The sequence below is a fragment of the Staurois parvus genome, unplaced genomic scaffold (assembly GCF_062004578.1).
Source record: "Staurois parvus isolate SC_StPar_1 unplaced genomic scaffold, SC_StPar_1.0 ptg001045l, whole genome shotgun sequence".
In the NCBI taxonomy this organism is placed as follows: Eukaryota; Metazoa; Chordata; class Amphibia; order Anura; family Ranidae; genus Staurois; species Staurois parvus.
This window is the reverse complement of record NW_028318841.1, coordinates 5,889,981-6,034,159: the sequence shown is the minus strand read 5'-3', so window position 1 is coordinate 6,034,159 and position 144,179 is coordinate 5,889,981. Positions and strand designations below refer to the sequence as shown.

At 41.4% G+C, this 144,179-nt stretch overlaps 2 protein-coding genes and 1 pseudogene across 2 annotated transcripts; all 3 read right to left on the bottom strand.

The window, feature by feature from the left end:
* Positions 1 to 2,802: 2,802 nt before the first annotated feature.
* LOC149440938 (U2 spliceosomal RNA) lies at positions 2,803 to 2,917 on the bottom strand (annotated as a pseudogene).
* Positions 2,918 to 6,763: 3,846 nt separating this feature from the next.
* LOC149440937 (sodium- and chloride-dependent neutral and basic amino acid transporter B(0+)-like) lies at positions 6,764 to 51,076 on the bottom strand. Its single transcript, XM_089657970.1, has 14 exons — positions 50,784 to 51,076; positions 48,871 to 49,018; positions 46,342 to 46,473; positions 38,563 to 38,724; positions 38,371 to 38,491; positions 36,569 to 36,701; positions 27,149 to 27,289; positions 26,186 to 26,414; positions 24,801 to 24,926; positions 14,075 to 14,193; positions 12,938 to 13,037; positions 10,537 to 10,646; positions 7,415 to 7,582; positions 6,764 to 7,195 (listed from the first exon to the last, which is right to left on the bottom strand). The coding sequence occupies exons 1-14, from the start codon at positions 50,844 to 50,846 to the stop codon at positions 7,031 to 7,033; spliced, it is 1,917 nt and encodes a 638-aa protein (XP_089514096.1). The 5' UTR covers positions 50,847 to 51,076; the 3' UTR covers positions 6,764 to 7,030.
* Positions 51,077 to 74,315: 23,239 nt separating this feature from the next.
* Positions 74,316 to 139,278, bottom strand: LOC149440936 (sodium- and chloride-dependent neutral and basic amino acid transporter B(0+)-like). The gene is made up of 14 exons (XM_089657988.1): positions 138,741 to 139,278; positions 125,318 to 125,462; positions 116,304 to 116,435; positions 111,594 to 111,755; positions 106,777 to 106,909; positions 103,027 to 103,159; positions 101,648 to 101,788; positions 98,611 to 98,839; positions 92,724 to 92,849; positions 87,331 to 87,449; positions 86,041 to 86,140; positions 76,543 to 76,652; positions 75,579 to 75,746; positions 74,316 to 74,609 (listed from the first exon to the last, which is right to left on the bottom strand). The coding sequence occupies exons 1-14, from the start codon at positions 138,792 to 138,794 to the stop codon at positions 74,457 to 74,459; spliced, it is 1,905 nt and encodes a 634-aa protein (XP_089514114.1). The 5' UTR covers positions 138,795 to 139,278; the 3' UTR covers positions 74,316 to 74,456.
* Between the last annotated feature and the right edge of the window lie 4,901 nt (positions 139,279 to 144,179).

The following is a 144,179-nucleotide window of genomic DNA, read 5'->3' as shown; positions in this document are numbered from 1 at the left end:
CATAAAACCCACGGATCGCTACAGAAGACTTCAAGCACAGTATGGTGATGAGACACTCAGCCGCAGAAAGACATTTGATTAGTGTAAACATTTCAAAGATGGCCGTACATCTGTCAGTGACGATACCGGCCGTGATGGATTCCAGCCCAGAGCAGTCATTCCTGTGAACATTCAGCACATGGAACGCCTGGTCCTGGATAATTGATACATAACCTGTTGTGAAAATGCACAAGAGACAAATATTTCTGTGGGAATGGTGAACACAATCATGACGAAGTGGAGCAGGCTGTCCTAGGATGGTTCAGGCATACTGACAAATCTTTCTATGCCGAAGCTTTCAAGGCATTGGTTAAACACTGGGATAAGTGTATAAATGTAGCAGGGGAGTATGTAAAAAAAAATAAATGCAGTTTCCATTCCTTGAAATTTGTTCTTTTATTATATAAACTCAAAAATACTGGTTTAATTTGAGCTCCCCTTGTATATCTGAAAATTGAACAATGCTGATGTACTGGCTAATTTCTTGAGGCCCTAAAATGACAGGACAGTACAACCCCTCCCCCCCAATGACCCTGAAATTGGACACCTTAAGGTATTTAGTAAGCGGCACGGTGAGTCACCAGTGCAGTACAGTGTCATCATATGACTGGTGTGGTGGTAATCAGGGATACTGACGAGTGAAAGTATGTATAAAAAAAAGAAAAATTTATTACATTTTTCTAAATTTTTTCTTTTTTTAAACATTTCTTTTCTTTTTGTTTACATACTTTCATCAGAGTAGACCAGTGTATAATAACACTGTACTACTTTAGGGGGGGGGGTGTTATTTATTATAATAGTGAAGAGGACTGTTATAAACAAGTTTTATCTGTCATGAATGTGTTTCCATTCATGATGGCTTGGTTATTGTTGACATGTTGTGATTTGCTAAAGCTAATCACATGGTACTGGTAGCCAGGTACTATGTGATAGCTGTGGGCCAATCCCAGCATCCCAACAGTAAATGAAAAATGTAAATAATGTTTTTTCACTTTTTTTTTTTTACATACTGTCACCAGAGCAGTACAGTGTCATCATTCGACTGGTGAGGCGGTGATTGGTCACTGTTGGAAGGCAACATGTTTTTATATCAGACATTTATGGATTCTTATTGCTTGGTTAACAAAGAGCCATTTGGTCTGCTGGAATGTCAGACCAAATGGGGTGTGTGTAACAAAAGATTGCATACCAAAATCCTGGTCCTGGGAGTTCACACATACACCCTAGCAGTGGGGCATGGAGATAAGAAAGCCTCAGCCCAGGTTCCCTGGTGACACAAAGATCATAATGACATATAACATGGCTTCTAGCCAGAAGGCAGAAACCGTATGTGGACTGAAATATTGACCTGGGTCAAAGCATTTTTGGCACTATAGCAGTGGTAGAGACTTAGACATACTTCCGGGAGAATAGCTGGAGTAATACTATACTTTCTAGTGATTTGGGAAGACAGCCTCTTATAAGATATGAATTGACGCTCATTGGATGGAGGACTACACCAGGAGGGTTGAGGGTGTTTGTGTGGGTGGTGTCTGTGAGTACTTTAAATGCAAGGGCTGGCCATGCTTGTGTCCCTTTTCTATCCAGAGACCAGCCAGATACTGAACTTAGAGAACAAATTTACATAACGTATCATCTTTTCTCTTTTATTTCTATATGCTCTATAATATTTGTTTAGATTTCTCTGTTAGTGTTTTACTTTCTTTGTAAATAAATAAGACCTTTGCTTTTTGAGCATTGTGTTTATTATTATAGCTAATATTGTAATGTAGTACTACCATCAATATTGTCAGAGCTTAGATATACTAGCTATTTTATAGAGACCAACAGGATAGTACATAATTTTAATATAAGTAGTGGAAAATCCAAAAACAACCCCCTATTTATTACAGTCTTTTTTTTTTTTTTTTTTTTTTTTTTAAGTCCGCAAACGTGCAAACTAGAACGAAAAACCCGTAAGTGATCACAAAAAAAGTGCAAGTGCGAACACCACACGAAAAAGTGCACTTAGGGGTGTGTTTGTCCTACCCCCGAAAGGGTTGGACCGTTCGCCTGATCCCCCGGGGCACGAAGCTCCTGACAGGGACAAGGTTCCCATTTGGTCCTCCTGGCCAAAAGGCCTGGTGGACCACCGTTCCTTATGCCCAGCCGAAGCCGGACATCCAGTACTAGGCGAGGGGGTTCTCCCGAAGAGAAAACCCCCTAGGGATCAGGGGAGGAAGGAACCGTATGGCCACACATCCTCCCCCTAGACTTCAGGTAAGGCCCGAGGACCCACACCCTCCATCCGTGAAAAACACACACATAAGAACAGAAAAAGTGACAAACGTGGGAGTGCATAATAAATTAAGTAAAGATAAAGTAAAAAAAATAATAAAAATGGTACCGTGCCGAAATGTGCACAGACCAGGCCCTGAGGCCCGTAGCAAAAATTGCCCTGGACTTAGCCAAAAGACCTGGTCCTTAGGGCGCTGTGCAAAAAAGAGTGTAAAAACAGTGGCCATGTGTCATCTTCACACCGTGGGGTCCCACACCCAAGTGTTACTAGTGACACCCCTGAGCGCGTCTCCTCAGGGGGCACTGAGTTTGCGGACTTTTTGCCTCCTCAGCCCCAGGCCAGACCAAGGTAGCATGCTCAAACCAGGAGGAACTGGGTCTTTCCGGTCTCCCCAGAGGAATTACTCCCAAGGCCCCAGAACGAATCATGGCGCTCCCTGGTTTCTGTCCCTCCGGTACTAGCCTTCCGGACCCCCATCATACCAGTGAGGGTACTGTACAACAACCATCCCCGTAAACTAGAATGGTCGGTAGCACCCCCACTGGACACTGATAAGAACAGATACTACACTTGATCTTAGCCAAAAGGCCGAGAAGCGATACAGTCACAACGATTAAATGGTACTAGGGCTGGCCCAAATAGAACGAGCTGTGTCCACTGGACACAGAAGGTGACAGATGGCTCCACTGCAGGCCCCTTATGGTGTGCACGAGACATCGTATTGTGGGTGCAATGATTTACAGGCTCCTAATTGTAACATCCTACTATAAGTGGTTGCAGGATGTTAAAACAAACACAAGATGCAAGTGTCCTGCAGAACAGTGGCATTCACACTCTGTAGAGCAGCTCCATGGCATTTATATGCTGAACCGCAGGACTTTGCTGAGGAACAGTGTAATAAAGAACTACATTTCCCTGAGGAGCTGGCATGTGGGTGGAGGCATATAAATATATAAAAGCCTTCGAGGTGAGACAGGAATCTGGAGGGAGGAGTGCACTGACTGAGGGGGGACCGGACCAGGCCGTGGACAGAGAGAAAGTGTGGGGGCGAGGAGAATCTGCTGACCTTGCTGCATCATGACGAAAGCTAAACGGATGGAACACTGCAGGTGGGAGAGTCTGTGGAGGCTTTTTCGAAGGAGAGAGAAAGGCCAGATGCCATCCCTCGGGTAAGAGAGTCCCTAGCATTATCAAAGACAGGGAATACTGACACTTTCTCCACCCTTGCTATTTTCCTGCACACAGTTGCGGACATTGCACATACTGGTAGTTATTAGAATTCGTGGCCTAGTTCCTTTAGCCACTATTGCCTGACTACACTTAGCACAGCTTTATCATCAGAACTGATAACAGGACAGTCAGTCTACAGGCCAAACCACTGCTGTGTCACCATCATCATCAATTCACTCTGCTAAGAAGGCCTTTTCCCTAGGGTGCCAAAAGAGAGTTGCCCTGTGCCAACAATCACTTTTACCAGCTTAGCAACTTGTTGCTTTAGATTCGCTAGTGACTAGTGTCTTAAAGGAACATTACATCCCTAAATTGCTGCTTGTAGGGGGAGTTTCATTCTTCCCTCTCTTGATTACACTGTTCCTCAGAGAGTTACAGTCCACACTTCTCTTCACTGTGCACCAACTGGGCCCCATCAAGCATGCAGAAGACTCTTCATTGCCTTTAAAGAACAATGGTTGTTTTGGGGTAAAGAGCTCTTTTCCTTATTTAAAGTTTTCCCCTTGCCATCAGGTCCTGAGGGTCCAAAGTGAGCTAGTCTACCTGTTTGATAGCTTTAGCTGCTGACTGGGAGCTGTAAGACCACCTCAGGTTGAAGGCAACTGAGATTCTGTGATAAGTGTTTTCTTTTCTTAAGTTCAAACTGACACAAGTGACAATTGATTTTACACATTCCAATTCTGTTTATGCTGTGTAACCAAGCCATATTGAAGTTTGCTATAAACCTCTTACTAGTTCACTTCAATCCATGTGTGAATTCACATTCTGGTGGTGATTTATTTCAATAAAGAGTGTACTTTGGTGTCAGCAGGGGTTAGGCTTTCAGAGTGGGGTCCAGATCCACAGGGAACCCAGAAACAAACCAGCAACTCCTAAGGAGGTAGTGCTACAAAAATAGTAATAAATGGACTTTTTACACTTGCAAACTGCCTTAGAGAAGAAGCTTTCAGAACTGGCTGCATAGTGTGGGGGAGCCTGAAGGGCTGAATGATTAGGTAAGTAAAAGGCTCTTTTCCTGATACCCCAGGCAAAAATGAGCATCTAATCCTTGCAATCTGGAGCATAACTCCGATCTCTGATGCATATGGATAGAGCACATGTTTAATATATTACCAAAAACTCAGCAAATTTCCACTAACTCCATCACTGCAGCAAAGAGGAGGGTCTATCCACTGCAAAAGTAATCAATCACTTTTACCCAGTAAGTTCCTGACTGCAGAAAAAAGTAAGGGTCAATGTAAGAGTATTCAAAAATAACAATGAAAAAGAATTACATGTAATTTGGAAATATGATTGTATGTTAACCTGTTTCCGCCCGGCCTATGGCCGAATGGCGGCTGGCAAAAACACTCACCTTTCCGGGTGGACACCATATGGCATCCTTTCGGGCATGCTCGGTTTGTGTGCCTGCAGAGCCGCGCAGCGGCGTGATCTGTCACCGGCCGTGTACCTCGGACACGGCCGATGACAGATCTGAGTACCGGCCCCGTTGCCGGTACCATGTGACCTGCTGTGACCAATCACAGCAGGTCACATGACAGTTGTATACAATGGATGACTTCATTCATGCCATCCATTGTATACTAGTGTGTCTAGCTGTGAATGGTCACAGCGAACGCATGCACAAGCTGGGCCAATCACAGCCCAGCTGTGTCATGTGATTAGCCGTGGCCAAATCACAGCTAAGCACAAAAAAAAAAAAAAACCCTGAATGAATCGATGTCATTCAGGTAAATGCTTGCTTATAGCAAAGTAATTCTTTGCTATAAAAAAAAAAAATACTGATCACTTCCCCAAAGTAGTACAATGTTACTATGGTAACATTGTACTACTTTGGTAATAGTGAAATATGAAAAAAAAATCTTAAAAAAAGAAAAAAATGTAATAAAAAATTAAAAATAATAAAAACATTTAAATTTTTTTAAAAAAAATTATAATTTTAGTTTTCATACTGTCACCAGTCAGTGTCCCTGATCACCACCATGCCAGTTATATGATGACGCTGTACTGCACTGGTGACTGTATGTAAAAACAAAATAGTTAATTTTTTCATTTTCCAAAAAATTATGACAAAAAAAATACAACTTCAAAAAACTCGCCATGCCTCTTATGAAGTACGTCTGACTGTCTACTCTGCAAAAAGGGGTCATTTGGAGGATATCTGTCCTGTTCTGACATTCTCTGACCTCAAGAAATTAGATTGGCTGTCAGTACTTCAGGATTGATCAATATTCAGATATATCCCATAGTTTGTGAACTCTATAACTTTCCTACAAACTAAAAAATACATCCTAATTTGGGTTATTTTCACCAAAGAAATGTAGTAGAATACATCTCGGCCTAAATTTATGAAGAACAATTATGTATTTGCAAACTTTTATAACAGATTTATAGGCATCTGATAAGTATCCCCAGTATTTACTTCCTCACTAGTTACAAGCTTGTGCTGAGGAAGGAGGAGGGTGGATGTGAGGCCTACAAGCCTGCCCAGGATAGGGCAGAGGGAAACACACTGTACATACGTGGCCAGTGCCAGCCTCAGTGCACTTCAGTCTCAAGCACCCCAGGCTACTGTGAGAACTCAGGAAGTATATCAAGGAAGTATGTTCAAGTACAACGTGTCCTGGGTCCTCTGGGAGATCTATCAAGGATTTAGAACATCTAGTGGGACTTTAAATGTCCTCAATAGCTATAGCTGAATGGTTATGTAGTGCCACCCCTGAAGGGGGTGCTTGCAGGACTCGGACATAAAGGCAAAACCATTTTTTAGTTTTGGATAGAGTGAAGGAGAATTATAACACCTGTCAGGTTGTTGTCTATATCCCCCTTTAGGGGAATATACCCTCTTCCCCTATGTTGTCCTATTTGCCATTATCACAGAGAGTGGAAGTGAAAGAAAATTCCACATTTTAAGTGGCCACCAGAAAAGGAATCAGGGGAAAATCTTCCAATTAGGACACTAGTTCTGTTGACTCTGGTGACTACCACAGATTTCTCTTACTTTGAAGGGATTTCCTCTCACTTCCTACTGTGGCTATAGGACAGGAAATTAAGAAAGGTCAACCCCAATGGGCCACAGATAGCAAAAAACTGACAGGCGTTATAACCCTCCCTTACATTATACAGCTACACTTAAGTTCAACTTTAAGCAAATTTAGCAAGGGTTTGCATTAACATTAAGTGAAAGTTGAAAAACGTTTAACACCAGTACAAAAACAGTGTTTTCTTTTTATTAATAGAAAGTATTGTATGTACAATTGCACTTCATTAGAATATTTAGAACTTTTACATTCACACATTATTCTATGCCCCATTTGCATATTTTGAGCCTTCCATACAAAAAAGTGACTTGTGCAAGCTTACAAAGCTCTAATTAAGCTCCTTGTCACTTTAGCAAACCTTTGGATGCCATTTAGTAATTAGACCAACGATCCATCAGTCTATCAGAGATAGGCAAGTATATAGATATGAGATGTCTCAATCTTAGTCTCTCTGAAATGAAACATTATCAAATCCTTTAATGTCTGTAATTTCCACTCCTTTGTCCTCCTGGACAGTGCCATCCTTCATATCTTTGTACCTCTCTCCACGATTTTTCACCAGGGCAGGTCCCCAATTTTCAGTTGGTCTAAAACAGCTTGCAATACGCTGCAATAACAAAAGAAATTTAGTTTAGTGTGAAAGTTCATTGACATGTTAAAGGAGATCATTCTGCATTATAAATAGCTTCTCAGCTGATGGAGTAATTCTATAGTTCATGCTTACTTGGTTCTGCATTGTATGAGATCAACTTTTTTGGGATTGTTTTTGGATAGCAATGTTTTTATATTCTAACTTAGATCTAGTATAGGAAATGCTTTTCCATACCTGAAAAATGTTCCCTTTGGCTTGAATGACCTTCACAATAGCAATGACAGGAATCCATATAAGGCAGAAGACGACCATTAAGAATCCTAATATAATTGCCCATTGTGGGTAAACTACACCACCATATGTTGTAGTTTCATACGTGACTAACGACCAGATTAAAATGGCCTGTAAAAAAAAGACAAAGTAAAATGGTTTATATTTCAAAAACCAAGACGCTAATACATATTCACAAATGTAATAATTGAAGCGCTCTTCAACTCCAGACCCTATTTTTCCAGAATTTCTTATACACAGAAATATATTCTAAGTTCTTGGACCTGTAATTCCAACAACTTTTGACACTAAGGGGGTTATTTACTAAAACTGGAGCGTGCAAAAGTTAGCTGCAGTTCTGTATAGAAACCAATCAGTTTCCAGGTTTTATTGCCAAACCTTCATTGAACAAGCTGAAGTTAGAAGCTGATTGGCTGCCGTGCACAGCTGCACCGGATTCTGAGTGCTCCAGTTTTAGTAAATCTCCCTCTATGTGATATTACCAAATACTGTACCTATTGGGGTACTTCCAAACTGGAATTCATAGGCACCAGTATAAGAATTACTCTTAATTTCATCCTCAATTAGCACTGATTGACTAAAAAAATGTTCAGCTCTATAAACAGAATTACATGGAAAATATTTAGTGTTGTAACATTTACGATTATTAACACACCTATGTTCCTATTGGTAAAATACACTGCCAGTAACTGTGCCCTTCTAACTGCCTATTGCTGATTGAAACTTTGTGAAAAGCTACTGTATACATAGATAGGAAGAAAATAAGACAAGTCACTTTTCAGAATCATTCAGCTGTTTTGTAATCTTAGCTTTAATTGCCAAAAGTCATGTACAACAGGCATCTGTCAGCAAAACAGTTACATTCACATTTGTTGCTCACTCCCCCCCCCCCCCCCAATACACACGCACAGCACCAACATGTAAAAATGTGCAGTAAAAGAAATAAAAAATTAAAAGAAAATTGTAGAAGGAAATAATATCTTACACCCTTACACTAGGGCTGTTAATGGGATTCTAGGGAAGCTGAGGGTTCCAAATTCCTGAGTCTTACCAATCACAGGCAGGAGGCCTGGCAGTGTGGCATACAGGCTCATAAATATGAGAGAGCCTAGCCAGCAAAGAATTATCTGGGAGTCAGGTGGAAGATGGATTGCTGAGTTGCTGGGAGGGGACCACGGGAAGAGGGGTTCTGCCTACAGGCTAAAGCTGAAGAGGAGGAAGGAGTGGAAGTTCAGACAGAGGGAACTGCACAAAAAGTGTTATCTAGAGGGTACCCTGTTCAGCATGGAGGATTAACACAACTGCAAGGCCTGAACAAGCTTTCTTATGCAAAACCACAGGATACAAGGGACTGAGTGAGTACCACTACACCCCCAGGGCCTACAAGGGAGAGGGCTTCCAGGTGCAATACCCAGTCTGAAGAGTTTCTTCCAAGGGGACAAAGTGCTCCTTAAGGAGACTTTGGAACTGATCTGTTAAGAAACTGATGCCACTCCGGAGGCCAGGAGCAACCCTTTGTTGTACAGAAAATAAGAAGTTTGCCCTCAGAGTTGCTGTTTTCAAGTCAAGTCAGACATCCCATATATCCCTGAACCCTATCCAAGTTGTTTACCCCAAATAAAACAACAAAAACAAGCTCATGCACTGGTTACTGACTCTAAATGGAAATTGGAAAATGCTTGTTGCCTGGCTGTGCAGCTATATGGGGACCTGAAAACTCAGGGGCTCCTTAGGGGTAGCACTACATGAGCAACACTTTATTATAATTTAAAATCGCACTCACATTATAATCTTTCCAACAGGCAACATCAAATATATAGAGCTGGGAAACTCCTACAGCTCACCGCATTGTAGTTGGCTGACAGCTCTATGTAAAGACAGGTTGGCCTGCAGCTGGGAGACACACCACCTCTGCTCTAACACCATGTCTGGAATTAGGCTCCACCCTATGTGTTACGTCAAGAACAAGTTCTACAGAAGTACTACAGTGCTGTGAGCTGCAGGAGGTCAAATTGGCTTTAAATTCTCAAAAAGTGGCAAGCTGCATCTGCTGGCAGCTGTGGTGGCAGGCTACAGTGGGAAGCTGCATATGGTGGGAAGCTGCATCTGGTGGCAGGCAAGTTGCTTCTGGTGGTAGACAATGGTGGCAAGTGACATGCTGCATCTGGTGGCAAGTGACACGCTGCATCTGGTGGCAGGATAGTGACAAGTTGCATCTGCTCGTAAACAATGGTGGCAAGTGACATGCTGCATCTGGTGGCCAGTGACACACTGCATCTGGTGGCAGGATAGTGACAAGTTGCATCTGCTGGTAGACAATGGTGGCAAGTGACACGCTGCATCTGGTGGCAAGCAATTGTGGCAAGTGACATGCTGCATCTGGTGGCAGGCTACGGTGGCAAGTGACATGCTGCATCTGGTGGCAGGCTATAGTGGCAAGTGACATGCTGCATCTGGTAGCAGGCAATGATGGCAAGTGACACACTGCATATGGTGACAAGTGACACGCTGCATCTGCTGGCAGGCAATGGTGGGAAGTGACATGCTGCATCTGGTGGCAGGCAATGGTGGGAAGTGACATGCTGCATCTGGTGGAAGGCTACGGTGATAGATTACAAGCTCAGGGCTTCCCCTGATTCTGCATTACAGATAGTTGAACTATTTCATTATATATTACAATGTAATAATAGAAATAATGTGCTCTAATCATCCTGCACCATACAACCATGATGTGGGGATGATTGAAGCGCTAACATCCGGCTCACCAAACCGCATCTTCCACGCTCCCCCCCTTCCCCCAGTCCTTGGCAAAATGTTCTTCCACAAAATCAGTCCCTGGGTGCCAAAAAGGTTGGGAACCGCTGTTTTAAATGTTTTTGCTGGACACATAAATTAAGAAAAACAAACACAAAATTGTAAACCTTTTCATTTAAAGTACACAAATAAATGTATGACAGAAATTACCCCTGCCCATCATGCAGTGATCATTTTATTTCAAGATGTTGCTCAATATATGACTGCACTCTATTGTTGTTATAATTAGATAGAGCCATAATAGAACTTACTGCTAATAATACTGGGGATACAAAATACCAGCATACTCTCCACCACAGCCAGAATATCCAGTGCTTCTTCCCAAGCATCATCTCTATATCCAGGATAACTCTATTGCCACCTATTAAAATTAACAGTAATAACATATGTCACCCTCGTCAAATGTATGATGTGCAAAGATTAATCTTACAATAAAATACAGGTAAAATGATAATGTAATGTATTTTGGATTAATATTTTTACTCTTACGTAAAAGTTAATTTTGATGTCACTTACAATTTTACACGCTTGCCATTTTGTATTGTTATTATCGTAATAAAACAGGCGGGTTTTCTATTTTTTAGCTAACTGCTCATAAAATATCCCGTTGGACAGCTATGGCTGAGAGTATAGTACACACAACAGACACTAACGTACACTTGACTTAACTCATCACTTCTTGCAGAGCAGGGTAGTTAAAGAGTGTTATGCACCTTTAGCTTTAACTGAGATTTTAGAATATGAACTGTAAAGTGAGATATCCAAAAAATGACAGCTACTAAAAGGGGTTGATTTACTAAAACTGGAGAGTGCAAACTTTGGTACAGTTCTGCATAGAAACCAATCAGATTCCATATGTTTTTTTGTTAAAACGTAATTGAACAAGCTGAAGTTAGAGGCTGATTTGCTACCATGCACAGCTGCACCAGATTTTGCACCCTGTAGTTTTAGTAAATTAACCCCACAGGATTAGCAGCTGTATTGATTGATCGTAGTATGTTGTAATGTACATACAGTGTGTAAAATAATTATTTGATCCCCTGCAGATTTTGTACGTTTGCCCACTTACAAAGAAATTAAGGGTCTATAATTTTTTTTATCATAGGTGCATTTTAAATGATAGAGACCGAAATCCAGAAAAAACACATAATACAAATGTTATAAATTTAGTTGCAATTCAGTGAGTAAAATAAGTATTTGATCCCCTACCAAACAACAATAATTCTGGCTCCCACAGACTTTGTTCTCATATGGTACATAGGTTAGTCCTGTCAATTAAAGAAGGTGCTCCTAACGACAGCTTGTTATGTGTATAAAAGACACCTGTCCACAGAGTCTCTTTCTTCCATTCAAACCCCCCCATCATGGGCAAATGCCCAAAGAGCTGTCACAGGATGTTGGAGACAAGATTGTAGACCTGCACAAGGCTGGACTGGGCTATAAGACCATCAGCAAGAAGCCTGGCCAGAAGGAGAAAACTGTTGGCGTAATTATTCGCAAATGGAAGAAATACAAAATAACCATCAATCGCCCTTGGTCTGGAGCTCCATACATGATTTCACCTCATGGGGTAAGGATGATCAGGAGAAAAGTGAGGGATCAGCCCAGAACTGCATGGGAGGAGCTTGTGAATGATCTCAAGGCACTTGGGAGCACAGTCACCAAACAAACCATTGTTAACACAATATACCACCATGGATTGAAATCATGCAGCACCCGCAAGGTCCCCCTCCTCAAGAAGGCACATGTACAGACCTGTCTGAACTTTGCCAAAGAACATCTAAATGATTCAGAGAATGATTGGGAGAAAGTGTTGTGGTCATATCAGACCAAAATTGAGCTCTTTGGCATTAACTCAACTCGCGGAGTTTGGAGGAAGAAAGATGCTGACTATGACCCTCAGAATGCCATCCCTACAGTTGAGTTGGAAATATTATGCTTTGGGGATGTTTCTCTGCTAAAGGTATAGGCCGACATTGCCACATTGAGGGGCCAATGGACGGGGCCATGTATTGTAAAATCTTGGACTAGCACCTTCTTCCCTCAGCCAGAACACTGGAGACGGGTCATGGATGGGTCTTCCAGCATGACAATGACCCTAAACATACCTCCAAGACAACAAAGGAGTGGCTCAGGAAGAAGCACATTAAGGTCATGGAGTGGCCTAGCCAGTCTCCAGAACTTAATCCTACAGAAAATTTATGGAAGGAGCTGAAACTTCGAGTTACCAAGCAACAGACAAGAAACCTTAAGGATTTAAAAAAGATCTGTAAAGAAGAGTGGACCAAAATCCCTCCTTAAATGTGTGTAAACCTAGTAACAGGACAACAAGAAACGCCTTACCTCTGTGCATGCCAACAAGGGTTTCTCCACCAAGTACTAAGTCATGTTTTGCTTGGGAATCAAATACTTATTTTACTCATTGAACTACAACTCAATTTATAACACTTGTATCATGTGTTATTTCTGGATTTTTGGTTGATATTCTGTCTCTATCATTTAAAATACACCTATAATAAGCATTATAGACCCTTATTTTATTTGTAATTGGGTAAACCTAGAAAATCTTCAGGGAATTAAATAATTATTTTCCCCAGTGTATGGCTAGTGCACTGCCTCACTACGGGTTTACGAACATTTTAAAGTACATACCATATATCCAGATCACAGCTACCAGCTCCAAAACAGCGGCAAACAGAAGAGCCCATCCACCACAAAATGAGTCAATGAGGTTTACCCAATATATTCCTGCCTGTAGAGATAATCTGTTAAATGTTTGTCTGCGATTTTTAGTACACCATGTTATAGAGCTTTTGATTTATTTAAAGCTTTCATTTTTTTGCTTCTATTTTCTACCAGGAATTTATAGATACATATAGTTACATAGTTAGTCTGGCTGAAAAAAGACAAAATTCCATCCAGTTCAACGATAAAAAAAAAAAAAGTTATACAAATTCCTTCTTTATCCCCTGAGAGGCAATTGGTTATTCCCTGGATCAACTTTACCTATACATGTTAGTAACCAGTTAATTCTGTGTATCCAAGAAAGAATCCAGGCCTTTTTTAAAGCAATCCACTGAGCTGGTGATATAGGAATTCAATAGGGAAATAAGTTAATATTCTCTCTCAACATTTTAAAGTCACCTGAAACATATAAGTGTCAGTTTTTGGTAGATGACGGACAATTAAACCATCTAATTGCTTTTTTATAGTTGTTGGGAAAGCCAAAGCTGGCAGACTCATGTTTGAAATCACAAGTTGGCAGACCTATGGAAGTCATTGCCTGGGGTTTTGCTCCTTGAATTAATTTTTTAATTTAATTTATACTATGTTCTTAAAAATAGAAGTGGAATCACCTAAAAAGGAAAACCCAACATTCCAAGGTAGGAGGTAAATTGGTAGGTAGGAGGAAATTGACCCATTGATTAACTAAAATAAGGATGCTGTTAAATCTTTCCAAATATAAGATAAAAGGACACCCCAGTCTATCCCAGCCATACCCATGTTTGTAAAGCCATTCCTATTAAGTAAGACAATCCTAGGGAAACATTGATTAAGGATTAATGATTAAGGATTAATGCATCAAGAAAAATGCTGTTTCAACATTTTCACTTACATTTAATCATTTAGATCTTTTTTATATGTGATGTTTTTGATAGGAAAAATCCACAATTTCAAGAAGAAAGGAATAATTTACAGTGTTTCCAGTTTTCCTGGTCTTACTAATCATGAAGAATATTTAAATGTATTTATTTTAAGGCATATAGCAACAATCAGGAAAAGGTTTACCTGTGTAACACACGGGAGCCCCAATAAAAATAACACAGCGCATATAGCAGTTGTCAATGGAATCCTCATTTTTTTCATTACTTTTGGGAAAACATCTTGTATTGTTGTTGTAAGAGTTTCTATAAGGAAATAAACAAAAGTAAGTAGAATAAACATACATGGCCATATCCAAACAATAAGCCAATGTTATGTATAGTCTATGTTTTTACATATTTTGCACTGGAGTCACGGCTATCCTGGGACTCCCTCTCCTCATTGACTGAGACACTAGCGGGAGCCATTGGCTCCCACTTCTATTAATCACAGCCAGTGAACCAATGAGAAGAGAGAGGGGGAGGGGCTGAGCCATGGCTCTGTGTGTGAATGGTCACAAGGAGCAGTGGGTGCCCCCATAGCAAGCTGCTTGCTGTGGGGGCAGCTGACAGGAGGGAGGGGCCAGGAGCGCCGGCGGGAGACCCAAGAAGAAGAGGATCTGGGCTGCTCTGTGCAAAACCACTACACAGCAGGTAAGTATAGACACGTTTGTTATTTTTAGAAAAAAAGTTAAGCCTTTAGTATCGCTTTAAATATATTTTAGGCACGTATTAGTTTTGTGTTTTCATCTGAAAGATTCATAGAAACATAGAAAGGTGACAGCACAAAAACATTCAGTGGTCCATTGAGTCTGCTGGGGTTTTTTTTCGGGGGGGTGTTTGTTTTTTTTTGTTAACTTAGGTTTTTGGTTTAACTGCAATTACCTAATCATTGACCCCTTCGCCCCACCCCACCCCCCTTTTTTTTTTTTCTCTCTTCCCCTCCCCTTTACGACGTTACTTTTCACATTTCTCTTCAATCGACGCTCCCTTCTCTTCTCTCTCTTCTCTTTAACTCACACCTGTCTCATATCTTAAATAATCATATTTTCCATAAGGAACAGAGCATCTATTCACATACAGGTGTGACTATTCTTTAGGAATAGTAACCTACATTTTCCAGATATGGACACATAGGGCATACATGCCTTCAGATGATATTTTTGCCTTGCGCTCCATTGTCCTGTTATCTGAGAACTTCCTACCCAGTGGATCATTGTTCATTATAGTTATCTAATTTTCCTATTATAATCATTATATCTACTGATTTGTATTATTCATTTGTTATATTATGATATTTTGCCTCGAGATGAATCGCACTTCAAACAAACATCTTATGACCCGCCTGCGTTACGGGAGAACATGCAAGATGTCTATGCGCGGACTGTGATCCGTATCTGTATATGACTTGATATGCCTTTCATATTTCAATAAAATACTTTTTTGGGAAAAAAAAAACAACTTAGTTTTATCTGTGTATGAATCTATGCTTGTCCCAAGCATGCTTGAAGCTTTTTACTGTTTACTGGCTCACTACCTCCCCTGGAAGTTTATTCCAAGCATTTATTTATTTCAGGTACTTACATAGTGCTGTCAATTTACGCAGTGCTTTACATATATATTATACACTCACATCAGTCCCTAACCCTCAAGGGGTGTACAATCTAAGGTCCCTAACTTACATTCATACATACACATACTAGGGCCAATTTAGACAGGATATAATTAACTTACCAGCATGTCTTTGGAGTTATCATGTACCTGGTGATGGAGGCCAATGGAGAGAGGGCTTCCCTTGTGGCTAAGTTCCGGACTCCCCTGGGAGTGGGACAGTGGGAGTAAGGCCCAAAGTTGCACAGGTCGCCTGTAGGAGTGCTGGTTGGTTGTCCACTCAGAAGCACAGCTGATAGGTCTGCAGATACCGGAGTTAGGTCTGCAGACAGGAGGCGCCTGTGCATGGTATGCAAGCCCTTCCGGGATTTGGATGTTTACTGGGTAGTCGGTTCAAGCCAAGGTCAGGTACCAGGTTGGAATCAGAGCGGATGTAATCAGGAGGGAAAGCCGAGGTCATTCACAGAGGAGCGAGAGAGAGAGTATCCGTAAGCCAAGCCGAGGTCAGATCTGGGGTAAATCAGAGTAGACAGGTCCAGGAGCAAGTGGGGTCGGTAACAGGATATCACAAGTCAGAATCGCAGGAAACAGAAATCAGGAATAGGGTGCTAGAGATCATCCAGCAATTGGAGGAAGTGATGAGCCTCCTTATAAAGGCCGTCTGGCACCAGACTGAGGCTGATGTGTACTTTTGCGGCCATGTAGAGTACTGGCAGAAATGCCAGATCTTCCAGAACTTCTGCCGAGGACAGGACCCTGACAGGAGTGTGGGAGGAAACCAGCATACCTGGAGGAAAACCATGCAGGCACAGGGAGAACAAGCAAACTTCAGGCAGGTGGTGCTGTGGTTGGGATTCAAACCAACGAACCTAGTACTGCTGGTGGAAGTGCTAACCATTTAGCCACTGTGCAGCCCACAACTACTCTTTCATTAACATACTATAGTACTTTCTGAGATTTGTTTTGAACTTTTCTCCAGTTAGTTTAAGGTCATGTCCTCGTGTTCTTGATGTTGGTTTTGTGTTTAAAATACTGCCCTCCTGAACCTTATTCATCCCCTTGATGTATTTAAAGGTTTCAATCATGTCTCCCCTTTCCTTTCTTTCCTCCAGCCTGTACATGTTAGGTTCCTGAAGCCACTCTTGAAATGTTTTATCCCCCAGACCTTTCACCATTTTTGTTACCCATCTCTGGACTCGTTCTATACTATCAATATCTTTTTGTAAGTGAGGTCTCCAGAACTGGACACAGTATTCTAAATGAGGTCTCACTAAAGATCTATATAGGTGAATCAGAACCTCCTTCCTCCTGCTGGTGACCCCTCTAGTGATGCATCCTAGAATTCTATTCACTTTCCCCACTGCCTGGTCACACTGTTTGCTCATTTTGCAATCATCTGAAATAGGTACCCCCAAGTCCTTTTCATTTGAAGTGCCAACACTGTACCCCCAAGGTTGTACTCTGTCAAGGGATTATTTTTCCCTAGGTGCATTATTTTACATTTAGAAACATTGAACTACAATTTTCACTTTTTTGACCAATCTTCCAGCAATGCCAAATCATGTTCCATGTTACAGACACCTCCAGGGATATCAACCCTATTACACACCTTTGTGTCATCAGCAAAAAGACATACCTTACCCAACAAACCTTTAGTTATATCACTTACATATGCATTACACAGAACAGGATCTAGTACAGTGCCTTGTGGTACACCACTAGTGACTGGTCTCTGTTCCTATTCACTCAATGAAGATGAATCCAAAACTTCACAAATGTCACCAGAGCAAGAGGAGAGGGGAAAGCTGTTCCAGGAACAACTGGAATCTACCCCCAGTTTGTTTCTTTCTTCCTTTTGTGTCTCTGGAAGAGGATATGAGGATAAATGTCCCCAAGACATACATAAAAAACCAACAGAGGTTCTAAAACCAGAAACAAAAGATTTGCCAAAGGTTTAATTGTATTCAATAATAAATGGTCTTAAAATGTGACATTAAATCCAAGGTTAGGCATAGTCATATGTCTGTGCACAGCTTTTACAACAATTTAAAACAGTACAAACTAATGAACATGTTAATCCTCTGATCTGTTTGAGAAGGTCAGCTGACATGAATATTTTCCTACAAATTAGAAAATCTCTGTAAAAAAAGGGTATTTTTCCTCCCAGGCTCTGTCTGGTGGGAATGTGAGTTTAGCTCTTACCTGTTGGATAGGTGCAGCATGGTGTGGCGGGCAGTAAACACACAGAGTCCCAATTTGCCAAACACTGTGTATTGCAGAAATAGTACATACAGTACAAACAAACCCAGTGGGGAGGCTCACCCAACCAGGGCACTTACAACAGTTCAGTGCAGAGACAGTGGTGTGTAGATTCCGAGCTGCCACAAGGAGCGGAGTCTAACCCGATGGGGAAGCTTCCTGAGATGTTCTACATAGTCCCTACTTATTCCTTACTCCTGGGAACCTTTCCCTATCACTAGTGCTGTCCCTGTCAGATGGGTGACCTGTCCTTACACTAGTCAATCACATAAAGTGCACAAAAACCCAGGGGCAGAGACTTAAATAGACTCTGCTTGACCCAAGATGGCCACCAGGGTCACATGGGCCCAACCGGATCACTGTCCTAAGTCATAGGGAAACCCAGTTTCTCTCAACTCCCTCTCCCAGCTGCATTGGAGCTAGAGTCGAGTGCCACCTGCAGTGGAGAATACAAACTGTACCTACCTACATACTTCCCAGGTTTGAGAGCTGAGGAGGATGTGATCACAAAGACAGGTCTTTCCTAGGGCAAGAGATTTGATCCAATAAATATAAGTTGGCCTGTGATAGGGCTGATAAATTAGAAGGTGGCTACCAGTAAGAAGCACCCTCAGAGGAGTTGGCTTTGTTAAAGAATGTCCAGGCGAGCTTAGGTGGAGCTGCTCTAAGGTGGACATTGCATAGAGAGCCCAGAACTCACTTCTGTAAGGTATTTGTGGCTGCTTGGTCTGAAGATTACTTCCTATTGGGAGGCTGCTACTGCAGTATCTTTAGCTAGCAATAGAGGTACTTAAAACATCGATTGTCACTGGGAGGCTGCTACTGAAGAATTTAGGGCCACCACTTAGTTGTTCTTAACTGATCTACTTTATTTGTAACTGGCAGGCTGCCACTAAAGCACTACAGGTGTCATGAACTTTGATATTACTGGGAGGCTGCTACTAGAAAAAACTAGGGCCACCAGCCATTTTTTTCTGGCCTTATATATATTTTAATGGTTAGGGCATCCTGTGCCCCTTAGGGTATCCTGTGTCCTTAACCCTCTCTCTCCCTAGACATTCAAGCCAACAGGACAAGTGTCAGGCTCCACCCAACGGGATCTCTAGTGGTCCACGGCACGGGGTTTCCCAGGGCGCGGAGTCTAAGTCCCAGTCTGCCTTTTCACCAGGGCCCCTGATGGTGGGGATGGACTTGGTGCAAGACTGAAACCAGGTCGCGTTCCTGGGCACCCCCGGCGGTGGCAGAGGGGTCCCGCTGGGGGTATGTGCCCGGGTTGAGCCTGCTGTGAAGGGGATGACAGATCCTGATCCGAGCGGGATGGATGGGATGACAGATCCCGATCCGAGCGGGATGGATGGGCAACTGTCAGGAGTGGACAAGGTCAGACTAGCCGGGTCGGAATTGTGCGGGCAGCGTGGTACAGGGGGAGTAAGCGGAGAATAGTCGGGGTCACAAGCCAGGTTCAACAGGTAGCGGGCAACGAGGTACCGAGGGTCAGGCAGAAGGATGGTCAGGGACGAGCCGGGGTCAGAGCAGGAGAAGGTAAGCATAAGTCAGAACAGGCAGAGTTTGGCAACTAGGAAGCGTACTTACAGGACTGGAACAAGACCTTGCGGCAACCTGGAGATGCACAGGGCAGCTTTAAATAGAGCGCCCTGTTCTCCCATTGGTGCGGCCGCGATCGCTACTGCGCATGCGCGGCCGCCGCCGCGATCGCCGAGGATTCGGCGCTCGCCGGCTGGGACGGATCGGCAGTCTGCGCATGCGCGCACCGCCGAGGACCCGGGATCCCTGACATTGCCCCCCCCCCTACGGGCAGCCTCCGGATGCCCAACCGACCCCTACGCAACGGCTGGTTCCGAAAAAATTCCCGCACAAGCCTTGGGGCGTGCACATTTTGGGCCGGCTCCCATGAATTTTCCTCCGCCCCATATCCTTTCCATTTAACCAGAAACTGAGTTTGGCCCCCCCTCTTCCTACACTCTAAGATAGCTTCAACTTCAAATTCCTCCTCCCCATCCACGTTTACCGCCTCCAGTGGTTTAGACCTTCGATCCGGGAAGGGATCTGGAGTTGCTGGTTTCAACAGGGACACATGGAAGACCGGATGAACCTTCATAGACTCGGGCAGTGCCAGTTCATATGCCACTTCGTTGATCCTACGTTTGACCCGAAAAGGCCCCAAAAATTTGGGAGCCAATTTCTTTGAAGGGCAGGACATTTTTAAATTCGCGGTGGACAGCCAAACCTGGTCCTCCGGCCGCAAACTCAATTCCCCCCTTCTTTTCCTATCAAATGCCCTCTTATTGTCATTCTGGGCCCTTGCCATTGCTTCCTGCAATACCTTGCTATTGGCCGACAGAAAGGTCAGCATATCCTGCGTGGCTGGGACTGCGACCTCCGGGATTAGATCAGGCAGGAAAACAGGGTGGAACCCGTAGTTCGCGAAAAACGGGGACTGTTTAGTCGCAGAGTGGCTTGCATTGTTATATGCGAACTCCGCAAGCGGCAGGAGAGTAAACCAGTCATCTTGGAGGAAGGTGGTATAGCACCTGAGGTACTGCTCTAGGGTCTGGTTTGTACGCTCCGTCTGGCCATTGGTCTGTGGGTGATAGGCTGAAGAGAACGATAACTTAATACCCAGGGTTTCGCATAGAGCTCTCCAGAACCTGGACGTAAACTGAACCCCTCTGTCAGATACAATATCCCTGGGAATTCCGTGGAGTCTTACCACTTCCTTAATAAATACCCGTGCTGTCTCAAGGGCCGTAGGTGTGTCCTTTAGAGGTACAAAATGGGCCATTTTGGACAGGCGGTCGACAATCACGAAGATTGCAGTGTGGTCCTGAGAGGGTGGAAGTTCCACGATAAAATCAATGGAAATCATGGTCCATGGCCTGTCGGGTATGGGTAATGGGCGCAAGAGACCCCAAGCTTTGTTCCTGGTGGGTTTGTTTCTCTGACAAACGGGACAAGTCTTTATGTAGGTTTTGCACTCTCTGGCCATATTAGGCCACCAGAAGGTACGCTGCAGCAGTTCCAAGGTCTTACGTACCCCAAAGTGCCCGGCCAGCGGGTGATCGTGGCAGTATCCTAATACCAAGGTACGGGCCTCCTCAGGGACCACAATCAGATCCTCCTTCCAGAAAAGTCCTTCCCTATTTAATAGGGGGACACCGGGTGGGCCTTGCATCCCTACGGACGCGGTCTGCAGTTGCGAATGGAGCTCCGATTGGAGGGCTAGGAAATTCCCTGGGGTCAGGATAGTGTCTGGCCTGGGATTCTCCTCGGGATCCCCAAACATGCGGGAGAGTGCGTCTGGTTTTGTGTTCTTAGACCCTGGCCTATAGGTTATGTGGAAAAAGAACCGTGAAAAGAACAGCGCCCACCTGGCTTGACGTGGCCTCAAACGTTTAGCTGTCCTCAGATATTCTAAGTTTTTATGATCCGTAAAAATCAATATTGGGTGTACCGCTCCCTCTAACAAGTATCTCCATTCCTCTAGTGCCACCTTGATTGCCAAGAGCTCCCGATCCCCGATATCATAATTCCTTTCCGCAGGAGTTAGTTTCCTGGAGAAGAAAGCCACCGGGTGCATGAGCTCTTTGATGCCCTTCCTCTGGGACAGGATCGCCCCGACCGCATTCTCGGATGCGTCCACCTCCAAGACATATGGCAAGGACGAATCAGGGTGGCTCAAAATAGGAGCTGCCGTAAACAACTCCTTTAAGGCTTCGAAAGCCCTCTGTGCCTCAGGTGTCCATTGGAAGCGAACCCCCTGCCTGGTCAGCTGGGTGATCGGGGACACTAGGCCTGAAAAGTTCTTAATGAACTTTCTGTAAAAGTTAGCAAAGCCGATGAAGCGTTGGACCGCTTTCTTGTCGGTGGGCGCTGGCCAATCTAAAATGGCCGAAACCTTTTGGGGATCCATGGCTATTCCCATGGGAGAGATGGTTAGACCCAGAAACGAAATACTACTTTGTTCAAAGCAGCATTTGTCTGCCTTGGCATATAAGCTGTGTTGGCGGAGCCGTTCCAACACGCGCCTCACGTGACCTCTATGGTCCTCCAAGGTTGGGGAAAAAACAAGGATATCGTCTAGGTATACGATGACGAAGATATCTAGGTAGTCCCTGAACACATCGTTTATGAAATGCTGGAAGGTGGCCGGGGCGTTGCATAGGCCGAAGGGCATAACCAAATATTCATAGTGCCCGAATCTGGTACGGAATGCTGTCTTCCACTCGTCCCCCTCTCTGATACGGACTAAATTATAGGCACCTCTCAAGTCTAGTTTAGTGAAGACAGATGCAGACTTCAGCCTCTGAAAAAGTTCGGGGACCAGTGGTAGCGGGTAACGGTTTTTTACTGTGACCTTATTCAAGTCCCGGTAATCTACGCAGGGCCGGAGGGACTTGTCCTTTTTCTCCACAAAGAAAATGCCCGCCCCGGCTGGTGACGTGGAGGGTCTAATAAACCCCTTATGGAGGTTTTCATCTATATATTCCTTTAGCACCCCTAACTCCCGTTTGGACAAGGGGAATATCCGCCCAAATGGGATTTCCGACCCTGGGAGGAGATCAATTGGGCAGTCATAAGCTCGGTGCGGGGGGAGAGAGTCCGCCCCCCGCTTGCTAAACACATCCAGAAAATTATGGTAGACTGAAGGAATGACTCGCGCCAGCTCCGCATCTGTCTCTAGACACAACACGGTCGGCGGTATCGGGGAGATCTTAGGGAGGCAGTGCTGCTGGCAGTATGTGGAGAGGAACTGGATAGAACCCGCTTTCCAGTCCACCTGGGGATTATGGGCACGTAACCACGGGAGCCCCAAAATAATGGGAAATAATGGGGATGCTATGGCGTCCAACCGAAGGAGTTCCTCGTGATGGGTCGATACGGTAGTACGGATAGGTGGGGTCTCGTGGTCCACCACCCCTGACTTAATGCGTGACCCATCTGCTAGAAAAATATTCAATCCCACCTCCTTGGTTTGTAGAGGAATTTGTTGCTGAACTGCAAAGTCTAAATCTATGAAGCAACTACACGCCCCAGAATCCACAATAGCCGTGGTCACTACTGTTCTCCCTGGTAGCTGAAGTGACACAGGTACCGCTAGGTAACTAGTGTTGCCCACACTGTTGGAAGATACCGTAGAGAAAATAGCGGAGCACTTACCCCTCTTGGCTGGACAGGTACATACCATATGGCCTGCTCCCCCACAGTAGAGGCAGAGATGGTAGGTAAGACGCCTCTGGCGTTCCTTGGGTGTTAGTGTCGGCCGGATTCTTCCCGATGGACCGGTCTCGGGTGTATCCATAGCATCCTGATTCTGGCTTGCCGGCTGGAACAGGGTTGAAGCCTGAGGAGGTGTTCCCGTTGGGCCTCGTCCTTGGTTGCACCTTTCCTGCCTGCGCTCCCGCAACCAGCGGTCAATTTGTATAGTCAAAGCTATTAAGGCCTCCAAAGTGCTAGGTATGTCTATTCGGGCCAATTCGTCCTTCAGGGATTCAGCTAACCCTACGCGGAACTGGTGGTGCAGAGCCGCCTCGTTCCATTGGCAGTCACTACGCCAACGCCTGAAGTCGGCGGCATACTCCTCCACTGTTCGGTGACCCTGCCTGAGCGTATATAGGGCCCTCTCGGCCGTTGCGGTGCGCAGGGGGTCGTCATACAAGAGGGCCATAGCCTCAAAAAATACCGTTACCGACTTTAACAGGGGGTCTCGATTCTCTCGGAGCCGGTGGGCCCAGTCCTGGGGTCCTCCCTGTAGTAGGGAAATAATGAACCCTACCCTCACCGATTCGGAGGAAAAGGTCCGGGGCTGGAGGTCAAAGTATAACTGACAGGAGTTACGAAAGGCCCTGAATCTCCCTTGGTCTCCAGAAAAACGTTCCGGTGTGGGGACACGGGGTTCTGGTGCGGGTAACAACCCCGGTGTCTCCCTAGTGGGTTCCCCAGGCCCCCTGGTAGAGGTAGCTAAAGTCTGCATGCGACTCTCCAATTCCGTATAACCCTCCTGTAGGCCCCTAATTCCCAGTGTAAAGGTCTCCATCTGTTGGCAGATGTCGTCCAGAGGGGAAGTTCCCCTTCCAGGCTCAGTCAAGGCCGCAAGGTACTGTCAGGCTCCACCCAACGGGATCTCTAGTGGTCCACGGCACGGGGTTTCCCAGGGCGCGGAGTCTAAGTCCCAGTCTGCCTTTTCACCAGGGCCCCTGATGGTGGGGATGGACTTGGTGCAAGACTGAAACCAGGTCGCGTTCCTGGGCACCCCCGGCGGCGGCAGAGGGGTCCCGCTGGGGGTATGTGCCCGGGTTGAGCCTGCTGTGAAGGGGATGACAGATCCTGATCCGAGCGGGATGGATGGGATGACAGATCCCGATCCGAGCGGGATGGATGGGCAACTGTCAGGAGTGGACGAGGTCAGACTAGCCGGGTCGGAATTGTGCGGGCAGCGTGGTACAGGGGGAGTAAGCGGAGAATAGTCGGGGTCACAAGCCAGGTTCAACAGGTAGCGGGCAACGAGGTACCGAGGGTCAGGCAGAAGGATGGTCAGGGACGAGCCGGGGTCAGAGCAGGAGAAGGTAAGCATAAGTCAGAACAGGCAGAGTTTGGCAACTAGGAAGCGTACTTACAGGACTGGAACAAGACCTTGCGGCAACCTGGAGATGCACAGGGCAGCTTTAAATAGAGCGCCCTGTTCTCCCATTGGTGCGGCCGCGATCGCTACTGCGCATGCGCGGCCGCCGCCGCGATCGCCGAGGATTCGGCGCTCGCCGGCTGGGACGGATCGGCAGTCTGCGCATGCGCGCACCGCCGAGGACCCGGGATCCCTGACAACAAGTCACTAGTAAGGAAGAACCCAATAAAATTCAACAGCTCCTTCAAAGATCATTGCTACACACATATTGTTCAGGCTTATTTACAAGAGAAATAAGGGAAAGTCACATTGGAGTGAACACTGTATTAGCATGAAAGGGGCATAGAATATCTAAGTAACTTACCAATTAGTGCAAACTGAGAGTCAAGTCCCAATGCCAGGAGCATACAGAAGAATAAAATAGACCAGAGGGGAGACACTGGAAGCCTGGCCAATGCATCAGGGTAAGCAATGAATGCCAGTCCAAATCCTGTAAGATGAGAGGTAATATTAGGATATGTTTTTTAATCAATAAAATGTATTATTGTGCATGTTAGGCGTTTTAATGTGAACCTGTTAAAGAATTGAAATATGGGAGCTACTGACTGATGACTGGGGCTTTCAGCTTGATTCTTGTTTTAATTATTCTGACTATGGCCCTAAAATAAACATGCAAAATAGTTCAGACCTTTGAAACTAACTGGTCACGTTTGTTCCAGGTCAGTGATTTACAAGAGTTTTTTTATAATTGTTCAAAAATATTCTCTCAGTATTCTTAAGAGCTCATTCATATTAAATATCTAAATCAATTTAATTTCCACATCAATACCAAGTATAGTTGTGTTGATTTAGATATTTTCCATCATCAAGCCATTTATAATATTGAGGGAAGAAGTTTGAACAGTTAGCCTGTAGTTTTATTTTTATCTATTTTATTCCACCCCCTTCCCCCCGCGAGTGGTCCCCCCTATCCAGATTTATTAATTTTATGGCCCTGCTTGGGACTACACAGCCTTTCCTCCAAAAATAGCATGTTCTTATAGCCACAGTCCTACACATTCCTATGTGCAAAACTGTACTCTGAGTGACTGACTAAAGCTGAAATAAGTACAGCTTCTCCATATAAATGAATGGGGTTGATGTGTACGTGTGCATTGAGAAGTAGCTATTTTTGGAACTTAGGCTGTGTTGTTTGAGTTGGACAATACAGTGAAGATTGCTTGTTTGGAGCTGAAGATAAGTATAAGACCTAGTGAGCAGCACTCAGGGAGGTGCAGGATCTAATAAAGAAATTTAGAAATAAAATTACCATTGTCCTTTAGGCAGGGCCATCAATAGGGGGGACCACTGGTCCTCCTGTAGGGGGCCCAGGCACAGAGGGGGGCCCAAACAGCAGGGGTAATCGGTGTGGTGGGTCGGGAGGAGCAGTTATAGAAGGATGCCTTATACAGCTCTCTGCAGCAGCTGGAAGCCACCGAGAGGGACCTTTCACCTGCTGCAGAGAAAGCTGGTTTCCGTCTGATTCAGGGAATCCATTCTGTAATTGCCTCTCCAACCCTCCGCACTGATTTCCCTGCAGGGAGAGACACAGACACAGGGCATCATTTTGTAATTGCATGCTCGGCACCGACCCCCCCGTTTTTCCTGCTTCTTCCTTTCTGTTTCTCAAACGGTGGCCTGTTGCATGAAAATTCATTTACTGCTGGTAAAAACTCTGGTGTTTAAAGAATCAATATAAATGTGAATTACCCTCATCCACAACATCAGGAACCTTCTTGCCTGACACTAGGGCCATGTGACCAAGGATGGAGAAGATAGCAAATCCTGCAAGGATGCTTGTCAGGCAGTTTATAATGGCAACCACTATGGAGTCCCAGTAGCAGTTGTTCTGGAATTTGTTGTAGGATGAAAGCGCAATCAGTCCTCCCCAGGCTGTGTTAAGAGAATAAAATATTTGGGTAGCAGCATCTCTCCACACCTAGAAAGGAAAAGCAAACTTTTAAAGCACTTAAATAGTAACAGTAATAATAAAGAACAGTATTGATTTCAAATAGAGAGTTATCTAAATCACTATTTAATGCAGGTGCGCTAACTTGCATTGACATGCATTGCGGTAGGGTGGCCTATTCAAACTTAATGGGCTGCCAATGCACCCTAACATGCTTAAGATGACTCTTTCTTGTAATGCAACACATGGCAACACACTACAAGGAGGTTCTTTGGGGTGTCATTAAAAACAAATGGCACTGCAATACAACAATACATGTTACATGCCTTGCAGCACACGTTACCACAACCTGAAAGCGTGCATTGTGTCACGGGACCTAGGACTTTTTTCAGCTGTAACATCCATTATCAGTAGAAATATAGTCTTATCAATTATTTTACACACAGTCACAATATTCTATTTGCATTTTTACCAATCATATATATGTTATTAGAGTTTATATACATTTAGTTAATCCAAATGTATTTGCCAAATGCACAGTGGCGCACTCCATAACTGTTGTATGGTTGCTCTGACTGTAGTTTTATCCTAGTTTACATGGATTTATTCTGGGTTCCTTGGTTTCCTCCCACAATCCAAAAAACATACTGGTAATTAAATTGGCTTTCTCTGAAAAATTGGCCCTAGGCTGTATATATATATATAGTAGGAACATTAGATTGTGATCTCCTTTGGTAAACTGGAAAGGCAATCAAAACACTTACATCTCCATTAGTAAGCTTTGAAATATCAGACTGTTGTCCAATAAAGTATTCAATGCCATCCCTCGCTCCCTCCAGTGTGACTCCTCTAATGAGCAGAATAATGAGGACTGCATATGGAAACAAGGCTGTGAAATACACCACCTGAAAAACAGTTATTACAGCTTCACTCATTTATTACTATGGTTTTATTCAGCATCAGATCACAAAGTACTGCAGGAAAAAAATGTAATATTGAAATGAAAATGATCACAAAACAAACTATCTTTAAAGTGTAAATAAATGTATCCTACCAGTGCATTGGAACCCCACATCAAATGCAAACTGTGCAGTTAATCTATATTTCTTCCCTTAGCAGCTGGATTCAATCTGTTCCCCTCACAGAAAGAAACATCAATAGTAAAAGTGATACATACAATACAATACAACCTCCAACTTCTTCCTGTTCCTTCACTTCTTATCCCTCCTGTGGACTCTCAATCTTTCTTTACAGTGATCTCCAAAAAAATAAATATAATATAGTGTAGTATGCTTAACCCACCATACTTGAAATCATATTTCATGTGTTTACTGTATCAATAAAAGTCAGTGCCAATGTGTAACCATATGTGTTTCCTCCTGTTATCCTTCTTTACATACCCTTACCCTCTGGATTCCTTGGTAAGTGTTCAATCAAGTGCAGTCAAAAGGTCCTCAGCTCTGTGCTTCCCATTGTGCATGTTACTTCAAATGAAGTCTTCCAGGAAACTCCAAACATTGTTCTCCCAAACAAATACTACCAATATAGTGCAATATTGTTTTTCTACATTTCCCTATTCCAGACAGAAAATCACTCACATTATAAAATACTAATTGTACATTTCCCATTAATACCTATAGAAAATCCGCCAGGTGCATGTCGCCCAGCAGACTTTTCTGGCTCCTTACCGCACTTCCAAAACTCTGTGCTTTAATGAATTATTTCTTTAAAAACATTTTCTTTCATTCCTCTCCAGTGTGGCTTGTGCAAATGGTCCCCAGAAAGACAAAAGACTAATATAGTGTAATATCGCTTATACATAATGCTTCATAAACAAACATCAAACCCCTCACATTTCCATCCCATCAAGACACATCCCATCAAAACAACTTCAATTCCACCACATGCAGGTGTTCAGTGGTATCACTCCATGCACCTTACAAGATTAATGCCTTTTAATTCATTTTCTCATAAAAATCAACATTAAAACAGTCCCCTCTATCCACTCCAATGTATCTCAAACATTCACAGGTAAAAAACACCTTGTAACCTTCTAGGATGGCCCCCATGGCAGTTCCAACATTCGTAACTACGTCACTTTCAGCATCTGAAGTCACTTCCAATGTGTTTCGTCATCAAGACTTTTTCCAAGGATGTAAACGTTTTGATGATGAAATGCGCTGGAAGTGATGTCAGACATTGGAAATGACATAATTAGGTACGCCAGAAGTGCCGGTGGAAGGATAACAGGAGGAAACACATTGGCACTGACTTTTATTGATAGAGTGAGCACATAAAATATGATTTCAAGTATGGTGAGTTGAGCATACTTCACTATATTATATATATTTTTTTTGGAGATCACTGTAAAGAAAGAATGAGAGTTTATAGGATTGATAAGAAGTGAAGGAACAGGAAGAAGTTGGAGGTTGTTTTGCATCTGATCCTCAGTTATACAGAGAAAAATGTATAGTTGGTCACTTTTACTGTCTTTAAAGTGTATTTGCACCCTTGCAGTCAAATCTGAGAAAACCTAACCATACATTTGCCATGGATTCCTATTTGCACAGCCTACAAAAAAAAACTGCTATCTATATATATATATACACACACACACACACTATATATATATATATATAAAAATATATATATATAATTATTATTATACAGGATTTATATAGCGCCAACAGTTTGCTCAGCGCTTTACAACATAACGGGAGACAATACAGCAACAATACAGTTCAATACAAGAGGGTTAGGAGGGCCCTGCTCCTTGGAGTTTACAATCTAAAAGGGAGGGGCTAGTGGTACAAAAAGGTAGTAACTGCAGGGGATGAACTGATAGGAGGAGTAGAAGATTCAATTATTAGCTGAGGGCAGGATAGGCTTCCCTGAAGAAATACGTTTTCAGAGATCGCCTAAAAGTGAGCAGAGTAGGCGATAGTTTGATAAATTGGGGTAGAGAGTTCCAGAGGATGGGGAAAGCTCTGGAGAAGTCCTGGAGACGAGCATGGGAGGAGAAGATGAAGGAGCTAGAGAGTAGGAGGTCGTGCGAGTGATACATGGCTTTATATGTTATTGTTAATGTTTTAAATTTTATCCGTTGGGCAATGGAAAGCCAGTTGAGGGATTGGCAGAGAGGAGTGGCAGATACAGAACGGTTAGTGAGGTGGATGAGTCTGGCAGCAGCATTCATGATAGACTGAAGAGGGGATAAACTGCGATTAGGTAGGCCAATGAGAAGGGAGTTGCAATAGTCAAGGCGAGAGATAACCAGGGAGTGAATAAGTTGCTTAGTAGTTTCCGAGGTTAAAAACAGGCGTATCTTGGAGATGTTGCGGAGGTGAAGTGTACAAGGTTTGGACATTGATTGGATTTGGGGCTGAAAGGACAGATGGGAGTCTAGGATTACACCTAGTACCCTGGCATGAGGGGAGGGACTGATGATTGTGTTATTGATCTTGATGGAGAAGTCAGGGGAGGGGGCACGGGCTGGAGGGAAAACTAAGAGCTCAGTTTTGGAAAGATTGAGTTTGAGGAAGTGGAGTGACATCCATGCCGATATGTCACTTAGTAGGTTAGTAATGCGAGGGAGACTGAAGGGGTGAGGTGAGGAGTAGAAAGATAGGTTTGTGTGTCATCAGCATAGAGATGGTACTTTTAGCCATGGGAATTTATCAAGTGACCAAGGGAGGAAGTGTTTCTAAGGAGAAGGTGTCTTTGGAGACTGCAAGAATTGTTCAATTAGTTCTCTGTAATCTGTCCCAATAGAAAAGCTGGTAGCACAGTACAGACAGCGTTAATTCTGGCAAACAGCTTTCCAGCCACCTCATAAACAATGAAAGCTAAGTATGATTTTTTTTTTTTTGAGAAATAAACAGCTAAAAAACTTAAGCTGCAATTTTTAAATATTTTTTGTAGTTATTTGTATTTGTAGTTATAGTATGTGACATGTAGCAAACATAAAGTATGTGTTATCCCAATTTGGCTGCAGAAGTGGAAATACACTTTAAGCAAAGCCTCAAATGAAAGCTGACAATCTAGTTAATGTATTCCCACATTAAAAAAGGATGAATTTGTTCTGTTTCTGAAGCACACTGCATACAACACAGTTTTTCTGTTTGGGTCTGATTAAAGTGGCTGTAAACCCTTACATATACCCAGTGAAGTGACTGGGCTCAGGTGATACACAGAGATAAAACAAATCCTCCTACATACGTTTGCTTGTGTATCTGCAGTCTTCTGTTCTCTACTTTCATTCAAAGTGCTGAATCAATAAAGCTTGTCTGAGAGTTCAGAAAAAAGAATAAAGCTCTCTGAGTGCTGATTGGAGTTTTGAGTCATAACTCCATCTTTACAGCTCACAGCGACATAGTTGAGGCTGTCAATCTGCTGGATGTGTCTCCCCGTCACCATTTTTCTTTTGGTGTCAGAAAAACTTGTCAAAAGTGAGTCATGCAGACAGCAGAGGAACAAAACAGCAGACAGCAATGTTACTTAATGATCCTAATTGAAGAGTACACATTATAGAGGGACATGCTTTGTTCATATTTCATGTCTGAGGTTTACAGCCACTTTAAAGTAGAACTCTTAGCAGGCCAGTAAATAAAGTGTTTGTAAGACTGAACAATAAACTTCTCTTATTTGGTCCCTTTTGGTCTGTTAAATATAGCATTTAAAGTGTATTTTGTTTATATCTGTTTATTAAAGTGGAACTAAAGTTGCAATGTAATAAACTGTTCCACGTGTTATGTCTCTTCTACAATAAAATTACACTTCCCTGCTTGTTCACAGTATCCCCTGGCATGTAAACTGAGCTGTGCATGCAAAACTCAGCTTTTGGTGTCTGGCCTGATCCCCATTGTGTTGGAATGTCGGCCTCCTGTGCATGCGCAGGAGTAACATCATGTTGACCCAAGCAGATGGCTAAAAGCCAGCACACAGGAGCACAGGAGAAGATGCCATTGCTGGCAACGAATGGGACCATTGGAGGAAAATCTCCCTTTAGTTCCACTTTAGGTTAAAAAAAATCTATTGAATTGTTTGCTGATAACTTCCTGTTGGGGGGGGGGGGTGGTAGGACAACTTTTCCTTGGTATGTTAGTTTTGAAGGCTTCTGCAGATTGATGTGTTTGTTTTTGGTGTAGATTGTTTTATCGCTGATAGCTGTTATCATGTTATATACTTAACAAGCCTGAAAAAGAACACTTACTGTTAGTCCTAGCATGAGTCCTAAACCTAAACTCCTAAACCTAATTTTAACACAAACCTAACCTATCCTTAGTCCAAAACCTCAAGCCAACCCAAAAAACTGACTCTTGGCCAGAGCCAAATACCTAAACTTAATTTACCCTTTTTATATCTGCATATTTGTTCCAAGGTAAGTGACTTAAAGCTCTGAAGGCAGAGAATCTGCATGACAACCAGGCAAGTAGCATTCTCAATAGCAAAGGTCAACAATGTCAATTCCCATGTTTCTTTAATGGCAAAATGTATACTATCATGACTAGAGATGAGCTTGGCATGTTCAGATGCACTTCAAAACCCTTGTGGTCAAGTTCACTGAGAAGCTGTCACCTGTAATGGCCAAATCATTTGCAGCCAAGACATTTCTCACCACACATTCACATGTATAAACACAGATTGTATATGTACAGCTGCGCGGCGGGGAATGCTTTGGTGCAAATGATTGGCCCATTACAGGTGACAGCTCCCTGGCAGGCTCAGCCATGTGGGTTCGCACATCCAGATATGCCCAAGCTCATTTCTAATCCTGACAATAAATGTTGTCTTATCATGGCAATAGATACTTTCAGATTGACAATAATAAGAAAATACTATGGTGCCAAAATTGATGTAATAAAAGCCTTGATGGCCATTTTCAGTTCTCAAAAGAAATGTACATAAAAAAACCTGTGTGCCAAAATGAACTTTGCATTTACCTGTGAAACCTTCACTGTTAGTGACAAAGTTGGATTTGCAGTGTTATAAAAAATTTATTACAGTGTTTATCCAAAATATTTTGAAGATAGAAGACAGTGATACTATTCAGAGCTGGATCATCCAAAAGGCAACATAGGCAGAAGTCTAGAGCTGGCTGGATGTTCAAGAGGATCATCTACAGCCTCCTTATTCCTGCATAAAACCATGAAAAAAAACAAGTGAACCCACCTACCAATACTCTAGGGAGGATATGCTCGTAGGCTGTTGGTCTCTGATAGGGTGGGCCATGTTGACACAAACAATACAATAGGATTGGGATGGGGGCTGGAAAAGCTTCAAGCTTGCTTGGTCCTATAATGCCTTAATCAATCTCTTATACTATCTCAGGTACAAAGGAAATGTTTGGTTTTAGTAGGTAGCTACCAGAGGTAAAAAAGCTTCACAACCTCAGTCAGTACATCATAAACACTTTCCTGATTTTGTTATGTTTACTGCACAAGTATAACCCACACATTTTTATCTTTATGCCGTGTTCTTGTCTGATGGTCTGGCACAGAAGGACTTTATGTACCAGATCTCTATGAATGTCTGTGTCCACTGGGTATTGCAAAAAACTTTTTCTTCCTTCTTATGGTCTGCCAGTTCCTTCTCTAATGTCTCTCAGATGTGCTATTATGCTTGCATTACACAGCAGTATTATTTATATAGCACATTTAAACCCAACTGAAATTTTAGTTTAAATAATAAAAACACATTCCAGGTAGATTAACCACTTGCCTACCGGGCACTTATACCCCCTTCCTGCCCAGGCCAGTTTTTAGCGCTGTCACATTTTGAATGACAATTGCACGGTCATGCAACACTGTGCTCATATGAAATTTTTATAATTTTTTTTAGACAGATAGAGCTTTTTTTTATTTTTTGCTAAACAAACCAAAAACAACTGAAAGTTAAAAAAAAAGTTTTTTCTTAGTTTTTGTTATAAAATTTTGTAAATAAGTGATTTTCCTCCTTCACTGATGTGTGCTAATGAGGCAGCACTGATGGGCACTGATAGGCTGCACTGATGGGCACTGATAGGTGGCACTGATGGGCACTGATGAGGAGGCACTGGTAGGTGGCACTGATGGGCATTGACAGGAATAACTGATGGGCACTGAAAGGCAGCACTCATATATGGCACTGATAGGCGGCACTGATAGGTGGCACTGACTGGCACTGATAGACGGCACTGACTGGCACTGTTAGGTGGCACTGACTGGCACTGACTGGCAGCACTGATAGGTGGCACTGACTGGCATTGATAGGTGGCACTGACTGGCACTGAAAGGCAACTCAGATGGGCACTGATATGTGACAGTGATGTGCACTGGTAGGCACAGATATGTGGCACTGATGGGCACTGGAAGGTGGCATTGATGAGCACTGACAGCTGGCATTGATGGACACTGTCAGGTGGCACTGCTGGGGCTACACTTATCACCAGGGTACACTGGTCATCAGTGCCCTGATGATCAGTGTACATGTCCCCTCCGAGGAAAGCTGATTACCAGCTCTCCTCTCGAGCTGTCAGCATGACAGCTTGTGAAGAGAGAAATGCCAATAACCGGCATTTCCTTATTTACATGCAATCAGCTGTGATTGGACACAGCTGATCACATGACCGAGCTGATGTCTTCGGCTCTTTCTGCTGATCGGTGATCTGTTTTGTCCCAGGGACATGGGACACAGCGCACCACCGCTCGCTGCATCCTCCCAGAACGAGAGAACAGTCTTGTGCCCTTCATTTCCTTATATGGCGGGCGGGAGGTGGTTAAAACAAATTGCGTTCAAACTCTTGCAGTTTTTATCTTAGGAAAGCAGCTACAACATGCAATGCCTGTGTTCTCTCTGTGTGGAAGAAGAAGTCTCTATGCAGAGGACCAACACACCACCTGCTGAATCAGCGTCAGAGCTTTCTAATCATCAGCAACAATTTGCTTAACCACACTTCCCAACCACCCTATAGCAGAAATACTGCTACAGGGCGGCAGGGCTGCGCAAAATCAATACAGGTGAAATTTAGAAATTTCATACAGGTGAAACTTGAAAAATTAGAATATCATGCAAAAGTTTATTTATTTCAGTAATGCAACTTAAAAGGTGAAACTAATATATGAGATAGACTCATTACATGCAAAGCAAGATAGTTCAAGCTGTGATTTGTCATAATTGTGATGATTATGGCTTACAGCTCATGAAAACCCCAAATCCACAATCTCAGAAAATTAGAATATTGTGAAAAGGTGCAATATTCTAGGCTCAAAGTGTCCCACTCTAATCAGCTAATTAAGCCATAACATCTGCAAAGGGTTCCCGAGCCTTTAAATGGTCTCTCAGTCTGGTTCAGTAGGAATCACAATCATGGAAAAGACTGCGGACTCAAAAGGTAATTGCAAAAGATGTTGGATGTTCCCAAAGTGCTGTATCAAAGCACATTAGTAGAAAGTTATGTGGAAGGGAAAAGTGTGGAAGAAAAAGGTTACAAGCAGCAGGGATGACAGCAGCCTGGAGAGGATTGTCAGGAAAAGGCCATTCAAAAGTGTTGGGGACTTTCACAAGGAGTGGACTGAGGCTGGAGTCAGTGCATCAAGAGCCACCACACACAGACGGATCCTGAACATGGGCTTCAAATGTCGTATTCCTCTTGTCAAGCCGCTCCTGAACAACAAACAACGTCAGAAGTGTCTTACCTTAGCTAAAGAAAAACAGACCTGGTCTGGTCTGTTGCTCAATGGTCCAAAGTCCTCTCTTCTGATGAGAGCAACTTTTGCATCTCATTTGGAAACCAAGGACCCAGAGTATGGAGGAAGAATGGATAGGCACACACTGCAAGATGCTTGAAGTCCAGTGTGAAGTTTCCACAGTCTGTGTTGATTTGGGGAGCCATGTCATCTGCTGGTGTTGGTCCACTGTGCTTCATTAAGTCCAGGGTCAACGCAGCCATCTACCAGGAGATTTTGGAGCACTTCTTGCTTCCTTCCACAGACAAGCTTTATGGGGATGCTGACTTCATTTTCCAGCAGGACTTGGCACCTGCCCACGCTGCCCAAAGCACCAAACCCTGGTTCAATGACCGTGGGATTACTGTGCTTGATTGGCCAGCAAACTCGCCTGACCTGAACCCCATAGAGAATCTATAGGGCATTGCCAAGAGAAAGATGAGAGAAATGAGACCGAGCAATGCAGAAGAGCTGAAGGCCACTATTGAAGCATCCTGGTCTTCCATAACACCTCAGCAGTGCTACAGGCTGATAGCTTCCATGCCACGCCGCATTGAGGCAGTAATTGCTGCAAAAGAGGCCAAAACCAAGTACTGAGTACATATGCATGGTTATACTTTTCAGAGGTCCGATATTGTTCTATGTACAATCCTTGTTTTATTGATTGCATGTAATATTCTAATTTTCTGAGATTGTGGATTTGGGGTTTTCATGAGCTGTAAGCCATAATCATCACAATTATGACAAATCACGGCTTGAACTATCTTGCTTTGCATGTAATGAATCTATCTCATATATTAGTTTCACCTTTTAAGTTGCATTACTGAAATAAATGAACTTTTGCACGATATTCTAATTTTTTCAGTTTCACCTGTATATATATAAATATATATGATTTTGCATTTCCAGTACTCACGTCTCTATTGGCGGCTACAGATGTCAATCACCAGCCAGAGATTCCTGGCGATTGCCGAGTATCACTGACAGGGGAGAGACTTGTGTGTAAACAACAAAGGTCTCTCTCCTGCCAGCAGTAACATGCTGCTGTGTATTTCTCTGCACAACAGAGAAATACAAAGCAGTATGTTTTCCCAGTAAAACACACACACAGCACACACAGTAAAACAGCACACAGTTAACCCTTTGATCCCCCAGATGTTAACCCCTTCCTGCCCAGTGTCATTAGTACAGTGTCAGTGCTTTTTTGTTTAGTGTCACTGGGGATGTCAGTAGCAGTTAGTCATTTCCCTCCCAGTGTCAGAATGCCCACCACAGTCCCGCAGTCCCGCTATAAGTTGCTGATCGACGCCATTACTGCCTTGATATTCCAGTGCTATGTCAATGATTTACCTACAATTATATCAATGATGCCAATGCTATTACCAAATCACTTGTGGATGCTAGTGTTTCCCAGTGTTTTCCTTGCAGTTAGTTCAGGAATGTCAGTACACGTGTCAGTAGCACAACATATATATTTACCTTTCCAGAGGATTTTATTCCTTTGACGAGTGCAGCAGCAGTTATAATCCATGCCAGTAGTAGACAGAGTGCCAAGTGCCAAACCACTGTGCCTGTTTCATCCATACCGCTTGACCGCTTCAGAGCTACTTTACTGAAAATTCAAAAACATTTGCTCAAATATGCAACAGTGCCGTATTTAGCTTGTATCCAAACATCTCCATAGTTTTTCGGTTTGTTTCTCCTTTTCCAGCCCCCCTGGACAACTGAACAGAACTTAAGGTGTAGAAATTAGTGGGAGAAGAGTGCTAGGGTGTTTGAGAGGAGTTACAAGAAACCTTGCAGTTCCACTGAAATGCAGCCATTCCTTCTTTCTTTTTTAGTAGTATAATGTGTGTAGTGAAATGGTAGCTGGGCATAAAAAGCAGTCGTCATATTGCCATTATTAGTGCATTCAGTTTTTTTTTTCGCACCGATACCAATGTGTATATTATTTATTGTTTGTACCAGTAGTATAGCCCAGAATCAATAATGCACATTTTGCTTTTTTTTTATCCTACCTAAAACTTACTGACACTAACTGATCTTGACCTTTGACCAAACCTTGACCAAAACACTAACCCTGGCACTGACCTAGATCAAACCTTGACCTAGCTATTTTTTAAATTTTTTTTTTAGACACGTTTGTTTGTTTACAGAGACTTTCTCCCTGCAAGGAGAGAGAGATACAAGATACAAAACTGTACCTGCTGACTTTTAATAACCAGCCACTCACCTCCACGATCCAGTGGTGTGGTCACCACAGCCAGTTTCACCAGTTGTCCTCTCTCCCTGGCGTCGGCTTCTTAAGTGTGGGCACCCAGCTGACAGCTTGTGGCTTCACAGCCGGATGCCCACTGCTCATGCATGAATGGTACCATAGTCTTCTGGGGCCTGTCACATGTTCCAGAAAACTGCGGGGGGCGGGGGGAGACAACGTTTGCTTCCGATTGCCTAGGTGATGGAAGCAGAACTCCGTCAGGTGGAGTGGGGGATCAGTACTTAAAGCGGAACTTCCCCTTTTGGGTGGAACCCTGCTTTAAAATTCCCCCAGGCATACTGATAAAATACATTGTAGGTAGCTAATTACCTGCCAAAGTATTTTTGGTCATTTCTGTCCAGTCCTGAGTACAGACCTGCCTGGCAGAGCAAGATATCTGATTTTTCTCTGTAGCAGCTCATTAACTGCTTCACGTCTTGTCTCAGCCCCAGCCTCAGCCTTTGATTGGATAGCAAGAGGTGAAGCAGCAGATGGTTGAGCTCATCTCTCTGTCACTCTGCTTTTGTCTCCTATCAGCACATTCCTTTCATTGCAGCACATCTGAATTCCACCTTCTTCTCCCGATCCCAAGTTTGATCTCTGTACAGGGACTGCATGAGGCTGATACCAAGCTCACTACTTGATTTAAAAATACATTTAGTGACGTATTACTGAGAATACATAGAGCTGGATTAATTTGTGTCTTTTTTTCTGCCTAGATTTCAACTACTTTCCAACCTAGTTTGTTTCCCAATCTGAAGGTGATAGCTCAGTTCTGCCCAGTATAATTGGCTGGGGGCCTACCCAACGTCTCAGATTATAGGCCAAATGTGTATTGATAAAGAATATCATGAAGATACCAAGGTAAACAACATATTAATTTAAGCAGAATGGAAGTATGGGGGTAGAGGTGATTTAGGGGACAGAGAATAGGGCAAGTTGTTAAGATTATAATAGTTGAATTTTACTATCTGTCACTTAACCCAACCTCTACACAAAGAAAAAAAATATCCATAAAACTTACTCCCAGTATTGCTTGCTTGGTAGCTCTGTTGTGTTGTCTGATATACAAGTCAGATTTTGTTCATGTACTGAAGACATGTTCATGGTTATTGTAGCATTGTCCAAAGTGACGTTGCAGAAGCCTGTAGAAGAAAACTTTCAGTACTCATCTGAAATATCATAAAGGCATCATATAATGAACAGGCCTACTTACCATTTATGGTGCCTTGACAGCTACTGTCTGCCCATTCATAGCAATCACCCCATGGCAGATAGCTTCGAAATGAAGCAAATAAATAAAATAAGCTGTAAGCAATGATGACATTGTAGTATATAGATACAAGGGTTGATATAATCACCATAGTGAACCCAACACCTTGAATAAAAAAAGACAATAATCATTAGTTACACATAATTTATATTACTTCTTATCAGCAGGAATATTTATGTAGTATAAAATTATATAAGGTACTTAAAATGTAAAAATTTATAATGTAAATATATATTTTGAAATTGATTGTCAACACACCTTATCAACATTGTTCCTGGAGATTATTTTCATTGATCAGGGTTAAAAACATTGAACAACACCTACTTTAGAATACTATGGATAATATTTTCTTGGATAAGAGATTTTGTATTTCTCATGCTATCGTTTCACTTGCCTACTTTCCTATTAGTGTTATTTTAAATAAAATCAAATTATATTATAACATAGCATTTAACCTACCAGGGTATAATATGATTTAGGTATAATGTCACCCCCAAAAGATTAAAACACATCTACTATACTTTTTTCTTGAGGTTTCATAATTTTACATGGGCACATAACTCATTTTTAAACATTTTTAGGAGGTGGTTTAAAAGCTCTTGTAAATTAGAAACTTGGCAATGCCATGATCAATAATGATTATGTTAGGTTAGTACACCAAAATAAGTTAGGTCCTCTTCAAGCATTCCACTTGCTAGTTCATCAGGTTGAATTACTCCTTATTTGTGGCTCCACCATTGGGTCCAATCAGCTGCCATTGTGCGATCTGCCAGGTTCTAGACATCAGATCTATGGCAAGGTTTTTTTTTTAGTTTGTTTTAATAACTAGATTGTGAAACAATTAAGTGACATTGGGTCACCTTCATTGGATACCAGTCTACCGCAAAAAAGCAAAAGGTTGGTAACACAAAGCTCAAAGGCCTCATAGATAATGGCAAATCACATTTTGTTATTCAGCCTGATCTGTCTTGAATATCACATCTTATGGATTGATATTCCTATCTTTGACCTTTTAAACTTGAGCTTCCTATTTAGAACCTGACATGATAGACATACAGTAAGCTGTCATTGCTGACTTGATTTAGAAAAGTGCATGCTCCAGAGCTGTCATTTTTTACTACATGGTTTTGGCTTAGAACAAGATATATGTATGCTTGTTCTGGCTTACTGACTCACTTAGTAGTAAAGCAAAGCCTTAATGTATCTTCTCTTTACCAATTAAGATATGGCAATTTCTATATTCATGTCTTGAAATGTTCCTTTTAAATGGTCAAATAAAGTTAAAAATAAAGTGTACAGCTAGGTACTTATGACATAATGTGGCAATCACTGACAGTAAGTGCAAGACAGACTTGAATTCTCAATAATTACAATCATTGGTAAATTGTTTTACCTAGTAACACAATGCTTATAAATGTCAAAATCTGATTCTGGCAGCTTAGAATGGCTTTTTCGTTAAACAGGTTCTACCAGCCTGCTTACTTTTTCCAGTAAAGGAATAGTGAAATGTAAAATAGTCTGAAATAACAAAATGGAATGAATATAAAGGCAATGAGGATAGAAATGTGTATAGCCAAAAAAGCAAGTGTACTGCAATGTATGAATTATGTGGCAAATGTGGGGCAGCTCAACCAAAAATTCAAACTGCAGATTGATGGTATTACAGGCTGGCCTATAAGCCAGGATCCTGAGAGTCCATCAGCAAAAAAATTATTTTGATTCCTCCTTAGATATTTGTGGTGTGCCATGCACCTCTTCATGCCAGGATGCCATATTTAGGCCTGAAGCAGCTCCATCTGAGTCATGCAAACGGTAAAGATCTATGCGCTGCTACATTACAATTATAGTAATACTATCAGGGAAGAAGATTGTTGCACTCACTACTCTGGTGTACTCACACTCAAAATTAAAGAAATGAAAAAGATGGTCAAGGTGAGCAGGGAGTAGGGTCACAAGTCAAGCACAGTGTTGAATATTGCTGGATGATAACACAACATATACTGGATTGGATGTTTATTATAGAAAAAAAAAATTATTGGACTGTCACTTTGTGTTTCTAAAGATTATGGTTCTATTTATGATGAGATAGAGCACCGCATTTTTTTCATTTATCTATCTGAGCCATGATTCCATTCCCTATTAGATTCGGTCACTTATTTTTCCACATGTACATGTACCATGTACCATGTACCTGCCACGTTACATCCAATGTAGAATGCTTATGTCCATTTAAACACAGGAAATAGTCACACCCAAAGCCTAGTCAATCCATTGTATGTATATGGCTGCACCTATAATGCACATAATAGTTGTTTTCGATGGTTTCACTTTACATTTAAAGTTTTTAAAGTTGCATTGTGACATCTCTCAGCCAGATACTAATCTCTTGGGTACATATTGCATGTAAGTAATGTTAATAATCTGTGAAATATGATGCATGATTTGAATGGACCAAATGTAATAAATAAGAAGACTATATTAAACAAATAATGTTTGCATTTGAACCAATTTTACAAAATCAAGGATTCTGATTTTCATAATTTTAAATGACTTTCAGGGATTTGCAAAGCAACAGATTTTACCATCAAAAGGTAGACACAACGCTACTATATACTGTCTCATAGGCAGCAATGCTCAGGTTGCCTTAAAGTAAACCTGCCTTCATCTGAACCCATATCCTGCTTTCCCTTCTTCAGTACAGCAACAGCAGGGGCTGGAAGAGTGGTGAGAGGACAGGCATAGGGAAAATTTCTTGCAAGGAGTTTGCCCTTACCACTCACAAGTACACCATTCACAGCAGCAGGATTGCCTTTGCAGAGTTGGTCTGCGACTAGTAGAGCCATTTTTCTATGCCCTGAATTATTGAGGCAGATGGATTGTCATGTTGGTGGTGGTGTACTACTGGAGAAGTGGTGATAACAAGCTGGTGGTCTGGTAAAAAGGTAAAGTGGTGAAGGGAAGCTGTGCTCAGACTAAAGAGGAAATAAAAAATCTATTTTACTTCCTTTATTTCTCTTTTACAATGATTACCAGAGAAATATTTTTTAATGTGCCAAGATATAATTTCCATATTAATTTCTTGGCCTGGCTTTCCTTTTTTATTTTAAATGCCTCTGCAAGGTTCATATGCAGGTATTGCTACAATCACATGTCTGTACCACCCTTGTACTATCCTGTTTGCCTAAATATTTAAAATTATATTCATAATGCATCTGGTAATTATTTCTGACTCATCATAACCTTGTAACTTCATCATTTAAACACTCTCCTGTTTCACACATTCTAGAATCTTACCTACTTGTGTGACATCTTTTCACAATTTTGAAAGTTTTGTTTTCTCTGAAACTATCTACATGGCTCTATGAAGCCTGGTAGCACGGCCAGTGCTATCACTAGGCAAACTTGGCAGCCGCCTAGGGCGCAGCCATGGCTGCTGGGAGGGCAGTTTGGTATGGCAGTCTATATTAGTGGAGTGTATAGGGGAGTGTGGTGGGGCAGTGTAGAGCAGTGCTGTGTGTCAGTCCAGTAGTTCAGAAGGCAGCAGTGGTAGGGAGAGAGGGTAGTGGAGGGTGATCGGTGGATGGAGGAGTGGGGCTGGTAGTGGGGTAGTGCCATGGATGGAGTTGTGGATCAGGGATGGCAGATCCCGGTGATCAGTGCTGTGCCCGACTCTCAGTGATTGACACTGAGCAGTGGTAGCAGATTGGAAGTGAATGGGGGGCGGGGCACCACATAAGTATAGTGCGGAGATGGCTGTGCCTGTGCCCCTGGATCCCTCCCTTGTGTCCCAGTCCCTCCTTCATGATGAAGACTCACCCCCCAGCCAAGCAGATGTGCTTCGGGAAGAGACCGGTCTCCACTGATGCCCAAATCATGAGTACCAGCTGCTTCCTCTCTGTCCGACTCCTCCCAGCTCTGATCAGTACAGAAGGCTCTGATCCAGGGTCACTGTTCACCCTGCCCCCACCCCATAGAACCCTGCACCCCTCACGATAAACCTCATCCCCACCTCATAGAAGCCTGCTCTTGTCACTGTTCACCCTGCCCCCACCCCATAGAACCCTGCACCCCTCACGATAAACCTCACCCCTACCTCATAGAATCCTGCACCCATCACTGTTCACCCTGCTCCCACCCCATAGAACCCTGCACCCCTCACTATACACCCCACCCCATAGAACTCTACCCCTCTCTGTTCACCCTGCCCCCACCCCATAGAACCCTGCACCCATCACTGTTCACCCTGCTACCACCCCATAGAACTCTGCACCCCTCACTATGCACCCCTCCCCATAGAACACTTTACCCCTCTCTTTTCAATCTGCCCCCACCCCATAGAACCCTGCACCCCTCACTATACACACCACACCATAGAATACTGTACCACTCTCTATTCACCCTGCCCCCAGCTAATAGAATCCTGCACCCCTTACTATACACCCTGCCCCCGCCTCATAAAACCCTGCACCCATCACTGTTCTCCCCACCTCATAGAGCCCTGAGCCCCTCACTACACACCCCTCCCCACAGAACACTGTACCCCTCTCTGTTCACCCTACCCCCACCCCATAGAACCCTTCACTGTTCACCCTGCCCCCACCCCACAGAACCCTGCACCCCTCACTATACACTTCACCCCCACCTCCTAGAACCCTGCACCTATCACTGTTCACCCTGCCCCAATCCCATAGAACCCTGCACCCCTCACTATTCACCTGGACCCACCTTGACCCACTTTATAGAGCACTGTACCACTCACTATTTACCCTGCCCCCACCCCATACTTCCCCAGATGGTATAACACTGCACCACAACTATTTACCCTTCTCCAACCCTATACTGATCCATTCTGTTTAACTCTGCACCCTGATTGTACAAGGGAGCACCCATCATCCCAATGTATATAATGCTGCACCCATTACTATGTATCCTTTCTCCCAACCTATGCAGTCACTTTTCGTACTGGGAAGGCCCAATTTATTTAACACTACACTTTGGTATGTACCCTACTCCCTTCTTTTACTGGGGGACCCCACTCTTTTAAATATTGCACCACTTTACTGTGAACACTGCCCCATCATAGTACCAGGGAGCCCCATGCTCCATAACCCTGCACTCCCTTACTCTGTACCCAGCTACATGCCCCCATTAGTACTGGGGAGCCCTAGTCAACTATAGCCCCTTACGTACCCTTCCCCATCTCATTCTGCTCACTCGTAGTACTAAGAAGTCACACTCTCTAGAACACTGCACCCCTTTCTACTTACCCTGCCCCCACCTAATACTACCTTTTCTTGGTACCGGGGAGACTGATCTCTATAACACTGTACCCTGCTGCAGTATACCCCATCCTTACCACAAGACTACTTTCACATCTGCTCCAGGTATGGTGGCCGCATTCTTAAAAATACTGCACTATTTAATATTTACATACCTCCCCTTCTCTAATACTTTGTTGGGGGTGGACATGAAATTGCATTGGTGGGGTCCCAAGAAAATGTTTGCCCATGGTCCAATCAACATTAAAGATGGCTCTGGACAGCAGTGACAACTGGAAGGATGTGATGAGCCGGCCATCTGGGCGCAGTGGCTGGAATGGATGATAGGGCTGTATTTGACAGGAACGGGAGGGGTGCTGGCTTTGAGAGCGGGAATACTACTGGCAGGGTGGAAAGGAATGCTGAAACAGCACTGCAGGAGTGGAGATGATGCATCAGCTATGCCGTCTGTAGGAGCAGGAGTGATGCTGGCATGGATCAGGAGGAAAACTGAGGTAGCGGTAGGACACTTGTGGAGAGGGAACTTTGCTGGCTGATGGATAGGAAGAGGATGGTAGGAAAGGGGGTGGGGGACATTGGAAAGTGAGATATTGACCAGGCTGGAGTATTTTTGAGTGTCAGCTATGCTAGTTGAGGCAGAATTAAGAAGTGAAATTGGTGCCACTGGGTTTAAACTTGACAGGTGGGTGTGGCTGAAGAAGTTGACAGATGTGGTGGCGGGCTAAGTTACTGTTTGGAGGATATGATGAGGAATATAGGGATATGTGAAAGGTGACTTGATGGGGGAGAGTTTTGGAGGGGGGGGGGCTCACGTAGTTGGTCTTGCCTAGGTTGCAAAATAGTCTAGCATGGGCCCTGCCTAGTAGTGTGGTTCTGTTAGAGATGTCTACTCATAGAGTTATCTTTTTAGCCTAATTTGATAGTATTCAGCAAACAATTACTGAGCAATATATAGATACAGCGGTCTAATTCTTCTGACATGTACCGGCAAAGTCTCTTCCACAGTGCTTCACATGTTGGACAGTAGAATCCCCTGATCTGACTGGGATCACAGCTATACGAATGACTGGAAGATTCACATGAGTTTTAACCAACCAAACAGTGGCACAGTTTCTGTCTGATGATAAAAATAATGTGGGTCTCCAACCATATCTATAGACAGAAGAACCTGTAGGTTTACTAATCTTGGATTAAGTGTTAGGTAAGCATTGGGGATTTTTAAAAGAAAAACAGGGTTAATGGTTTTAGGTCCGCTTACTAAAACACAAAGCCTTTTAGCTTTACTTGCCAACTGAGGTTTTCAAGGAATTACATTTCTCAAATGTTCTCCTATTTTATAGTAATCAAATGTTTACCTACTGGTACTATCATTTTTTAAAGCTTAACTTCAGGCAAACAGCTAAAACACAGTTAAACATATATACTGTATTTATTTGCAATCGAATAAAGTGCTAAAGGATTCTTAATTCTGCTCAGCCAGTGCTGTAAACCAAACACCCATGGAGCACTGCATAGCAAATTTCGTGGCCTCATGATTCTCTATTGCAGTTAAGCAATGTGGCTTGATCACCCTTTCACCCCCAGTCCACTTTTTAGAAAACTGAAGTCCACTTCCACTCCTACCACTCAGTGAAGTTCATCACCCTGCTATCTTCTCCTGACAGCAAGCTCCATGTGTAAGATTAAATGCAAAACTTTACAGCCTTTATTAGCTCACAGAGGTGTCCCCTCCCTTTCATAGGCCTGCTGTGCAAGAGACCACACAAAGCTAATATAACAATAGATTTACCTTACTTATTCTAGCTATATTTAAAAATACTTGTATTGATTGCATCCATGTCATAGAATAAACATTTACACCATTATTTATTATCTATTATATTTATAAATTATATTAACTTAAAGGACACCTGTCATATAAGAAATAATTATGTATAAATACTGTATAATAACAATAATGTATAAAAAATAATGCTAATTGCCTGTCTATCACCCTGGCTATAATCGTTTCTGAGTCAATTATCTGGAATAAAGATGCAGATCTGGAATTTTGCTTCACTTTGGCTTGTTGCACATTTTTTCCAGAACAGTATGGGGTTTATTTACTAAAGCTGGAGAGTCCAAAATCAGACTCCCTTCTGCATAGAAACCAATCAGCTTCTAACCTCAGCTTGTTCAATGAAGCTTTGGCAATGAAACCTGGAAGCTGATTGGTTTCTATGCAGAAGTGAGTCTGATTTTGGACTCTCCAGCTTTAGTAAATAAACCCCTATATGTCTTTCACGTCAGGTGGCCTTCAGTAATGTTGACTCTTAATGACAGTTAAAAGAGGAATAATTCAATTCAATTATTTTGGGCTGTCCAGGGGGGCAGTTTATTCCAGCTGTTGTGAATTTTAAGTATTCCTAGATTCTGATTTCTAGTATTAATAATTCAAGATTACCTTGGAAAAAGGGGGCAATTCTCCATATTTCAATGGGTCCGAGGCTGGCAAACTGGCCTAGTGAGCACTCTAAAAATAATAAAGGTAAACCTGCCAGAGCCAGCATTATTACATAAGGGATCAGGAAGGCACCTAAAACAAATAAGAACAGCACATTATTTGTTTAAACGCACATTATTGCAACCATTTAAATGTAAAGTTTCTGAATTTTAAGTTGCTTTGGTATCTGAGTCTGAACATCCGAATTGCTTAAAGAAATGAATAACCTGTATGTTAGACTTGCTGGGTGTGTAAGTAACATTTATAGCTACAGTATTAGGATGGACATATACATGCAAGACCTGATCATAGTGATACAACACATTCAGCTATTGATAGCAACATCTAGACCATACACACAGGACTGTTTTAAAGCCTAAAGTTGGCCATAAATAAAGCAATTTTCTTTCCTTCAACCATGGGTTAAAGGGAAAATAAAAGCTTGATTCCTCCATCAACACTAACTGTGTTGATGGGATAATCCCTCTCACTGTGCTGTAGTATCCTGACAGTGGGAGGTTTCCCTGCTGTCAGAATACAATGATTACTGCTGCTGGCTATACCCATTGGCAGTAATCATACAAAAAAAAAAAAGCTACAAGCTGGTTGTACTGAAGTTGATCTATAGATCAACTTCAGAACAACCAGCCTGCCCATAGACCAAAATGTTGAGCTATGTCTGTCTTAAGTCCAGTCAATTTTGCTTTTATTTTTTAGTCTTGGATAGAGTGTGAAATAGTTTTTTTTTTTTTTTCAAAAATTATTTTATTGGGAAAGTTAAGGCAGATCAATGTACATACAAATATAGATCACAGTCATAGACACAATATGCAGCATCCCGTTTCACAGACGGGCTATGGGTTTGAATTGTAGTACAAATTGCGGTGAGGTATATCTTTATATCAAAGGCGTATAGCAAACCAGCAGATACAAAAAGTGTAATAGATAACTCATTATAGGTATAATAATTACTGACCTATCTACTTGTAAGCCCTTATGTTGAGGGAATGTAAAGTGTTTGAAAAGAATAGCACATGATGATGTGTGCGTTATGATTTGTGTGATCCACTTGAAATTAGTCACACCTGTATGTGTGAAATAGTTAACAGGTTTTATTTCTTTCTGTGATCCTTATTGAGACAATTTTCCTTCACTTCCTGTCCCTGTGAAACCCATAAAAATAGGACTGTAGGTGTCAGAACAGATAAGCACAAACAGCCATAAATACTCTATCCCTTGCTCTCTGTACCGAAATATTCATTTATGTGCCCCTTTTGGAGAGAATTCCAATCATTTTTGTCCTGTCAGGAGGTGAAGGGGAATCTCTCCAATGGCAACAAAAAAATTACAGAAGCTTTAACACTTTTCTACTCTATATAATACCAAATAAAACATTTTGGTTAATGTTAGGCAGGCTTTAAGATATTGCACAATACACGGCTTCCTCTGTTTGGCCAAGGTGGAAATTGTGATATCATCTGCCCTCCTCTACACCTTGGCCAATCAAGCCTTGTTTTCATTGATAAAAATACAAGGCTTCCCCTGAATGTTGGAGAAGCACTCACTCTGACTCCTTTTTTCAGAAGCACATGGGCAGTCACTTGTACTACTTCCAAAACACAGCACCACTTACTGTATGCAGCAAATATTATTACAGTCCATTACAGCACATCGTTCTGTAATGGAAATAGTTAATTTGGGTCAGCTTGGCCCAAATGAACCATGTAAAGTGAAATGAAACCTGGAATTCTACTTTAATGATCTACATTCTGCTCTTGGATGGCCCATTTGTTTTTGAACCAGGTTTTATTTTTTGCACAACTATGAAATGTAGATATAGGAGACATGAAACAAAATCATCATTGATGACTATGTAATTTAGAAAGTTGTTCTGTAGCCTTTTAAAGGCAAACAAGAAGACAATAACAGTTTATTAAAATGACCCTAGTAGGGAACAAGGCAAAGCATTGATTCAGCTTGTTTACTCTGAAGTTTATGTATCAAGGCAAACATTAGACACAATGCTTTTTAAGTGGGGGAAATTTAATAGCTCCTTTTCATTCTTTGGGTGTGAAATGTGAAAAAAATTAAAGGGCCCCTCTGGATAAAAAAGCTAAACATTATTATTGAATATATTTTGATGAATATAAATATATTCAATAAAAAAGTATTGTGCCAAATACACTCCTGTTTTTATAGTGCTTTCTGACAATTGTTAATTTGCATTGTTTTTTTACTTAATTATCTGTTTGATTGCTATGAGCAGCAAGAACAGTTTTTACCTTTAGACACTTTGGACAATATGGAACAGTATCTTTATGTTTGCAACTGGATCACTAAAAAGGTGTGAGGGAACCCTAATTGATATATATATATATATATATATATATATATTTATTTATATATATACTTTTTCTCTATATATATATATACTTTTTTTTAACTGATCTCAGTCATGGTATTCAGCAGACAGTGTATTCTTCACAGTACCTCCACCATGTTTGTACGATAGATATGGAAATCTCCAGACATTTCCAAGTCCTACGGCATACCCCACCAAAGACAGCAAGTAATCTGTTTTGCTAGACCAAAACTCTCGTTCTGGATTTTCATTTGTGCTGTTCACACTTGTGTTATCCTGAAAAAGAAAAAATATGTTGAGCCGCATTAAATTTTTGACCTAATCCCCCCCCCCAAAAAAAAATACATTGAAAACAAAAGCTAAAATTGTGTTTAACTATCCAGTCATGTGCAGATGATTGAGTATCTAAAATGAACAGGAATTTAGTTTTTATTTGCTTGGCTAATTGAAGTGAATAATTACACAGATTTCTGAGTGCAGATTATCAACCTCTTTAGTAAGTCAGCCTTCCTATTTCTATGACTTGTTTTTCTTTTTATGAATGCTTTTCAACAATGCAGACTAGGGCCAATTAGTGTTAAGTACTGATTCACCTGTATTTGGTATGTTTGGATTGGGAAAACAGACATAGGTATGTTGAAATGATCTATGTTAAGAGTAGCAAACAAATGAAGATCTAGGTAAATCTGGGTAAGTGAATGTGACAGATACACCTATCATCATTGCATTTTTTGTCTAGAGATATGTATACTGAATTGGTAGCCTAACAAAAGGAGGGTACAAAGGGAGAGACCTTGCACAGAGCAGGCAAGTATACCATGCTTGCTATTTTAATTAAAACAATTAAGATTTAATGTTACTTTAACAATATAACTGTGGGTAATAAATTAATAGGAAGACATGCATGGTATTATATTTGCTGCTTTCAGTCATGTTTATTCCACATTAATTGATGATATTAGAACCTAGCATAGTTCTCAACTTTCAGATTTATTCAGTAAGTAGAGCAAAATCAAATTCAAATATGAATCATACTAAAACTAATACTAACTACTCAGATTGCACTTTAGTCAAGTAAAACCATTTCTGATTGGTTGGTATGACCTACAGCATTTCCATACTACCTATTTTTGCTCAATCAGACTTGACTGTTCCACCAAAGTAGTAGAGGTTAGTTATGTAGCAAAGTGAAAGTTCACTTAACCTAGCAAAAAAGGCAAAACTATGTTCACTACCCAATCAAGTACAAGGAAAATATTTTAAAAACTTGATTTTTTCTTGTATATGATTAGATGATTGAATTGAACACAACTTAAATGTACACACAAGCAAAGTGTGCACACCATTTGCAAAGTGACCATGCTTAATCCCCCTTAGAAAATAAACCCTAGTCTATAATTTGGCAAACTCAATTTAATAATTTATATCATGCGCATTGCTAACAGCTATGATCTTTATTGCAGTCAAAGACCTAGATCAGCTGTACAGATTTTCCCGCAGTAATCCATCACCCTATCATTATGATGACAGTTTAGAAAGAGATGATCTATACTCTGACCAAGTTTAAAAAAAAGTTATAGGCTTTTAATTGGAATCTGTCCAGGAACAAAAACATCAAATACTCATAGTCACAAAGGAAAAGAGCTGAATGTTATTAGCAGATTTTTATAATTATTATTAATAATAATAATATTAAATTCTACTGAAGACAAGTAAATTCTTTTCATTTAATAACTTATCTTTTTCTTTTCAAATTACTCCATTAGTACGTTTAGTGCATATAGCATAAATACAGTAATGTGTGTTAATTACTTGTTCCAATTAAATATAACAAATTATAGCACAAAAGTTTCCATCATGAATCAAGTTTAAAACTTTTTTCACTTCTAATCCTAGCAAAGGAGGGAAGGGAGGAAGGAAGGAAGGTCATATTTATAGATCACATAGTATAGAAAGATAACATTTTTACACTGGTTAGATAAAAAACTAATATATGTACTAAAAGAATGTATAGAAGATAAATTATTTGAAAATGACTTACATTAGTCTTGGTTGACTTTTTTCCACAGCATTTTAAAAATCCCGGTAGTGTTATATTTCCCATGTCCTCTTTTTAAATACTTAGCAGGTCTCTTGTTGTAACCTCTGTGTTGTACTGTGATGGAGTGATGTAAGGGTTGACAATACAATGTAGCATGTAATTAAGGAGTGCAACAATTGACTTATTGTGATTACTCGATGAAGCTACTACAGTACACCTTGTCCACAGGAAGAATGAACCACATTCATGGCTCTGCAAATATCTAAAGTGAATAACCAAAGCCACTTAGAAATGCTGCATCTCATACTGTGAAACAATTCTAAGTACTAAGTTCTCCTTCAAGAACAAGATTATATGTCTGACAAGTGCAGCCCCGCCTTAAGTGAGTGGCTCTTTCAACATTATGTGGTAATTATTCTTTATGAATATGAATTTGATCCAACTTTACAACTGGCCATACATGGTTCAGTTTTTTCCGGCTGGCTGAATGGAAAAACTCAACTGATTTCCCTATCCACACATTGAATGTGGATGGGGAAATTCTCCCCACTGTGTCAAACTTTGCTGAACCATACAAATCAGTCCATTTCATACAGCTGCTTGTTGTTTAGATATTTGCAGATTTGCCTATATCCACTGTGTGCAGAATGTTTGGTTTACTCCACATGGATAATGAAAGTGGTTTGATAATGACCAAACTTAGTTGCTGACATCCTACAAGCACATTTTACATCTCTGTATACTGATTTCATGTCATGGCTGATCATATATTAATAGATCTAAAATGTCAGTTCTGTACTGTATGAAGGGATATTATTGGCAGAATAAATTACAGACAATATATCTTGCAACACAATTAGTTAAATTGATATAAAAAACTTTTTTTTAAAAAAAAAAATAACAAATAAGTGGTTTTACACAGAGCTGCCCCAATTCTCCTCTTCTCAGGTCCCCTGCTGGCGCTCCTAGCCCCTCCCTCCTGCCAAGTGCCCCCAGAGCCAGCAACGTTCTTTGGGGGCACCCAAGCAGGCTTGTTCCTGCATTGCTGCTCCATGTGTCCATTCACACACAGAGCCATGGCTTGGCCCTGTCCCCTCTCTTTCCTCATAGGCTCAATGGTCATGATTAACCAATGGCTCCCGATGCTGTCACAGCCAATGAGGAGGGAGAGTACCCGGAGAGCCGAGACTGTTGTTCATATCTGGATCCAAAGGAGACTCCAGTAAGTATTAGGGGGGATGGGGGTGCTTCTGCACATAGAAAGGTTTTTTATCTTCAGGCATACAATGAATGAGGGTAAAAAACCCTTGAGCCTTTACAACCACTTTAAATTGTTCCAGCAAATCTGGTAATACATGGATCTAAACTGGCCATAGATAGATCAAAATTCATCTGGTTCAGCGGGGACTGGATGAATTTTGATTCATGTGTGGCCAGGCTTGTTTGACAAAAGTTGTCTTTACTTCCACTTTTGTTGGTATATTTTTTTCAATCAGCCAGCCTCAGCCAATTGAAGAAAGTCCCACTGTCAGAATACAATGTCCTAGCAATGAGGATTCCTCCATCCACCTTGCTTGTGTGGATGGGGGAAGCTGTTCAATTTTTTTGCTCAAACTGCCAGCTGAATGAAATAAAAAATCTATGCCCAGCTTACAGTGATTCTAAAGGCTTGATTTTTTTTCCTTTAAAATAATAAACACATCATACTTGCAGTATTGTGCAAATTAATTGGGAGAAGCTTACAAGAACTGTTTCAAGACTTTATCTGGGCCTATGAAAATTTAAACGTTTTGCAGATTGATTTCTGCATGTCTAAACGTGTTTGAGAAAGTGCTCTCCTGTTTTTCACTCTTTTACTTCAGTCTGAATTAATATTTCTCACAGAGAGGATTTGATTGAAGTTGGTTCACTATATGAATTATTATTTTGTTATTTTTAAAGATGGATATCAGTCCCTAAAAGCGATGGGAAATAATTGCTTTGAGAGAAAATACTGAATTAACAGTTAGATAGCAAATATAGATAGCAATGCATAGAATGCATGACAATAAACAAAAACCTTTATCCAAACAAAAACCTCCATCCAACTCTAACACCTTCACCAACCCCTTATTATGGTACTCAACACTAATCCTCACACTAGCCATTTAATGTAACATTAACCTTTATACTGCTCTTCCCTGTACCGCTATGACTCTATGCCTAACACTAACTTTCCTTTTACCCTCTTGATAACTCGAACAGATCTCTGTATCCCTAACATTAAAGTACAACTAAAGTAAAAAAAATGTTCACGTTTTAAATAGAATGGAGATAGATTAATAAACACCTCTATTTGTCCTGTTTACCATTATCATTGAAAGTGAAAGTAAAAGAAAATCCCACATTTTGGGTTGTCCCCAGAAAAGTAATAGAGGGGAAATATTCCAATTGGGACACTAGTTCTGTTGGCCTGAGGGTCCCCAAGGGTTTCTATTAATTTGTTGGGATTTTCTTTCACTTCCTGTTTTTGCTGTGGGGTAGGAAGTGAAATCTCCCTAACGGGACCCTCCATTACTCCATCTAAAATAAAGAAAAAAAAGTTTTGCTTATACTTCCATATAGTTGCCCTGAATATGGGTGTAACATGTAACATGTTACAAAAGGTGAACTTATCCTTTAAGGACAAAACATAAAGTAATCCATTAAACTCACATTAAACTCTAAAGCATTGCACCAGCAATCAGCAGATCGCTGGCACCATGCAGGTCCCATGCAGACCTGTCAGTATATCTGCTTGCCTGTATGCATTGTAGAAGCAAGCAGATATACTGACAGGAAGAATCAATGAACTACTACAGCATTCCACAGCACCGTGGTAGTTCACTGAGAACTACAAACCAACAGCCTCAAAGGCCGTCGGGAGTTGTAGTTCATTCATTCACAGAACACCATGAATGATGCGGTCGGGCGGGTAGAGCCCCTCATGGCCACTTTTTTTACAGTTGTGACAACTAGCAGAGAATAGAAGAGCTCCCGCTACCTGTCACAGAGGGGAACAGGTAGGAACGGGGACCATTCCATTCGTAACATGTTACATGCTACACCCTGAATATGAGTGTAACATGTAACATGTTACAAAAGGTGAACCTTTAAAGACAAAACATAAAGTAATCCATTAAACTACCATTTCCCTAAAGTACACAAACCTGTCACAAAGGGCTGGTTGTCTGTGCCCCTCTCATCCATCCATCCCTGCTGTTTGTTTTTTTCTATGTTCCTCCAGTGGAAGACCAAGATGACTGAGCCGGGGAAAGTCCACAGAAGAAGATGGGCTGCTCAGCTCAATCCTCTTGATCTACCATTGGAGGAACACAAAAAAACATACAGCAGGGATAGATGGATCAGAGGAACACAGACAACCAGCCCTTTGTGACATGCTTCTGTACATTGGAGAAATATGAGTTTAATGGATTACTTTATGTTTTGTCCTTAATAAAAAGAAGTTTTTACACTAGGGGAGTGCTTCCCTTGTTTTTTTCCCTTTTCTCTAAACCTCATACCAAACCTCATTTCTTCTAAGTTAATTATTTGCTTGCGTACGCCCCTTTCCTGCTGCTGGAATCATCTGCACCATAGACCAACCTCTGCAATGCAAAGGATACAGGTGCCAATGTCCCAACTCTAAAATGTGCAACTTTGTTACACAGCATAGTATAGCATAGTACACAATTAATGTTGTGTATGGTCAGCAAATAAATGGGTAATCTGCAACTGCCAGATACGAATAACTAATATGAAAGCTCCAACTGGGATAGCTGTTCTTTGTAGCGGTGTCCAGAGAGCATGTCAAAGGATGTTTAGACTGAATAATGACATGACAATCACAAAGCAATAGCTTAACCATTTGACGCCTGGCCAAAAGCCATATGGCGTCCGGAAAAATGCACTAGCTTTCCGGGAGGCCGTCATATGGCGTACTCCCGCACATGTGCAGTTCGCGCGCTTGCAGAGCCGCGCAGTGGTGCAATCTGTCACCGGCCGTGTACCTCGGACACAGCCGATGACAGATCTGAGTATCGGCCCCGTTGCCGGTACCATGTGACCTGCTGTGACCAATCACAGCAGGTCACATGACAGTTGTATACAATGGATGGCTTCATTCATGCCATCCATTGTATACTAGTGTCTAGCTGTAAATGGTCACAGCTAAACACATGCACATGTCATGTGATTAGCTGTGGCCAAATCACAGCTAAGCACAAAAAAAAAAAAAAAACCCTGAATGAATCGATGTCATTCAGGTAAATGCTTGCTTATAGCAAAGTAATTCTTTGCTATAAGCAAATTGTGTAAAAAAAAATAAATACTGAACACTTCCCCAATCTATGGTAACATTGTACTACTTTGGACATAGTGAAATATGAAAAAAAATCCTAAAAAAAAAAGAAAACAAATGTAATAAAAATTTTTAAATAATAAAAAAAAATATATATATATTTTTTTTCACACTGTCACCAGTCAGTGTCCCTGATCACCGCCATGCCAGTTATATGATGACGCTGTACTGCACTGGTGACAGTATGTAAAAAAAAAATAGTGAAAATAATTGTTTTAATTTTTTCACTTTCCAAAAATTATGACAAAAAAAATACAACTTCAAAAAAACTCGCCATTGCCTCTTATGAAGTACGTTGAACTGTCTACTCTGCAAAAAGGGGTCATTTGGAGGATATCTGTCCTGTTCTGACATTCTCGGACCTCAAGAAATTAGATTGGCTGTCAGTACTTCAGGATTGATCAATATTCAGATCTATGCCATAGTCTGTGAACTCTATAACTTTCCTACAAACTAAAAAATACATCCTAATTTGGGTTATTTTCACCAAAGACATGTAGTAGAATACATCTTGGCCTAAATTTATGAAGAACAATTATTTATTTGCAAACTTCTATAACAGAAACAAAGAAAAACGTGGGTTTTTTTTCAAAATTTTCGGTCTTTTTTTGTTAATTTAGCAAAAAATAAAAACCCCGGCGATGATTAAATACCACCAAAAGAAAGCTCTAGTTGTGTGAAGAAAATGATAAAATTTTAATTTGGGTACAATGTTGTATGACCGCGCAATTGTCATTCAAAGTGTGAGAGCGCTGAAACCTGAAAAATGGCCTGGGCAGGAAGGGGGTAAAATGCCCTGTATTGAATTGGTTAAAGTGCTGTGGGAATGGTATGGCAAGCTTTTAGTACCAGAGTAGAGGTTCCCAGTACAGGAAGAGGTAAATATAAAGAGAGGTTATTTAGGGTTAGGGATTAGGTTAGTAAATGTAGAGATTAGGGGCTCTTGATTTTAGTAAGCGGTGATTACTACTTGTTGAAAACATGATTAAACATTGAAGACATTTCACAAAGAGCCTTTATCAGAAGAAACACAGTAAAGCAGCACATAGATGGGTCGTTTATCGGCCGAATTGTCAGCCGATAAACGGAAAATCAGTCGTTGCCGCCATGGATGCTGCCACCAATGCTCACAAAAGAATGGGACAAAAAACCAGTTTGACAGAGACAGGGGAGCACACCATACAATGTGACAGCAATACAAATACATTATGTTTTTATTTGGATACAAATGGATACATTTGTTGCAACCACAAGACTTTTTCACATAAAATATAATAGCGGACGAGACTTCCAGTTCTTAGGAAGGATTCAGGTGTCTCCCATTCCTATGATCGATTCACTTTAGCAGAATAAAATCTTCTTCTTTTTCTTCTTCCTCTTCCTCTTCTTCCCTCATTACCTTTTCTAGGAAAATAATTTTTCTTCTTCCTCTTCCTCTTCCTCTTCTTCCCTCATTACCTTTTCTAGGAAAATAATTTTATTTTGGACTTTCAGAAAAAATAAATAAATATATATATATATATATATATATATATATATATATATATATAAACACATGTGTGTATGTGCATTTACAGTAAAAGAATGCTGGCAACCTTGCAGGTCACGGCTCATGCGCAGATTTTTTATCGGTAAAACGATCAGCCGATTTTCCCATCATTGCTGGGAAAATCAGCTGATCGTCTAAATCGGCCACGAATTTTCCAACATGACCGATAAAAAAACTGTGCAAAAAACCCCGAAAAATGGCCGACCAGTTAACCCACTAACAGTGCAAAAATTGGCCGATTTTTTTTTCGTCTGAAAAATCGGCTGATTTTTGACCCGTCTATGGCCGGCATAAGGTCTTCTGCACAGGCTTGTATGGGTAGCATGTCTTTTTATATGACACTCTTTATACAATGTTTATGGTTGTGGAACAAACTGTTGTCATTTTGTCTTCTTGTTACATTGTAATATGAAAACTTTCAATAAAACTTTTTTACTCAAAAACTACTCTTATGTAGGCTGGAGCTTTCTGCCAGGAGATGGCAGAAAAATCAAGCATAAAAAAAAGCTTTTTTTTTTGTTTGTAATTATGTACATTTAGGGCTCATTCAGACAGGGAAGCCAGTCCTCTATACAGAGCTGCTGGCAGATGAATGTGCATCCACCTTGGAGCTCTGTTCAGGCAGTCCGTGGGCATTAGGAGGCATATCTTTGATGACTGAGCCAAGTTGTGGGTGGGGCCACCCACCCTGCACATGGGGGTATCTTTCACCATGCAAACATTCGTCAATGCCCGGGGCCAGGTGGGGACCGCGTTCATGTGAAAGTCAAGCATTATGGTGGTACCAAAACTTAGAGATGAGCCATGAACTACGTGTATTGTGTGAAATGCAGAGTTCCTCTGTCATGTGTTACTACATATCTTGTTTGTGATATGTTGCATTTAGGAGGTATGTCCTCTCCACCCTTCCAGCGTACCTTTGTCACCCCCGTCACAGTGTCAGAATGGGGTCCCATCGAGCACATACAACAGACCTCATGCATGCTCTCACTTAACTCCTTAAGCTCTCCATGCAGCTAGGCTGTGGGTCTCCGTAATACGGGTTCAGTCCCAATTCCTCTGGGGAACCAACTGCTGGGGAGAAAGACAGATCACCAACCCCCTCTCTACCAAAGGACCTTCCACCATGCCAGGTACCATGCTTCATGACAGGCTGCTGTACACTTTACACCAGTTCTTGGTTACCCATGGCAACTACTCTTCCACTCCTCCTTCCAAGGTTACCTTTTATAATGGACTTACTTCATACCCCATATGTGCTTTCCTGAACTTTTATATGCTAGGAACCATCATGTATCCCTTTAAAGTAATTTCAGACTAGGCTTAGATCAGTTGATGCAACTGTTACTAATGATTTGCAGTATAGTCCAACATGAATAGTACAGTGTAGAATTCCCTATTTAACTCAATTAAGTGGCCAAAGCATACCTCAGCAAGGTTTTAGTCCATCTCTGGCATTTTCCATGACTTGGCAGTTCTCAGGTGCTCCTGTATCCCCTGGCAGACTGCAGAGCACAGCAGTCCCCCTACAAAGCTCCACAGATTCACAGCATCTTTAGCGGGGAGAGAGAGCCCCTTACCCAGCCTCCCTGGGTAGGTTGGGTTCAAAAAGCCCGGGAACAGAAACCAAACTATTAACCCCTTCCCTGGCCTGGGCCAGCCAACTGCCTACCAAACATAATGTATAAAACCTACCTACAAGCCCATAGTAGTGGATGCACATGCAGAGGCTGTAAGGACACAATTGCATGTGGGTAGATGTAGGTAAATGGATCCAAATGCCCAGCCTGTGCATTCACCGTGCACCCATTTCTGCCTGCATGTCAAACGTTAACATGCAATTGTGTCCATGCAGTCACTGCGTGTGCATAGATCCAAGCTCACAGCCTGTGCATTCGGATCAGTGCACCCACTCTTACTCACATGTCAAATTTTGACATAGTCTAAAGAGCACCTACCTAGAATAGCCTTTGGAAACTAATCAGAAATTTACAGCAGTCAGGCTCGTTAAGGCATGTTTTAGGCTATCCCAAATCATTGTTCTACAAACAGTATTACCAAATAAGCCATTTATATTTTTGTATGTAAATTTGATATTTGGGAAAACAGTAGGAGAGGAAACCCTGTTTAATATGTGACAATGTCCGGAGGAAATGACTCTTTACACAGATAATATGGGTTTTCCAAATTCAAAGACTCATTGTGACAATCTTAAGCAGTTGTGGATTAAGAACAATCGTATTACTTTCTCTCATTGATTGATTCTACAGTATTCACATTGTTGGACAAGGATTTGGGAGAGCTTGTTAACAGCAATAACAATAGAGCCCAGTGGTAATAAACCAATTGCAAATATTTACTGTGAGTAAAAAAAAGGGTGATTCATTAGGGAAATCAATCCTATCACACTCCACAAGATAAATATGGAACAAAGACAGCATTCTAATTTTGACTATGCAAGTAAGGATATAATTGTGCAATGTACGGACTGATTTTATAAAAGAAGCAAATGTTTTAAAAAATCAACTGAAATATAGGAAATGGCTGATCAATTGATGAGCAATCCATTCAGACATTATTCTCTTCTTCTTTCTCCTATCCATTTTATCTTTGTTTTCATTAAAAATTCTATAATGAAGAATCTAATATATAATAAATAATGATATAACTATTTTAATTGTATACAGTATCATTATTATTATCATCAGGTTTTGTACATTCAACCAAACTAATAAAGATGCACATTTCAAAGACCAAGTAACACAAAAACTGAGATGAGGTGGAAAAAAAGTAAAATCTACATTATGATGTAATCTATGCTAAAATCGACATTAAATGTTAGCTGCCTGTTATAATGATAGCATTGATAGCATTAAGAAAAGTGGTGAGCATTTGTGCTATGAAACTCACAATTACATTGGTGTGTCAAGGCCATACATGTAATAGATTTGAAAAAAAATCTTTTTACATGGGTCCTTGAACTGTAACATTGAATAACACTTTTTGTCTGTTTGTCTACAATCAATTAGGGTTTTTTTTTAATGTGTCATTATACGAGGGCCATTCAATTCAAACCGAGACTTTAAAATTTACAGATATAAAAAGGGATGCTAGCATGGCAGTACTACATGCAGTAGTAAGTGGCAAGTGTGTCCTATTACTGATAGGTTGGGACAGTTACCATTTTTTCTGTAGTTGGTTATTACTGATAGGCGCCGCATATGTCGCAGGCCAGTCCAGAGACCACTAATCAAGTTGGCAAACAACAGTGTTAGTGCATGCATGGAACAGCGTGTGGTGATGAAGTTTCTTGTGAACGAAGACATAAAACCTGTGAATATCTACAGAAGATTACAAGCACAGTACAGTGATGAGATGCGCAGCTGCAATAAGACATTTGAATGGTGTAAACGTTTCAAAGATAGCCATACGTCCATCAGTGATGATCTCAGCCATGGTGGTTTCCAGCCCACAGCAGTCATTCCTGTCAACATTCAGCACATGGAACGCCTGATCCTGAAAAATCTACGCATAACCTGGTCAGAATTTCAGCACTGATGACAAAGTGAAGCAGGCTGTCCTAGGATGGTTCAGGTTTAAGGACAAATCTTTCTATGTTGACGCTTTCCAGGTATTAGTTAAGTGCTAGAATAAGTGTATAAATGTAGCAGGGGAGTATGTCAAAAAACCAATGCAGTTTCCACTTCTTGAAATGTGTTCTTTTAATATATAAACTCAAAAGTCCCGGTTTGACTTGAGAGCCCCTTGTAATTACTATATTTTATATGAAACTCACCCTCTAAATATATATATATATATATATATATATATATATATATACTTTTTAATCATTTGAAAAATGATGATTGGCTCTAAAATTGATCAAAACAATCTAATATATACCGCTTGTAAACATTTCTAGCATTTCCAAACATTTATTTTCAGTCCAAATCAAAAAGACAAATGATAATGCAATTCAACTGATATATTAAAGGGGTTGGTTCCATCAAATTATCTAGTCAAGAGTTTGTCTTTATTAGGAATTAATAAAAAACCAACTTGCCAATCAAAATTACCATACCAATTACTTTACCCTCACCTAGGAGCTGCAAATGTAATCTGGAGGTTAGCTAAGCACTGTATATTTATTAGCTTTAGGAAAAGGGGGGAGGGGGGCTTTAGCAAATAAGCAGACTTTGCTTCTTTAGTAGTTAAAAGTAGAACATTACCCAATTTGATTAAAAAAAAATCATAATTATGCTACCAAAAAAGCCCAGAGCCCCTGAGCAGCATTACATTTTTAGGATGTCAGCAGATTGGCCTTTACAAATTAGGCACAGTACCTAAATATATAGAGCAACTGAGCATGTGCAGAGCAGAATGAGATGGTGTATTACTGGACTTTAGATAGTATAGGCACTTATTTTTAATGTTTTACATAGCTATACACCTATCTAAAAAGGGGCCAGACTAAAGTGATCTAGCAAGGCTTAGTTTTCTGACTAAAATTTCACTTTAATGGGGACCAAAATTGCTATTTGCTGTTCCAACATCCCATCATTATAAAGTTCAGACTTTGGATGGGATTTACTAAAACTGGTGCACTAAGAATCTGGTGCAGCTGTGCATGGTAGTCAATCAGCTTCTAACTTTAGCTTGTTCAGTTAAGCTTTTGACAATAAAATCTGGAAGCTGGTTGGTTTCTATGGAGAGCTGCACCAGATTTTGCACTATGCAGTTTTATTAAGTAACCTTTGCAACAATTTGTAACGCACAACTCTACAAAGAAGTCATAATTTTTGTACAACAATATATACCTTTTTTATAAAGAGATATTTTTTGTGCAAAAATAATGAGTTCTTTGTATCAGATTTGCGTTATTTGTGTTGCATATGTTGAGTACAAAGTCCCATGAACATGTTCTTGCTTTTTTAGAACAATATCCAGTTTAAGCTGGGTGCAAAAATCATCTCACAAACCACCATATCCTCTTAGGGACTGGATGTAGGGAAAAGGCCCTTGTCCCTCAAAATTGGCATAAGGTGCCTCACATGCCTGGATATATGCCTGCTTGAAATCTAAGAAATAAATTCTAAAATTCCAACCAGATGTATTACCAACTCATGAGTGCCAATTTTTCATAATGAATGTTTTCCCTTTATGTCACATCAGGAGTGTTTTAGAAAATCAGTGGATCTGTGTGCAAGATAATAGGTTGAGTCCCATTGCTTGATAAAAATATCCAGCGTGCATAGTATGCTGTGATAAAGAATGGACCTGGTTTTCATTGTATTAGGGGAGTTGCTAGGATTGTAAAAGACCTGGGGCAACTTTTGGCACCTCAAGCAGAGTGTTGAATGGTGGGAGTGCCCAAATTGCATATTAAAGGAATATGTTAAATAAAACAAAAGCCTTATTGTACCTATAAAAAATGCATAGATTGCTGTGACAAGTAAGACTCTCACAAACATGTTTACACCTCAGCACTTTATTTCTAAAAATGTAACACTACCCTTACATGTGATTTTACACACATTTAAAAATAGAAAGAGAGCTAACACTTCATCTGAGCCTACCTTAAAGAACTTCATTAGAATAGTAATGGACTGCTTAGCAAGGAGCAACTGTTGAGACAATGAGCACTTTGGTCAGACATATATAATGTACAGTATAGTGTATATGGTATAGATGTCTGTAATGTACATTATAGTGTATAGAATGCAGGATTCTCTACAAGGTATAATATGACTCAGTCTGTCCACTAGTAAAATCTCCTATTCCCCTCAGGTCAATCTGTCTCCTAGTACAATCATTACAACACTAGGCTCAGTCTGTCCCCCAGAGCAATCTTTACGTACCCCCAGCTAAGTCTGTCCCCAAAACAATCATTACACCCTTCCAGCTCAGTCTGCCGTTCGTTACAATTATTACACCCCCAACTCTGTCTGTCCCCAGTACAATGGCTGCATTGCACGGCTCAGTCTTTCCCCCAGCTCAGTCTGTCCCCCGTACAATGGCTGCATTGCACGGCTCAGTCTTTCCCCCAGCTCAGTCTGTCCCCTGTACAATGGCTGCATTGCACAGCTCAGTCTTTCCCCAGCTCAATCTGTCCCCAGTACAATGGCTGCATTGCACGGCTCAGTCTTTCCCCCAGCTCAGTCTGTCCCCCGTACAATGGCTGCATTGCACGGCTCAGTCTTTCCCCCAGCTCAGTCTGTCCCCTGTACAATGGCTGCATTGCACAGCTCAGTCTTTCCCCCAGCTCAGTCTGTCCCCCGTACAATGGCTGCATTGCACAGCTCAGTCTTTCCCCCAGCTCAGTCTGTCCCCCGTACAATGGCTGCATTGCACAGCTCAGTCTTTCCCCCAGTAAAATATTTACACCCCCCAGCTCACTCCCCCCCAGTACAATCAATACACCCCCCAGCTCAGTCTGTCCCCCCAATGCAATGATTATACCACACAGCTCAGTTTGTTCCCCAGTACAATCATTACACCCCCCAGCTCAGTCTGTCCCCAGTACAATCATTACACCCCCCAGCTCAGTAGTTCCCCCAGTACAATCTTTACACCCCCAGTTTAGTCTGTCTCCCAGTACAATAATTACACCCCCAGCTCAGTCTGTCCCCAGTACAATCATTACACCCTCCCCAGCTCAGCCTGTCCCCCAATACAATCATTAATGATTGTCACAGTTTGCACATTGTCCAGTCTCTAAATTTACAGACCTCGGCTCAGCTCAGAAAGATAGCAGCATCATGGGATATTTCCTTTCTCTTGTACTTCAGGTGGTCAGGATCACATCAGTGTCCCAGTGATGCTGAACATGGCCCCAGACAACTGCCTGCAGCTTCAGCAACAATATCTGTATGTGAATGTGTTAGTCACACAGGAATCTTGTGCCTGCAGCACCCCAGACTTATCTCCGCCATGAGTGCAGTGTGCGTCAGAGCACTTCCCTTGGGGCCTGTGTGCACCACACACATTTCACCCATGCAGGACCGCCCAGTTCGGGCCAACCACTGGTCCACAGGGGTGCCCAAACAGCAAGGGTAATCAGTGCAGTGGGTCAGTGGGGCAATTACAGAAGGATGCCCTGTATGGCTCTCTGCAGCAGCTCAAAGCTGGTTTCTCTCCCTCCCGCTGGCTTTCAGCTGCTGCAGGGAGAGACACAGACACAGGGCATCATTCTGTAATTGCTTCCCCGGCACTGATCCCACTCCCTGTTCTGCTTGCTTCTGATTCCCCCCGTGTTTCCCCCTGTCAATGTGCCTCCTCTCCCCCCACTTCCCGCAGCGCGGCCGGCTTTTCTCTTCCACCAGTACAGGGCATGTGTCAAATGGAGAGTGGAGGAAGGGGCTGGTAAATATGTCATTTTCCGGCCCTTTCCTTTTTTGTATGGACAAAGTGAGTGATTGGTACTGATAACTGTGTTTACTATGCTTCAGTTTATGAAGGAAAAGGAGGCGGGTGCCATTAGAGGCACAGGGTATGTGATTTCATGGGTGGGAACAAAGCTAAATAGTCTGGGTCAGTCTGGGGGAGTCAGATGTTGGGTGTACGGGGTGTTAGTGTCTCAGGGAGTGTGGGTTGGTCAGTCTGGGAGGGTGAGGATGTCAGTAGTTTGTGGTGTGGGGAGTCAGTCTGGGGTAGATGGGGGTGGGGGGGTCAGTCTCAAGTGGATGGGTGTTGGGGGGTCAGTCTGGGGCAGGGGCGGACTGACAACTCATGGGGCCCCCGGGCAATAGGGGATCATGGGGCCCCTGTGTCCTTGCCCAAACTCAAAAAAGCCTATGAAAAAGGTACCAGGGGCATCTCATGGGGCCCCCTACTGACCCCAGGCCCTCGGGCTAGGCCCGAGTTTCCAAATGGTTAGTCCGCCCCTGGTCTGGGGTAGATGAGGTTGAGGGGGACAGTCATGAGTGGATAGGGGTGGGGTAGATGGGGGTGGGGGGGGTTAGTCTCCAGTGGATGAGAGTAGGGGGGACAGTCTCGAATGGATGAGGATGGAGGGTCAGTCTGGGGTAGATGAGGGGGTCAGTCTTGAGTTTATGGGGATGGGGAGTCCATCTGGGGTAGATGGGGGGGTCGGTCTCGAGTGGATAGGGGTAAGGGGTCAGTCTGAGGTGAATAGAGTTGGGGGTTCAGTGTTAAGTGGATGGGGGTGGGGAGTAAGTCTCGAGTGGATAGGGGTCAATCTTAGGTAGATGGGGGTGAGGAGTCGGTCTTGAGTGGATCAGTCTGGGATAGATCAGAGTGGGGGGATCAGGCTCGAGTGGATGGAGGTGGGGGGTCGGTCTTGAGTAGATGGGGGTGGAGAATCAGTCTAGGGAAGATAGAAGGTGGGGGGTTTGGTCCTAAGTGTATGGGGGATACAATTGTGGTAGATGGGGGAGGTCTTGAGTACATGGGGGTGGGGGGGTCAGTCTGGGGTAGGTGGGTGTGGGGATGTCAGTTAGGAGTGGATGGGGGTGGGGGGGTCAGTCTGGGGTAGATGGGGATGGCAAATTGGTTTCAAGTGGACGGGGGGGTCAGTCTGCGGTAGATGGGGGTGGGGACAGTCTTCAGTGGATGAGGTGGGGTGGTCAATCTGAGGTAGATGATGGTGGTGGGGTCAGTCTTGAGTGAATAGTGGTGGGGGGGTCAGTCTCAAGTGGATAGGGGTGGGGGGGTCAGTCTCGAGTAGATAGGGGTGGGGGGGTCAGTCTCGAGTGGATAGGGGTGGGGACGGTCATTCTCAACAGTTTTCTTTCTGCTCTAGGAGGATGTGAAACTTCTAACCCTTTGTCTGGACAGTGCTGATTGGCCCTGTGCTGATCGCATGCACCCAAGAAAAAAAAACCTCTCTAACCAAACTGAGCATGGGCATGTGCCTATGGATTCAGTCTGTTTCAGGTGGTCATTTCAACAAGAGAAGGGGCAGAGAAGAAAGGATCAAACATCCTTTTTACACAATGCAGAGAATTATACAGACTGGTTTTACTGTTGTGTGTTTAGTAACACCTTAAGTGCGGGGTTTCTATATGGTTACTATACTATTTACTCTTATTAAGGCATCCTATTTGAGTGCATTCCCACATTTCAGATGTGTTGCTTTTGACCTTTTTACAAAAATGCTACATGGTCAGTTACTCATGTAGTGCTTTACTTCTCCGGCAGTTTTCCGTTCCCGGCTGCAATAGGGGGCAGTGTGGTGTACGATTCAGCTCATCAAACGGATCTCTTTTTATTGTTTTGTAGAAAGTTTATTTGAAGTGTACAAGACATACACTTCATTCATGGCACTGTACAGCAGACAATGTGTTGCACTGCTGTACAGTGCCATGCGATTCGGTTTGGTGAGCTGTATTAAAGTGCAGCATGTCTGCATATTGCCACATCATGCTGCAGCAGAGCCATAGGCTGCATTGCAATGTGAATGGGGGACATAGGAAACAATTGTTTTCTGTGTGTCCTTCCAATGGCTCCCGCTGTTTTGCCTGAGCCAATGAGGAAGGAGAGACTCAGGAAAGCAACTGTTTTTGTGTAAATCACAGGATCGAGATCAGGCTTAAGTTAATATATAGGGGGCTGAGGGGGAAGCTGCACACTGAAGGTTTGTTACCTTCATGCATAGAATGAAAAACCTTCATCCTTTAGAACCAACTTTAACAATTAACCTTATGTCCTGCTTACAATGTTTTCACCAGACAGGAAGTGCAGGAAAATCCGCAACAGGGACACAGGAGGCAATGCAAACCTGACAGGGATTCTACTGTTCACCTATTCTACTAAGAGATAATCATTTTTATTTATGTCTGTTTTAGTGTAGGACAGTTCCCCTCATTTCCTGATCGGTGAAAACGTTGCCAACAAGACAGAACACGAGGGTAAATCTCACAAATGCAGTCCCAGAGAGTGATAAAAACCTTTCGATAAAGATGACAGGACTCAGAAAATACACCTCGCAATTTTAATGAGGTCAAATTTCAGAAGCCGTATACAATAAGCAAAATCAATAACAAATACCACCGACATTTCAGGGCCATGAGGGACCCCTTTTTCTCAAGTTGACAGAGACATACAGCCTGGCTGAGGAATATTGGCTGATTGCTAGCGTCTTTATTGAATGGTTGTTGACACTGCCAATGTGGGCCTTGCACTTTCGAATAAAAAAAGAAACATGGGGTACAGTAGTTCTAACCCTTCCCCATGCTATCCAAAAATATGAGCAAAGTTTTGGCTGGACATACACTTTTACATTTCTTATATATCTTTTTATTTATTTTTCTGACCATTTAGGAGAAAAGTATATTGTTTTTTGGGGCTGGCAGATATGATCTTTTTTTAGGATAGTACTGCAAAGTCCAGCGTTAATGTTTTTTCAGATAAAATACTGGATTCATTTTTTCTAGTACAAACGTGCATTATTGGCTCACATGTTTTACCCCACGTTCACACCTAAGCGTTTTATGCAACGTTGCATTGTCCATTTAATATGATTTCCTATGGCACATGTTCACATCTGTGCGTTTTCAAACGGTGTATTTTTTGGAAAGGATCAGGGACTTTTTTTAATGCAAAAAGTAGCATTTTTGGTTCTATAGACTGCAATGGAAACGCTTCAGAAATGTAATGCATTTTTGCCGCGTTTTTGATGCATCTTAAATCTGCCTAGCAACAACAAAAATAAAAAAATGAAAAAAAACCGCATCAAAAATGGGAAAAACACATCAAAGACACAAGTGCAAAAGCGCAAAACGCAGCGCAATGTAGAAAAGGCTCAAATGCAACCTGCATAGGTGTGATTCTAGCCTTGTTTCTCAAATTATTGTGCAGCTGTAGTATGGCATAATAGCACCCTCTAGTGAAGAAAACAGTAAATGTTGGAAATGTTATCTCTTCAATTCTTTGTTTCTTTTCTGTTATGGTTATTTTCTAGAGTTGAAAAACAAAAATTTAAACTAGCAAGTATTGATATATATCCAGCTTTCCCATGTCAACTAAATTACTGCTACCATTTTCCAATGCGTGTTAAGTAATAGCCCTGCGTGCTCCCAGCACATATGTCCGTGACTCCCGGAAAGATCCTGATCTCCCCTTGCGATTGTACCCCCCCCTCTAGTATGTATGATGCATGCATATTCTTAGCCCCCCAAGTGCATAACCTTACATTTATCAACATTAAACCTCATTTGCCCCATAGTTGCCCAATTAAACAGTGCATTGAGATCGGCTTGTAAGTCGGAGACATCCTGTAAGGACGTTATTCCACTGCACAGCTTGGTGTCATCTACAAAGACTGAAATGGGATTTTTAATCCCAGACCCTATATTGTTTATAAATATATTAAAAAGTAAGGGTCCCAACACTGAACCTTGGGGTACACCACTGACAACCCTAGACCATTCAGAGTATGAATCATTAACCACTACTCTCTGAATACCATCTTTTAGCCAGTTTTCTATTCATTTACATATGGATTTTTCTATGCCTGTAGATTTTACCTTACACATTAGCCATGTGTGGGGAACTGTGTCAAATGCTTTTGCAAAATCCAAGTATACCACGTCCACCGCCACCCCTCTGTCCAAGGTTTTGTTCACCCTCTCATAAAAAGAAATCAGATTTGTTTGACAACTTCTGTCTTTCATGAATCCGTGCTGTCTGTTGCTTAAAATATTTTTTTTTCCAGCAAGAACTCATCTATGTGGTCTTTTATTAAACTCTCCAGTATCTTCCCAACTATAGAAGTTAAACTAACAGGTCTATAATTACTTGGTAAAGATTTTGACCCCTTTTTAAATATTGGCACTACATTGGCCTTACGCCAATCCAGTGGTACTATGCCAGTCATTAAAGAGTCCCTAACAATTAGAAGCAATGGCTTTGAAATGACAGAGCTCAATTCTTTAAGGACTCGTGAGTATATGCCATCCAGTCAAGGTACTTTATTCACCTTTATTCTGTCTAAATATTTTTGGATCATATCAATTGTCAGCCAATGTGGATCATCTGGATCATCTGGAGCTGTGTCAATACCATCCCATTATGGACAAGAGCTCCCCCATGCTCCTTTGTATACACAGAGCTGAAGAAGGAATTTAATGAATTTGCCTTCTTTGTCCCCAGTCACCCACTCTAGATTATTTTGTAAAGGGCCTACATGCTCAGAGCGGACCTTTTTACTATTAATATATTTGAAGAATTTTTGGGGATTGGTCCTCCTATCTTTTGTAACCTGTCGTTTGTTTACAATTTTTGCGTCCTTTATTTCCTTTTTGCATATTCTGTTATATTCTTTGTAATATTTAAACAATGATAGTGTTCCTTCATTTTTATATTTAATAAAAGCTCTTTTCTTATGATCTATAGCTTTTTTAACTTTGGCCGTAAGCCACATAGGTTTGATTTTTAGCCTTTTAAACTTGTTGCCCATGGGAATATATTTTTCAGTGTGTTCACATACAGTCTTTTTGAAGAACTCCCATTTCTGTGCTGTGTTCATTGATGCCAATATTCCATCCCAGTCTAAGTCTTGGAGAGCAGCTCTCAGCCTTGGAAAATTAGCTTTCTTAAAATTGAGCATTTTTATTTTTCCCGTATGTGCTTGCCGTTTACAGCTAACAATAAGTGAAATCATGTTATGGTTACTACTACCCAGACGTTCTTTTATATGGACATTCGTAATAAACTCTGCATGGTTTGAGATTACCAGGTCCAGCAGAGCATCATTCCTAGTTGGGGCCTCTATGAATTGTACCATAAAATTGTCCTGTAGTAGGTTTAAAAATGTTTACCCTTTAACTGTTCCTGCAGTACCATTACTTCAGTCAGTTTGTGGGTAGTTAAAATCCCCCATTATTATCACTGTCCCAGCCCTTGCAGCTCTTTTGATCTGTGCAAGGAGCTGAGTGTCCACCTCCTCATTAACATTGGGAGGCCTATAACAAACTCCAATGATTACCTTTGTAGTACGCACCTCCATGTGCAGTTCCAACTATAATGCTTCAGCTCGCTCTGAGATCACTTCTCACATACAGACAGACACCACCACCTTTCCTATTTACCCTGTTTCTCAGAAAGAGAACATAGCTAGGAATATTAATGGCCTAGTCATGTGAAGAATTCAAGATTCATCAATACCAATTAAATCATAGCTCTGTTCATGCACCAAAGCTTCCGACTCACCTATTTTGCTTGGCAGACTTTTGGCATTGGTGAACAAACACTTTAATTCATTGACACCTTGTGCACATGTATTTTGCATATTTTTTATTTTCATACAAATGATACCAATTCCACTGGTTATTTGGAACATGGGAACCTTTTTATCATCTGCCATAGCCCTCCCCATCTCTCCCCATTCCACCTCCCAATAAATACTGACCCCTGTCCAGGGGCGGACTGACCATTTGGAAACTCGGGCACTGCCCGAGGGCCCGGGGTCAGTAGGAGGCCCAATGAGATGCCCCTGGTACCTTTTTCATAGGCTTTTTTGAGTTTGGGCAAGGACACAGGGGCCCCACAATCCCCTATTGCCCGGGGGCCCCATGAGTTGTCAGTCCGCCCCTGTCCCTGCCTGATCTGACCACCCCATTATAATCTAACGCATGGTAGTCTCATATAGAAAATGAAGACGTTACTAAAGTTACAAAAATTCTTGCATGACAAAATACAACTTCAGAAGTGATATAATGTATTTTATTGTATTGTAATGTATTCCTTGGTTTCTGAGCATGCGTGGTGTTTGTCTTCCATTTTTTTTTTAGACAAATACTGTACTGATTGAACAGAAATATTGCATTCTGGTATCGAATGATAATGAATAATTTGAATAATGTTGAATGAACTGACGTGATTGGCTCTCGAAAGCTGTGTACTAATGATCAGATTACTGAACGATCGCTGCAAACATGGTATTTTCCATCCGATTCTCTCATCGCGTGTACGGGGCATACAGACAGGCTCTGACCATTCCTTTGTTTGAAGACAGAGGAACAGTACAAAAAACCTCAATTCACAATGAAGCAAATCATTCACATTTAGATTCATAATCTTTTGCCAGTGGTGTATGCTTGCTGGAGATGTAGATGTTTTCTGAGGCCTAGAACAATGGTGTCATTGTATCATATTTATACTACCAACATCTCTTATAATCACAGTGAACCTCCGTATCTGTGGGGACACTTTTGGGGTAATATGCACAATCTGATTAATTTCTTGATGCAGAACCTGCAGTACTGTAGTGGCCATAGATAGGGCAATATTTATTTCAATAACTGCAAATTAAAAGCAATAGTTTTTTCCTGGTGAATCAGTGTAGAAAAGTTGAAACTATAAACAATTGCCAACCATTTACTGATTAGGCCTTTTTTAAAATCTATCAAATTAAGTGATTGATGATTAGAATGTTTATTCAGATACCATGGTAGGATGTGCACACCAAAGCTCAAACACACATGCATTCATGCGCTGTACACTGTATATATACAATCTTCCATGCGGTACTGTGCCGTGCTGGCGCATTATCTCCCTCTCTGCAGATGCAGAATGAGAGAGAAATGCTTCGACAATTCTCTTAAAAGAGCAGAGCCACTCAGTGAGAGATCTTTCTCATCTCCCCACTGGTACACAGACTGATAATGCTAATGCGAGCGGGGTGATTAGGGTGTACCCAGGTACATCCGGCACACCCTGTGTGCGCGCTTATGGATACTACTAACCTTGCTGAATTTACACTGAATCATATGAAGAATCAAATCCTTATGGCCACATTTAGGTCTTGTATCAGTTTGAAACCCAGTACCTCTGTGTATTTATTATCTGGTCTTTAGCTTTTAGCCTATTGAAACAAGAACTCTGTAGGAGCTTCTCTCTATATATTTGTTATGTTTACTATGGATGTCTGGTCTCATCTAACCAGTATAGATATTATCTAAACTGTGCACTGACATCATCAGTGCATTGTGTATGTTAGCATTTTCTTTCCATCCAGTCCTTAACCCCTTTACGAGCGGCCGCACATTTGCGTTCATGTAACAAAAAACATATGTGCTGAGAGCGCGCACCCTGCGCGCTCCCAGCACACATGTCCGGTACTCATGGAAAGGTCCCGGTCTGCTCTTTCGATCGGGACCTTTCCCGACCATGTGACCGCCCTGACGACACGTCACGACGGTCACATGATCCCTAAACCACGCCCCACCCACCCCGCCTCCCGGCGTCTAAAACTCTTAAAGGGCCGGGAGGAGCCGGCGGGAAGGGGTTAATCAACCAATTTTAAAGTGGCTGTAACAAAATCAAACATTTACAACATTTAGGCCCTTTGCACATGGGCTACATAGTTTACTGAGGTTTACTCAGGAACATGTGATGCCCATGTGCAAGGGGCCAAAAACTGTGTGGAAAGACCTGAGTAATGTTGAGTATAGGTGAGTAAAGGTGTATAAGCGTATAGACCAGTATAGATGAGTAACATTTTTCATTGCCAGTATTGTAATATTTTCATTTATACTTATGACGCCCATGTGCAAGGGGCCAAAAAGAGTAAACATGCAAGTAAATGAATGCACTCAAATGAAACATTTTCTATTTTTGTTACTGCTCTGTACTTATTGCTTTATTACTGATCTTTACTCAGCTGCGTGCAATGTCCCATAGACAACAATGCATTTCATTTCAGATCAGTGAGAAACTCAGCAATGTTTACTCCCATTACTATCATTTTAAAAAGTGAGGTTATGTGGGGTTGCAGTGATGAGTGCTTTTGATCATGGAATCATAACCAATTTTATAAGGTACAAAATATACTGCACACAAACTGTTTTTCTCTATTAATGAATTCACTATATTTATGTAGACCCTTTACAAAATTTCAGTAAGTAAACCTAGGTTATTATTGACAGTCTGGATCAGCAATGTCACCAGGCTTAGAGCTAAAAGTGATACTCCATCTCACTGATAACAATATTGAGCCAAGAAAAAAGTATCACTTGAAAGTTTAGAAATTAGGGAAACATTGGCATACACTATTGCCTCTAAGATGACTACAATGTCATAGGGACTATGAAGCAAGGACCATAGTGAGCAATAGTCAAAACATAAGCTATTTCTCTTAGGGTCTTCATTGGTGAGATTGCCCTGCTTGAATTTAGTGTGCCTGTTCACTTGATGTGGCTATTATGATGTTTTCAATTCTACCTGTTGGAGTAATCTACAGTATTACTTAACCACTAGCCTACAGGGCACTTATACCCCTTCCTGCCCAGGCCAATTTCCAGCTTTCAGCGCTGTCACATTTTGAATGACAATTGTGCGGTCATGCAACACTGTACCCATATGAAATGTTTATCATTTTTTTGAGACAGATAAAGCTTTCTTTTGGTGGTAATTAATCACCTCTGGGATTTTTATTTTTTCTTAAACAAACGAAAAACCACTGAAAATTTTGAAAAAAAAACATTTTTTCTTAGTTTTTGTTATACAATTTTATAAATAAGTGATTTTTCTCCTTCACTGATGTGTGCTAATGAGGCTGCAGTTATGGGCACTGATAGGCTGCACTGATGGACACTGAAAGGTGGCACTGATGGGCACTGTTAGGCAGCACTGACTGGCACTGTTAGGCGGCACTGACTGGCACTGATAGGCGACACTGATAGGTGGCACTGATTGGCAACACTGATAGGTGGCACTGATTGGCATTGATAGGTGGCACTGACTGGCATTGATGGGTGGCATTGAAAGGCAGCTCAGATGGGCACTGATATGTGGCATTAATGTGCACTGGTATGCACTGATATGTGGCATTGATTTGGCACTGATGGGCACTGGCAGGTGGCACTGATGAGCACTGACTGCTGGCACTGATGGACACTGACAGGTGGCACTTCTGGGGCCACACTGATCGTCAGGACACACTGATCATCAGTGCCCTGATGATCAGTGTACATGTCCCCTCCGCGGAAAGCCGATTACCGGCTCTCCTCTCCTCTCGAGCTGTCAGCGTGACAGCTCGAGAGGAGAGAAATGCCAATAACCGGCATTTCCGTGTTTACATGTGATCAGCTGTGATTGGACACAGCTGATCACATGACTGAGCCGACATCTTTGGCTCTTTCCGTGATCTGCTGTGTCCGAGGGACACAGCGCACAGGCGATCGCTGCGCGCTCCCTGAGCCGCGCATGCGCGGTGAGAATGGAAGGACGTCAAATGACATCCTATCAGAACGAGAGAACCACCTTGCGCTCGTCATTGTACTATATGGCGGGCGGAAGGTGGTTAATATTATGTTCTTAATATTATGAAAATGGAACAGCAGATGCTGGAACATGCAATAACATCCAAAAATCCAGACAGACTAGAACAGACATGGAAATAAAACAGGCAGATTTTTACTGTTGGGGCATTCAGAACAAGCAAGGTCTGGTTCAGCTTATCAGGCCCCGAGTGTAGAATCACTTTTGGGATGAATGATATTTTTTTTTCCTGCTCCTGCTTAATTTAAAATTCATTTATTTTTTCTCTCAAAACAAATTTCCAAATATGAAATTGATAATGAATCTTCTGTTTTTTTTCCTTGTCCAGCACATTTATCCTAAAATATTTACTACAGAAACAAAATACAATTGTACTTCAGTAATTTATTATACATAGAATTAAATAGTTGGCTGATTCTTTAGAGTTGATGTGCATGAGAGTCACTTGTATAAAAACAGAGTATCAATTGTCAGTCATGCATTGCGAGTTCATACAACCTAGAGATCAAAGATAGGCATCATTGTCATATCCCATCATTGCAGTCACTGTTGGGATCTCTACAGTGTTCTTTTCTGTGGTGGTGCCAGGCATATGTTTGTATCGCTCTCCACGATGCTGTGTTAATGCTGGTCCCCAGTTGTCTGCGGCTCTGCAAGTCTCCAGAAGCAATTAAAATATAGAAGATAAGTTGTATTCAAGTTATTAGCTGATGAATTATTAACTTTTACCAACACTTCTGTAAACTGGATTGCTATTGCACAACCGCAAGCAGCTAACACAAAATGGCTCAAAGTGATGCTATAATTTAGATGTAAATGCACTGTAAAGGAGTAAAGTAGAGAAGCAAAATTATATTTGGCTCAATGGTATACGTTTTAGAGTATACTGTATTTGTCCATTGGTCTGGCAATACTAGAATCTCAGTTGTTTGAGAGTAAGGTTGCATAGCTATTACTGTTTATCACATCATAGCATCTATAACTTTCGAGGAACTACATCTTCAGTTCCTTAGACCTATTAACTCCTAAACGTTATAGTGAGGTTGACTACATTGAGTCACTACAGCAATATTGCAAGGCAAAGTGATGTGATTCTAATAGTGCAGCATGCTGGCAAGAGGAGAACACAAAATGAAAGCCTCATTGTGATGGAGCTCTTTCATGGTTCAGTCAGGATCCTGCCACCAGGTCAACAATTATCTGTATTACTTAACTGCAAGGAGGAAAATGTTGGCAATACCCTTAGTGTTTTGTCTGGTGCTGGTGTGTGAATCACTTGACTGGCTGAACAAATATTTTGGCAGGTAAAAAGACACAAAGGTATACTCAAACTCTGTATTTAATAGCTTGCCTGCAGTTTGGTTTTACACATCTAGCCAGAAAATGGAAAACCTGTTCATATGATCCAACAAGAGCTGACTAGTAGTTTTCAGTAAAGATTGAACATGAATTCAACTTGAACCCAGCCTATTCACAGTTTGGCTTAAGGGTAAACTAACCAGCTGACCCATTCGTCTGATATTTGTAAACAAATGGCATAATGAAACAAGGACAGTAAGCAATAGTGAACAGATGATACACTGCTATTATGTTATATATTAATTTATTGTTATACTCAATCACTTACTTGTAAGAGGTTTCCTCTTGCTTGGATAATTTTAACTAAAGCTATAATAGGAATCCATATTAGACAAAAACAGATCATACACCAGCCCACAGATGTTCCCCAAGCAGGATATTTGATGGAGCCATATGAGGGAGCTTCAAAAGTAATGAGTGACCACAAAAGTATGGCCTGCAAAAACAGACAGGAAAAAATACAATACAAATGATTTGGAATGTGAGAGATAGAGAGATATACAATGAATTGCAAGACTACCAATTTAACTACCTAGGCCTGGAGACAAATATGTGTCATTAAGTAAAAGAAAGCATAAACAAGCCATAAATGTAAAGAAAGTAAATAAATACTCACCTTTCCCTCTGGCCAAGCTGCCAAATGCCTTTTTGATTGGTAGAACTACTCCCTCAAAGTCCGCTGGGAAACTGACACTTCCAGGTGTGTCAATCTTCCTGCTGACCTCCACATCACTATTGTCTCCTGCAATGCAAAGAGGTCAACAGGAGGAACAAGTGAGGGTTACAGGGAACCCAGGAGATTGACTCTTCCAGATGTGTTGGATTCACAGTGGACCTTTTAGAGACCATTGATATCAATGAATGTGGCGTTCAGAGGCATTGGCTGTGGGAAAGGTAAGCATTTATGTTACAATGGTATGCTTTTTTTTACTAATTTGTTTGCTAACTGACAGGGTTGTTTAAAGTGTATGCATGTCCTAAATATTGGTATATAAGGGGCATGTCAGAGTTACCGATTTTGAATAGAGGTCAAAATGTACATATTCTCTGTGGAGAGGAATAACAGCTGCAGCTCCTCTGGATGTTAGAAGTGGTCTTGCAGCTTTCTGTACAGCTACAGCACGAAGGAAAGAGCTTGGAGGGGGATACTTACTGTTAAATATTAAGAAAATGTTTTGTATAAACTGTAATAAGATTTTTTTACACAAGCCCCAATTATTTATTTTACTTACCATTAATAATAATGGTGATACAAAGAACCAGCATATTCTCCACCACAACCAAAAACTCCAATGCTTCTTCCCAATCATCATTTCAGTGTCCTCAATGAATCGATTGCCACCTACGAGTATATATATTTTGAAGATTGGAAAGCTGGCACTGATCTTATTTTACCACATTTGATCAACTGTTTCTAATTTCCAGAAGATGTCTATTTTGTGCAATTTATCAACAACAGGCCAGGGGTGCTGTCACACTGGTCATCCCTATCCAAAACTATCCTTTATTCAGAGCTCTGTAAGACTAAGAAACATAATTGGCACCACTGGTTCTAGAAGCCCATGCTATTCACACTGAAGACAATCTGGAGATTTGCTGATATGTCATGGCAGGTAAACCTCTACTCTCACGACTCCTCCTATGAATCACAAATTTCTCTAACATTTTAAGTGTGTGTAATATTTATGTGTGTTGCAATAATGGCTAGGAATTAAAGGTGAGTGAATTGAATTGCCATCAGTGAGTCCAATAGTATCAAAGGACTACTTATCAGTTTGCTACCAACATTCGACCTACAGTCACCCAAAGTAATCCAAAGGAAATTTTGCTTCTAAGATCATAGTGTGTTATGTTAAGTCACTTCATAAAGAAGAATTATATATCAATATTAGATTATATTCTCAAAATATTTTAAGAAAGAATAATACTTCCTCATTAGGGTAGTGATAGCAGCCTGCAGTAACACTGTATCAAAGAGGAGAATACAAAATATGTGTTACTTACTTGCATTCCGAGTTTAATGTGTCAAACAGAAGTGGATCACATTATACAGATAATTACTTTCTTTTTAGTGGCAGAGCAGGCCACATGGAAAAGCGCATCAATTTGTATTAGAGAGTTACCATTACTAACATATAGGATACTAAACTAAGAAGATGAATGTCAGAACAAACACAAAACCAAAAAAAGATAGCATAAACCAAGTGTGACTAACCTGTTTTAAAGAAGAGAACACAAAACCTTTGTTGCTAACTTGCATTCTGAGTTTAATGTGAGCTCGTTGGCATTAGTCTCCAGAAGTCACACTAAAATTCATAAGAGCTCCCTCAATCTGCAGCCTGGAAATAGCATTACTGGGAATTTATTAATTTACTTTTTACATACAATTATATATGTATAATTGTATGTGAAGGATCAGAAGATTAGGAAAGCAAATATAGTGTACCTTATGTTTTAAATTTGGTGAAAAACAATTATTTAATGTTATCTCAGACTGTTTTAAAGAGTACTAGATAACATCTGTCTCAAATCAGAGCTGGAATAAAGTGTCCCATTTCTGCAAATAATATCACTGTATAGTATATACAGTTTTGAATTTAATATTTCAATGCTGAAAAATCCTAATCTACACCTTATTCAACATTTCACACAGACAGTTATAGGGTAATATAGACAGTCAGGTTTCACTTCCGCAGTCATTATTCACTGACAGCTATTGTGAATTTAATTAATCTATTTGTATGTTAAATATAATATTGAAAAATTAACAACTGTTTGCAGGAAACTGAAAAAAGTCCACTGTTGTTAAAAACAATAATTAACTAAAATAAATTAATGTTATTAAATTATTGAAATAATCTTTCTGTGTTAAACTGCAACTATTGCAATTTTCTAAAATTGTCAAATGTTGATTCTTTTTAACACAAAGCCATTTTGTATAGCATTGGTGTATGGGATGCCTCTAGCTATGTAAACTCCTGCTTATGTGATTGGATCATTGCTTTCCTCAAAAGTCTGTAGTATGATTAAATTAAAATTTTAGGAACCCCCTGCAATAGGAGTTTTTTGCTATTGTATGTGAGATGCTCCCTAAGGTGGTCTTACTTATAAAGGGATGCAGACACTGCAAATTTACTATTACTTTGAAAACTGAGATTTGCTCAGGTGGATATAATGAATGTTGGTAATAATTGCAACAAATTTTTCTAAAATCTTTGCAATCCAGAAAGTATTCACAACACTTAACTTTTGCCACATTTTGTTATGTTGCAGCCTTCTTCCAAAATTGATTAATTTAATTTTTTTCCTCAACATTCTACAAACAATACCCCATAATGACAATGTGAAAGAAGTTCATTTTGAAATCTTTGCAATTTATTAAAACTAACAAACAAACAAAACCACATGTACATAAGTATTCACAGCCTTTGCCATGACACTCAAAATTGGGCTCTGATGCATCCTGTTCTCACTGATCATCCTTGAGATGTTTCCACAACGTAATTGGAGTCCACCTGTGGGAAAGTCAGTTGATTGGACATGATTAGGAATGGCATAAACCTGCCTATAAAAGGTCCCACAGTTAACAGTGCATGTCAGAGCATAAACTAAGCCATGAAGTCCAAGGAATTGTCCATAGAAATCTGAGACAGGATTGTATAAAAGCACAGATCTGGGGAAGGGTACAGAAAAATTTCTGCAGCACTGAAGGTCCCAATGAGCACAGTGGCCTCCATCATCCACAAATGGAAGAAGTTTGGAACCACCAGGAATCTACCTAGAGCGGACAAAATGAGCAATCAAGGGAGAAGGGCCTTAGCCAGGGAGGTAACCAAGCACACGATGGTCACTCTGAAAGAGCTCCAGCGTTTCTCTGTGGAGAGAGGAGAAAATTCCAGAAGAATCTCTGCAGCACTCCACCATTCAGGCCTGTATGGTAGAGTAAAAACAAACAAACAGAGAAAAAAGAAACAGAGGGCGCACCGGCCTAGTGCATTACCTTAAAAATGTTTAATAAGAAATAAAAATAGGTATTATACTCACAAACGACAGTAAAATCAAAGGCACATCATGACAGAACAGCTTGGTTGAAATCTGCTCAGGAACTGGGAGACTAGTCAGGATCAAAGGAAAGATGAATACAACAATGTACATCCTTAATGAAAACCAGTTCCAGAGCGCTCTGGACCTTAGACTGGGGCAACGGCTTATCTTTCAACAGGACAACGACCCTAAGCACACAGCCTACATAACAAAGGATTTGCCAACTCTGTGAATGTCCTGGAGTGGCCCAGCCAGAGCCCAGACTTGAACCCGATTGAACATCTCTGGAGAGATCTGAAAATGGCTGTGCACCTACGCTCTCCATCCAACCTGATGGCTCTTGAGAGGTACTGCAAAGAAGAATGGGAGATAGGTGTGCCAAGCATGTAGTTTGTAGCATCATACTCCAAATGACTTGAGGATGTATTTGGTGCTAAAGGTGCTTCAACAAAGTATTGAACAAAGGCTGTGAATACTTCTGTACATGGGTTTTTTTTCATTTCTATTTTTAATAAATTGCAAAGATTTAAAAATGAACTTCTTTCACATTGTTATTATGGGGTATTGTTTGTAGAATTTTGAGGAAAAAAATGAATTTAATTCATTTTGGAACAAGGCTGTAACATAACAAAATGTGGCAAAAGTTAAGCGCTGTGAATACTTTTTGGATGCACTGTAGATCACCTAAAAGAGATTGTGTTTTATTTTTTTCTGAACAACACAGTAGTAAAGTTTTTCTAAAGCCATTTTTTCCATCATTAAATTGGAGGATTTCCTCTCTACTCATAATTTTTGATTTACCCTCACTTTTATTCCTGATAACTTTGGGGATCAGGGTACTTAGAGAGGCTGAATCTCCCCAATGAGAACACAGACAACATTAAAAACCAGGAAGGGGTTCTAACCCCCCACCACTCTATCCGTACCCAAAAAAAAAAGGTTTGCTTTTAGTTTAAATATTTAAAATATATACCAGATGCTATCAACAGGTTGCAATACTCTGGTATTGTGTTTTCATAAACCAATAGTGCCTTTCATAATCACACTCAAACATTTCCCTATTGTAAGAATTTTCTAATTTTCACACGTTACAATCTATATGTTTGGCAAGAAAGTTACTTTATTTATTTATTTATTTATTTATTCTTAAAACATTGCGGAGTGGATTTGATAAAGGCAAATAGACTGTGCTCTTTGCAAGTGCAGCTGTTCCACAGCTTAGTAAATGAGGGAAACTCTGCTGCTTTCCATCATCCAGTCATGAGCAAGTGTGAATGCACCTCATTTTTGTTCAAGTATCGTTGTATTGTGCTCCTTCAAAATAACCACAATGTCTTTTTTCCAGAGCAGACTGTGTATCAAACATGCACACAGATGGATGCGAACCTCCATTTTGGCAAAGGATCTTCCATCCTGTATCATTTCTACTCCCAAATCAGCTTTCCTCATCCCCCCTCCCTCTCTGTTGAGTGACATGTGGTCTGGATGATGACAGAGATCACAGGCAGCAAACTCATTGGGAGGGCGTCATGGCTATAAACCACACTAGCTGGTGCCCCTGTCTGCGAGACTCTTGCTGGAGAAGGGATCGTAAAGCCATAAACCAAGCCCTCACTGAGCTTCAAAGACATTCCAGGTAGTCGTAAAAACAGCCTTACATTTAAAAACTCACTTTTCCATATAATTTTATATCTTCAAATAGGACATAATTACATAAACATGGAGCACATATTCGGACGGCTCACTTTAATACAAGTCTCCTGGTATATTATACCCCCTAGCTGGCATATACAGGAGCAGAAAATTATATCTCCTTAACCATTGAAGCAGGTATGTCATATTTAATATCTAACCGTTCAGCAGATGTGTCTTCATATTAATCTACTAGTGGCAAGGCTGCTAAATGCACCGAGAATAAGTTATGAACCATGACATCAACTGGGAGAGTTTTTGGTTCTAGCTTGGGTCTCCTCCCCAACACGCCACCCCAAATGAGGCGATTGGCTCTCTGCTTTAAGGAGACACCCTGCTGAGTTCCTAGAAAAAGCTGAGCTGAGTTAAGGGAAGTTAAAGATTCTCCCTTTTAACATCGAAACTAACTTTGGGAGATAAGGCATCCTTTTGGCTCTGAAACCTGATCTGCTTAAAACCAAAGCTGACGGCAAGTACTTTATCCCTCTAAACTTCTTTCTGTTATCTCTTTGCTGTGCTATTGCTTTTTGTATATATTTATATATATATTGGCTACATCTTTTTCTGTAAATATTTTTATTGCACCCTTTTGACCTTTTAGTAATAAATCTTACTTTCTGAAAGTGTTGAACTGTTTCTAAAGCTCTTTAATGCAAACTAAGAACCCCTGCCTCTGAAGAGTGCTACTGTGTGTGTGTTTTAAACTTCGGTATATCTCTGCCTGCGGTGACAGTGGTATACCGACGATTATTCAAACATCATAGTGTTATTGCTGATATTGCTGAGTTGCCTCTTTCTCTGTACAAAAAGGAGGTGGTGGCAGCGTGAAGGGTTAATTGCATAATTAACCTGACCCAGTAACAATCGCTCCCAGGCTGCCGGCACACAGGTTGTGGTCCATTAGCTGGAAAATCTTTGTGCAGGGTGCAGCTGGGCGTGGTGTTGTTATGCACGTGTCTGTGCAGTTTTAGATTGGCTAGTCTTTCGGTCACAAGTTTGGTGAGAAGGGCTGGGGTCTGACGCCACAATCGTCACAGCCTGTATTTCTCCTGAAGTTAACTGTGGGTTTTTTCTTGTATCACAAACAATTCTTCTTGCAGTTGTGGCTGCAATCTTTCTTGCTCTACCTGTAGTTGGCTTGGTATACGAGATCCCTGAATTTTCCACTTCTTAATAAGTGATTTAACAGTACTGACTGGCATAATCAAGCCTTTGGACATCTTGTTATATCCTATTGTTACGCAGGTCTTTTGACAATTCTTTTCTGATCCCCATGGCTCAGTACCTAGCCTGCTCAGTGCATCTACACAAGAGCTAACAATCTCATTGACTGTTTATACACAGACACTAATTGCAATTTAAAAGGCCACAAACGTGGAAAATTAACCTTTAATTGTCATTTTAGCCTATGTGTCTCACCTTGTGTGTCTGTAACAAGACTAAACATTCCAGGATATGTAAACTTTTTGATCAGGGTCATTTGGGTGATTTCTGTTATATAGTTTTTTTGCTTCTTCTTAAGTCATATTGATGTTAATAAATGGTTTCATATGATTACTATCCTTAAAATAAAGTCTGGCATGATCAGTCTTTTTTTTTTAAATCAATGTCACAATTTCACAATTTCTTACAGGGTATGTTTCCCAATATATTTTGTGCAATCATTGCTTACATACATGTTCATGCCCTATGTGTGCAACTTGTGTTTGAGTGTGTATGCACAGGGTGACAGTTTTTTTTATTTTTTTTTACTTAGCTTTATTGCTTTCAAAAGGGGGCTAACAAACACTTTATGTGGTAGCATTGGGAAGGTGAGAAGTACTATTTATAGAGACAATAGGAGTCTTTTCTGCCCTAGGCGCCATCTGATTGAATATAGATTTGATCAGCTGGTTACCTAGCTTTTTATCTGGGATACTGACAGCTCTGAACCTGGAAGTGTTTACTCTCTGCAGAGAACATTTAGAAATGGATGATCTTGATGTCTACCTGCTTGCCATTGTGACAGGTTTTTCTGTGGTCCCAGTTCCCAGGATGTACAGGAAAGTCATGAGGTTGTTTTGACCCATTAAGGACCTTAGGTGTATTGCATTTGTCCAAGGTTTTTGAATGGTTATAGGGGAATTATGGGCAAAATAAAAAATTACAAATATGTTGCAGTCTGTCACTAGTGTTAACACAGCAGTTTTGTTTTTATGATTCCCCCTTGTTACTTTTTTTTATTGCACACTGATCGGACCAGTAAGTCTGTTATTATTTTAATGTCATGTGATGTCCTTCCTGGATTGTGCTTTGCACGTGCCCGCGGGGCCGCACTGTGGCGAGATCTGTCACCAGCTGTGTACCTCGGACACAGCGGATGACAGATCTGTGTACTGGCCCCCTTGCCAGTACCATGTGACCTGCTGTAACCAATCACAGCAGGTCACATAACAGTTGTATAAAATGGATGGCTTCCTTTCATGCCATCCACTGTATACAACTGTGTGTGTGAATGGTGACAGCAATCACATGCACAGGCTGGGCCAATCACAGCCCATTTGTGTCATGGGATTAGCCATGGCCAATCACAGCTAATCACAACAAAAAAAAGCCAGAATGAATCGATTTCATTCAGTTAAATGCATGCTTATAGCAAAGAAAAAATTTGCTATAAGCAATCAAATTGTGTAAAACAAATACTGGACACTTCCCCAAAGTAGTACAATGTTACTATGGTAACATTATACTACTTTGGTCATAGTGCAATATGAAAAAAAGTCTTAAAAAAAGAGAAAACAAATTAATAAAAAAAAATAAATTATCAATTTTTTTTTCGTGCTGTCACCAATCAGTGTTCCTGTTTACTGCCACACCAGCTATATGCTGATGCTGTACTGCACTGGTGATAGTATGTAAAAAAAAAATTGTGAAAATAATTTTTTTAATTTCTTCATTTTCTGAAAAATTATGACAAAAAAATTACAACTTCAAAAAACTCGCCATGCCTCTTATGAAATACGTCGGACTGTCTACTTTGCAAAAAGGGGTCATTTGGGGGATATCTGTACTGTTCTGACATTTCTGGGCCTCAAGAAATTAGATTGGCCGTCAGTACTTCAGGAGTGATCAATTTTCAGATATATCCCATATAACTTTCCTATAGACTAAATAATAAATACTGATTTGAGTTATTTTCACCAACGAAATGTAGCAGAATACATACTGGCCTATATTTATGAAGAACAATTATTTATTTGCAAACTTTTATAACAGAAACAAAGAAAAATGTGTTTTTTTTTCAAAAATTTCTGTCCTTTTTTGTTAATTTAGCAAAAAATAAAAACCCCACTGGTGATTAAATACCACCAAAAGAAAGCTCTAGTTGTGTGAACAAAATGATAAAATGTTAGTTTGGGTACAGTTTTGCATGACCGAGCAATTGTCATTCAAAGTGTAAGAGCGCTGAAAATTGGCCTAGGCAGGAAGGGGGTAAAAGTGCCCGGTATTGAAGTGGTTATAGACCATGCTGTCCAGCAAAAGTGGCAGTTAGTGGGTTTAGACAAACCATTTACCATTAACAGAAGTATGTAGACTGTACCTGTATTTCTAAAGGTAAGCTAAAACCTGTTTCTGTAACTGCCTACAATACATCTCTCATGTAAAGTCGTAAATCTATATCTACTAGTTTAACCTTTAACATTATTCTGTTCATGGGTTGACAATGCTCATGTCCAAGGGTGCCTCTCCTTTTCCCCTTCACTTATGTTTGTTTGGAATGATCAGTGCACATTAGTTGTGACAATGTGCACTGTTCTATGCACACAACAATTCCCATAGTCCATCTCCGGAGTGAGTGGCTACGTTCCTACATACAGTGGGAGCATGGAGAATGAACGTAACCACCCTCTAACAGGAAGTCAGATCACAGCAGCAAAAAAAAAGGAAAAGATTTTGGGGATTTGGAGGAGCAATAGAAGGAACTTTTTATACCAGAGTTTAGTTTCACTTTAATAACAATAAATAATACTTAAGGAGTAAGGAATGGTTAAATGTTCTGTCATTTTTTTTCTGCTTACCCCTGAGACACAATAGAACGTGGAAGGAACTCTCAACATAATAAAACAGTTATCAGCAGAATAGGTGCTTCAACTGGAAGATTTACCCCTCTCCTTTTTCAGTGACAACTGTAGAATTTTGGATTCATATCACTTTTTGTCCAAAAGATAATAGTCACATGGACAGATGGTGAGCAAGAATCTCCCCAGTGGGAAAGACCCACAGCAGTAAAAACCTGACGAGTCTAAAGCCTATCCAACCTCCCAAAAAATATTTTGGCTTTAAATAAACTTTAAACCAAACCTGTGTGTTTTCCCACATAGAGAAAAGACCCAAGATTCCTATGCAAGTTTCAACTTTTTGAAAGATGAAACCAGTTCAAAACTAAGCAAGCTCCTCTGTGCCTCTTGTGGCAGCACTTAGGCCTGGCAATTGGCTGCTCGGGAACCAAGGCAAGTGGGACCAGGTAAGCAAGGGAGTAGCATATAGTGCATGGTCTGTAAATAACTTGTTACTTTGCCTATTAGGAGAAACATCCAAATCTTTAAAATAAAGTTGAGGAAAAGAAAAATACCCTTGCAGTGCCCCTAAAGGGTTAAATGCTCTCTGCCCCCTCTTCTCCTTGGTGCTCTAGCCATCCTTAAATACAATTCAGGGGTATTGACTCTACATTGTACTTGATGAACTCAGCATGCAGCTGCTGGCTGGCAGCACCTTGGAGAGGAGGCTTTTTGCAGTCACATAGCATAGGGGAGCCTTCAAGAGTGAGGAATTAGGTAAGTAAAAGTACTTTTTCCTGATACCACAGGCAAAAACAATCATGTAACCCTTGCAGTGTGGAGGGAAGCTCTGCTGCAAGGGTATTTATTTTTCCCCTGGAGTTCAGCTTTAATTATCTGCAGGGGGATTTGGCAATCTTGGGTGCGTATGGGTAGAAAACACTTTTAATATATTACCATAAATCCAGCTAATTCCAACTAATTCCAGCACTGCAGCAAAGAGGAGGGCCCATCCACCGCAGAAGTAGTCAATCAAATTTACCCAGTAAATCCCTGACTGCAGAAAAAAGCAAGGGTTAATATAAAAGTATGGAAAAATAACAATTCAAAAGAATTACAGGTAATTTGCAAACATGATTGTATATTGATTCTGGGGTCAGGTAACTAACCTGTGAACTAAAAACTTTGTTTTTAGTTGCTAGCATTAGTAAATAGATAGGAAAGTATTTTGTATTTACTTGGTTTTTTTTTTACATTTCTTCAGTTAATTCCTGTTTTTCAGGCTTACGCAAATAATGTCATACATCCCAGGAGAGTTCAAGTAGGGAGGGAGGGATTTTCTCAGCTAAGCACACCCTCCTGCCTTAATGTCTGAACTAAGGGCAGATGGATTCCCGGAAGTAAATACTACATGAATCATCTGCCCCATACGCTAGATGACCAAGGCCAGAAATGCTACTGGGTGTTTATCAAAGTGATTTCTCAGCAAAATAAATCATGACGACATGGATGGATTGGGTGAGTTTGCTTTGAATATTAAAATTCATTAAACAGCATTTTTGGTTTGTGGTGTTCAGATGCAGTGTAGTTCTGCTTTAAGTCATGATAAGAAAGATATTTATAAAGAGCTGTGTAACAAAGTGTGAGTGAAGCATTTTCAGATATTTATTACCTCTCACAGAGATCACAGTACTCCCCATGACTATACCTTAATTTCCTTTCTCTCCCAAAGGCTAGATCCATCTCTGTTTAGGCATCACTAAATGTCAGCATTTACATACTAAAGCAACATACTGGGCCTGTAATCTAAATGATTTTTAGTTTGCTTGACTTTGTTTTACTGTAAACAGTTTTCCTAAAGTGGAACTTTAATTTAAAAAACTGTGAAGAAGCAGAAGGTGCATTAAAGCTTCATAGCTGCCTGTCCACACTGTACACTGAGATCTGCACACACAGCTCAGTGTATAATTTCGGGATCTGCCAAGATGAATAAACTCCCATGCATGTGCAGGAATGACGTCATCTTGGTTCGGCCAATCAACAGTCAAAGTTCTGAACCCAGAAGAAGAACATTTTTAAGTAGATATTTGCAGGCAGGATTTATTTTTTTGTTTGGATCTTTGTTGGACTATTTATTGTTCTTGTGGATCTTCTATGATCCAGATGAACTGTGACTTCCTTTGCAACAAATGACATGCGGAGAAATGGATGGTACAAGGGAGATCAGGGATACAATAGTAACTATACCTGAGTTACACAGACCAATCCAAGAAGAAACAGAACAGAACAGCAGCATGTTGTGATAATCGGCCGTCTTTCCTTCATTACTTTAGGAAAAGCATCTTGTATGGATGTTGTTATGGTTTCTGCAACAGAAAATAAACATTTTAAATACCTGGTAACAGCTGCCTAGAGATGTAGGGCAGGACAGCAAGTTCATTGAGTGATTATCACCCCTGTCTTGCACCACTGGGTTCTGGGCTCTCTCCTACCAGTCGAGACAATGAGGCTGGTTTACTAAAGGAGTTGAGAAACTTCGCAAAATAAATTGTGTGAATATTCCCATTAGTTTTCCACCATGTGAAAAGAAAACTCCCACTTACTTATTTCTTCTGCACATAAATGGATAACTGAAGTATTTTTATTCACAATTTATTGTGTGAAGATTCTCAACTATCAAATCAGCCAAACTGTTTTGAAGGAGTTTTTATATCCTCCCCATGTTTTCTCTGTATTTTATTTTTTATTTCGAAAAACAAGAAGGAGGATGGATGTGAGGCCTACAAGCCAGGCCTGTAAAGGGCATGTGGAAACTTGTAGTACATGCACAGCCTAAGCCAGCCTCAGTTGACATCAGTCTCCAGCACTCCAAGCTACTGTGAAAACTCAGGAGGGAGAGAGGGAAGCATCTATTGTGCCTTCTACCATTTCTGCTGCCAATGCCATAAGCCAATGCTGTCTGTGGCCCCATACTCCCTTGCCCATTACCACATATGGATGGGAGGGAGAAGAGGGGTGAAAAGACACCAGAACAAGCAACAGAAGAACAAATGATTGTGTTAACTGTGGGAACAGCTCGGATTGGCTTTCTGAACTGATCCCAGTTCAGGTCTTTTTTCATCTTTATTAAGGTAATTGGAGAGGGAAATCACCACTAAAAGTTGATGAGAGGAGCAATATGGAGATAGCACTGAAAGACTGTCAGTGCTCCTCTTATCCACTTTCAGCACACCCCCAAAGTGTTCCTTTCATATACCTTCAGTGCTTTCACATAGTGCTTCAATCCACTTTCAGTGTTCCCTCCATAGTGTTCCTCTCATCCACCTTGAGTTCACCCCCATAATGATCCTGTCATCCACTTTCCACTCTCCTTCCATAGTGCTCCTCTTATCTACCTTCAATTCTTCCCCCCATATTGCTCCTGCCATCCACTTTTCATGCTCCCCCAATAGTGCTCCTTTCATCCAACTTTACTACTTTCCTCATGGTGCTCCTCTCATCCACTTTCAGTTCAACACCCATAGTGCCCCCGTCAGTCATGTTTAGTCCCCTCCTCTCATCCACTTTCATTGTTCTCCCTGTAGTGCAGCTCTCCTTCATTTTAGTGCTTTCCCCAATAGTGCTCCTGCCATCTTCCTTTAGTGATCCCCCAATAGCACTAGTTTCATGAGCCGTCAGTGCTCCTCTAAGCAACTTTCTGTGCTCCAACCATATGGTTCCTGTAATCAGCCTTTAGTCTTCCCCCCTTACATTGTTCCTCTCATGGATCCTTCATTACTACTCCTATAGTACTGTGCTTATCCACCTTCAGTGCACCCCCCATAGTGCTAAGTGCTATGGAGAGGGTTGAGATTAAAGTATATCCAAAGCAAAAACTTTTTTTCACATTTTGGATTCAGAAGACAATGGTTAAAACCTTTGTGAGTTTTTTTTTTCTGTATCACCTTGGGGAGATTCCCCTTCATTCCCTGCCCTGTAGACACACCAGGAAGTAATGGAGATAAAACTCCATTTATTGAGTAAAACCCTTCTTAAAGAGTTGACACCAGAACAGATATCCAACTTTTCGCTCACATTCAATCCCAATGACAGTTGGAAAGTTTACTGGGAGGAATGGAAACAGTGAATCTCTCCAGTGGGAACAAAGACAACTTTAACTACTTCTCTACCAGGCCAATTTTAACATTTGTCTCCTACATGTAAAAATCAGTATTTTTTGTTACAAAAATGACTTTGAACCCCCAAACACTATAAATATATGCCACTTTGTTTGGAAAAAATACACTTTAATGAATTTTATTGCAAATAAACACTATATAATACCTATTGTTTTGTTAAAATATAAAAGATGATGTTACGCGGAGTAAATTGATACCTAACGTGCTTTAAAATTGAGTATGCTTGTGGAACGGAGCCAAACTACAGTACCTAAAAATCTTCATAGGCAATGCTTTCAAAGCCTTTACAGGTTACCACTTTAGAGTTACACAGGAGGTCTGGAACTAAAATTAATGTTCTCGCTCTGATATTCGCAACAATACCTCACAAGTGTGGAGGGATCACTGTTTATATATGCATGCGGGACTTACATATGCGTTCGCGTTTGCACATTTTATATTGTTTGAAACTTATTAACACTGTCTCCTTACTTATCTTATCCACTTAATTGCTTTCACAAGGGACGAACAATATCCATGAAAGCATGGGTTGTGACAGGTCCTCTTTGTGGAGTCTTAGACCCCCAAATCTCTCCTTTGTCTTCAAATGCACCTGCTCAGACACAGATCGGTCTGATTGGCTGCTTGCCTGGCAGCTAAGAACCAGGTAAAAAACAGCCAAAGCTGGAAGTGAAGAAATCCTCATCACTTCTGGTTTCCGAGGTGACAGGGAGGGATGAACAACGGCAGTTTCTCTCTCTGTGTAGTGCCGCAGTCACCACCGGTTGCAGTGGTACCAGGCTCAGAGTTTGGACACGTGAGGCCTGCAGGTGCAGGCATCATCCCATTATAACCACTTCAACCCAAGGACGTCATGTGATGTCCTACAGGCGGGATGTGGTTAAAACCCTGACAGGGGTTCGAACCATCCATTACTCTATAAAAAAACAAGGTTTTTGCTTTACATATCTTTTAGGTTAGGTTAAGTGTTAATAGTTAATAATTAAGCTGAACTCCCGGCAGATACAAACAAAACATTATAATGCAGTTCTGTATTCATTACTGCATTATTAAATTTATTTTTGTAATGAAAGCAGTGTAAGTATTTGAATTTGACTTTGTGTCAGCCTCTTGCAATCCCTGTACGGCAGAGCTCAGAGGAGAAGCAGCACAAACAATCAAATAGATATGCTGTAGTGTAAGGAATATACTGATAAGAGGAGCACCGTGGTAGTTCATTGAAGCTTCTTGTCAGAATATCTGCTTGACTGTACATCCCGTACGGCAAGCAGATATTCTGACAGGTCTGCAGGAGACCTGCATGGCATCAGCAATCTACTGATCATTGGTGAAATACTTTACAGACTGCTTTTGGACAAAAATAATAAATGCACATTTTACCTGCATCGGAATGCTACTTTACCTGTCCAGTCACATGGTGAGTCAGTTAGTATTCCCGGCAGGTGCCAGGAATGTAACTGTTTTTTTAAACTGTTAAAGCAGAACATTAATAATTATGCTACCAAAATTAGTGTGTGCTGTAAATTGTCTTTAGCATTGCTCCTGTTTGTTCTTGCTGGAGGGTGCCATTTTGCTGAAGCCCAGAGCTCCTGAGCAGATGTAAATCATAAAGCGGAACTAAACTTATCAATTTTTTGGGGCATCGATGAACACAGAACAGAGTGGGAATTCTTCAAAAAGAACATATGTGAATGCACTGCAAAATATATTCCCATGGGAAATAAGTTTAAAAGGCTAAAAATAAAACCTATGTGGCTCAATGCCAAAGTTAAAAAAGCTATAAATAATAAGAAAAGAGCTTGTAAAAAATCTAAAACTGAAGGAACATTATCATAATTTAATTGTTACAAGTAATATAACAGAATATGCAAAAGGAAATCAAGGCCGCAAAAATTCAAAACAAAAGTCAGATTTCAAAAGATAGTAGGACAACCCCCAAAAATTCTTCAAATATATTAATAGTAAAAAGGTCAGGTCAGAGCATGTAGGCCCTTTACAAAATAATCTATAGTGGGTGACTGGGGACAAAGAGAAGGCAAATTTATTAAATACCTTCTTCAGCTCTGTGTATACAAGGAGTATGGGGGAGCTCTTGTCCATAATGGAGATAGTACTGACACAGCCCCAAATGATCCACAATGTCTCAAAATGAATATGGTCCAGAAATATTTAGACAGAATAAAGGTGAATAAAGCACCAGGATTGGATGGCATACACCCACGGGTCCTTAAAGAATTGAACTCATTTCAAAGCCATTGATTCTATTTTTTAGGGACTCTTTAATGACTGGCATAGTACCACTGGATTGGCGTAAGGCCAATGTGGTGTCAATATTTAAAAAGGGATCAAAGTCTTTACCAAGTAACTATAGGGAATGTCAGATTGCACCTTTGGGGATCAGGAAATCATTTTTCCCCCTGATGAAGCAAATTGGATCATGCTTTGCTAGGGGGTTTTTTTTTTGCTTTCCTCTGGATCAACTGTAGGTATAGGATTGTATATTTTTATTTTCCTTTTTATTGGTTGAACTAGATGTACTTGTGTCTTTTTTCAACCAGACTAACTATATAACTATGATGTAACGGTTTTAAAAAAAGTTACATTCCCGGAATACTGAGATTGCTAACTGTCACATTTGCTTGTGTCCTCAACCAAACTATCAAACCATCAAATGGATGGTGTCATAACTGATCACATGTGCAGCAACAGCATCCTTGCAGATCAAACAGAAGCAGCTTCCTTGGCTGTAAGGCCCTGTTCACACCATTGTGCAGAGACATCAGTTTTACTGTAGGCATTCTACAAGGGCACGAAAAAAACAATTGTTCTCTATGTGCCTTGTACACACGTGAGATTTTTTTTCTGCGCAGGAATTTGCAACGTGTCAAAAACTCACTGACGCTCATGTGAAAACTCATGTAAACTGATATCTCTGCGCGGCAGTTTCAGTCTGTTTTTTTGCATGTATGGTGTGAATGAAGCCTAAAGGATAGGAAGGTTTAATTCCGCTTTAAGGCTTTCAGCAGATCAACCTCTACAAATTCGGCATTGCCTAAAAGTAGAAAGCAACTGAGCATGCGCAGAGCAGGGTGAGACAGTGTTTTACTGGGTTTTATACAGTAGAGGGCAATTATTATTAGTGTTTTACATACTGTAGCTATACCTGCAAAAGGGGCTATTCTGAAGTGATCTAGGAGGACCTAATTTTCTGACTAATATTCCACTTTAAATTAATGGGTTTAGTTCTGCTTTAACCCTTAGGGAAAACTTTTATTACAGATATTACAGCATAAAACAGTTGGGGGAGCTTCAGGACTTGTTTTACTCTCTTCTTAGAATTCCAAGCCAAAAAAGAACAGCATCGGCAATTACTGCGCTGCACAAATGGCTGTCTCCACTGCTCTCAACCAAAAAATATACTTCTGTTTTTTACTGTTTCATTCATTTCAAACATATTCTTACCAATCATTGCAAACTGTGAGTCCAGTCCCAAAGTAAGTAGCATGAAGAAGAACAGGAATGACCAAAGCGGAGAAATCGGCAGCTGGCTTAAAGCTTCAGGATAAGCAATAAATGCCAAACCAAAACCTAAATTAAAATATAAAGAGAAGTAAACTCAGTGCATATCATATTAGTGCAGTGGTCTTACTAAACTTGACTAGACAGAAGGGGCTTGATTTACTAAAACCAAAAAGTGAAAAATATGGTGCAGCTCTGCATAGAAACCAATCAGCTTCCAGGTTTTGTTGTTGGTCAAAGCTTTATTGAACAAAGTGAATTTAAAAGCAGAATTTTTCCAGAGCAGAAAGGCATGAACCTGAGAAAAAAATTATTGAACAGTTGAATTCAAGTTCAAGCCAAAATGTGTTATCAAACTCTCTGTAGGCTGCATTTTGGGTGCATTGACCTGTAGTTTGCTATTCAGGTCAATTCAAATGCAGTCTCTCAAAACATCCTTTAACAGAAGAAGCTGTCCAGCAAAACTGGCAGATACAGTTGGGAAAAACCAAATAACACCGCTGTGGTGCCTAAAACAGTTCATTTTTAATTATATGGTTTAAACACCTTTTCCTGTTGCTGCTAAAAAGGGGTTGACTAGGGATTTGGTTTAATTTGTTTGTCTCATACTTTTTTTTATTTTGCATGCAGCTGGGAATGATGAAAAATCCTGTTAGTTTATTTTTTGCTGTATGTTTCCCGTTGTGGAAATATCCCTCATCTTTCTGTCCCAAAGATGAAACAGGAAGCAGGAGGAAATCTCTACAAAGTAAGGGGATTTTCTCCTTTATATAGCTGCTGCTGGAACAGGTGTCCCCATTGAAAGATTAAGTCTGTCCTCTTGCTCTGAAACCCAAAAGGGTTGCAATTTACATCATTTTTTGTCTCTGAAAATGGTCATCAGGACAAACAGAGAGTGAATCTCCACAGCAGGTACACAGACAGCAATAAATACCTGTCAGTGTACTAACTGTAGCACCCTCCTAGATACTGTAGGTGTTAGGTTTACATAGATATTTTTAATATGTGTTTTGATAGGTAAATTTAGTTTCCACAATGTAGTCAGTGTGGCTGTGATTTTTTGTTAGGTAAACACATAGTTTGCTTGCTTTACTCAGTGAAGCTGCATTCTGCTAGTCAGGTTTGCTCATTGTGTTCAGCTGCTGCCAGTCTGATAGTTCCCTCTGCATCCAGAGAGTTTGAAAGGTTTCTGGATGATAAGTGTGGAGCTATGCAGATGGCAGCATGAATATTGATACAGCCCTGGCCTAATCCAGAGAGGCAGGCTCTGATGCATGCTGGGAGACTGAATATATTTGATGAGCACATTGTGCTTCGGTCTTTTCCTGGAAAAGATTGGTCCAGCCTGGAGGGGGCACACATCCCTTCTAGGCAATGCTGGTATGTCTTTTGCCATGAGGCCTCGGGTAGGTGACCTGAGGGCCTGGATGCTAAAACCCTGGAACTAAAGAGAGCTGACTGAGGGGGGCTGTCTGCTGAAGATCTGGTCTGGTATCACCATAGTTAGGTGTCACTTGGAAGTTGGAAGGAGGCAACCAGCTGGCCTTGTGTGAGTATATACACTTCTAAGAGATCATGGGGACCTTTGTACTTTTGACACCTCTCTGGTGCTAGAGAGTTAGCTGTGGGTCTAGTTAAAGGGGACACCGGTAGGTGTCCTGAAGAGCTTTGTGCATCTAATCTTCAACTTAAAGGGACTCTGCTTTTGTGGCTCTAAAAATAGATTTACAGTTAACTACTACCACTACTACTACTACTACCCTAAAGCTAAAGTCTACTGTTTGCTACAAGCAGACTTTAATATAGCTTTTTCTGAAGAATCCTCAAGTTGTACATAGTTTTTGTTTTTGGAGTATCCCACCCAATTCCCTCAACCCTATGCAAGTTCTCAAAAAATAAACACAACAAAAACAACACCCCTAAACTGGTCATTGAAGAAATGTGTGAATGAGCCTATGTGCCTGGCTGTGGGAAGAAGCTTGTGGGGAAGACCTGGACAGTATTCCTGCAGCTCCTATAGGAGTAGCGCTACATATACTATATTGCCAAAAGTATTGGGATGCCTGCCTTTACACGTACATGAACTTTAATGGCATCCCAGTCTTAGACTGTAGGGTTCAGTATTGAGTTGGCCTACCCTTTGCAGCTATAACAGCTTCAACTCTTCTGGGAAGGCTGTCCACAAGGTTTAGGAGGGTTTCTATGGGAATGTTTGACCATTCCTCCAGAAGTGCATTTATGAGATCATGCACTGATGTCAGACGAGAAGGCCTGGTCCACAGTCTCCGCTCTAATTCATCCCAAAGGTGTTCTGTTGGGTTGAGGTCAGGACTCAGTGCAGGCCAGTCATGTTCCTCCTCCCCAAACTTGCTCATCCATATCTTCTTGGACTTTGCTTTGTGCACTGGTGCTCAGTCATGTTGTAACAGGAAGGGGCCATCCCCAAACTGTTCCCACAAAGTTGGGAGCATGAAATTGTCCAAAATGTCTTGGTATGCTGACACCTTAAGAGTTCCCTTCACTGGAACTAAGGGACCAACCCCTGAAAAACAACCCCACACCATAATACCCCCTCCACCAAACTTTACACTTGGAACAATGCAGTCAGGTAAGTACCGTTCTCCTGGCAACCGCCAAACCTAAACATGTCCATTGGATTGCCAGACACAGAAGTGTGATTCATCACTCCAGAGAACACGTCTCCACTGCTCTAGAGTCTACTGGCAGCGTGCTTTACATCACTGCATCTGATGCTTTGCATTGCACTTTGGTGATGTAAGGCTTGGATGCAGCTGCTCGGCCATGGAAACTCATTCCAATAAGCTCTCAATGCACTGTTGTTGTGCTAATCTGAAGGCCACACGAAGTTTGGAGGTCTTTAGCTATTGACTCTGCAGACAGTTGGTGACTTCTGCGCAATGTGTGCTTCAGCATGCGCTGACCCCGCTCTGTCATTTTACGTGGCCTACCACTTCATTGCTGAGTTGCTGTAGTTCCCAGTTGTTTCCACTTTGTTATAATACCACTAACAGTTGACCGTGGAATATTTAGTAGCAAGGACATTTCATGGATGGACTTACTGCACAAGTGGCAACCCATCACGGTACCACGCGTGAATTCACTGAACTCCTGAGAGCAACCTATTCTTTCACAAATGTTTGTAGAAGCAGTCTGCATGCCTAGGTGCTTTATTTTATGCAACTGCGGCCATGGAGGTGATTGGAATACCTGAATCCAATGATTTGGAGGAGTGTCCCAATATGTTTGGCAATACAGTGCAACTATTCCCTGCTTTATTCTAAACTAAATGATACATTTTGACTATAAACTGTTTACACTTTAAAATCAATTTAAAGCTATACATCAATCTAACACTACCCTGTCCACAGGGTGACAATACTTCTGTGTGATTTCACTGCAGAACAAACAGTTTTGTCACCCAGGAAGTGGAAAAAATACTACTCCACTGGCAGAATCAATAGGTATTAAAGCTATATTGCAAGGGGATCAAAAAAAAAACTGTTGTGTCAATGTTAGTCTCAGAGTGTATCTTACATGTATTTTTTATTTTGTGTATCGTTCCAGTTTTAAGTAAACCTGCGCCCAGACTATGCATACTAAAGCATTTATATATTCTGAACAAACAGAAAAAGTTTGGCAAAATAAGCCTTTATTCATCTCTAAAACCATAGTGAAGAAATACTGTACATCCTACAACACAGGCAGCTTGCAAGCTGTGGGATTCTGACTAAGGTCCTTTCATCCTTTCACACCAAACTGCACATAAAAACTAACAGCAATGCATCAGGGGAACCTAGTACCCATAGGACTACTAGCCTTGAAGAAAGGGGAGCTGCTAAAAATGAAGCCTCACTTGCCCACTATTTACTCTCGATGTACTGTCTGTGTCCGGACTTAAAGTGGTTGTAAACCTTGCACGAGAAATATGAACAAAGCATATTCCTCTATAGTGTGTACTTGTCTCAATTAGAAACACTGAGGGGTTTATTTACTAAAGCTGGAGAGTCCAAAATCAGACTCCCTTCTGCATAGAAACCAATCAGCTTCCAGGTTTCATTGCCAAAGCTTCATTGAACAAGCTGAGGTTAGAAGCTGACTGGTTTCTATGCAGAAGGGAGTCTGATTTTGGACTCTCCAGCTTTAGTAAATAAACCCCTATGTGTAATTTCTGTCCGCTGCTTAGTTCCTCTGTTATCAGCATGAGTCACTTCTGACAAGTTTTCCTGACACTAAGAGAATAATGGTGACAGGGGAGGGAGCTCCAGCAGAGTGACAGCCTCAGATCTATTCCTATGATCTGTGTTGAGGTTTGTGTGTCCCTTTCTTCCAATCAGCTCTCAGAGCTCTCCTCACTGAGATCTGCAGAGTGTAGTCTTAGCTCTCCACCCCTCTTTCCTGAACTCTCAGACAAGCTTTATATATTCAGCAATTTGAACAGATGGACTGCAGAGCAGAGAACTGCAGATAAACAGGTACAATGTAAGTAAGAGGACTTGTTCCATTTCTGTGTATCACAGGACAGTCCCTTCACTAGGCATATGTTAGGGTTTTCAACCACTTTAAATTCTGTTTTGTAAGAATAACTAAACAGTTTAATGTCCATAAACTGTGCACAGGTACACTTTAAAATAACCACACTGGTTTGAGCAAGTCCAAAGGTTTAAAGCTGAACTCAAGGCAAAGCTTTTTAATTTGTTTCAGACAGAGCTGGGAACATTTGGTAGGTTTTTAGTACTGACTAGATCTGTATTGGGAAGATTTTCTCCCAAACTGCAATATACTGCATTCTTATTTTTGGGTTTAGATACACTTTAACAGGTCGAATTTAAATTACTGAAAGATGAAACTTGATTAGTTCCTATTGGTGGGTTACTGTTCACTACATATGAAATCTTTTAAATCCTTGGACTGATCATGGTGTTAGAATTTTCTTTGTAATGTTATTAGGGTTTGTGGTCTGTGGAGGCTCTGATGAAGAGGGGATCGCTCCTCAAAATGCAACAGCCATTTTCAAGCGTCCTTTTTACATGTGGGACTTGTGCACCATTTCAGACCATGGACCACTGTTGGTCATGATATCCCTGTGTACATTTGTTGTTTGTGAGTATACATCTGCTACTTTGTACAAATAAAGTTATTATTGAGGTAATAGGCAAGGCTTGTGTACCGCTTTTCCTTTCTTATTTGCTAGTGCCATATTGGGCTACCCCAGCCCTTAGGGGGCTGCACAGCACTGCTGGATTGGTTTGAATGCTAAGGTCTATGAAGATCCTTGCACATATGCTATATCCGGTCCTTTGAGCGCAGGAAGTGGTTTGTGGTTTGTGATAGATCCCTTAAAGAGTAAAATTATCACAACTGCAATATCTAACACGCCTTTCAAGTGAACAGAGAATCCAGTAAAAAAATGTGATTGACAAAGGCAAACATGTTTTCCTTTTTCTTGCTATAAATTATAATAAAATGAAAAAATATAATAGTAGCAATATACATGCCCTGATGCAAGTCACATATCTGTGTACATTCTTCAGCCCAAACAACTTTACTAGATTACCAAAGCTGATTGGAATTTAGATTTCTGGAATATCCTTTGATTTAGAAAACATTTTTTCTATCTATTCCCAAGTTCAAGGTTGCTACTCTCATGCAGGAAAGTAATTTTAAAAAAAGCAAAAAACAAATCTATAGATATTAGCAAGGGTAAGTTCATTAAGAAAAAGTAACTGATGTTATTCTTAACAGGACTAGAAAAATGCTTTGGGGTAATTATATTTACTATTACATATGCAATATTTGCACTTGTACATACCTGAATCTACTACTTCAGATACAGATTTTTCAGAAATGTGAGCCATATGTCCCAGAATAGAGAATATGGCGAATCCTGCAAACACACTAGTGCCACAGTTCACCACACAAACAATGATGGCATCCGAGTAGCAGTTGTTGTGGAATTTGTTGTATGAAGACAAAGCGATAAGTCCACCCCAGGCTGTGGAGAGAGAGAAGAAGATCTGGGTGGCAGCATCTTTCCATACCTGCAAATTGATAAAATAGTAAAGTGAATAAAATGCACTCATTGCCTACATTATTAGTTAAAACTGTAATCCAATCATGCGGTTGCAAATCTATACATGTAGCATACAGATTTAATCAAAATGGGCAGTTATTGTTCAACAAAAATTTAGCACCATTGACCATGGAATGGTGGTGTGATGGTGATTGCAACATCTCAAATACATTGAGGAACTGGAGAAAGTACAGAGCAGGGCAACCAAACTAAGAGGCATGGAGGAGCTCAGCTATGAGGAAAGATTAGAGGAACTGAATTGATTCTCTCTTGAGAAGAGGAGATTTGGGGGGATATGATCAACATGTATAAATACATCAGTGGTTCATATAGTGAACTCGGTTTAGAGCTATTCACTCTGAGGTCATCACAGAGGACAAGGGGGCACTCTTTACGTCTGGAGAAAAAGAAATGTAATCTCCAAACACGGAAAGCTGTGAAAATGTGGAATAGACTCCCTCAAGAGTTGGTTCTGGCCAGCTCAGTAGATTGCTTTAAAAAAGGCCTGGATTCTTTCTTGGATACACAGAATATAACTGGATACTAACATTTATAGGTAAAGTTGATCCAGGAAATATCTGATTGCCTCTCGGGGGATCATGAAGGAATTTTTTTACCCTGCAGGAGCTTTGCTGGGATTTTTTGCCTTCCCCTGGATCAACTGAGGGTATAGGATTTTAACATTTTTTTCTTTTTTAATGGTTGAACTGGATGGACATTTGTCTTTTTTCAGCCAGATTAACTATGTAACTATGTAACTATGTAAATGCTGCTATCAGCAGCTGATTGTTTTAACCCAATCATGTACAAAGAATGGTGTGGAAAACAAAAAATATCAAGCAAGTGGCAGTTCTGTCTTCCAAAAATTGAGAGAGAGGAATCTTAAAATAAAAAGAGTGGTAGGCACAGCATGTTGAACACTGGCTAAGATGGACTACAGCAGTGGAATATGACATAGGTTCCAATCCACTCAGCTAAAAACAGGAACACAAGACTACAGGGAGCACAGAATAACCAAAAGGGGACAACTATACTGTGAAGATGTTACCTGGGTTGGCAGATTTTAATTTGAAATGTAATGGTAGAGACAGAATTTGTTGCCCAAAGCTTGAATATATGGATCCATTCTTATTGGCATTAGCTGCTCAGGCTCCAGTCAGGGAAAGAGTAAGTCAACAAAAAAGCTGTTGAGACTTACTATTGATATTTATGAGTCACAACATGGACAATCTTGTAAAATAATCTATTAAGCAAGAGGAAGTATGCCTATTTGCTAAGATAAAGAGATATTTCTAAATTGCAGTAGTCCAATCAACAAATCACAAGCCACCTTTGATGGTCCTGATTACATTCATCAAATGGAAAGCGAAGAAGTATTGGTTGTTATTAGGGCTGGTGCTTCCGCTAGGCAAACTAGGCAGCCGCCTAGGGGGTAAAGCCGCCTAGGGGTGCCTGGGCTGTCACTCTCTCCGTGTGGCATATGGACCTCTTGTATGAATTCTTAATTTCTCTGCAGAGTCTCCCTCTCCTCATACTATCTTTACTCTACATAATTGTCCCACAGCATGTCCACACACGACCATTTAGTGTATATATATATATATATATATATATATATATATATATATATATATATGTATATATAAAACAGCATTCCATGTAGCAGACATGTCAACTCTCCCTAGGATGGGAAGTGATGGCATTAGCCCAGGACCCCAGGCGGTCAGCAGTCTCTGATTGGAGGATCGGTCTGTACATCTCCAGTACACACACTGGCACGCATGATCCTCCAACAGGGAGCAAGCGAGTGACTGAATGGGGCATGTCCAGTGCTGGCTCCACTTCTTCTACACAGTTGGAGCCAATCAATAGGCAGGGGTGTGCTCTGGTTGCAGGGTTAACCCTATGTGAGTAGGATGGTCACAAGAGGGAGTGTAGTTCTGGAAGGCTGCCTGTCCTGACTGAGAGCCACAGCCTGGACTCCGCACCCCGGCAGGAGCCATCAGAGGTGAGCCGAGCCTATAAGGATGGCAGGTCATGGAGGTGACAGGGGGAGGAGGGGAGCAGACCGTGGTTGGGGTGAGGGGAGCGGATGCTGATTGATCATGTGGGATGCCGCCATGTCATGAATGATGTTTCAGCTGAGGGGAGGGGTGGCAGGGGGGATGAAGAAAGGACAGAGGAAGATGTCTTGGGCCACTCCTTCCAGTGTTCCTCTAAGACTCAGTCTCTTATTGCAAGCCGCTTGGTGGCTGCTGATCACTGTGGAGTTTTTTTAGCTGTTTTCTTTTTTTTTTGTTTCCCTGTCTGATTGGTTAATACAGTGAATTTATATTTGGTCAATATATATGTTTCCTTTATTATTGGTGCTGGTGGCATCTTATGGCACTTATTTTTGCAAATTAAAAGAAATGTATCAGTTTCATGTTTTAGTGATTTAATATTTTCTACTGTTTTTAAATACTTTTATCTATTTTTTTTTTTTTTGGGGGGGGAGAGTGTGCAGGTAGCTGGTCTTGCCTAAGGTGCAAAATAATCTAGCACCAGCCCTGGTTGTTATAGGTTACTGTTCATCAATTATCTGCATACTACCTGTGTATGCTGATTATGAGTTTAAATTTTACACTTTTGCATAAAATCCTGTGAAGCTGAAGTACTGATAATACATGAAATTTTTTGCTCTTTGATGACAATCCTTATAAATTACTAAACATTTTAAGTATGGATACTTAAAATTAAGCAATCGATAGGAGACATACAGGCACAGTGGACCCACCTCTGCATCCATTATCTTTGTGATGTTTGATTGTGTTCCAATATAATAGTCAATTCCTTGAATTGCTCCTTCGAGAGTTGCCCCTCGAACCAACAATATGATAAGGACAACATAAGGGAACACTGCAGTAAAGTAAACCACCTGCAATTAAGGAGAGATAATTCTTTATTTGGCATCAAGATACTGTATATTTAAATCGTTAGGCATAGATTCCCTCTCATTTAAAAACAATACAGTATTAACTAGATAGATAGATAGAATTTCATTTTTAATGACACCGTTCACAAAACTTGTTATTGCATGAAGCTACAGTATGGGTATAGCATTGCTCCCATAATGTGAGGTAATGTGATGTGTAATGTAAGGTGCAGCTTGATATTTCATCTTCTAATAATATAAGCCACAATAAAATAGCATGCCCCTTCCCAATGATGAATCAGCTTGCCACAGGAGGGATACTGACTGGTATCCCTGCAATCAGGTGCCTTGTACATGCATTGAACTGCTATGTGAATACCAACCTTTTACTAACCTATATACCCATCAACATAAGACTGCTGTGTCATTATGAAGGGACAAAAAAACAGAATGGTCTTCTTTCCAAAAAATACTAGGCCATTTTAAAGACACACCAGGGGCGGACTGACCATTTGGAAACTCAGGCACTGCCCGATGGCCTGGGGTCAGTAGGGGGCCCCATGAGATGCCCCTGGTACCTTTTTCATAGGCTTTTTTGAGTTTGGGCAAGGACACAGGGGCCCCATGATCCCCTATTGTCCGGGGGCCCCATGAGTTGTCAGTCCGCCCCTGGGAAACACATGACTATTCCATACTTAATGGGCATGGAAAAGGTACAAGACCTTCTAAATGGAAACCTAAATTAAGGTAGAGAAGAGATATTTAAAACCCTAATCTTGTTACTCCGCTATGTCTGGGTAAAAAAAAAATCAATGTACCTTAAGCACAAGCTAATATTTTGATGGAAAGGACCTATACTAAAACTTTTTGCTCTTCTCTTTCTTCTTATACCATCTAAAGAGGGACGATCAGAGACATATAGAAAAGGCTACTTGACCAGTTTGTCAGTATGGCAGAGAGCTCTATGATCATCTGGACACTACTGTAAAATAACCAGTAAACTTGGTTCAAAGTTAAACTTGCATTACATACATAATTGGGTCCATTGTGTGTTTTTAAAATAAGAAAAAGTGTATTGCCACTTTTTCAGCCAAACTGGGATAACACCTACATTTTATGTTGTCATAGGGGGATTGGTTAGCTCAGTGGTAGATGCATTTTTAAGTGAGCCCATGCCAGTCAGAACTTAGGTTTTGGGGCTTGCCAGCCCACAGGCACAAAGATATTTTTTGTGTATGTACCTTCCCAGATGATTTAATTCCTTTAAAGAGTGCAGCTCCAACAATAATCCAAGCTAAAAGTAAACAAAGCGCCAAGTACCAAACCACTTCACCAGTTTCATCCAGCCCACTAGAGCGGCGAAGTGCCACCTTCCTGAAATACAAGGAAAAATAAAACTTTAAAGACATGTATGTACAGGTGCTTACATATGTGCGTTTGTTTGTGTGGTCTTTCAGATTCCTATGTAGAATCCAGCAGGGACATTTTACCACATTGTTTAAATAAAGTAAGGATAGGTATAGATGGGCATTGAGAGAGCAATGGAGCCCAATCGGTTTGTGTCTGAACTGAATACAGTCTGTGCAAAATTCAATATGTCCTTTCCACTGCAGTCTTTAGGGATTGTTAGACCATATGAGCAACACTTCTGAAATGTAAAGCAGCACATGATTGTTTTGTCAAATACAGTGGTAGCATATAAACACATGCCAAAGGATTCTCAAAACACAATGGGTTAGCTAATATAAGATCACAACATGCCTGACATGGACTAAGCCATCTGATACAGGATGAGTCACAACTGATTTACTTGTCTCTGTAAAGAACATACTTTTTTCTTTTTGAAATGGTGTAGTTATACAATGCTTTACATGAAAAGGAGGCTAGGGCTCAGCTGCTGAGGGAATAGAAGACTACATGTTATTTCATATTTACCTGACCAGAAATATACAGTATATATATATATATATATATATATATATATATTTATTTTAGCTCTTACATCAATAAAAATAAAACTATATAAAATACATAACAATATGGAAATGTGCCAAAATTATATAAACAAATACTTATACAGTCCACCCCATAGAGCAACTCTATATCAATATTCCAAAAAATTTTTTAAAAAGTCCAAAAAAAGTCCAAGCAAATTAATATAAATCCAAAAAATTCCAAAAAAAATAAAATAAAACTGAGAAATTCTTCCAATCCTTCCTTTCTCACGATAAACCTCAAACAAAAAGAAAAATATCACATAGTGTATTATCTTTATAATATAATGAAATATTTGTGACAACACTCTGGTGATTATCCAAATAAAAATATAATTTATTTTTTAGGTAATTAGTGTAAAAAGTGAACCAAGTGAATCAACATAATTAATTAAAAAAATATAATAAATTAGTGCAAAACACTGTGTACTGTGAAAGTTTTGTTGTATATTGGTTTTTCTAATTTGTCACTTATTATATTTGAGGAAGTGGTAGTTATAGATATATATAAAATACATACAGAATATTTCCTCCTTCATAATATTATTTGGAAAGTGGAACTGTTTAAGATCCAACTACAGCTCTGAAATTAACAGAACAATTTAGACAAAATAAGAGATCTATAAATTTATAGATTTTTGTAGATCTGAATAACTATCTATTATTATTATATAGTGTTTATATAGTGCCAATAGGTTTGCTCAGCACTGTACAATAAAGTGGGGGGACAGTACATAAGACAATACAGTAACAATACAATACATGAGGGGTTCGAGGGCCCTGCTCTTTCGTGCTTACAATCTAGGAGGGAGGGGGTAGAGGTACAGGAGGAAGTGGCTGTGGGGGATGGAGTGGTAGGAGGAGTGGAGGAGAACGGCTGTTAGGTGAGGGTGGGGTATGCTTCCCTGAAGAGGTGGTTTTTCAGGGAGTGCCTGAAGGTGAGGAGGGTAGGTGACAGTCTGATGGATTGGGGTAGGGAGTTCCAGAGGATGGGAGAAGTCCTGGAGAAGTCCTGGAGTCGGGTGTGGGAGGTGGAGACCAGGGAGCTAGAAAGTAGGAGGTCTTGTGAGGAGCGAAGGGTGTGGGTAGGGTGGTATTTGGGTATCAGGTCAGTGAGATAGTTTGGGGCAGCGTTATGAATGGCTTTGTATGTCAGTTAGTAATTTGAATTTAATGCGTTGGGCAATCGGGAGCCAGTGAAGGGATAGGCAGAGGGGGGTGGCAGAAGTGGAGCGGTTGATGAGGTGAATGAGTCTAGCCACTGAGTTCAGGATAGACTGAAGTGGGGATAGCCTGCGTTGGGGTAGGCCGGTGAGAAGGGAGTTGCAGTAGTCTAGGCGTGAGATAATGAGGGAGTGTACGAGTTGTGTGGTGGTGTCTGGGGTTAGGAAAGTACGTATCTTGGAGATGTTGCGGAGGTGGAGCCTGCATGAATTTGCTAGTGATTGGACATGAGGTTGGAAGGAAAGGTTTGAGTCCAGGGTGACACCTAGGACTTTGGCTTGCGGGGTGGGATTGATGGTGGCGTTGTTGGTTGTGATGGAGAGGATGGGGGGGGGCGCCGGCTGGGGGGAAACTAGGAGCTCGGTTTTGGAAAGGTTTAACTTGAGGAAATGGAGCGACATCCAGTCTGATATGTTGTTTAGGAGGTGGGTGATGCGGGCGGAGACTGAGGGGGTGAGGTGAGGGGTGGAGAGGTAAATTTGTGTGTCATTGGCGTAGAGGTGATAGTTGAAGCCGTGGGAGTGTATAAGTTTGCCAATGGAGGAAGTGTAGATGGAGAAGAGAAGGGGTCCGAGGACAGAGCCTTGGGGGACCCCAACAGAGAGGGGGAGCGAGGGGGAGGTGGCAGCATTATAGGTAATACTGAAGGAGTGTTGGGATAGGTAAGAGGAGAACCAGGAGAGAGCAGAGTCCCTGATGCCAAGGGAGTGTAGTTTATTAAGGAGGAGGGGGTGGTCGACTGTGTCGAAGGCCACGGAGAGGTCAAGGAGTAGGAGGACTGAGTAGTGGCTGTTAGCTTTGGCGGTTAGCAGGTCGTTAGTGATTTTGAGGAGGGCGGTTTTGGTGGAGTGTAGGGGACGGAAGCCGGACTGTAGTGGATCAAGGAGGTTGTTGTCAGTAAGGTGGGCGCTTAGGCGATTGTAGACTAAGCACTCAAGGAGCTTGGAAGTGAGTGGCAGCAGGGAGCAATGCTTCATCTAACCACTAGTCTACAATTGCAGAGTCTGGTTTTGATGGTACCCAGTCCTCAGGTCTTGGCTATCCTATTGATGTCAGAGGGCTTAAGGCTGAAAATCCCTGATTAGCACTCCCTCTCTAAATAGTTAAAGAATAATTCCAGGCAGGGTATATTTTTACATTGCTTGATTGGTCCAGCTTGTACTAATGTAACTATGTGTAAACCATACCTGGTCAAAGCTCCTGGAAGATGGAAATCACTGAAGTAGATACCACTACTCCAGTGATCTCCACTTGCTTCTAGGTCCTGTGCTGAGTGTCTGGCCTGATGCATTGTGAGCACAGGGGATCTGCTGCTTGGTGCAGATGCCATTTACACAATGTGTTGCATTTTCCGAATCAATGCAGAGCATTCTCTGAATGAATGAAGTGGAGAGATGGGGTGATGATGTCACACGGTCCACCTCTTCCAATCAGAGACTGCTTTGCATACCTTCAGTAAATACAAAACATTCTGTGAATGGTGCTAGTGTTGAGCGGCCCACCTCCTGTATTCACAATGCATCAGGACAGCCACTCAGCATGGGACCCAGAAGCAAGTGGATATAATTAAATTAGCACTGCTTACTTCAGTGATTTCCAGCTTTGGCCAGGTATGGTGTATTTGTAATTACAATGGTCGAAGCTGGAGCTAAGTAACATGTAAAAATATACCATGCCTGGAATTCATTTTTAAGTGGAAGATGTCTAACTCTGCTCTGAAGAACTTTAACCAACAATAGATAATGATAATGGGCATAAGAAGCATACACTTACTCCCAGTACTGTTTACTAGGCAGATCCACGTCTTCCAGGACTGTACTGTTGGCCAAGCAGGTCATATTATTTTCTTTCACCCATGTTAGGTTTATGGTCATTATATTATCATCCATTGAAACATTGCATGATCCTAGATTAAGACAACATTTTTACCATCTGTGTATATTACATGTCGATTTATACTATGCAGAATTCATTTCAAAGGCAAGCAAGTATATTATAAAATAATATTTTAAAATTTAGTCACAATAAGGCTGCTTTCACACTGGTCCACCGCAAAAACACGACAAAAACGCATGTGCATTTTTTGCCACAGTTTTACCACTCTTTTGCCTCACTTTCGGAGTGTTTTAAAGAATTTGTGACTTAAAAACTGCACCAAAAACGCTTCTCGGAGTCGTTTTTTTAAGAGTTTTCCATTGATTTCAATGGGAAGAGGTATTTTTGAAGCATTTTTTCTAACTGAACAAACATGCTCCAAAGATGCTGCAAGCAGGAGTTTTTGCACCACAATGGAACCACAACGCCCCAGTGTGAGAACATACATAGACATACATACATAGGGAAGCATTTTTCTTGAGCTTTTCAGGCGCTTTTTTTAACGCAAAAGCACTTCAAAAACTTCTCTTTGTGAAAGTAGCTTAAAATTTTGTATTTTTAAAAATAATAAGATTCTGTTAAAGCCCAAATATAAAGTAATTAAAGCTGTGGGCAACTTCCAATCTAGAAAATATTTAGAAAAATATAAATAAAACAATGGATGAAGCATCCTTTTTAATAGTGAAACCTCACACCTCCTTCTACCAATCTGAAATGCCCGGGGAATGTACTGAGGCAAATTAGCTTGTCACTCATGTTTGAAAGCAGTGGGCACTTTCAATACACAGGGTTTACTGGAAAAGCCTTATATGATGTAAAAGCCATAGGGCAGTCCATTAATGTCACTTCCATTGCACTACTCCTCCTTGGTGTCCCTCACCTATTGTATTAAAGGATAAGTTCACCTTTGGAACATGTTACATGTTACACCCATCCCATTTTTAGGGTGGAACATGCAACATGTTCCCATAGCTGCAGCCGCTCCCTCCCTCTGACAGATTGTACGGGGAGAGGTTTCCCCATACTATCTGTCAGATTTGAAAACCACGTGGCCGTGCGGGGCTCCACCCAGAGTTCTGTGAATGAGTGCCTACAAGTCCCAAGAGCAGCTGTCGGCTTGTAGTGTTCAATGAATTTCCACAGCGCTATGGAACACCATAGTAGTTCATTGAAGCTTCCTGTCAGTATATCTGCTTGACCATACATCCCATGCGGCAAGCAGATATTCTGACAGGTCTGTAGGAGACATGGAGAGCATCAGTGATCTGCTGGTCACTGGTGCAATGCTTTCCAGGCTCCTTTGGACAAAAATAATAAATGCACTTTTTTTACTTGCAAAAAAAAAGTGCATTTATTATTTTTTCCAAAAGGTGAACTTATCCTCTAAGGATACATTAATTAATACACATGAAATGTCCAGAAGAATTTAAGGAATGTTGCAGATTTGTGGTGATGAAAAGCCATACCTTTTTTTTGGTATGTCTAATTGACACTGATCCCTTTTCTCCAAGTTGTTGTCAAGTAAAAATATCTGCTGGACATGACCTGTTATGGTGGAAAATGTATTCACTGTCATTCCTACTCAGGAAGTTAAAAAAAATGTTACATTGATGTGCCAATTTGTCAACTTTTAGCTGGCATTAAATCTTAATAAAATGTAAAACTGAAAGGTGATATAAATTAGATGAATTCGGTTAATTGTCCTTTTTGAAGCCAGTGTTAAAAAGAAGAAAGAAATAGTTGCTTAAAGGCTGATTTTCATCTTAAGGGGTAAGTTCACCTTTTTTTTTGCAGGTAAAAAATGTGCATTTATTATATTTGTACACTGGAGCTTGTAAAGCATTGCACCTGTGATCAGCAGATCACAGAGCAACTGGTGCTGGCAGTTACTGAATTGGAGGAAGGATCAATAAACTATGAAAGCACTCACCAGCGCTCTTGCAGTTCATTGAGAACTACAAGCTGTCGGCTGCAATGGCCAATGGAACTTGTAGTTCATTCATACACAGAACTCTGTGAGTGAATGAAGGACGCGGCTGTGTGGGTGGAGCCCCGCATTGCCGCAATGTTTTTAAATTGGGACAGCAGGTTCAGGGAGAAGATCCCCCTCCCACTGTCACAGGGAGGTGGGAATTGGGGGGAGAGAAGGAAGAAGCTGGAACATGTTACATGTTCCACCCTAAATATGTACGGTATACGGTAACATGTTCCAAAGGTGAACTTATTATTTAACAACCCTGTGATCCTGGCTATCTGTAGACTTATTAGATAAGCACACTGTAGAAAAAAGAAACAGCTGGTTGAGGAATTCTCAGAAACTGGAACTTCAACGAGTGTCAGATTCCTGGTTCCCTTGTCCTTTCTGTGGTACGATCCACTGGCTCTTATGTTACTACTGGGTCTTGTAGGGATATAGAGGTTGGTAGGAGGAACCACAGAATGCAACAGGGGGCCAGGGAATCGATACACCCGAGCTTCTTAAGATTCTTCAATTGTCAATTTCTCTTCACTGCAGCAGATTGGTGGCACAGGCTGTGGATATCTAAGTTCTTCTTTGCAATTGCGGTTTTATTTGAAGTTTTCACTTTTAGGTTTATCTGCATTACTTTTCTTAACATTCACGTTGACTTGTAAAAGAAACAAAAGAGTTTCAACTCAGATGAATAGGATGCAGTCCATTTGCTCTATGGCAAAGCAAAGCAAATTTAAGGGCTCGTTCACACTTGGCTGTTTTACCAACGCTTTGCCAAACGCCCCTATAGCGTTTGGCAAGCGTTGGTCCGGCGGTTGCTGAGCGTTTTTTAACGCTCGGCAAACGCTCGGCAAACGCTGCATGAGCGGTTTAGCGGCGGTTGCTAGGCATTTGCCAAGCGTTAATAACGCCCCACAAACGCCTATAATGCAGTTTGAGTGGTGTTACCGCTCCGCAAACGCCCCGCAACCGCGTCGCAACCGCACCGCAAACGCCGGCCGGGCGTTTGCGGAGCGGCACCATAGACGAGAATAGGAGGCTTCAAAGCCTCCTGACTCGACCAGAGGCGTCCGTTTTGCCGCGACGCAACGCGACGCAAAAGCTCCCGTTAGAACAGCACCATGTGCTGTAATGTGCAGAATTGGCAGAGGTGTTTGGGAAGCGGTAAAAACGCTTCCCAAACGCCTCTCTGCCGCCTGCACACAAGGCTAGTGTGAACGTAGCCTAACAGTGATCACACATAATTACTTCTCAGTTAGATCCAGATAAAAAAAACAAATACTTTCCAAACAACTTAATGCAAGCTGAACTCAAAAGCAAACATCCACCTGCCTTAGACCCTACAATGTTTTATATAAAGTCCAACTTGTAAATACAATATTTTCTATTATTATTAGTATTATTATACAGGATTTATATAGCGCCAACAGTTTGCACAGCGCTTTACAATGTGAGGGCAAACAGTACAGTTACAATTCAATAAAAAAGAATCAGAGGACCCTGTTCATTAGAGCTCACAATATAAAAGAGGAGGGTCAAGTGATACAAAAGGTAATAACTGTGGGGGATGAGCCGATAAAGAAAATATATGTACAGTTCTTAGGTGGAGGCAGGATAGGCTTCTCTTAAGAGAAAAGTTTTCAGGGATCACCTAAAAGTGGGCAGAGTAGGAGAGTCAGACAGATTGGGGTAGGGAATTCCATAGGATGGGAAAGGCTCGGGGGAAGTCCTACAGGCGAGCATGGGAGGAGGTGACAAGGGAATTAGAGAGTAGCAGGTCTTAGGAGGAACGAAGAATGCGATTTGGTTGGTATTTTGAGACTAAGTTAGTGATGTATCTGGGCACCAAGTTGAGGATGGCTTTGTAAGTTGTTGTTAGTATTTTGAATTTAATTTGTTGGGTGAGTGGCAGCCAATGGAGGGACTGGAAGAGAGGGGTAGCAGACACTGAATGGTTGGTAAGGTGGAGGAGTCTGACAGCAGCATTCATGATGGACTGGAGGGGGGATAGCCTATGTAAAGGTAAGCCAATGAGGAGGGCGTTGCAGTAGTCGAGGACAGAGATAACTTGGGAGTGAATTAGGAGCTTTGTGGTGTCATTGGTAACGAAGGGGCATACTTTGGAGATGTTGCGGAGGTTGAGATGGCAAGCTTTGGAAAGTGATTGGATGTGGGGCTGAAAGGAGAGTTCAGAGTCCAGGATTACACCTAGCACCCTGGCATGCGGGGATGGGTTGATGGTTGTGCCATTGATCTTGACAGGGAAGTCAGGGGAAGGAGCATGTGGGGGAGGAAAAATTAGGAGCTCTGATTTACATAGATTGAGTTTGAGGAAGTGGTGTGACATCCAGGCTGATATGTCAGTCAGTAAGTTAGTGATGCGTGCAGAGACTGTTGTGAACTGAGGGGCAGAAAGATAGATTTGGGTGTCATCAGCATAGAAATTATATTGAAAGCCATGGAAGGCTATCAACTGACCCAGGGAAGAGGTGTAGATTGAGAATAGAAGAGGTCCAAGAACAGAACCTTGGGGGACCCCAAAGGAAAAAGGAAGAGGAGAGAAGGAAGTAAAATTGTAAGTGACACTGATGGTGTGGTGGGACTATGATTTAATAGATGTTTGGATAATAAAAAATAAGTAAGGCAACAGTTTAAACTGCACAGCCTGCACCCTAAAACAACCACAATTTCAGGTTTGTAAATGCAATATTTTCTATTTATAAGCAGTAGTTCAAATCCATACCTCGTGTGGTCTTACTGCACTTTGCATCTGCCCAGCTGAAACAATCAGACCAAGGCAACACACGTTGAAAGGAGGCAAACAAATAATACAAGCTATAGGCAATGATAACATTGTAGTAAATGCAAACTAATGTTGTGATGAGGACCATAGTGACACCAACACCTAGAACAAAGGAAAAAAAAATTAGAAAGCAGCCCGATATTGCACAATTTACATAACTGTAACACTCTAAATCAAAAATCAATAATAATTTCCTAAATTAATAGAATTGTTTAAAGAACACCAGGGGAACAGCAAAATAAATGAATGACATGTTTACTATTATTCTGCCAAAGAATTGTAATTCTGGCCAATCATTCTTCTGCCAGTCAATAAGATCACTCTACAACTTCATAGCTTAGCATTACTGCTTTCTAGGTCAGCTCTCCACACATTATACAGAGGCAATGATGCAAATTTAATGTCCTATAATGAGGCCAGAGATGGAGAGATGACCTAGGGATGTTACCTGTCTGGCTGTACATCAAAAAATGTGTGCAGATCACAAGACTGTTTATAGAGAATCACAAACCTTTTGCCAGGTAAAACAGTTAAATCTTCAAACTGGGTATTTTGCTGTCACCATAGAGTTTCACTGTAAGGTGTCAAAGAGGTAAATGCAAGAATATAATTTTTGGTTCTTTTAGTGTTCCTAAAGCATATGGCTGCTTTTGCCTAAAAGCTAATGCAACCACATTTTGAACCAAAAATGCATTTACCTATATTGTTAATACCCTGCCTACTAATGTATGATGCCTAGACACTGTACCTATAGCCTCCAAGTGACTGAAAAATAAATCTAGGGCCTATGCATATATTAGAAAGACAGATGTCCATGGCTCCAGCTTTCTTATTTTTGCTTTAGGTTTAGTAAACATTGAGTATACATTGTATAAAGCATTGTATACATAACATTCTTTTAGCAGAAAATAGTGGATGAATGGGTTCGCACATCTGTTTGTATATTTTGCATGCAGTGTATGTCATAGCAAAAAATAAATCATGATAATAATAATAATAATTATTAAAAAAAAAAAAAAAAAAAAATATATATATATATATATATATATATATATATATATATATAATGCAGTACATCTTTGCAATACATGCGCATCTCCCCATTTGTTTGCCTTAAAAGACCTTGCAGGTACAGAAAAATACCTGTTGAGGATCCAAAAATGTAATTAGCTCCAAATTTCTCATTGTGAGCTAACGACACGCACAGTATTACTCTGGACTTAATTGTATCAGCAGTGCCCAGTTCCCTTTTGCTAAACCACTATTCCTATCATCATAGCCACAACACAAAGGACTCCTCAAGATAATCCACAAGGTTTGCACAGGACAGAGGACAGTTCTGGATTCTTGACCCGTTATAACAGGTATTTTTTTTACTTATCAGTCAGATATAATAAAACACCTTTGATGGTATATTTATTAGACCAGTGTTTCTCAAACTTTTTTCAGTCAAGGCATACTTTAAAATTATGGACAGTCTGGAGGCACTCCATTCTAAAATGGGGTGCCTCCAGACTGTCCATAATTTTAAAAGGGCACCGCATTCTAAAATGAGAAAAACTATGTGACCCCAGCACTGATGGAGAAGGGCAGGGGAGGGTCAAACTAGGATGCTGTGCAGGCAACTGACATCCTCCTTATCAAATGATGATGTCATTAGTTGTCAGGACGCCAACACTATAAGGTCGTAATGGTGCACAATGAAAACCTGTGGCTTTGTGTAAATAAAAGGTAGGCTTGTTCCATCGCTGGCTTGTATACAAATTTTGGGCAATTTTTAGACATTTTGCGAAGGCATCCCTGAAGAAAACTCAAGGCACCCTAGTTGAGAAAGGCTGTATTAGACCAAAAGGTGACCCAATAAAACCCACCCCTTCTATGGAGCTCTTCTGTGCAGGCAAGCCAGGACATAGAGGACTTGTGGCATGGGATGTAAATAATCCTTGGTAACCACAGCCATTGGATCGAGGTAAATATACATCTCTGGTCGATTAGGTCACCTTAAGGGGGCAAACAGATAATTGCCCTTTCCCTGAAAGTGCACCTATCCTGTAAAGTAAATGTTTACAGAGGGAAATGTGGGGTCTGCCATTAGCGACCTCCCACTACAAATACTGATCAAATGGTTCAATACTTTCTGAATTACAGATCCTGAACAAGAATCAGGAAATTCAGAATCCAAATGTGATAGTCAATAGTAGTATTTGTGTGCTTGTTTCAGGTCAGCTCCTTATACTATTAAAGCTAGAAGTTCAGCATAACAGCCAGGCCACTAGCATTTAAAGATAGAAAAGTCAGTAATGGCTGCCTTCAATAAACAAATAAAATTTTGTCAATCGTAGTTCATTCATATTTTAGATTATAACTGTATTGATCATCATAGGTAATTATTATCTTTTATTAGGGATTGGGTCAGTTTATTTAGAATTTAATTGATCCATAAGTTAGATTTAATGATAATTTTATCTGATAATTTGCTATATGTGAATATACTGTATTATATACTGTATATACACTATACTGCCAAAAGTATTGGAACACCCCTCCAAATCATTGGGTTCAGGTGCTCCCATCACCTCCATGGCCACAGGTCCTAGGCACGCAGACTGCTTCTAGAAACATTTGTGAAAGAATGGGTCGCTCTCAGGAGTTCAGTGAATTCAAGCGTAGTACCATGACAGGTTGCCACGTGTGCAATAAGTCCATCTGTGAAATTTCCTTGCTACTAAATACTGCACGGTCAACTGTTAGTGGTATTATAAGTGTAAGCAACTGGGGACAACAGCAATTGAGCCACAAAGTGGTAGACCATGTAAAATGACAGAGCGAGCTCAGTGCATGCTGAAACGCACAGTGCGCAGAAGTCGCAAACTGTCTTCAGAGTCAATAGCTAAAACCTTTAAACTTTGTGTGGCCTTCAGATTATTAGCATAACAACGCATAGCATAGAGAACTTCATGGAATGGGTTTCCATGGCCGAGTAGCTGAATCCAAGCCTTATATCACCAAGTGCAATGCAAAGCATCAGATGCAGTGGTGTAAAGAACACTGCTACTGGACTCTAGAGCAATAGATACGTGTTCTCTGGAGTGATGAATCACACTTCTCTGGCAATCTGGTGGACGTGCATGGGTTCAGCGATTGCCAGAAGAATGGTACTTCCCTGACTGCATTGTGCCAAGTGTAAAGTTTGGTGGAGGGGGAATTATGGTGTGGGGTTATTTTTCAGGCGTTGAGCTTGGCCCCTTAGTTCCAGCGAAGGGAACTCTTAAGGAATTAGCATACCAAGACATTTTGGACAATTTCATGCTCCCAACTTTGTGGGAACAGTTCGGGGATGGCCCCTTGCTGTTCCAACATGACTGCACACGAGTGCACAAAGCAAGGTCCATAAAGACATGGATAAGAGAGTTTGGGGTGGAGGAACTTGACTGGCCTGCACAGAGTCCTGACCTCAACCCAATAGAACACCTTTTTGATTAATTAGAGCGGAGACTGCGAGCCAGGCTTTCTCAGCCTGACCTTGCGCTGCTGGAAGAATGGTCAAACACTCCCATAGACACACTCCTAAACTTTGTGAACAGCCTTCCCAGAAGAATTGAAGCTGTTATAGCTGCAAAGGGTGGGCCAACTCAATACTGAACCCTACAGACTAAGACTGGGATGCCATTAAAATTAATGTGCGTGTAAAGGCAGGTGTCCCAATACTTTTGGCAATATAGTGTATATTGTAGATGGATCCAATAGTACTAACTGTTATATGTAAAATAACCTAAACATCATTTTCTTCACATTTATTTGTCCATCAGCTTTAACTAAAGAACGTGAGCAGGGTATTGATAAACAATGTATCAAGTGTAAGTATAACAAGTAAATATGTCCTTTAAAAATAATTGGAAACACTGACACTGCTTAATTTGGTCTGCAGATCTAGGCTTAAAAGGGTTAAAAAAAATAGCATTTTCTGGGCTATGGAAAGGTGTGGTAGACTGGATTACTGTGTTGGCAATTCCTGTATTAAACCTAAGAAGCTAAGGGCAGGGACATGATCTCCTTGCCAACTTCCTCATGCCTTAATTAAAAACAAGACCCAAGGAAGGAGCACACAGCTTACACAGCAAACACAAAATGTCAATAACTTCTATTGTCTTTAGAGTGCCAGAAACAGTATCAGGGAAAATTGCAACAGCATTGTAAAATTTTGGATTTTCCCTCCCTTACAGTCCTGGTGACAAAGTTCACTAGGGCAAAAGAAGATAATTCTCCCAAGAAGATACACAAACAGCAACAGAAAACTGACAAGGTGTCTACTTTTTCTTACAATATACAACTTTATTGCTTTGACAATATTGATAATATTGAAATATTGATAAGTAATATTGATAGGAAAACTGCAGTAACCATAGCAATTGGCTAATTTATATACTAATCAAATCAGATGAGTGATGGGCTGAAACACATACTGACTACTAAGCTTTGTAGGCTGCTTTTTACCTTTATAAATAGCTCACAAATAACACATAATAAATACTGGCATCAAGACTAATTTTATTAAAACGGATTCCCTTCTACGGTAAATGCAATGATTTACAGAAAATAATTCAATTATCATTTATTAAAAAAAAAAACTCAATACAAATGTTTGTGTACCTTGTAGAAGCGGTACAACACTCCACACTGATATAGGTCCCCGACTGGAAAATTGTCCCATCGAACACTCCAAGAAGAAAAGAGGAAGTCCAGCAAGTGCAAGCATAATTGTGTAAGGTATCAGGAAGGCTCCTGCAGATTTTAAATAAATAATTCTTTATTAGTTATCAAAAAATTTAACTTGCATCTAGCTCAAAATTTAATTGATTAGTTTGTGTTTGGTCAGCATATGACCCTGCTTCTCTTTTGCTCTGCTCAGTGTGAAAGTGATGGGAAAGCAGACGTGGCATGCTGACCAATGCCAACACCATTGTGAGATGGGGTAGAGAAGTGCATATTGCCAAGGAAATAATGGTGGTGTGTTTTCAAGGGTAAAATGTCCTGCATTGCTAGAGCATTGATTTCTTTCTAAAGCTTAAACAAAGTCAGTCAGGTCTGTTAAGAAAATAATAGAAGATACAGTAAAATAATATTGCCAAACAAAATATGTTTTGCCAGGGAATGCCATTTTAGGAATGTCTTGTATGAATACCAGACAGTATGATATTGCCAGTAGACAGGGAAGTGTCACACTGCCAAAGGGATGCTATGCTGTATAATATTTCAGAAGCAATCCCATTCTTTTATAGAGGTGCTGTGCTGCCAATGTCCAGAGCCTGGTCATGTTGCCAAAAAGGAAGCAATTTTCCAGCTCCTTGGATCACCCATCTACCCTTCTGTATGCTATTGTAGACCAATCCTTTTCTGACACTTTTTATTTACATGTAAAAATCTGTATTTTTTGCTAGAAAATTACATAGAAAACCAAAACATTACATATTTTTAAAGCAGAGGCCCTAGAGAATAAACTGGTGGGTGTTGCAATTTTTTATGTCACACAGTATGTGTGCAGAGGTTTTTTAAATGCATTTGTTCTTTTTTAAAAAATACACTTTAATGAATTTTAATGCACAAAAACACAATATCACACTCAACCGTTTAGCAAAATATATAAAATGATGTTCTTCTCCCTTCCTCTCCCTTTTTTTGTAATGAATGCTAATATATTTTTTTCTTATACATAGAATGGGCCTAATCCAACAATCTGGCAGGCCCATATCTCTTCTTTTTTGCGACTCTTGATTGAAAGGTCTTCTGAGATCTATGTGATCATGGCTCCTTGGCTGCCTCATGGAAAATTAGATGCCATTGCTTGGTAAAATTGAAATACTATGGTAATGTATGTTTGTTGTTCTTACCTATAGTTTTCAGTTTGCTTATTATTGTCTTGTTTATAATTTTAGAACTGTGTGTAAAATCTCCCTGAGGAAGCAGGCTTTTTTCCTGTGAAACGCTTAGGAGAGAAAAAAAAATCTTAAGACATTGCACACAAGCTGTACACCTACTCATTGTATCTTATATTGGAATCCTTTGGAATATTTTTGTATATCAAGCCTGATGATTTGTATAGTCACAATATGTAATGGCTACATATTTTCATGCATAGAGCACTATCTATGCTCAAATTGTTTATCTCAACTCTGTTTTTAATGTTGTGGAATAAAGATATATATTTTTATAACTTGTATATGGAGTTTTGTCGGTATGGTGCCTGTTAAAGCCCCATTAGTTTCCTTTTTGCTACAGTCCCACTTTTCAATGGTGTTTACATGCCTCACCTCCATATAGTGGGGGGGGGGGGGGCAGGGTATTGCTTATAAGAAACCCTGATTTTTATAATTTTTGGTCTGGGTCCTGGAACCTGGTGTCTTTGTAGAGTTTTGGTGGGTTAGAGTCTCCAGTCATAGGTCCATATGTCATTTTACTTGTTAGCTTGAACTCACTAATTAGTCTCAGATGTCCACAGGCCTGTTTATGTAAGGGCTCTCTATGCTCAGGGCTCTGTCTCACTCTGCTGATGTGGGAGTTTGCTGCAGGGTGAAAAGGCTGAGTGCTGACAAGCCTGAACTGTACTAGAGCTGCCTGTTTGTTTTTGGGAACCTATTAAAGGGCACCCTGTTAGTAAAGAATGGTCCTGAGTTTTTACAGTGACTTGCACAAGCAGATGTTTTGTTTTGTGCTATGCACTAGCTGTACAAAGCCCCCCAATCCCCTGCACTGATGCTATGTTTGTTTACTACATTGTTGAATAACAGTGTAGGACTTCCCAGAGTGTTACTGGATGTCCCTGTCTTGTGTATTTATCAGTGCCCTTACCAGTTGAGTCTGCCCCCTTTACAGTACATACAGTATATGTATGTTTATGGGATTATTTCTTTATTCCTCTGACACTCCCTTAGGCAACCTCCACCCCCCACCCCCACCCTCTTTGTCTGCAATTATTGATACTGAAGTTAAAGTAGATGCAAACCCCACACTGACATTTACAGTAGTTTGCTAAAGCACTGTGTATCAAAAATAACTGGCACATTTTTTAAATATATAATACTTGTTTTCACGTTTTTCATCCTTTTTTGCATTTCATTGCTGATGATCTCCTGCATCCTCTTCTAGTCTACACACATGCATTCAAGTGATGGCAGCATGGCATTTCTTAGTCCAGGTTTCTTAATGGTGACAACAGTGGACACATGCCTATGTGATGTGTGTTGAGATAACCACTTTACAAGCCCATGTTGCAGGAAGACAATACAGGGGCACATTTGAGAAACAGGGACAAAAAGCTGTCACCTTCTAACATGAAGTTCTTAAACAAGGAACTTTTGCAGCAGGGTCACCAGGTATTGTTTTAATAAAAAATGACAGTTTTAAAATGACTTTTCAAACAGGCATTTATATATTCTTATATAGCGCCATCAATTTACGCAGTGCTTTTACATATATATTGTACAGTTACATCAGTCCCTAACCCTCAAGGGGTGTACAATCTAAGGTCCCTAACTTACATTCATACTAGGGCCAATTTAGACAGGATCCAATTAACCTACCAACATGTCTTTGAGTATGAGAGGAAACCGAAGTACCCAGAGGAAACCCACACAGGCACAGGGAGAACATGCAAAGTCCAGGCAGGTGGTGCCATGGTTGGGATTCAAACCCACGAGAGATTTTAGAGATTGGGGCTACACGTCAATTAATTGTTTTTGCCATTTTCCTCTATAAAGTGAAAACGCATGGAAAATTAATGTTAGAAACACTAAGCATACACATAAAAAGCTGCATTTTATTTATAAATGAGTAGAGAATATTCACTTTTTGAAGTGAATAAGGGGAAAATATGTTCACTTTAATCACCTAATCATATATATATATATATATATATATATATATATATATATATATATATATATATATATATATATATATATATATATATATCAGGGGTTAAAAGTTCGAGTCCAGACCTACTAGCTGGTCACAAAACTTACTCGCCACCAGTTGCCCCACCCAACCTTGCCCAGGTCCGCCCCCAACCCCACCCGTCCGCCCCCAACCACGCCCCCTTAAAGCTTATGAAATTACATTTTTCTTTAGAATAAATAGTCTGAAATATAAAACTGTACACAGTAATGTATATCCCAGCTCCCCTGTACTCCATTATAGTGATATGACATGTATACAGTAATGTATATCCCAGCTCCCCTGTACTCCATTATAGTGATATGATATGTATACAGTAATGTATATCCCAGCTCCCCTGTACTCCATTATAGTGATATGACATGTATACAGTAATGTATATCCCAGCTCCCCTGTACTCCATTATAGTGATATGACATGTATACAGTAATGTATATCCCAGCTCCCCTGTACTCCATTATAGTGATATGATATGTATACAGTAATGTATATCCCAGCTCCCCTGTACTCCATTATAGTGATATGACATGTATACAGTAATGTATATCCCAGCTCCCCTGTACTCCATTATAGTGATATGACATGTATACATGATGTATATCCCCCCTCCCCTGTACTCCATTATAGTGATTTGACATGTATACAGTAATGTATATCCCAGCTCCCCTGTACTCCATTATAGTGATATGACATGTATACAGTAATGTATATCCCAGCTCCCCTGTACTCCATTATAGTGATATGACATGTATACAGTAAAGTATATCCCAGCTCCCCTGTACTCCATTATAGTGATATGACATGTATACAGTAATGTATATCCCAGCTCCCCTGTACTCCATTATAGTGATATGACATGTATACAGTAATGTATATCCCAGCTCCCCTGTACTCCATTATAGTGATATGACATGTATACAGTAATGTATATCCCAGCTCCCCTGTACTCCATTATAGTGATATGACATGTATACAGTAATGTATATCACAGCTCTCCTGTACTCCATTATAGTGATATGACATGTATACAGTAATGTATATCCCAGCTCCCCTGTACTCCATTATAGTGATATGACATGTATACAGTAATGTATATCACAGCTCTCCTGTACTCCATTATAGTGATATGACATGTATACAGTAATCATAGTAATGTATATCCCAGCTCCCCTGTACTCCATTATAGTGATATGACATGTATACAGTAATGTATATCCCAGCTCTCCTGTACTCCATTATAGTGATAGGACATGTTGTATACAGTACTTACTGTCCCCCTGAGTCCCCCGCGGCGGTGGAGAGGGTGTCTCCTCTCAGCGGAGGAGAGCGGACCTCTCATGCACTTGTCCCCTCGGCGGAGCTGCCGCAGAAGCCGGAAACCGGAAGTTGTAAACCAGAACTCGGCTTCACAATGAGGCTTGCAGCACAGGTGCAGTCGCTCCAAGCTTCATATGTGCTCACCGCTCGCACACAGAGGAATTTCTCCTCGCATTTGGCGAGTGGGTGAGCGGCTTTTTCAAGCCCTAATATATATATGCAATGGACCGAACTGGATATTCCAAGTAGACATAGCTTAAAGTGGTTGAAAAGGCTCAAGGTTATATTTTTTCCCTAATGCATTCTTTGCTTTAAGGTAAAATAAAACCCCCTTCTATTGTCAGCTGCCCACCCCCCAAATACATACCTGATCCAGATCTCAATCCAGCCCTGTGTCCGAGAGCAGTGGAACTGCACTTTTTCTCACTCACCCCTTGACTCAATGAGAGCAGCTGGAGCCATTGGCTCCTGCTTTTGTCAATCAAATCCAGTAACAAGGAAGCAGGGGGGAGGGCCAAGCTGCACTGTGTGTGTCTATAGACAGACAAAACCTGGATCAAGCCCACACGTGTGCCACCATAGGAAGCAGCTTCCTATGGTGACACACAGGGAAGAGGAGGAGCCTAAAGTGCTGGCAGGGGCCACAAGAAGAGGTGGATTAGGGCTACTCTGAGCAGAACCATTGTACAGAGCAGGTAAGTATGACATGTTTGTTATTTTCAAAAAAATCACTATAAAATTAACTATACAATCACTTTAAGTATATTTTATTGAAAGTAAACCTTCTCTTTTCTTTTCGTAAATTATCCCTAAGTGTGAATTCAGATTTAATGTTGATCGGTTGCTTTGGGCTATTACACTTTTTTTTTACTTCATTAGGACGCAATTATACCAATTGTTCATGAGTTTGGCTTTGCACTTTCCTTTCCACAGTGTCACATGGGATTACTTGCCGAGAAAAGACTCTTGACCGTGCAATTGACATGCTTTAAAAAAATGTTAGTTTATTACTCCATCACTTATTAATGTTTCAGTGTGGTTTGTGTGCTAATAAAGGTCAGAGATCTCTACTTTATGGTAAGTGTAGAACATTTTCACATCTCACTTCCTCATACATCAAGATACCAAGTGTGTGCTGGATATATGGGAACTCACAGAGAACAGAATGTGCCATCATTACAAATTTCACCCTTATTGCTGGTATTGATTTATGAAATCCCTGTCCTAGAGAAGAATGTTAGGCCTGAGTGAAGCCTAAGCTTTGCTAGAAGTGGATCCCAGGCAAGGATATTAAAACAGGATTAATGACGATATTATAGCTTTTACAGGCAGTTGCATCAATTGTTCTTGGATTGATTGGTGTGCACATATTGTCTCAGAGTTTAGAATGAACATAATGCTAGGTATATGTTCTGTGTAATACACCATTGTGAAAGATTAAATAAACTGTCTTGTCACTGATTAACTGGTCATTGAATAAATGCACAATCTGCTGCTTATTGATAAGACTTTGAGCACGTCAATTAGGACTGATTTAAATTCCTTGATTAATGCAAATAAACATCATGGGGGGTAACATTGCCCATTCATCGTCAGGTTTATAAGTTATAGCTATCAAATACCTGTTGCCAAAACATATAACTATACAGCTGGACATGCAAATCACAAGTTCAGCAGTCTGCTATCACTGCTGAAATTGTAGCAAGGCAAAAACGTTTTTCTTTCTGTAATTGTGACTCTTGCTTAGAAAATAGAAAAGGATCCCGCTTGCAAATTGAAGTAGTGAGTTGATGTGACAACTGACATGTTAATCCCTTTATGTAAGACCAAGGATGTAGATACATTTTTTTTTGAGGGGGAGGGGTTCAGCTCACAGCTGAGCTGTATTTTTACCACTCCCCCACCCCCTCAACTTCTCCCCCTTGAAGGAAGGAAGGAAGGGGGTGGGTGGAAGGAAGGAGGGAAGGGTTGGTTGGATGGAAGGAAGGAAGGTAGGAGTGGGTGGAAGGAAGGGGTGGGTGGAAGGAAGAAAGCAAGGAAGGAAGGAAGAGGTGGATGGAAGGAAGGAAGGAAGGAAGGGAGGGGTGGATGGGAGGAAGGAAGGGAAGGGTGGGTGGGTGGAAGGAAGGAAGGAAGGCAGGGGGGGGTGGAAGGAAGGGGTGGGTGGAAAGAAGGAAGGAAGGGGTGGATGGAAGGAAGGGGTGGATGAAAGGAAGGGGTGGGTGGAAGGAAGGGGTGGGTGGTAGGAAGGAAGGAAGGGGTGGGTGGGTGTAAGGAAGAAAGGGTGGGTGAAAGGAAGGGATGGGTGGGTGGAAGGAAGGAAAGGAGGGTTGGGAGGAAGGGAGGGGTGAGTGTAAGGGAGGAGGGGGGTGTGGAAAGAAAGGGGTGGGTGGAAGAAAGGGAGGGAGGGGTGGGAGGAAGGAAGGATGGGAGGGGTGGGTGGAAGGAAGGAAGGAAGGAAGGGGTGGGTAGAAGGAAGGGAGGAAGGGAGGGGTGGGTGGGTGGAAGGGAGGAAGGGAGGGGTGGGTGGAAGGGAGGAAGGGGCAGGTTGAAGGAAGGAAGGGAGGGGCAGGTGGAAGAAAGGAAGAGAGAGGTGGAGGGAAGGAAGGAAGGAAGGAAAGGTGGGTGGAAGGAAGGGGTGGGTGGAAGAAAGGGAGGGAGAGGTTGGTGGAAATAAGGGGTGGGTGGAAGGAAGGGAGGAGAGGTGGAAGGAAGGGAGGGTAGGTGGAAGGAAGGGAGGGGTGGGTGGAAGAAGGGAGGGAGGGAGGGATGGAAGAAAGGAAGAGATGGGTGGGAGGGAGGGTGGGGAGGTGGAAGGAAGGGAGGGTGGGTGGAAGGAAGGAAGGGAGGGAGGGATGAAAGGAAGGAAGGAATAGAGGGGTGGGTGGAAGGAAGGGAGGGTAGGTGGGTAGGTGGAAAGAAGGGAGGGAGGGTGAAAGGAAGGGAGGGAGGGAGGTAGGGTGGAAGGAAGAGAGGGAGGGAAGAAGGGATGGAAGGAAGGAAGGGAGGGAGGGAGGGAAGGAAGGAAGGAAGGAAGGAAGGAAGGAAGGAAGGAAGGAAGGAAGGAAGGAAGGAAGGAAGGAAGGAAGGAAGGAAGGAAGGAAGAAAGAGAGGGTGGGTGTATGGAAGGGAGGTAGGGAGGGGTGGGTGGAAGGAAGGGGTGGGTGGAAGAAAGGGAGGGAGAGGTTGGTGGAAGGAAAGGGTGGGTGGAAGGAAGGGAGGGGAGGTGGAAGGAAGGAAGAGAGGGGTGGGTGGAAGGAAGGGAGAAAGGGAGGGGTGGGTGGAAGGAAGGGAGGGAGGGAGGGAAGTAAGGAAGGAAGGAAGGAAGGAAGGAAGGAAGGAAAGAAAGAAAGAAAGAAAGAAAGAAAGAAAGAAAAGAAAAAAGAAAGAAAGAAAGAGAGGGGTGGGTGTAAGGAAGGGAGGAAGGGAGGGGAGGTGGAAGGAAGGAAGGAAGGAAGAGAGGGGTGGGTGGAAGGGAGGGGTGGGTGGAAGGAAGGGAGGGTAGGTGGGTGGGTGGAAGGGAGGGAGGGAGGGTGAAAGGAAGGGATGGAAGGGTGGAAGGGAGGGTAGGTGGGTGGGTGGAAGGGAGGGAGGGTGAGAGGAAGGGATGGAAGGGTGGAAGGGAGGGGTGGGTGGAAGGAAGAAAGAGAGGGGTGGGTGCAAGGAAGAGAGGAGTGGGTGGAGGGAAGGAAGGGAGGGTGGAAAGAAGGTAGGGAGAGTGGGTGGAAGGAAGAGAGGAGTGGGTGGAGGGAAGGAAGGGAGGGGTGGAAGGAAGGAAGGGAGGGGTGAGTGGAAGGTAGATCTGACTCGTCATGACTCATTCAGAAGCATCAGAGCTGTAGGCTGCTGTGTTCAGTTCCTGCCCACACATCCTCTGAAGCTGCACAGACTGGAGTGTGGGTGGGTACAGGGAGAGGCAAAGCAGATCCAGCCTCTCTTTCCCTCTTCTCCTGTTGGTGCGGAGGATGGAGGGAGGGGCTGGACAGTGAGAAGAACACAGCTGCGGTGGAAGGGAAGGGGGGGAACCAGAAAGAAAATGAAACCATCAGGAATGTTCTGTGTAGCGGTGAGGGAGGTGACAAGCAGCGATCTCCTATATGGTTTTCAATAAAGCAGCTGGAAGCTGCTTATCCTCCTCTCTCTTCCATAGCTTCCAGCTGCTTTATTAAAAGCCATATAGGAGATCGCTGCTTTTCACTGCCCCCACCGCCACCCCTCCCATACACCCCCAGTCCCGGCACTGATCACCGCCCCCAGTGTATTTCCACTCGCAGGTGAATGGAAATTTCGAGGGCTGCAAGGATGGTTGGCAACTCTCCTCTGGGGGGGGTTCAGACCTCCTTTACTCCACCCTTATCTACGCACCTGTGTAAGACCAAGGAAGGCCATGTTCTTACCTCCGCCATTCTTGTATGCAAGGTAGGGAAACCTCCACACATTCCCCAAACCCACAGCATATCCAATCATGGACAGTAAATAGTCTGATTTTCTGGACCAATTTCCCCTTTCCTTGTTTTCATCATTAGAATCCACATGGGTGTCCTAGAGAAAATAAAAGAAAGTCAGTCACACAGAAGAGCTCAGTATAATACACCTGTTTTAGGCTGCATGATTCTATGATCAACTCTTCACACATAGCATTGTTGAATTAAAAATAAAAAAACTGCATAAAGGATAATACATATATTATTAACAGTAATTGATTTTGCCTTGTCTAATCAAATAAAAAAGTGCAGAGTGTAGAACACACGGGGGGGGGGGGGATTTCCTAAAAGTGGAGAGTGAAGCTCCACACAGAAACCAATCCATTTCAATGTTTTATTATCAGCGCTTAATTAAACAAGCTGGAGATAGAAGCTGATTGGCTACTATGCACAACTGCACTAGATTTTAAAATCTCCAAAAGTAATTTAATAAATCTACCCCACAGTAACCAATTCAGGAATTAAAAAAACATATGCTTGTGCTCGGAATATAGCGGTCCCCACGGGCAGGTATTTGTTCCTGCAGGGCACCCTCTGGGATCAGGAGGTTACTTTTGTTTCGTACTACACGCCTAATTGCTTTCAGCATAAATTCTTTTCTCATCTTTGCACCATCATTTCCCGACACTCCAAAGGTCTTCTTCTTCTTTTGGGAGATTCAAATGTTACCTTGGATTCCACATTGGATAGGCGCTATGCCCGGGGGGCACATTGGATAGGCGCTATGCCCCTTCTCACGACTTAGTGCTAGAGGAACGTATGCACTCTCTCTTGCAGACGGTGGGGCTGGCGGACGTCTGGAGGGAACTTCACTCAACTGAGCACAACTTTACATTCTATTCCAATCCTCATGACAGTTTTTCTAGAATTGACCATATATTCATGCATGTCCAGCAGCTTCCCTTGGTCAGGCGGAGAGCTATTCCCTCCTCGCCGTGGTTGGACCATGATCCCCTGGTACTCCTCCTTTCCCTCTCTGGGTCGGTATGACACCCCTTTCACTGGCACATTAATGATTCTCTATTGACCATTTAGGTTACCTGCCAACAAATAGAATCTTTCTTACACACATACTTTACGGAAAACTAGGGATCTGTCTCTTTTGGCAGTGCCCCTGTGGGAGGCGCATAAAGCCACGGTGTGGGGTCATGTTATACAGCTGGCAGTGGCTTGGAAGTGGGATCGGGAGAGTCGACATTTGGAGCTTCATTCTCTACTGGCCTCTGCAGATGCTCGTTGGCAGTCATTTCCAAACGCGGCCCATAAAAGCGTACGGGACGCTCTGGCTGCAGAGTTGGACCTACTTGCTTTTTCGGAGGCAGAATGGGCCCTGCATTGGACCAAACACAAATTTCCTGTGCTAATAAACCGGGTCCAATGCTGGCCAGGAAACTAAATTCTGTGGGGAAACCCCATAAAGTGATCCGATTGTGACTTCCCACGGTTGACTGTACTTCTAATCCCCAGCAGATTGTTTCCCGTTTCAAAGACTTCCTTTCGTGCCTTTATGCTAAATGAGATCCCTTCCCTGTGGCTCAGGCAGATGCATTCTTCCAAGATCTCCAACTTTCTGGATTATCCGAGGCAGCGCAGATGGCCCTCAACGCCGGTGTCACTGTATCGGAAGTGCTCCAAGCTATCAAATCTCTACGGTCCACCACAGCCCCAAGTCCCGACGGCTTCTCCGGTCTCTATTATAAGAAATTTGCAACCCTGTTGGTGCCCTTCTTGGCTGACTATTTCAGTGAGTTACGATAGGGCTCTTTGCCCTCTCTGGACGCGATTAAAGCTCATATCTCCATGATTCCTAAAGCTACCGATGATGTGCAGGAACTGCAAGCCTGCCGGCCCTTTTCTCTTCTTAATGAAGACCTGAAGATATTGGGCAAGATCCTTAGTCTTTGTATCAATAAATATTTGCATAGTCTGGTCCACAGGGACCAAGTAGGTTTTGTCGCTGGGAGGCAGGCGGGTGATAACGTTCGTAAGGTGGTTCATCTTATACACTTTCTACAACAGCGGAAAATCCCGGGATTCTTACCATCCTTAGACATATATAAAGCCTTTGATTCTCTATCCTGGGAATATCTGTGGTTTGTGCTGCCTTGTTGGGGTTTTGGGGATACTATTCTTTCTTGGATTCAAGCCTTGTATTCTTCCCCTTCGGCTTCTGTTAAATACGCTGGGTATTTCTCAAATCCCTTTTCTATTTGGTGGGGGACGAGACAGGGCTGCCCCCTGTCCCCGGCGCTCTTTGTCCTGGCGCTTGAGCCACTGGCTTTAGCGCTCTGGGCCGATTGTAATATATTGGGTGTTCCATACACAGAACAGGAGTTCAAGTTGAACCTTTTTGCGGAAAATGCCCTCTTGAATCTCACTAATCTCCTAACGATGCTTCCAAATTTGCAACAGGTTCTTGTGTGCTTCTCCTTGATTTCGGGTCTCCGTATTCATTTGGATAAGACTGTCACTCTCAATATTACTTTGGCCTCAGATTTGGTTTCGCACCTACAGTCTCACTTCCTTATAAATGGGCTTCCTCTTCTCTTGAATACCTAGGCATTCACTTGACCCCTACCTATGGCTTGTTGTTTGCTGCAAATTATTATCCATTGCTTCGCTCTGTGTCCTCTTTTATGCGCTCCTGGCAATTTCTGCACCTGTCTTGGATAGAACGGGTTAATTCAGTGAAAATGACCATCTTGCTGAAATTGTTATACTATTTTTGCACCCTCCCAGTGCGGGTTCCTACTCTTCGGTTGATTTTCTTTGGTTGATTCAGGCGAAGATTATGCATTTTATCTGGGCCAATAAGCGCCCCAGAGTCTCCAGAAATACGCTTTTTGTTCATAGACTCCAGGGTGGTCTTGGGGTGCCTAATGTAAGGTATGTAATGTAATGTATCAGGAGAGCCAGATTGCCCTGCTGTCTATGTTGCATGCTTCCTCGGATGTTCCTCTCTAGGTCCTGCTGGAACTACCTAGTTGTGCCCCTATTGCGACATTGACGCTTCTATGGCTTCCCCCTGCTCTACGCCCTATGGCTTATAAGTATGGGATTCAGTACCTTACTCCAGTGGCCTGATGTCACCTTTCCTACTTTTGTTCCCAGTTATTAACAACCCTCTCTTCCCACCGGGTTTAGATCAACCAAAGGCGTTTTCTTGGTGGGTGGCCAATGGTTTTTTGCAGGTGCGACACTTTTTGACTTCTCGGTCCTTCCCCACTTGGAATTCTGTTTGGGAGTCATGGAATTTTTTTGTTACCTTCAATTGCGGCATTGGCTGACCTCACTGCGGGGCACTTTCATTTTCCCGTACCAGAAATCTGCCTTTGAACTGCTTTGCCAACAGCGTCCGGGCCCCCCTGGGCTTTATTTCCCTTCTTTATTCAGCTTTGAACAGACGCTCAACGCATACTTCTCTTTCTTGTGTCACTCAGTGGGAGCGCAATCTGGGGGCAGTCGTGGATCTGGAGGACTGGAATACGGCCAGGTCGCTTATTGCTAAATGTTCATTTAATATGACCATGCTGGAGGCGGCATACAAAGTATTGTTTCGTTGGTATTGGGTTCCGGCTCGTTTGGCCCAGGCAAACCCTGCCTGCAGTGATCGATGCTTTCGGGGTTGTGGCCATCGTGGTGAAGTATTGCATATTTGGTGGTCATGCCCGAGACTGTTTAGTTTTTGGTCTTGTTTGTTTGGCCTCCTTTTCACCTTGTTCCATCTCTCTATACGCCAGGATGCTTGGTATGCTTTGCTTCATTATACCATAACGGGCCTCTTGGCTCACCAGCAGAAGTTGGCTTCCTATTTGTTTTTTCGGCCACTAGAACAATTGCTCAGGCCTGGAAGAGCCTGTTCGTCCCTCTTCAGAGTGTGCGGGACCGTATGACCACTATGATGCTCAATGAACAGATGTTGAGTATCTGTAACGACTCTCAATGGAAATTCTTGAAAATATGGGAGCCGTGGTTGAAATATGCCTTTCCCACACTCCTCCCGACTAGTCTGGGGTTGTGATGGTGCTCGGTATTGGCGTTCTCGGACCCCTGCTCTTGGTCTTGTTATCTTTTTCCTTTTGTACTTCTCTTTCCTTTTCTTTTTCTGTTTGTTTTTGGTGTGGCAGTGGATAGCTGCCTTTAGTTTGAGTTGCTGTCGGTGTTATACCTATGTTTTTGTCAATTATGTGCCATTGATAGCCCCTGCATGGGCGCACCTTTTGCTCTGTAGGTTTTAGAGCACTGTGTTTTTAATTTTTTTTTATGTGCAATTGATAGCCCCTGCGTCGGCATGTTTTGTTGCTCCTGTCTTAAACTGTTTATAAATTAATAAAAACATTGACATACAAAAAAATATATTCTCAGACTTTGTAGTTACACAAGTGCCTTGTGGGACTTTGTACTGGAGGTGGATCAGGTAAATGCTGAGACCGTCTCTCGCTGTCACATAGACACTGTCCACAAAGGGTAGGCGAGAATCAAAAACTCCTTTCATGATACCCTGGTGCTTCTGGTGAAATATCAAAGTGATGTTCAATGAGGTTCAATACTTATCTATCACGTTCAGCACCAAAAATGCCAAAAATAAAATACCTATTAGATGGGGCTCCCCAGAAAGAATCAGTGATGAAAAGGGATCTGGATACAATCCAATTAATTCTCCAAAATAAAATTCCTCCACTGTGATCCACCACCAAAGAAAGGAATCCAAATTTGCTTACCAAATATTATTGACTCTCAGAACCAACAAGAGTCAAAAACACATTATGGATAAAATCTCACACATCACTGGTAAAAACACTCTCCCTCTTACAGACAGCTGCTCCACAGTATCCACCATAAGGGGTCCATGCATGTAGGTAAGTACCCGGAAAAAGATCAGATGCTCCACATAGTGTGAAAGCTGTTTCTATTTAAGAAAAAGGTTAAAAATTGCTCTCACAGAGGTAAAATATCATGTAAATATTGATGTAAAAACCATCAAAACCTCAGAAACCGCATTACCAGCGTGCTTCCAGTTTACTTCTGGTCAGCATGATGATATCACAGCAGGCTCCACCCAACATGTTTCGTCATAGATGATGTCTTACAAAATTTAATTGTAGCGCAGCACTTTTTGTACATATAGCATAATACTCTGATGCATTAAAAATGGCATACATTCCAGAGATAAATTTATAATCCTATCCCTTTACAAAACACTGGTTCAGCCTCACCTTACATGTGCAATTCAGATTTGGTCACTCCAGGCAAAACTCTTCGGCACATCTATGCATGCACCATAATGGTGGCTGTGGAGCAGGGGGCAGGATCACTTAAGACAGGACCACTTAAGAGGGGACTGAAATTCCTCTTTTAAGTGTTACTAAACCCAGGACCCTGCATTCACTATTTCCAGTTTCCTACAGTACACAGAACATGGAAATGCAATTACTTTAGTAAATTTAAACTGCTAAATACCTTTTCCCATCAGCAGTTAGCGCAGTCTTGTGACTTCTATCAGTGTCCAGCAGAGCACTGGTTAAAGCTTATATTCTCCTCTGATTATCCAATGAGGCTGCATAACTCCTGCCCCCTGTCTGGACAGCGCTGATTGGCCCTTTGCTGATCACATGCACTCCCTCAAGAAAAAAAAACTCTCTAGCAATACACACCAAACTGAGCATGTGCAGCTTGCTCCAAGGCTCTGCCCGATCACCAGATGGACTGGGGACAGTAGAAGTAGAGGAGAATCAGAGAAGAAAGGATCAAACAGCCTTTTTACACAATGCAGAGGATTAACCCCTTAGGTTTCACAGTGAGTACAACAAGCAAACTTTAATGTATACAATATACAGACTGATTTTATTGTTGTGGGTTTAGTAACACTTTAATGTATATGGTACTTGATTAGACTGACATACAGTTGTACTGGAATATAAATGTGAAGAATGGCTGCAAGTGGTATAAAAGTACATACTGGTGGTTATATGAAAAGAGGCTATTGCTGAAGATGGAATGTGAAAGAGAGAAATGTTACATCTATGTAAAGGACATTAGACTGACGGTTGTGTGATCTTCTGTACCTGACTTGTATTTAATCACACCTGAGAAATTATTTTGTGTTCCTGTGTAAACAAATTGTTCACATTCCTAAAACTGTCTTGTTGCAGAACAAAGTATTGAAGAGTTCCTTACATAAGCGGTTTGTGTTACGGCGCTGAGTTACTTTAACTGACAATTGTGCGGTCATGCAACGCTGCATCAAATTGAAATTTATATAATTTTTTCCCCCACAAATTGAGCTTTCGTTTGGTGGTATTTAATTGCATGTGCATTTTTTATTTTTCGCACTATAAAAAAAAAAAGACAACAATTTTGAGAAAAAAAAACATATTTTGGACTTTTTGCTATAAAACATATCCAGTAAAAAATTTAAAAATCTAATTTTGTCAGAAATTTCAGCCAAAATGTATTCTGCGACATGTCTTTGCTAAAAAAAATCCCAAATTAATTGGTTTACGTGAAAGTTATAGCGTTTACAAATGACGGTATAGATACTGGATTTTCAATTTTTTTTATACTAATAATGGCAGTGATCAGCGACTTATGGCGGGACTGCAGGGGACATTCAGACACTGGGGGGGAACTGATTTAGGGTCACTGACATCCCCAGTGACACCAATACAGTGATCAGTGCAAAAAAAAACCCACTGACATTGTACTAATGGCACTGGGGAGAAAGGGGTTAACTTTTTTAGGCAATCAAAGGGTTTACTGTGTGAGGGGAGTGTTTTACTAGTGGGTGGGTGTGTACTTCACAGGAACACACTGATCCAGAGAGCTAAACTCCGCTCTCAGGAACAGTGTGTTGGGAACTGACAGAGAGCAGAACTGCATTGAAAACAATGCAGCTGTGCTCTGTGTCACTGTTTGCTGGCAATCGCTGGGAACCGGTGGGTAATGACCGGCCGGGACCCAGTGATTGACACACGCGACCGCGATCGGCATCGTGGGTAGGGCGGTCGCACGCCTTGCGCGCGCCCCCTACCTGTTTTGCAAAATTATGTTTTAAAACATGATTTTGCGCAGTGGTGTCACCCTGTCGCCATTTTTATACAGTGGCTGGTCGGCAACCAGTTAAACTAGTTAACTGCATATTTGATTTCTGTAAAAACACTTTAACACAAATTGGATTATTACGTGTCAGCCAAATAACTCTCTATAGACTTCTGTGTTAAAGAGAACATATAATAGTTTTGTATTGTCTTTATTTGATCTAATCCAAACTTGGTATTCTAAGGGTTTGGTCACATCATATCCATTGAGCTGCATTGATCTGCAAATGTCAATGCAAACTCAATGCTAGAGCACATAGAAAACTACTGTATTCAATGTGACCTGTTTACACTGTAATGCTGTGTTGAAGGGTGATGCATAAAAATACAGCATGTCTGCATTTTTGTGCAGTGCAACTAATGGCACTGCACTGCAGCATATCACAACACTCTTCAGTGCATTGACTTGAACGAAGTGCCACACTTCAATAAAGTAAAAAAAAGGTAAAGAAAAGAAAAAAAATGCTATGTACTGTAACAACGCAACATACTGACCCCAACAGCCCCTACACAACATACACCGATGCATAAGCATTCTAGCGTGCAGCCTGGTGTGAACGAGCCCCAAAGTAAACACAGGCTGGAGTTACAATTTGTTCCTTTAGTAAATCATCCTCTACTGTCAAAACCTATTGCCTTCTCTAGGTTCTTAGAAAAGTAAGTGTAAGAGTAGCGGGTAAACAGTTCTAGGATAAAACAATACACAAAGCAACACAAGATGTCCTTTGGTTAGTTAAAAAGGGAAACTCAAAACAAATAACAATTAATTGCCAGGGGTATGTTATTAAATTCTATACAGTAAGGCTATTCATGAATTTTTCAATGTGAACATTACATAGCTCTCAATAGTTAAATATTAATGCAAAACTAGACACGGAACAGAAAGAATAACTCTTCTTAATGGATTGTATGCTTTGAAAGACATTCCACCAAGTGAAATAATTTAATAATACATACATGAAGTGAGAGGATAACTACTGATGTTGGTTTAACAGCATATGTACCGTAAGCAGTTAGACTGTTATTGAGAGATACTGGGGTTGATTTACCAAAAGAGTAGAGCATGTTTACTTTGCGACCTGAAGTTTCATCAAGCTTAGTGAATGGGGTGAAGCTAAAGGAGCATTCACTTTGCATAAAATACCCAATCATATGCAAGGGAACATGATTTTTGCTAGAACATCATTGGATGATTAAAGTCAGTACTGCCTCACCTCACTCACTAAGGACCCTTTCACACAGGATTTCCAATCAGGTCCACCAGTCAGTTTTTCAGGTTGCTCAGATAGTAATTCCATTATTTATCAATTGCACACAGGAAAGTCAAACCATCTTCAAATAAAGGCAGGTCATTTGAAATGATCAAGAAAGAATACAATGTCCATCAAGCAGCGGTAACCAGACTGCCGTTACCAGTAAGAAACAGGCACAAGGTGGTATAAACACAGTATCGTTTGTAATCAGGAGCATGATCAGAACATTTAAAGGGTATAGTGATGATGGTTACCACTATAGTGAAAACATTAAGGCAAACGCTAAACGTTCTTTAGAGCTCCTGTCATGAATAGTCTGCAAAGGAAGCATTGCCAACTACGGGACCATGGTTATAAATCTAGGTGAAGGCAGACAGGGTATAGAACAGCAGGTTTTAACTAGTGATGATGGACAAGAGATGGAGGACGAGAACAGCAGGGGTGAAGAGAGCAGAGAATGGGAAGGGGAAGGTAGGAAAGAGAAAAAGGGGGTGGACCAAAGATAGGAGAAGCAGAAAACCGAGAAAGGACAAGGGAGAGAGGAGTGAAGGGACAACAGTAGGGAAAGGACCCAAGAACCATAAGACGGGGCAGGTACCCTCTCCCTGGAAGTGAAATCCAGAATGATGTGGAGAGAATTCATTCAGGTACGCGTCCATGAAGACAAAGTTGGCCTAGATTGGAAGCTCCATGTAGGTCTATGGGCAGACAGATGTAAACTGACTTGTATCTGCCTACCTCAGAGTCTCACTAGGTTCAGAAAAAAACAGAAAAGGGACCATGTTCTTTTCTGTTTTTCAAGACCTAAATGTGATGGTTCAGAGGTAACCTGATGTAAACAGATACACGTTTATTTACATCTGGCTGCTCTTAGAGCCAACACAGGTCCGCCTCAGTCCACTTTCAAAATGCAAGCAAAAACTAAACTGGTACAAGTGCCACAAAACTGACTTCCTTCCCATTCTGCTCCAATTCAGCAATGGATTTATAGTACTCACAAAGTCCCCTGCACGTGAAAGTACCCAAAGTAAAAAATGGCCACTGTGAGAAGAATGGGGAGGAAAATAAATAAGGTATGCACAGAATACAAAGTTTGCAATTAGTAATTTGTAGATTGCCATTACTAAACATTTATAAAAGTGTCTTTGTTGCGATGTTTAAGTTAAGGTGAAAACACTTCTTAAACATTCGCTGACCTTAATATTTATAGGGTATGTAAACCATAACAATGAACTTATTTTATTTAGTTTCTTTTTGTCTATTACATATATCTTTGAAAGCATTTATAATGCCCTGAATGTAATTGAAAGGGCTCTTTCAAAGTTGTCATATCCCTAATTGTTAATCACTGTAAATAGAAATTGTAAGAGGCAGGACTTATGAAGCACCACAATGACTCTACTCCAATCTTCATAAAAACAGAATGTCTTTATTTGTCCAAATTTTACCAATTTACACAAAATATTTCTAGAAACAAGAGCAAAATGGTAATAGAGACCTGTATACTTTTATCACCCACTTCACTGGAACACATCTACATACATAAACAAAGGGGAAAGCAACCCATTGAGAACAAACTTCTATATTGGTGGTGACAGGCAGGGCTTTTTTTCAGTGGGAATGCAGGGGAACACAGTTCCAACACCTCCAGCACTGAGAGTATGTAATGGCAAGGGGTGCTGAGGTGTGCTGCAGGATCTATAGTTGCTGGGGGGCAGTTGTTGCTGGGAGAGCTCCACTGTTGCGGGAGAGGTCTATTGATGCTGGCTTCTGGGAGATCTATTGTTGCTGGTGAGGTCCACTGTTGGTGGGATGGATCTATTGTTGCTGGTTGGTCTCGTATTGATGAGGGGTTGATTGATGATGGTGGGAATTATTGTTAAATAAAAGGAGTGTATTGTTGCTAGCTACAGGTGATATATTTTGCCAGCCTATAATTAACAAATTACATACAAATTACTTAGCGCTACAAATTGATACTTCTTTCTGTAATCTCTAAAAGGGGCGATACTCGGTGGTGGGTAAGGGGATCAGCCAAGAGATGGTGCTCGGAAGTGGATAGGGGGTGGAGATAAGGGGTGACTTGAAAAGGGGATTTCCTGCACCTATTCTCTAACCACCTAAAAAAAAGCCCTGGTGACAGGTATCAACAGCTCAGCGCATTTCCTGGATTTGAGTCAGTCCACTTCATTAGGAGCTAAAATGTCAGATCTCTCTAAAGTAATCAATAATAACAAATTAAACAAACACAAAATTTCATACAATACATTACAAAGCAAAGCGTTTGCTTTGTGTCACCCAAATCAATCCCTCGCCTTAAAATGGTGAAACCAGGGATATCAATTCCCCAGAGCGGTGTAGGGGGGATCTCAGATATGTGATTAATAAATGCATAGACTTAAACCCAAAATTCATAATTACAGTGCAAAATCAAGTCCCAAAGTAATTTCCCCAAAAATTATGCAAAAATTAAAATAATCTAAAAATATACATACATCAATCAAATAAAATAAATAAAGTCCCAAAACACAAAGTGTCCAAATAATGAGTCCAAACTAAGATCAAATCTTGATAGGAAGACGCTTCCTACTCCACTGAAGAAGATGCAAATCAATCACAGGTGCTCTTCAAATCCCTCAAAAAAAACAAAATCTAGACATAGTATATTACCTTTTAAAGCTAGTCTGTTGTTTGATGCCACAAACAACAGACTAGCTCCACAATTAAACCCACCCCAGGTGCTCTTTCCGGACCAGAGGAGGGAATCTTATGACCAGACCCTATTGCAGCTAACCCTTTAAAGGGGTCCTCTGACTGTCGCCTTAACACCCAGATCCACAGTGGTGGTGATCCCACACCAGGCTGTACCTAAGAGGAGACCGCTGGCTGATTTACATGATAAATGCGCATTAAGATTGTGCTTCTGGAACAAGAGGATACCAATCTAAGGACACTTTGTATACATGTGGTTGATTACAAGCTGAAATTTTCTGACTGAGGGTAATTATGCACTTGGTATAAGGTGTGCAGTGACATTGACTTAGTAATATACTTTTCACATGAGTGCTGTGACACTGGAGTGTTCTTTTTGCATGATACACGTGTGGCACTTTGGGGTATATTATTTAAAAGGTAATATACTATGTCTAGATTTTGTTTTTTTTGAGGGATTTGAAGAGCACCTGTGACTGATTTGCATCTTCTTCAGTGGAGTAGGAAGCGTCTTCCTATCAAGATTTGATCTTAGTTTGGACTCATTATTTGGACACTTTGTGTTTTGGGACTTTATTTATTTTATTTTATTTGATTGATGTATTTATATTTTTAGATTATTTTAATTTTTGCATAATTTTTTGGGAAATTACTTTGGGACTTGATTTTGCACTGTAATTATGAATTTTGGGTTTAAGTCTATGAATGTATTAATTATTGGTACTTCAGGGGAAGGATATTGATATGACTTTAAGAGATTTTTGAGGATTTGTTTTATTTATGTGTGCTGATTTAAATTCATATCTCAGATATGTGGACTTTGTTATTTCTTCCTTTGAAAAAACAAAGATTTAGAACATATAATGGTAATAGGTGCAGCACTCAACATCCAACAGTAAAGTGCATATTTAAAAGTTCGTAATAAAAAACTCATAATAACATTCAAGATGAAATGTGCCAAAAATAAGGTGCTAATGAAATAAAGTGCTGATAAAGAGGAAATGATCAATCTTATTGTAAACAAGTGACAATAAAAATGTCCATAAAATATGGTGAAGATCCTTATATGAGTGATCATAAGTGATATTCCTCGTGCCAGATATAATAACTCGGTAATGTGCCAGGGATATAGTAAAATTATGCACTCACCAGATGAGCATTTACAATACACATGTATATGTATATAATATGGTCAGCCAGAGGTCCCCTTAAGGATGAAAACAGCCTGGACAGGAATCTCCCTCCTCTGGGTCACATGCAGTACTGCAACCGTCCTCTGCAATGGGCTCTGTGGATTTTTTAAGCTAATAATAGAGCCAAAGAAAAGGATGCCCATAATGTAGTAATTTAAAAAGAATTTATTAAATATTGCCATGCACATGGGTATAAGGTAGATAAAACCAAGTAATCAGTAGCAAAACACACTGACCATCCAAGAACAAAGATGGCCACTGGATCTGCTCGAGGCTCCAGCGGCGTGACGTCACAGCGTACGGCTCCTCCTTGACGCATTTTGTGCCACGCAGTTAATCATAAGGGGTGTGCCTAGGGGCGGACTGACAACTCATGGGGCCCCCGGGCAATAGGGGATCATGGGGCCCCTGTGTCCTTGCCCAAATTTAAAAAAGCCTATGAAAAAGGTACCAGGGGCATCTCATGGGGCCCACTACTGACCCCGGGCCCTCGGGCAGTGCCCGAGTTTCCAAATGGTCAGTCCGCCCCTGGGTGTGCCTGATCCACACAATACTATAGCTTGTCAATGACCAGTGCTGGTATAAGACATTCCATCACTTAAAGTGCAGATCCCCCAACATACACCAAAAGTGACTAACAGAATTAGGTTGGGTATACAAAATAAAAATTAAATTCACACTAAAGGATCCAATACATTCCAACTACTTCTTGCAATTAAGATGACCTTTATTTGAATATATTGCCATTATGCTCACATCTTAAAAATAATGACACTGTTTTGCAAAATTGGAGGAATTCATTAGTTCATAAAACACTGAACAGACCCATGACAATGATCTGATTTCACCTTTCACAAACAAGACAAACAATACTAAAAATACGGATTACTTTTTTGATAGATTTCTGGATTTGGTTCAGCTGCTTTTTACTATATTAAAAAAGATTTCAGAGCATGGTTTACTTTTAGTTAGATCCTCATTATTTAAATAGACCTAAATTCCTTTCTACAAGTTAACCATTGACCACATCAATGGCATCTACAGACATTTTAGTTACCTAATTATTTTTGTTACTACTCACCTTTTTTACAATGGAAGAATTATTGTTGAACGTTAGAACTTCTTTCATGCCCATTATCTTGCATAAGAATCACTTCTTTCAAAGAGATCTCTCCTGTTTTGTAGAATCAAGTGTTCCTTCTCAGGTGTACAGGACCACACTGCTCAGGTACACTGAAATCTTTTATTTTACTGTCACTCTCAGGTAATGTTTTCTTTCTGCTGATAGGTGTGTGATTAGTAACTAGCACCTCCTATGGTTGTGGCTTACTGGAACCAAGTCAATGAAAAACAGGACAGATCTCACACAAAGGCTTTGACTATCATATGACATTTGGTTAGATTTTAAAGGAAGATGATCGTGAAAAATATTTAGGCTGCCATCTCTGAACTGTACTTTTAACCACTTGCCTACTGGGCACTTTTACTCCCTTCCTGCCCAGGCCAATTTTCAGCTTTCAACGCTGTCGCACACTGACAGTTGCACAGTCATGCAACACTGTGCCCATATGAAATGTTTATCATTTGTTTTCCCACAATTAGAGCTTTATTTTGGTGGTATTTAATCAACACTTGATGTTTTATTGTTTGCTAAACAAACGAAAAAAGACCAAAAATTTTGAAAAAAAAAGTTTTTCTTTGCTTCTATTATAAAATTTTGCAAACAGTTAATTTTTCTTCTTCACTGATATGCGTTGATTAGGCTGCACTAATAGGCACCACTGATGGGCACGAATAGGCAGCACTGATGGCCACTAATGAGGCGGCATTGATAGGCAGCACTGATGGGCATTGATGAGGATGCACTGATATGTGGCACTGATCTTATGGGCATTGAAAGGCAGCACTGATGGGCACTAATAAGCAGCACGTATGGGTACTGATATGGGGTGTTGAAGGGTACTATTAGGCGGCATTGACTGGAAGTACTGACTGACAGCACTGATAGGTGGCACTGACTGGTGGCATTGATGGACACAAATTGGCAGCACTGACGGGCACAGATTGGTAGCACTCCTGGGCACAGATTGGTAGCACTGCTGGGCACTGATGGACAGAACTGTTGGGCACTAGTGGGCACTTTTGGAGCTGCATTAATAACCAGGGCACTGATAATCAGTGCCCTGATTATCAGTGTAGATGTCTCCTTTCACAGTTGCTGGTTATCGGCAGTACTTTTCTCACGCTGTGACAGCGTAAGGAAAGTACTGCCGATAACCGGTAAGTGTATTTACATGGTAATCAGCTGTGATTGGACACAGCTGATCACATAGTAAAAGGTCTCTGTGATTGGCCCTTTACCATGTCATGTGATCAGCTGTATCTAAAGGACAAAGCGATCATAAAAAGCACCGGGTGTGCCCCACTGAAGGCATGTGCGGGGGTGCGTTCTGGGAGGATGACATATGACGCCCTCCCAGAACTGGATGGTGTGCTGTAGCCATCATTCAGCTATACCGTGGTCAAGGAGTGGTTAAAAATGCTAGTTTCTTGGCTGATGAGTCCATGACATAGAACATGTGTAGAGATAAGGAATGCTGACATCTTCTGACTTTCAATGGGATCTGTGACTTAGGAACACTGTAGATAGAGATAGCCAGGCAACTAATAGTTTCAAAGGACGCTGACAATGGTGGTCCCTGCATTTTTCTCATTACAGTGGTTGTAAAGCTCTGATATGTAATATGAACAAATCACATCCTTCTATTGTGTTTACTCCAAAGCACTGGGTGTGATTTCTCTCTTCTGTCTAGTTCCTCTGTTAGATACTTGAGTCATTTTTGACAGGTTTTCTCGACTCCTAAAGATAAAAAAGGGAGAGACCTACAGCACACACCCCGTGACTGATATTCTCAACTCTGCATGGTTCCTGTGTGCTGTGTGGAGGGGGTATGTCCCTTCCCTCCAATCAGCTCTCAGAGTTCTCCTCACTGAGCTGTACAGTGGGGAATTTCAGCTGCCCACCCACTGCTTTGTGCTTCTGTGAAAAATCCATTTTATCTCTGTGTTTTACAAGTATGTACAGGACAAATGGCTGCAGATAAACAGGTATAATTTATATAGGAGTGAGGGATCCCCTTGACAACGTCTACTGAGATGAAACATATCCACGCCTGTCTGGAACCGGCACCTGTGGCATTTATGATTTACATGCTCATTTGTCTTTGAATTTTGTAAGTGGTTTTTAATTAATTATAATAAATCATGTGTCCATTATCACACTATGTGGAGTATTATCCTTTTTGACTGAGCACACAATGGATCATAATAAGGGAGGAAGAGAGGAGGAGAGATACTGAAGTCTGTGACACCTCTTTTCCATCTCGGATGTTACAAGCAAGCAGGGGTGGACTGACATCTTATGGGGCCCCAGGGCAATAGGGGATCATGGGGCCCCTGTGTCCTTGCCCAAACTGAAAAAAGCCTATGAAAAAGGTACCAGGGGCATCTCATGGGACCCCCTACTGACCCCGGGCCCTCGGGCAGCGCCCGAGTTTCCAAATGGTCAGTCCGCCCCTGCAAGCAACATATGTTCAGCATCACGCTCTGTTAGACTACCTATAATCTGGGGTCTAACTATTCAGTAAGGAGCAGTGTGTTTTTTGTGATGGTGAGCACCAGAGTCTTTTATTTCACTATACACATGGACAGGGGTGGACTGACCATTTGGAAACTCGGGCACTGCCCGAGGGCCCGGGGTCAGTAGGGGGCCCCATGACATGCCCCTAGTACCTTTTTCATAGGCTTTTTTGAGTTTGGGCAAGGACACAGCGGTCCCATGATCCCCTATTGCCCAGGGGCCCCATGAGTTGTCAGTCCGCCCCTGCACATGGAGGATCATTGTGGAAACAGCTGTTCATCATAATCAGGATTTTGTCATCAAAAGATTTTTTCATTGTTTGGTGTTTCATGCATTTTGACTTAATATTATTATTGGTAGGAGCACATTTAAAGTATAACTGGCACACTATTAGTATTTTTTTTATCAATAGTGCAACAATAACTGGATATCAAGTGTTTACAACCACTTAAAGTGATTTTTTTCACTTTAATGAGAAAAAAAACACCTTGTAGAAGAAATAGTCAAATCAGTTCCACTGCCAATTACTTCTATTTTTGTTCTTTTGCAAAGCATAACCAGCCAGAAAATATTTAGAATCAAAACTTTTGAGTGTGTTAGATGCATATGTCCTCAGCTGCATGCACTGGTTTTATCCATTGGCCGGTATGGCACTACAACTCTGCAGGGATAAGTGACATGGTGACCAGCAGAAGCAGGATTTGTGATCTTTATAGATATGATAGCCTTATAAAAATGCAATGAAAATGGTATATCACTCTTTGCTTTCAAAGATCTGTATGATCCTTTCAAACCTACCTGATGCAGTTGCTATTGGTCCTAAGACAGGAGGGGGCCCCTTTTACAAAAGTATAAAGTGTGAAGCTTCCAGTAAAGCCCAAGTCTGGGAAATCTGAAAATTGTCCTCTGCAGTGGGGTTGAACTCACACTAAATGGGTGAACTGCTTGTTTGGGTCTAGGAAGGTAAAAGCACTTTTACTTACCTGATCCTTCAATCCACGGGCAGATGGCTCTCAACCACATCTGGTGGTGGACTGTCCCTTGGCATCGTCTCGTACAATACAGAACTATTGACTCTACATCAGTCTTGATGATGTTAGGACCGTAGATGCAGGCGCAGTCCCACTGTAAGGAAGACATTTCAATTTTCTGGAATTGGGCTTCAAAGAACATGTAAACCCAACATTTCCTATTCCTGGTATGTGCTTGCTTTACCATGTACTTGTATGAAAAATTATCCTGTTGTCTTTGTATTGCTTCCTTTGTGTGAAATCCCTGGTGTTTCTGCCAGTCCCTCTTCTTTCCTATTAAAAACTGACTACGCTAGACATGAGAGCAAAGAGTGGTCAGTTTTCTGGCTGTGCTGTGAACTCAGCATGCTCTCTTCCAATGGTCAGACTTCTGTTGATATGCCTCCCCACCCCCACAACACACACAGTCATTCACTGGGAAGATCTACTTATGTAGCTGAAAACAGAGGGTATGTGGTCATTTATAAGCAAGGGGTATAAAAGGTATTTATAATGTTTTTTTTTATATGCATATGCCCATTAAACTAAATGAGTAGATTTACAAGGTGAGGGTTCACACCTACTTTAAGTCAGACCTCAGGATTGTCACTAGTAAGAAATCTCCCTCTGTGCAGTACAAAGCATTTGCTTATCTGTGTTACCAGTGAAGAAGTATTGCCCTCTGATCTTCTGATTCGACTGAAATAGCCCTGTATGCCTAATGTAGTCAAAATCCCAGAGTTTCCCCTCAGCTAAAACCTTATAGGACAGTTGAGGTTGGTATTTTCATTAAAAAAAGAAGTTTAAGCCCTGGTTCACGCTGGATCCAACTTCACTCAAAGTCACATTTCAATGCTGCATGTCAGGTGCAACTTCATTCGCAGATGTGTATGCAAGTTGCACCTCAAATCGCAAAAAATAGTGCAGGAACCTTTTTTTCAAATCAGTGCCGAATCAGAACAGATTTGAACGGTTCCATTGTCAACAATAGGGTGCGACTTGTCATTCGATTTGAAACTGTCAAATCTCATGACAAGTCGCACCGATGTAAACCAGGGCTACAGAAGTTCAATTTTAAAGTTGTTTGTATTAAGGTCTTTAGGGTTAATATTATTTTATGAATATTGGAACTAAAGCTACTGTATAACCAGGTCCCCACTGCCCTATAGCAGGTGTACTGCTACTGGGTGGCCTCTCTGTGTATAATCACATATACAGGTGAAACTCAAAAAATTAGAATATTGTGCAAAAGTTCATTTATTTCAGTAATGCAACTTAAAAGGTGAAACTAATATATGAGATAGACTCATTACATGCAAAGCAAGATAGTTCAAGCCGTGATTTGTCATAATTGTGATGATTATGGCTTACAGCTCATGAAAACCCCAAATCAGAAATCTCAGAAAATTAGAATATTAATTTTAAATAAGAACAAGTGTCTGGAGAGGTGGAGTGGTCAGGCAGGCCGGGTCAGGAACAATCGGGCAGACAAGGTACAACAGGAGCAGGGAGGAGAATGGTCAGGAGTAGCCGGGGTCGGTGCAGGCAGAGTTCTAGCAGAATCCAGATCAGGCAGGAATATCAGACAGGATGCAGGTACAGGGGCTCATGGGAACAAACACCAAGGCACTGATTGCAGGCCTGGTCCTGCTTAAATAGACCTCCTGCAATCAGCCTCAGATGATGGCTTGATTGCAGGAGTGAGACCCTGGCTGAAAGCACCCGCTGGTAGGAGCTGGTACTGCAGCCCACAGAGCAAGTGAGCCACAGCACCACCAGTGGTGAGTCCATTCCTGACAGCTGCCTATGCCCTCTCATCAGCGATGTGGTGGATTTTGTTTTCCTGCTAAGCAGGGAATAAAATCCAGCA

Excerpts from the sequence above, each read along its gene's own strand:
- LOC149440937 (XM_089657970.1), bottom strand. The coding sequence starts at position 50,846 with ATGGGAAATATAACACTACCGGGATTTTTAAAATGCTGTGGAAAAAAG. Across the intron at positions 49,019-50,783 it reads AAAAGTCAACCAAGACTAAT|GATAACACAAGTGTGAACAG; the intron begins GTAAGTCATTTT and ends TTTCTTTTTCAG. Across the intron at positions 38,492-38,562 it reads CTGTCAAGGCACCATAAATG|GCTTCTGCAACGTCACTTTG; the intron begins GTAAGTAGGCCT and ends TTTCTTCTACAG.
- LOC149440936 (XM_089657988.1), bottom strand. The coding sequence starts at position 138,794 with ATGGGCATGAAAGAAGTTCTAACGTTCAACAATAATTCTTCCATTGTA. Across the intron at positions 111,756-116,303 it reads TGTTGTACCGCTTCTACAAG|GTGTTGGTGTCACTATGGTC; the intron begins GTACACAAACAT and ends CCTTTGTTCTAG. Across the intron at positions 92,850-98,610 it reads ATCTGAAGTAGTAGATTCAG|GTTTTGGTTTGGCATTTATT; the intron begins GTATGTACAAGT and ends ATTTTAATTTAG.